Source organism: Vipera ursinii (genome assembly GCF_947247035.1).
Source record: "Vipera ursinii genome assembly, chromosome: 7".
Classification (NCBI taxonomy): Eukaryota; Metazoa; Chordata; class Lepidosauria; order Squamata; family Viperidae; genus Vipera; species Vipera ursinii.
The window spans coordinates 52,917,773-53,030,192 of record NC_139521.1 but is presented as its reverse complement, the minus strand read 5'-3'; the positions used below and the strand labels follow the sequence as shown (position 1 = coordinate 53,030,192).

Sequence of the window (112,420 nt, the reverse complement as noted above, 5' to 3'; positions counted from 1 at the left end):
AAAGCAAATCTAAACTCTGTATTCACTGTAGACTAAAATAATTTTCATATACAGTGACATGATGCTTCATTACCATCCCATCAGGAGCCTCTATATTATAGCAATAAAGAAGAAACTGCAGATACATTTCTAAAATTTAGTACAGACATTTTTACTTCCAGATACTTGAAGAGTGTGGTGTTATTAATATGCCTATAGCTTTATCTTTTTACAATCCTATCAGTATGTGGCAACTGAGGGAACACAAAGAGGCAATGAGTGGTGGGAGAATGATAGAACCAAGAGTGTATGAATGAGTTAGTTTTAATGTTTTTGTATTGAAGAAAGTACACAAATATTGACCAGATGATTAAGAATAATTTAATCTCCACTGTGATAAAATTTAAGCAATAAACATGGATTTAATACTGAAAAAAGTTGTTGAAAGTATATCTTTATTCAAATATATTGTTGTATGTGTAATTAGAGTTGCACGTACTGTCTGTATATATGAATAATATATATTGTCCTAGACTTTTTCTCAGAAAATGAGAGGAGTGTATACTTGTTTAGTATATGCATTCAGTGTCATTTTATGAAATATTTGATGTATTTAACAATTTGCCAGAAACATTTTCAAATAACATCCATGGTTATCAGCCATATTGCTCTCTTCCCTAGCCCCGTTCCAATGATCTTCAATTCCTTTATGTTCCTTCAATGTAAACATACTGGATGATAATTTTTAAGAATGATAAAATACCTGTAGGGATCTCTGTTTTAAATAATGCAACGCTTTGTACAAAGCTTTTTGCCATCTTATTTTTATTATGTATCAAGGGCTTATTTTGTTAAGTGCCTTATCAAATGTTGCTATATAGGATTTTTAACTTTCAGAATAGCCGGGGAAGTAGTTTAGACTGAAACATAGTGGCCTGCCCAAAACTAGCTCCAGAGCTTCATGAGTGAAGAGGAAATTGAATCAAATCCCTCATATCCAGGTTTATAAAATGCATTTCATTGCCTCGTATATTTTGGTAATTAAAATAAATAGGTATCTTTGAGCTTGCAAGCTAAAGATTCTTTGACATATTTTCATACATTTTGGCATTTGATAATCCTTACGTGGTAAATATGCAGACATATTAAATAGAGTTATCTTTTTTTAGCTCTAAAATAGGAAAGGTACTAAGAATTTTGCATCTAGGAATACTGTTTTGTATGGAGGCAAAAAATGAACCCAAGAACATGTTTCTAAAGCAGTTCATAGAGATCAATAGATTCAGTGGAATTATAATCCTTATCAATGTACTAATTAGATATAAAATCAATCTTCACTAATATTGACTTTCAGTTTAAAATTAGCACTGAATATTAAAAGAACAAAATTCTGAAGACCTTAAACTGAAGAAAACATGAGATATTATTTGTTAATTCAAATTGTTACTTTTTCTTGTATTTATCATGATGATATCTTCAGTTTACTGCCAATCAGATTTATAAAGTTAGTATTTTTCTTGAATACCAAAGATTATGCTGGATATTTTTACTTAGTTAATTAAAACCTAGTTATCTGACCACTTTTGAAGGTACTTATAATGACTAAATACAGTATAGAAGATGTTTAGATAAATAGGAATGCCATTCACACTATTTTATTATTAGCTCAGTAAAGATGTCAATATTTGTGAATTCAGAATGTATTCAGAAGTTAGTATTTGGAGATGAAATGTGTTTAAAAATGACAACACATACAACAATGCATATTTAAATGAAAATATTTGTATTTTTTAAATAGATCAATAAAGAAACATTATAATCAAAGTATGAAATAATGCATGCAAAGTTACATGAATCACATAAACAATGAAGAACATTTGTATCTTGAAGTATGTTTCACTTTAATTACTTAGAAAAGGGTCAGACTACAAATGTGTATAAGCACATAGATACATACACACACACACACACACACACATGCCAGGGAGAGATGGTATGTAGCATTTTAAGACATTTAAAACAAAAAACCCTTTCATAGCTCTACTGGCTCAGAAAAAATACAAACCAGAAGTGAAAAAGGGCAGACAATATAATCTGATGATACAAAAATAATGATATGCACGTCACAATATCGCAAAATTAACCTTGATATTTTACAATTGTATCCTGATATCCAGTTGAAATACATAAGTGGTTTGTGTCATGATGTACGTTTTGTTACTACACATGATAGCATAGGATGCTACATTATTCCTAAAATGAATGATATAGAATATGTATACCTCTCACATACAGCATTATCACAACACTGATAATCTGAATTTGGTATTTGGCCTGGATTGGGATTAAAGTAAAGAAGTTAGGCTTTGATTCCTGTGTGATGGCCCAATGAAAATTGCTTCCCACTGTTCAAATTGCTACCATGTTTCCCTGAAAGTAAGGCCTACCCCGGAAATAAGCCCTAGCTTGATTTTTGGGGGTGGGCCTAATATAAGGCCTACCCCCAAAATAAGCCCTAAAAATCAAGCTACAGTGGGCATGTGGAACTGGCCCACGTGCCCCGCACCCACTTACCTTGCAGCCAAGCCTCTCCTCACTATCCCACTTCTTTTGCGGCGTCTTCTGCATTTCTCAGTCACAGGCCTCTCCAAAAGGCCACTGCAGCCAAGAACTGAGCTATGGATTCAATCTGTAGCTCAGTTCTGCAAGACATCTGCAGCCGAGAACCGAGCCATGGATTAAATCCATAGCTCAGTACTTGGCTGCATAGGCCTTCTGGAAAGGCCTAACTGCAAAAGGCAGGCTGGAATGCAGCTGCAGAATGAAGCTGCTCCTTCCGCCACAGAAGAAGTGGATCTGCTGAGCGGGGCTGTCAGTACCAGAGGTGAGTAGGACATCCCCTGAAAATAAGACCTGGTGCCTCTTTTGGAGGCAAAAAAAAAAACCTGGTCTTATTTTCGGGGAAACATGGGTATCTTATCTTTGGAGAAAATCTTTCATTGACACCAATCACAGTTTTGTTCATTGGAAATAGCAGATTGTTTAATAGAATAGTAAGATTTATTTGAAAGATGGAAAAAAAGGATTAAAATAGCACGCATATGTTGCTGTTAAATCCCAAGGAGGCTAATTTTTTCAAAATGCAATTTCAAGATGCATGTCATGTGAAGTTGGGCCCACAGTTGGGGGCATTTAAAGTGTCAAGAAATTTGTCCAGCTCTTGACTATGTATATTCATGTAATACGTGAATAGTATTTAAATCTTGAAGATTTCCCCCCGCTATTCCCCATCCCAAAGCTATAGCAGCAGTAGGATGATTGTCCCATTCCATTTTCACTTTATAAGCAGCCTTGTATAAAATGTTTGCATTGATTAGTGCTCTGTCAAGAATATTGTGCAATGTTTTATCAAATATGTCTATATTTTGTATTCTGGGAATTATTGTTCCAACTTAACTTGGAGCACCACATTGGAAAAGCCTAATGTATTGAAGTGGAACAATGATTTTTTTTCCTGGTGTTTTTATTGTCAATTTCTGACTGAAAAAAGTCTTCAAAACCTGGGCTTGCTAAGAAACATGTTGATAATAAAATAACCAAATGTAACAAATAGTGGATATAAAAAGTCTACACACACCTCTGATAAAATGCCAGATTTTTGAGATGTAAAAAAATCAGATCAAAATAAATTGTTTCAGATTTTTTTCACCTTTAATATAACATAAACTCTACAATTCAACTGAAAAACTAAAATCTTCTAGAAAAAATAACAAAAATGTACAATACAGTAATGTGGTTGCATAAGTGTGTCACTCATAAATAGGGATATGACTGTATTCAGAATTAACCAATCACATTCAAACTGATATTAAATAGTAAGTACAAATCTGCCATCAATTAAAATAGGATTTTTCTGACATTTACTCAGTTGCCTTTTAGAGCAAAGGTTTTAGAGCAAAGGTCATGGTCTGGAAACTGCTTACAAAGCATCAAAAGATTATCATGATTGGTAGGTATCAAATCAGGAAAAGGGTACAAAGAACTTCCCAAGAGATTGGATACACCAGGGAAGACAATGAAGACAGTCATCAAGTGGAGGAAATTCGGCACAACAGTAACATTACCAAGAACTGCATGTCCCTCCAAAATTGATGAAAAAAACCAAGAGGAAAATTTGTAACTTGTAAGCCAAGAGACCTACAGCAACATCAAAGGAGGTACAGGAATTTATGGTGAGTACTGGTTGTATACCACATGTCAGAATAATCTGTATTCTTCCTATGTCTGGGCTGCGGGGCAGGGTGGCAAAACTGAAGCCTTTTCTTACAAAGAGAAACATCAAAACCTGGCTATATTTTGTAAAAGCCTATATCAATTCTGACAAAAGCACGTGGAAAATATGTTACGGTCTGATGAGACCATGATCAAACTTTTTGGCCATAATTCCAAAAAGTATATTTATTTTATTTATTTTTTATTTTAATTCCATTTATATCCCGCCCTTCTCCAAAGACTCAGGGCGGCTTACAAGCTTAGCAGTAGCCTTCATTCTATGTATATGCCTGCTTATTAGGGCTTTCGCGCCCCCCCAAGTGGCATTATTACAAAGTCAGCTTAATTGCCCCCAACAATCTGGGTCCTCATTTTACCTACCTCAGAAGGATGGAAGGCTGAGTCAACCTTGAGCCTGGTGGGATGCGAACCTGCACTGATTGCAGGCAGCTGGTGTTACTTAAGGAGGCATTAGTCCACTGCTCCACCAAGGCTCTTTAGCACAAAAACAACACTGCACATCACCAAGAGTACACCATACTGACAGTGAAGCATGGTGGCAGCATTATGCTTTGAGGCTGCCTCAGCTGAAACTGGGGCTTTAGTCAAGGTGGAGGGAATTACGAACAGTTCCTAATTTCAGTCAATTTTGGCACAATACCTTCAGGCCTCTGCTATAATGCTGAAGGTAAAGAAGAATTTTATCTTTCAAGACAACAATGACCCAAAGCATAACATCAAATAACAAAAGAGTGGTTTCACCAGAAAAAGATCAAAGTTTTAGAATGGCCCATTCAGAGTCCACATTTGAATCCAATTGAAAATCCATGGGATGACCTGAAGAGAGCTGTGCACAGGAGAAGCCCTCATAATCTCACAGATTTGGAGCATTTTCACAAGGAAAAATGGACAAAGATTCCCAAGATAAGATAATACCATGCTGATAAGCTCCTACCCCAAAAGTCTGAATGGTGTCATAAAATGGAAAGGTGCTTCAGCAAAGTAGTTTAAAGCCATGCACATTTATGCAACCACATTATTGTAAGCTTTTTATTTTTATTTTTCCCTCCCTAAAAGATTTCAGTTCGTTTTTCAATTGAATTGTACAGCTTATATGATATATTAAAGATGAAAAAATTCTGAAGTGATTTGATCTGGGTTTTTTTTTTATATCTGAAAAACTGACATTTTAAGAGGGATAGATAGACTTATATCCACTGTAAGTATTCATAAGAACATTTTAATATCTAGTTTGTCAGCAATGACGATAGAATCATCTGTTTATTTGTGAATCTTTGATAATATAAACCAGCATCTTCCAGTATATTTCTTTGTATGAAGAAAGGAATAGGATGCTGTTTTGCAGTATACTTTACAAATCTAGGATTTAGCACATGATTGGTTGGGGAATTCTGAGAATTAACATTTACACCTCTTAAACCTGCTGACATTGAGAAACATTGATCTAACACGGGTTCGCACCCTGTGGGTGCAAGACGATATTACAAGGGGTGCGAAAACATGGGATTAGAAGTTTCAAAAGTATAGTGTACGTGTTCATGTCATTCAAAACCAGGTATTACTTTTGTAAGAGGTGCGAGAATATATCAGAAGCGTTCTAGGGATGCGGGGTATAGAAAAGGTTGGGAACCGCTGATCTAGCTTATCTAGTATGCTTATCAGTGTTTTCATGGTAATATATTTGGCAATACAAAATACTGTACATCTGCTAATAGACTAGAGCAGGGGTGTCAAACTGCTGGCCCGCGGGCCGGATGCATCACAACGAAACCGCGCCCACCCCATTGCCGGCAATGGGGGAAAAGCTCCAATACATTGCACGATGTCACGAGTTTGACATGTCTGGACTAGAGGGTGGAATCCAATCTTAAACTTATCAGTTTTTCTCTTCGAAACTGTTTGCTTGGAGGATTGGAGCCAACATGATTGCATGATAGGCAACAAAGGAAATATTTATTTTCTGTCAAAAGCTCTTTCTGCCAAAGTATGGAGTTGGCTGCATTTCACCAGGCCATTAACACTGATACTTTGGTTATGGTTTTTGTTCCAACAGGTTCAAAGATTGCTATTTTTATTTTTCTTGAAATTGATTTTCTTCTCAGTATACCTAGGCTAAAAAGAAATATGAATATTATTAAAGAAAGCATTGGTATTTAAACAGAGAATAATACCAAATTTTATATCTGGAAGCTGTTCAAATTTCCCAAGGCATAGTAGGAGCCAGAGGGACAGTATGCGAAATCTCAAATCAAAATGCAGGTCATGAAAGCTATGGAAGCGTTCCAAGAAGCAACACCAGGAATTGCCAGTAAAGTGACATTTTGAAAAATTATACAAGGAAGGAGTGATTAAAGAATATACATTCCATATATTATCCAAATGATTTGGATAAATCATCCAAATTTTAAATTGTGTGTGTGTGTGTGTGTGTGTGTACACGGGCATGTGCAGCCATAGGATGACTTCCCAAAGACTCTTGCCCTCCCTACCCTAAAGTTGTATACACCATATTTCAGCCCATAAAATGATTTCACATTTCCACAAGCTATAAGAACTATGATAGAACAATTAAAAAAGATTCAATAAATCAGGGGTCCTATTTGTATCTGGGCTGTGCGAGTGGCTGAGTACCCTACATCCCCTGCTTACATATATTTCCTTTGTGATATGTCCTTGATTACTGCACCTAACCTTCAATCTTGTATTCTGATGAGCAGCAAATGTTATGGTAATTCTTTAATTTACGCCACAGTTTACTTCTAAGTATTGATATTGATACTGATATTGTGTCAAAAGCTGACCTGAAATCAATAAGTGCTCCATAAAGGGATTGTCCTGAGTTGTGGATATTTTTTCCTACCAGGTGTTGCAGCACCAAGGCATGTTCTAATGTTGGTCATCCTGTTCTGAACCCAGCAAGTTCATCCCTCAGAATGTCCTTGATTTCAAGCCAATCAGTTTCTCTTGTAGATGTTTGGTATACATTTTGCTGATCTGAGTTAGCAAACTGATTAGCTTGCTCATCTCTTTTGTCCTTCTTACATATTGGTATAATTATAGCCAAGCCCCAGTCCTTTGGTATAATGGCTGAATGATTTATTGTTGTGAGAAGTGAAGCTACCACTGGAATCCACCATTCCAAATTATTTTTTATTACTCCTACATAATAAAATTTGAGCCTGAGACCTTATTTGGTTTAAACTGTTTAGTTATATTTTTGATCTCTGAACATGTGACTACAGGCCAGTGGGGGAGATCGCATCCAACTTGCAAGTCTGCCAATGAATTCTCTGCTTGCCCATACAGGGTAAAAAATGGGGCTACCATCCTCCAAAAAATGGCAGAATTATTTTGCACTGGCAGCTGCAATCCAAAATTGCCAGGATATCTACATAGCATTCTTTTTTAATGGATTAATTATACTAGGGTTTTTTCAATATCACTAGATTAGTAATTGAACAAAAGCCAGGATTCCCTTTGTATAATTTAAAGAAATATTTAGAGAGATTCAAACTTCACACTATTCATGACTGAACCAAATATGATGTGTTCTTCAATCATGCCTAATTATAACAGATTGGGAATCAGTTAACAAAGATTGAAACAGTTTGATTAAGTTATTTAAATTAGCCAGTAAAATGTTATCTAACAATATGCCACTTTATGACTTAGTAAAGAGTTTTGGCTAGTTCCCTTCTAACAAGGTTGATTATTATTGTTGCTTGCTGAGATGTCTATTTAGCACAGGGCAAAGGTCACCGGCCACTGTTATCAATAACCTATCAAAGTTTTTCAGGTGCTGGGTGATAGGGAAGTGGTAACTTTCAGACCTACAAACAACTACAAAGCTAGGTAGATAGGGAATTAAACTTTGGAAGATCCCAACATAGTCTAACAAAGAAGGATTTTTACTGGCCCAGTGGGTAAATTCAGCTGGGTAATCATCTCTGAAAACCTCATTTAGTATTACCATGTTTAAACAAGGCAAAATCCTCTATAGTCAGTGAATATATTCTTAGGCTAGCAGCATAAAATAGGAGATGTTATTACAGAAGATAGAGGCTGGTGATGAAATTTAGCAAAAAGTGTTTTATTGTTTGCTTTAGTTCTTGCATTAAAATTGCCAGCCAGTATTAAGTATGATACAGGGAGTGCAGTCATTATATCTCTCTATTTCATCTATGATCATAATCTCAGAAATGGAACATGTACATTAATCAAGAGGAACTGGCTTCTATCAAACTGCAGGAGAATTGCCAGTGCACACTGCTAAGCTAGGTATTTGAGCCTGTAATGAGGCAGATGTTAGAATGCCTAAGCCCTCACAAAGCCTCCCATGTCCTGCATGAGGCAAAGCTTACAATGTGTCTCAAACAGTGGTGGGATTCAGCCAGTTCGTACCACTTCGGCAGAACCACTTGCTAATTTTTTGTTGCACAGGCCCACAATGGACTTCTGGAAGTGGCATCCACACAGAGAACCGATTGTTCACATATTTGAATCCCACCACTGGTCTTAAACCCTTCTAGCAGTTCACCCACATCCCATGTTCCCTGGAAAAAAAACCCCTACATCATAGCTAGCTATATTTGACAGAAAAAATGGGCTTCTACTCCTAGAATTCCATCCAGGAAATAAAAGACATGGAAGTAATATTGGTTGAATGGCCTTCAGTTTGGCTGAGCAAAGATATTGCTTAGCCAAAGGCATTTCTTGAGAAACACTGGAACAGGGAAAATATCCCACAGCTCTGCGCTGCCAACTGCTGTACCGGAACAGCCTATATCAGATATCTCTTTAATGGGGCTGAGATTGGATACCGCGAGTGGTGATTTGTGGGGTTACATTTGCAACTCTCAGCAGCATGTTTGGATTTTCAATGATGCAAGTTAATTGTCTTATTTGATTGCCTGCCTTTGACTGATGTTAGAGACAAATTCATATTAATCCTGCTTTTGCAGCCTTCTGCATACAGCATAGAGAGCAAATCAATTAGTGGGGTACCTGTCTTATGCACTATGGTTAAAGTCTGTATTACATCCTTTGACTTCTTTAGTAAGTCCTCCTGAACACAGCCTGGCAAAGTTCCAAAGGTGTGTTATATACTGGGTTCTGTGCTTGATTGAAGAGATGAGGCAAGTGAGTTCAGCAAGAATCATTCTTTATTTGCTTACAGGAACTGAACTGAGAAACAGGACTGCAAATGCAGCTATTTATACCCTGGCCCCTAGGTTGTGGCCAATAGGTTTAAAGCAACCTATTGCTGCCCTAGAAGCAGCCAATGGCGGCGCTGGAGACAGGCTGTCTGAGGAGCTGGGAGCCGTTAGCCAGCTTCCCTGCTTAAGCAACCTTCCAGCAGTTAAGCCCATGTGATATTCTTTAGTAAGACAAAGTCCAATATATTACACCCCTCCCCCCTAGAATGTACAAACATTATAGTAACAAAGGGAATGATTACAGCAATTACAGTGTTTACAGACATACAAAAGTAGTATCTAAAAGTACACATTGTTCCGTATTTTGCTAATACAGAGGCTCTCCTGGCTAGCAGCAATTCAATGACACATGCTACATTATAGCTCAGTTATTTTGGAACAAAATCCTGTAAATACACAGGAGGCTTGCAAACCCTCGTGGAATGCCTGGGAGAGCCAGGCATTCCCCGGTCTACCAGCTTGCCCACCAGGCTGGGTAGACCAGGGTCCATGAGTTCAAACGAGTCTGCCTGACTTGGAATTCTCTGGCTGGCCATTCCAGGTCGGCCCATCCCAGAGTCTAATTCTTCCGCAGTTAGCACAGTGGCTGTAGTGTTCTGGTTGACTATCTCCATCAGGGGCCCCATGTTGCACTCCTGGGCTTTGCCCCTCTATGACCACCTCCCCATTGCTCTGACTGCTTGGGACCTCAGAGCATGTGGATTGTTCAGTCTGGCTGCCAGTTTGAGGTCCGTGGATGGGACCTGGGACGAAGTCCTTGTTTTGTGGCTGTTCTGGAAAATGCTTCCTAAGCTGATCGATATGGTGATGAATGACTCACCCGCCCTCTAGGCCCACTTCATATGAGAGAGGGACTGATGTTTTGGTGATTTTCCCTGGGACCCACAAGTTCCCATGCCCATAGTTCCAGGCCCACACCCTGTCACCCACTTGCAACCCCCTCAGTGGTCTTTGGCAAGAGGTTTCTGCTGCCATCCGGTCTGGGTGCAACCTGTCCAGTTTCGTGATTAGTCGCCTCCCCCAGCGCAGCTCTGCTGGGCTTTTTCCCATTACCATGCATGGTGTGGAATGTTGGCAGAGCAAAAGGTCGGCCAGTCTGTGGTGCCAGTCCCCAGTCACTATGCACTTCAATGATTCTTGCGTGGTGCACACCATTCGTTCGGCTTGCCCATTACTAGATGGATGAAATGGAGCCTATGTTGCATGCTTAATGAGGTTTGGCCTCAGGAAAGCCTGAAATTTTGCCACAGTGAATTGGGCCCCATTATCAGACACTATGACGTCCGGTAGCCCGTGTGTTGCAAAGAGTTTCCTAAGCACCTGGATGGTCCTAGCAGTAGTCATATTTGTGATTGGTATAACTTCCAGCCATTTAGAGTGGCTGTCGATCACTATAAGAAATAGCTGTCCCTGAAAGGGCCCAGCAAAGTCTATATGAATCCTCGACCAGGGATGTGTGTGTCTCCTCCCATCTATGGACAGAAGCGTGTGGCATTTCAGGCCTAGACTGCTGACACGTGTAACACCCGTGTACGTGAGCTTCAATGGCTTTATCTAATCCAGGCCACTATAAATAGCTTCGTGGCAAAGCTTTCATGCAAACAATACCCGGATGACCTTCATGAAGCGATTGCAATACCTTGTCCCTTAATGAGGTGGGAACAATGACCCTGTTCCCCCATAGCATACAACCCTTATCAGCTGAGAGCTCGTGTCTCCATGTGAAGTAGCTCTGGAACTCAGGTCCAGGGCTTTTTTCTAGCCACCCCATGTGGACCCAAGATAGCACTCTGCTTAGAGTCTTGTCTGCCGCCGTTTCTGCAGCTATGTCCCCCACATGGAGGGGAAACTCCAGCAAGTCCTGAATGGACAAAACATGGGCCGCAGGGGCCAGATCTGGCTCGATTTGAGACAGTGGAAGCCTGCTCAGGCCATCTGCATGGCCCATATCCTTGCTGGGTTGGTGAATTAGCTTAAAACTGTAAGCCAATAAAAAATGGACCATCTTAACATTCTAGAGGATAAGATGTGGGGTGTCTGTCTGTAGTGAATAACCCCAATAGTGGTTTATGGTCTGAAGACTGTGAAGTCCCTGCCATACAAGTAGTTGTGGAATTTTTTTACTCCAGCTACTATGGCCAATGCCTCCTTATCAATTTGTGCATAATTACGCTCTGCGGAGGACAGTGTCCTGGAATAGAAAGCAATCAGGACTTGAGTCCCATCGCTCTCCAAGTGACTTAGGACAGCCCCCACCCTGTATGGGGATGCGTCACATGCAAGGCACACACGATTCCTTAAAATGAGTGATTGTCGAACTGACGGACAGTAGACCCTTCAATGCTTGAAAGCTGCTTTTGTGAACATTAGTCCACTTCCACGCAGTATTTTTATCCAAGAGCCAGTGTAACAGCTCTGCCACTGCGGCGTTGTTAGGAAGGAACGCATGGTAAAAATTTAGGAGGCCTAGGAATGCCTGAAGCTTTCCCTTCGTTTTGGGGCTGGGTGCCGTCTGGATGGCTTTCACCTTAGACTCAGCAGGGTGGATGCCATTGGCATTGATATGGAAACCGAAGAACTCAGTTGAAGGGGCTCCAATACTACACTTATTCTTCTTAAGCTTACGGCCTGCTTCCCGAAGCCTTTGAAGGATGGCTCCGAGCCTCCTTGCCAGCACCTCAGTGGACTCACCGGTGATGAGCACATCATTGAAATAGGGGCAAACCCCCAGAATGCCCTTGAGCGTTCGCTCCATGATGCCTTGAAAAATGCCAGGGGCTACGCTAACCCCAAATTGCAGGCGTTTTACTTTAAACGCCCCCCTGTGGGTTACAATTCTCTGTGCCGTGGCTGTGGCCTCATCCACAGGAAGCTGTTGGTAGGCCTGAGCCAGATCTAATTTTGCAAAAATTATATCACCTTGCAAGGACGCCAGGATGTGGCTTACTACTGGTACAGGGTACACATGCTATTTGAGTGCATGATTAATTGTGCATTTGTAATCAGCACAGATTGTGACCTCCATGTTGGCTTTTAGTGGTGTGACAATTGCAGTCTCCCATTCACTTCCATCTACGGGCTGAAGTACCCCCTGTTCTACGAGTTTATCTAACTCAGCGTCTATCTTGTGTTTAAGAGCAAATGGCACTCTACGAGATTTAATCCTGACCAGCACTACAGTAGGATCTAGTTTAAATGTTATTGGCGGGCCCATGTATGTCCCCAGACCTGAGTCAAACACATGTGTGAATTCCTCGCATACTGTCGCTAGACTAACGACTTGCGTCCGGTTGATTCCGGTTACTTGGATGCCTAGTGCATCAAACCAGTCGAGCCTGGTCAGGCTTGTTCGCTGACCCCCTACTATGACAACGTCCAGGAGCCCAGAAAACCCCTTAAATTTGACGACCAGTGTGGCCTCACCCTTGACTGTGACTCTGGCATTCTGGAAGTCGGTCAGTATAATGTCAGATGGCCTAAGCTTGGCCCATCTCTTGCTGCGATTGCAGACGAAATTAAATGTCCCAAGTGATATAATGGAGACGGCTGAGCCCGTGTCCAGCTCCATCTTGCAAGGGACCCCTTGCAGCTCCACCTGAAGTCTAAACTTCGGCTTAATAAGGTGGCGAGCTCCTGTGCGGCAAATGCTTCTGCGGCTGGAGCAAAACCCTACGCTATACTGCCTCGGGGTCCCGGTACCTCTCCTAATTGGAATGTCCGACTGGCGATTCAATTGCCGGTCCCTCTGGCGACCTCTGCAGATGGACGCGATGTGGCCGGTCTTCCTGCAGGCCTGCCACATGGCTGTCCGGAACCTACAGTCCATGCATTGGTGGTGGCCACCACACCCTGGGCAGCTAAGGAAGGGATCTGCCCTGTAAGTTGCCCCTTGTTGCTTGTCGTTGTGACGCTGTTGGTCATTGTGCCTTCGTACCTTGTTAACTTCTGTGTTGTCTTTGGGGTCTTCCGCGTGTTTGGCATCCTCGTGGTGGACGTCTTCCTCGTGCTGTGCTGTTTTGGCAGGCCGCATGGCTCGTATGGCCCTGCCGGCGGCTTCATCCACCATGTTCTCTTTCAGTGCGTCTGGGAATGACAGGGTCTCTTTGGCGAAGAGTTTTTGCTGTAACTCTCGATTCTGAAGGCTGCAGACGAGCCAGTCCTGTAGCTTCTCCTCTATGTCAGAGAACTGGCACAGGCGTGCGGCCTGCCTCAATGCCGTGATGAATTCAGACGTTGTTTCACGTTGCTGCTGAACCCTCTGTTCGCATGCGTGGCGCTAAGTGATTACCAACAGCTTGGGCTGGAAATGGTTGCCAAGCCGTTTCTTCAAATCCATGAATGTTACAGACTCCAATGGCATCGGCGCGAAGAAGTTCTCTGCGATGTCAAACATGGCTGGGCCGCAAACACAAAGGAGTGTAGCAGCCTTAAGGCCATCCTCGGTGACTTGATTGGTGCGGAGATAGTTCGCAACCCTGGATAGATATGAAGACCATCTTTCCGGATGAGCTATATCAAATTCTTCCAGCTTTCCAACCTTCACCATTTCTGTAGGTCTTCGCAGCTGGGGCTCGACATCTTCTTATCCTGCTCCTCCGTATGCCCAGGGACTGGTCCTCTGGTGCATGGTCGCTAGCGTGGCTGTGCTAGACCAACTGTAGGGGGGGGAAATTGCTTTTCCCACCAGGCATGTTCTGGCCTCTCCCCTAGTGACTCTCAGCTCTGTTGGAGGAGCAGGATCCCACCCTTGTCGCCAGTGTTATATACTGGGTTCTGTGCTTGATTGAAGAGACCAGGCGAGTGAGTTCAGCAAGAATCATTCTTTATTTGCTTACAGGAACTGAACTGAGAAACAGTGCTGCAAATGCAGCTATTTATACCGTGGCCCCTAGGTGGTGGCCAATAGGTTTAAAGCAACCTATTGCCCTAGAAGCAGCCAATGGTGGCGCTGGAGACGGGTTGTCTGAGGAACTGGGAGCTGTTAGCCAGCTTCCCTGTTTAAGCAACCTTCCAGCAATTAACCCCACGTGATATTCTTTAGTAAGACAAAGCCCAATACATTACAGGTGTCAATTACTGTATTTCTGTTTTCAGTAGTTGAGTCATAATCCATTCCCTCGGCTTCAAATTGCTTATCTAAAGAAACTCCCAAGGATAGGGCTGCTTTGCTAACTTTGCAGCTGGAGGGATTAGCATCCACTCCTTATTTCTCAGTTAAAGTGCTGGTAGCACCTTGATGTAATGACTCGATAAGTAGGGAGATCTGTGTCTTACAAAATACACAACTTTGGAAATATCAAGAAAATAGTCAGCATGAGCTTCATTTTGAAAAGCATACTTGCAATTATAACCTGATTGAAAGTCAGCAGAATTACAGCCCATCTTGCTAGGCAACCACTCCACCGAATGTAAGTCAATTTTATAGTAATGACATTGAAGTAGCTAACTTAGAGAATAATAAATTGATTTCTTTGAACACTACTCTCTACTGTTGAGTCTATTGAAAGTGATTTTTAAGTAAATCTAATTTCATATATTTCAATGACTTCATAATCTTTTTTAATGTCATTGTGTCAATATATTTCTATGTTCTAGAAAATCTCTTTCAGCATGTTCCATAAAATTAATAATTTGCTGTTTAATTACAAAAGTCACTAATATAAAAACATAAAACTGTTGACTAATAGATTCTGATTTCAGATATAAGTGGTGTTGCTTCTGTTGTTTCAAACAGGCTATATAATATGCCAAAAACCTAATAGCTTTCTCTTTTGATTCCCAATATTTCTGGTTAATACAGTTCAAAGAATATTTTAATGGTTCTGAATAATTTAAATGACATTGTTGGTTAATCCCTGATATAATTTATCTGTGGAATCCTTGCATATAACAAAAGTAAATGCTGAAATATCTGCTGCAGCTGTATAAAATTGGAGTCTCTAAATTGCTTTTTTCTGAAGCAAAGGAACTTATGGATCCCTTAGTAAAAGCTTTAACTGCATTATATAAAATTAAAAGTGTTGGTAAAACCTCCACTGATTTCTAAAAAAGAACAGATTTCAATCTTATTGCTGAAAAAGAGATGCTAATAGTAATATTAAAATATCATTTTGAATTAGCTGGTTTATCTATTAATATTCTAAATTAGAATAACAGCTGCATGATTTGACATTGAAATAGCATGTGTAGAAGAATCAATAACTATTCACAAAAACAGAATTAAAAAAAACCAATCTATTCAAAATTTTGATAGAGATGTGAAAAATAACTATATTCTCTATATTGTGGTTTTTTAAAAACCAAATAACTATTAATTTGAATTCTAAAATATGTTTTGTAAAGCCTTCTAGTTTTGAGAAACTATGAGTTTTTTTGTGGGGGGAATTCTGCTAAGACTCTTGAAGTTGACTGAAATTGCCAGGAGATAACTGAATAAGCTATAAATATTTCTGGAGAATTCCTAATAGGACCTTAATAAATGATAAGGGTTAAGAGTAGTTATATTACCTATGAAAAAATAAAACATCCTTCACTGTCACAATCTTCATGATTCATATCAATTTTAAGATTGCTATTAAGCAAATTTCCTAAATATTGAACATCCACTAATATAAATTTGTCTATTTTAAGTCCTAGCCCTTGAAAAGAAATATTTAGTAAGAGGCATGCTTTTAATAGCATAATAGTGTCAGATTGTAAGTTTTCTAAGTTTATTTGTCCTCCATGAAGAAGTGATTAGAGTCCAATTCTGGCATTTGTGTGGGAGAAAATTGCTATAAAGCTTCCTCTTTACATTTTTAATTATATTTATAGACAGCTTATCAAGCTGAGAAAAGGGCATTTTTATTTATAGCCTGAATGGAGAGATTGAGGGAATATTTACCAGATTTGCAGATGATTGGGCAAGATAGCTAACAAGCTAGAACTTAGAAATAACATTCAAAAATGTTAGAATAATTATCAAAAGTTAAAAAAAGAAAAAAAATTAAGTTTAGATAAGTGCAAAGTATTTCACTTGGAAAACAAGAACACACTATGGGGATATTTGGGTTGGTATTTTTGAAAATAAATTTGGAATAAGTAGTTTATTTAGTGACTTCAAGTCAGTACTAACTCTGGGAAACTGCCTGGACAAGTGCCTTCAATTTATTTGACAAGATTTTTTTTGTGAAGTGGTTGCCATTCCCTGTTTCCTAGGGTTGAAAAAGAGTGACTGGCTCAAGGTCTCCCAGCTGTCTTCATTCCCTCAGACAGGAATAGAATTTGGACTTAATACCCGGTTGATCCAGGAGGAGCCAAGATGGTGGACAGGCAGCAAAGGCTGTAAAGAGCTCCTCCAGAAGTAAAAGCTTTATTTTATTTTATTTTACTTTATTTTATTTTTATTTTTATTTTTTTAACCTCTATTAACATTGTATTTTTAACTTACCCCTTTTTAATCTATTTTAACCTTTTTAAACTTTTTAAAACTTTTTTAAACCTCTTTAATCTATTTTAACTTTTTAAAACTTTTTAAACCTATTTTTAACCTAGTTTTAAGGCAATGAACTGAACCTGGGATTTTCAAGGAAAATCTTTTCAAAGAATCTTGGAAGGAGCCAGTAGGCCAAAGCAGCAAAGACAATATTACAGAACAGCTCCTTATCTATTTTTATTTCATTGTTTCCTGAGGGTAATAATGGCCTCTCCCAAGGGAAAGAAAAGAAAGACGGCAGTGTTCACCAAATAGTAAGGAAGTTAGAAACAACCCACAAAAACAACAGAAAATTGATGGATTCTGTCAGCCTATACCATCTACAGTAAGTCGTGCATCCTCCCCCTTTCTCCTGCCGGACAGATGTGAGACTTTGGCATTGTTTGGAGATTCTTCCCTGGAGTGGGATCTGCAGGTGCAGGCCGAAGAGAGCCAGTTAAGAAGTCAGTTAAGAGGCTCGCTAATCCCTCCGTGTAATTGGATGTCAAATGACTCAGCAGTTTTAAGTGAGTCAGTTCCAAGCCAGGATAAGGATAAGGGATTAGAGTTGGAGTTTGACAATCAAAATGGATCAGCTTTAGGGCTTGAAAACCAGCTAAGTGATAGCATAAAGGATTTCATCAGCCGGCACAGCGTGTTCACTTCTCAGACAGTTTGGGCCATTTTTGACCAGTTTGCAGAGGTGTGTTTAAAGTTGGACTCTGTGATCAATCTTATTGCTGTGGTACAGACAGAAAAGCTGCAGGTAATTTCAGCTGGTTGCCAGACAGAACGACCTGGTCAGACACCATCAATGGTGCGAACGAGGGAAGGAGTAAGCAGACCACATATTGGCTGTAATGGCGGAGGAAAAGATGGTGAGCTGGATGGGCCTGAAATCCCACGGCACAGGTGTGTGGGGGAAAAAAGGCGATTGTTGAAGGAGCAGATTGTATTGAACATATATAATTCTGAGATAAATGCGGGTAGATGGACTTCAAAAAGACAGATAGTGACCTCTTTGTCACAGCTTACTCGGAGTGACAAGGGGGCAATAGATCTGGTAGCATATGAATATCTTCCACAATGCGATAATTATTCCAGAATCCTTCTTAAATTCAAACAACAGCTCTTTCCAAGTCTGCTCACATGAATGAGAGGATTCCTGGCTTTTTACCAAATTTTACCAACCCAAGTTTTTTCTAGTAGTGAAGTCAGCCCATTGGTCCAGAGAGCCCCTAGGGAGAGTGGTGCAGTGCATGGGTCAGCTGACTTGAAAAGTAAACGAAATGGGGAAAGTAAGTTAACTGAAACAGGGAGGAGATCTAGCATTACAAAGGAAATGTTGGCTGAGGCTTTGGTTCCAGCAACTGTGAAACTTCCTTCAATTGGCTTAACGCAAGATGAGATATTTGATTCTGCCTGCTTAGAAACTTTTTCTTTACTTTCATTAATGGAGCAGCAAGAAGTACTTAAAAAACTAAAAGAGACAAGGAATCTGTTGAAGCAGACCATTTCCTCTGCCACCCCTTTGGTGCCGATAGTTCTGATGCAGTTCTGGAGAGTCAGCAGTTTACAAGCTCAGGAAACCGGACATCTGCGTCTATACAGCAGAAAGCGCCAGACAGCTGACCTGACACTGCAAAGTGCTATGGGACGAACACCGGAGATGGAAGGTATCCAGGAAGGAATCTCCCAGTCCTCCTCAGTGGCACAAATGATACTAGGAAACAACGTAATCACGGAGCCTCAAGTAAAATCATTTATTGTGGAGGCACAGATTAATAGAACTTATGGATCTGCAAGTCTAAAAGTAACAGGCAGAGAAATGGTGCCTAAACAGACTTTTATGGAGAGCAGGCAATTAAATGGGTGTGTGAGTGTAAATGGGGAAGGACGGGTGGAAGAGATTATTCAAGAAGCCTGACTAGGAAATAGCAAGCACTCACTTTCTTCAAGAGTACACTTCCTCTCTTGGAATGTGGCAGGATGGAGAGGGAGTTGGTGCACAGATGATTGTATTAAATTTTTAAACAGGTATCATGTAATTGCCTTGCAGGAGACCTGGGTTAGTGGTGATGAGGCTCCAATTGAGCTTCCTGGGTTTAATATTTGGCAGTTGTCAGCAAAGAGGGTAGCCATAAAGGGAAGAGCTTCAGGAGGGTTGTGTATTTTTGGTTAAAGCCGAATTAGTTTGGAAGGGAAACGAGATATGCTTGTGTGCCGGCCCTTTATTTTTTCAAGCAATTCATTTGGCATATGGAGGGAAGTCAATGGTATTTATAAATGTGTATGTCAATCCAGCAATGGGTGATCTGTGGGAGGCACTAGAAGTAAAGATATTAGATATACGTAAAAAAATTATAAAAACACCTTTAATTTTGGCAGGAGATTTTAATGCCCGTGTGGGTCCTTCGTTGGAGCCTTTTGTTGAAAATGGTACAATTCCAGATGGTTATTTACATAACCAACAATCATGGGTCTCCCAAGATAGGAAAAAGAACAAAGATGGGGAAATTTCTAACAATGGTATATAATTATAACCTTCAAATTGTAGGCCAGTATTCAGAGGTTAGAAGGTACCCCATAACCTTTTTTGGTCCCAAGGCATGTAGTTCTATTGATTACTTCTGTGTTTCTCACAGTTTAGTATCAGGGGCCACTTCGGTCTTGACGTTACCAAGGCCAGAAAGCGACCATCTTCCGATTGAGATGTCCCTGGCACTCCCTTCTGACTTAAGAAAAAGGAACCAAATAATTCAACAAATAGGCTTCAACTTGGAAATAGCTCAGGAGAGGAGGCTAACATGGAAGAGGGTTGATGGGAAAGCAGTGACAGAATTTATGAATTCACCACGTATAGAAGCTCTAGTGCATATATGTTCAAATAGTATGGGTGAGCAAGAGCTTATAGTATATCTTGCGGAAATATGTCAGAAATTGAAGTATTTTTTATGACTACTAAGTCAACGGGCCAGTCTGATTCTAGTTACTCATCATGGTTTGATAATGAATGCAAGGAAGGGGAAAAAACAGCTTAGGAAATCACTTAAGAGATACTTAATGTGCCCAAAGATGGAATTACAGAAGAAGTATATTACCATGAGGCAGAAATATAAGCAGCTACTGAAGAGGAAAAAGGCCTCTTATATTGTTGACTTATGGGCTGGCTTAGAACAGGCAGCAAAGCTGGCCTCACCCACACTTTTCTGGTTGGGGGGGTCTCAAAAATTATTAAAGACAGAAAACCAATAAGTGACCCAAATATTACTGCAGAAAGTTGGGAGAGGCATCTGGCCATTCCAGCAGTAGCAGAGAGCTCTGATGAAGTGATATCCTCTCTGAGCTTGATACAGGGATTTGAAGCCTTACCCCAGTGGGCAGAAGTGTCAATCACAGAGGTGAGGCAGTTAATTTCTTCCCTGAAGACAAATAAAGCTCCAGGACAGGATGTGCTCTTGGCATCGCTATTTAAAGAAAACATAGCCTGGTGGGCGCCTGTCCTGGCGGGTCTCTTTACTTTTATTAATAGAACAAGGCAAATTCCTGCCAGTTGGCGTACATCAATAATTGTTCCATTACATAAAAAGGCTCTAGAGATAATCCAGATAATTTCCAGTTAATTAGTCTAATTGACATTTCAGCACAAAATTATGCTAAGTATTTGTTGCATAAATTAGAAGACTGGATAAAGAGAAATAACATTCTAGTTGAAGAACAGTCTGGTTTCAGGAGCGGAAGATCTACAATGGACAATTGTTTTGTGTTGGAGCATCTAATAACAAAGTTTAAGTTTTGGAAAAAACCACTGTACTTGGCATTTATAGACCTGAAGGCAGCCTTTGATACAATTGATAGATCAATTTTATGGGATAAATTAGAGGTCATGGGAATAGAAAAGAAACTGCTATACTTAATTAGATTGTTATACATGGAAACCCAGGTAAGAGTTCGAGTGAACAAAACAGGATCGGTAACAAATGCAATTCCAATTAAGAAGGGCATAAGATAAGGTTGTATTTTAGCCCCAACACTTTTTAATTTATATTTAAAAGATTTTCCAAAATGTCTGGAAGACTTATCACTTCATGGGCCCAGTATAGGAACAAGACAGGTAAATTGCCTGTTATATGCCGATGATATAATTTTGCTGTCGGCCTCACAGGTGGGGCTACAAAGGTCACTAGGGAGGTTGGCAGCATATTGTATAAAAATTGTTTGATAATTAATGTAGAAAAATCAAAGGTAATGATATTTAGCAGGCAACAAAAGATGAGGAGATGAGTTTTAAATGGTAGAAGAATAGAACAAGTTCAGTCATTTACCTATTTAGGGCTAGTATTCCAGACAAATGGTAAATGGGATAAGCATGTAAAAGCTGGAGCTCAGAAGGCCGTGGCTCGGATGGCCCAATTAAACAAACTTATTTTAGAGAAAACTCCATCTTCATTAACCTCAGTGCTAAAGGTCTTTCAGGCGAAAATTGAACCAGTACTTACCTATGGGGCAGAAATATGGGGATTAGTTAAGCTGCCTGGGCAGGAAATTCCTCAAAATAAGTTCCTGAGGAGAATTTTGGCAGTATTCCCTGGAACCCCAGCTTGCATAGTAAGGGCAGAAACGGGAATCCATGCGATTGGCACTAGGGCCATGCTGAAGGCCGTTTATTATTGGCTCAGAATATTTGAGATAGAGGAAGGGAGGTTACCTAAGCTAGCGCTAATGGATCAGATAATCTCAAGTAATAAAAATAATTGGTTATCAAGAGTTTTGAAGCAAGTATCTAGCTTTGGTATTCTGTTAAACTGGCAGCAGTACGATCTTAGGCAGATTCGAACTTGGATTGCACAGAGATTTAAGGACATAAGTGCACAATTGGACATTGCACAGGTGACAGCAGTAAAAGTTTGTCCCTGGTTATCGGCTAATAAACAAATTTTTAAAATAGAAAAATATTTAACTTTGCCTTTATCTCCCATCTTAAGGAGATTTTTTACCAAATTGAGATTGAACCAACTTCAAACATACATGCTTTGGGGTAGGTATAGGGGGATTCCTGTAAGTGAAAGAGTCTGTTTATGCGGGATGGGGGAAGTTGAAACACTGTCCCATGTAATTTTTGATTGTCCCCTGTATTCAGATTTGAGGAAACACCAGTTGGGCAGGATCTTTTATACCAGCACCCCTGTGTCTAAAGAGCGCTTCTTGCATCATTGTTTGTTAGGTTCTAATTTACAGTTGGTGAAATGGATTGCCAAATTCGCTGTAAAGTTGATGGAAATAAGAACAAGGTTGGTGCAGCAGAGCGTGGTAGATTGTAGGAAAGATCACTTGATTTAACAATGTAATTTTAAAAGTAGTTTTAAGACTGTTTGGGGCAGATGCAGGGGTGATATTGTAACATAATTTTAATTATATTTAACCTGTTTCTTAAATCAGTGTATTTTATCCTGATTTCATTTAGATTGTATTTTGTTTTAGTTTTATTTTAAATTGTATTTTATCCAGTTCCATTTGAATTGTTTTTGTCAAGTTTTGGTGATATTTTGTTTTTGGAATCTGGTAACTTGATATGGCCCAAGGGCTAATCATTAAATAAAGATTGATTGATTGATTGAATAGAGTTTAGGACTACCATGACCTGGATGACTGAGAATCTCCATACACAATTTTACACAGCATCAATAAAAATCTTTCCAAATCACAGGATGTAATTGTTCCAGAAAACCGATTGAGTTCTCGTTCCTTTTCTAGTCAATATATTTTAAGAAGAATGTAGAGAAACTGAATCAGGGTCAAAAGGATAATCAGGAGACTAGAAACTAAATCCTACAAAGAGATATTGAAGCAGCTGGGTTGTTTTAGCTTTGAGAATACATGCCTGGAAAGGTGGAGAAATATGATAGCACTCTTCAAATACTTGAAAAGGTATCACATAGAAGAAGATCAAGACGGGCTGTGTCTCAGTACAGAATACTGGGTGTATAATAATGGCTTCAAGAAGACAGATTCGGTGTTTTGAAAAGTGTTCTGCTAGTAAGAGCAATTTAACACTACTGCCCAGAAAAAGGAAGGAGCTCCCCTTTACTCAATGTGTCAAGCCCCTTCAACTCTATTGTTGCAGAATCAAGAGACTCAGACCTCGGAATCAAAAGAAGGTTGTTTTATTTTGCGCGCAAAAGGTTCAGAACAAAAAGCAATGTCAATGTCTGAACACGTTTTCAGGGAAAAGCAAGTACATATACAGGTATAGTCTCCAAAGTAGCAAAACACAGAAATGTAACTTATGAGCTCTGATTGGTTACATGAATTCTAAGCCCCCTTCTAGCTCATCTCTAGCTCCCCTTTGCGTTGCTAAATTATAGCTAAATATCTTGCAACCCTGTCTCAAGCAAAGGTCACAGGTGTCTTGATAAGCGTCTAAGTTTCCGGCACCATTTGTGGTTTAGCTACAAGTGAGACATGTATGTGGTTAGCTGTAACTGAACTTAGTGCTGGCCTACGAGGTGTGACCTATTGTGGTTTGGCATTCTCCATTTCCTTGTTCCTCTTCTAACTAATACACGCATTTTCTTTATGCCTCACTTTTATGTCCTACCTCACTTTTATGACATGCAGCATTTTTACGTATTCTTTGTATCTTTCTTTATGGCCTGCCTCACTATGATTTTGTGCTTCTGCAGTGTAGATTACAGTATGTATGTGCATGTGTGCATGTGTATATATGTACATGTTTTGTGTGTGTGTGTGTCTTTTTTAATCTATATGCAAAATAATTCAGCTACAGTATATTTCTTTTAATCAAGCTATTATGTATTGAAATCATCTTATAAATTCAAAGTCTCCCAAATGGAGTTATGGCCAGGGTAGGTCATTACAATAATTTTAAAATGAGTATATAACGTCTGAAAGGAAGAAGATAACACAGCTACCATTCTGTTACCTTCCTTTGTCTTTTGTCTTTTGTGTGGTCTTGTAAAATGCTGAAATAATCAGCAATAGAAGTGCTAACCGTGGCTTATGTTCAAGAGATGACAAAGGCCACCATTATTAAACCTGAAAAAGAGACACAGTATGCCCTCCCTGAGGTGTTTATAAAAACACAGTGATAATGGAACTGCATCTCCATCTCCATAATGGAACTGCATCTCCATTTTCTCATTTATAGAGAAAAAAGTACATTGGGATGGACATAAAAGAAATGAAGGACGAAAAGATGTCTTGAAGAACTGAAAAGAAACATTTCCACACCCACTGTGTAGACTTAGAAGCCATCCCACTTAAAACATAACAGTAAAGGGAAGTGATGGTGGGATGCAGTTACAGGAACAAGCATGTCAGTTAATTGATGCAAACTAGTTAAGACTGGTAGTTTAGTAATGCTGTCATTCCATTTTCAACAAACATATATTTTCAATGCTAACATAATTTTGAAAGGAGGACTTCTTAACAAAATAGTTTTATAAATATATATGGCATATTTAGTTCGTCATATAGTAACATTTCAAGACTGTCATACATAAATTAAAAAATCATTCACATCCTTAAACTTTAATAATCTTTGTAATAAAAAATTAACAACCTCATGTCAAAATGGAACATTAATATAATAATATAACATTTTAAAAGCAAGTGTTCCCAGTACAGTTTACCTTCTGATATAATTAACTTAATCTGCACTTAGAAAATATTATCTGGGGAGCCCAGTAATTTTTGTTAAATTAATCTCATTTTAATACCTTTAATATATCATTTAACATTTTAAGGACCCTTTGCCATTAATTAGCTACTATGATATTCCAGCTCCTTATTCCAGAATTTGTGCAAATATATGCATCTTTTAAAATAAGAAGTAAAACATAGGTTTAGGATTATCTAAAACAAGTTCAATAATGAACCTAATAGACTGTGATGTTTGCGTGTGTCTCTGTGTATACTATACAAATCATGTTACAATTGCAGGCATTGTAAATATAGGGGCTTACTCCAATTAATTGAATAACACTGTTGCACTATTGATAAATAGTTAATAAATAAAAAATATTAATAAGACATATCATCTGCATATAGTAACAAATTGTTCTAAATTTCAGCTACTGTTAAACTCAAAATATCCTTGAATTTGAGCCTGTGTGTAACTGGGGACCCTTTTCTTTCTCCTTCAAGATTAAAGTGGAATCTTATTATCCCAAAATAAAATTATACTGCTGCCATTACATAGACACACATAGATACACAGATACACAGACACAGACAGAGGAGAGAGAGAGAGAGAGAGCCAAAGAGAGAGAGAGAGAGAGAGAGAGAGAGAGAGAGAGAGAGAGAGAGAGAGAGAGAGAGAGAGAGAGAGAGAGAGAGAGAGACTCAAACATGATACATAACAGTACAGTCAATTAAGTTTATTAAATAACTTAAAATGAGCTACAAAGAATTTAATTTATCGATTGGCTGTTAATCTTTGTCTTCCCAGGTCTTAATATATTATTCATAAATGTGTCACTCTGACTTGTGGAAGTTTTGCTATAACTAGGACTCGGAGTTTCCCTAGGATCCTTCCTTCCTACAAATAAGTCTATCTATTACTATAATGAGCCACCACAATTAGACTATATAATTAAATAGAATCATCTGTATTACAAAAGTGATATGTTTCAATTTCCTTCCTTAATAGATAATTTTCAGGAGCTCCCTTTAAAATAGACTACTTTCTAGTTCCCTAGCTAAGTTTGCTCCTAGTGAAATACCTCCATCTTCTTCAGTGTCTCTGGGCTTAAGAAAAACTCTATTATAAAGTACAATCAGTTTTATTTAAAGGTAGTCCTCAACTTATAAAAGTTCATTTAGTGACTGTTCAAACTTACAATGGCACTGAAAAAAGTGACTTATGAACGTTTTTTACACGACCATTGTGACATCCCTTGGGTCATGTAATCAGAATTGAGACACTTGGTAACTGACTTGTATTTATGATAGTTGCAGCATCCTGGGGTTATGACCTTCTGACAAGCAAAGTCAATGAGGAAGCCAGCTTAACATCCATGTTACTAACCTAAAAACTGCAGCGATTCACTTCACTTAACAAGAAATGTCATAAAATGGAGCAAAAATTAACAAATGTATCACCTAGCTACAGAAATTTTGGGCTCAATTGTGGTTGTATGTCTGTATTGCCTTTACTAAGCAAACTTTTCCTCCCTTCCGATATTATCTCCGCATTAGCAACACCACAATAACCTGTTCTTCTGCTTCTCCTCACAAATATTGAGGGGCATGTAAAATAAATTTTAAAGACGCTGTAGGGTACATCATCACCAAACGTCATCTAAGAAAAACTTCACAGCTTCTGCAGTGAAGTACTTGTACTATCAGGACATTCTTATGTTTAGAGTATCTGTGTATGTAATTTGATAGTGTATGCTTTCTGGAGCAATTAAAAATAAATTTGCTGAAAATGAAAAAATCCTCAACATCTGAAAAACTTTTCATATCACTTTTTCAACCTATACTATAGTGTATATAACTGATTCTCTTGTTCTCTGAAAGGTGTTCAAGAACAAATAACTATTTCTATTGCTATTTTTCTATTCAATTTTTTAAAAATGTGTGATATATCAATCATAAAACCAATATTCAACTTTAGTCATTTAAAAAGTCATGAATGCTATCACTAAAGCTGCTATGCAAGGATGCTTTTTGAATGAAAGACTATGAAGAAATGCTGTAAATAAAAGCTTCATTCCATTTTGAAGAATACTGTTCTACAACTTTGAGTTGCAAGAAGTTGTTAATGATCTAGGTCAGACATGTCAAACTCGTGACGTCATGTGATGTCACACAACATATCTGGAGAGTTTTGCCATTGCCAGCAATGGGGTGGGTGCGGCTTCCAAATGACGCGTCCGGTCCACAGACCGGCAGTTTGACACCCCTGATCTAGGTTATACATCCTTTGCATTAGCTTCTGAATTGGATCATTATTCTAATCATAGGCAGCTGTTCCTTGATATGATGATGCCAAAATAATGAAAAAAGTTTAATGATATACAACACAAGCCCTGGCCTTTCATAATTACATCATCACATGACACTGGTAGAATATTTCTACATTGGTCTCCTATATCCTGTCTGTGTATGCCTGTAATCCCAATTACATTGGCTGGATTATTCACATTTCTTAGATGTGCATGAAATTAGGTCTATTTATCACAGGTCCCCAACCTTTTGGGCACCAGAGACCAGTTCCATGGAGAGAGGTTTTTCTGCAGACCAGAAGGCACGTGGTTTTGTGTGCTGTCTGCATCCCGCTTGTTTGTGCGGACTGGTGTTGGCATGCCACAGCCCAGTATTGGTCCATGGACCGGGGGTTGGGGACCCCTGCTATTTATGATTCATTTTCTAGTACTACAACCATTGTATTCTATTTATTCCTAAATAATCAGGAAATACTGGGACACCAAATGTTGGTCTATGTTATTAGGAAAAAGTCATTGTCTTTAATTTTGTTATTGTTCAGTCACTAAGTCATGTCTGAGACTCTAGAAAGAGTACAGAGAAGAGCAAGAAAGATGATTAGGGGACTGGAGGCTAAAACATATCAGGAACGGTTGCTGGAATTGGGTATGTCTAGTTTAATGAAGAGAAGGACTGGGGGTGACATGATACCAGTGTTCCAATATCTTTGGGGCTGCCACAAAGAAGAGGGAGTCAAGCTATTCTCCAAAGCACCTGAAGGCAGGACAAAGAAGCAACAGATGGAAACTAATCAAAGAGAGAAGCAACCTAGAACTAAGGAGAAATTTCCTGACAGTTAGAACAATTAATCAGTGGAACAACCTGCCTCCAGAAGCAGTGAATGCTCCAACACTGGAAGTTTTTAAGAAGAGTCTGGACAGCCATTTGTCTGAAATGGTATATGGTTTCCTGACTGAGCAGGGGGTTGGACTAGATGACCTCTAAGGTGTTGTTGTTGTTGTTATCTTTTAATCATTAAACATGAACCTCAGTCAACTGAGCATTCAAATTGACTGGCGCTGATGGTTGACACAGGTTGCTACCAGCATCCTAGGTATCAACCAGGTGTTCTGAGTAGCATTGCTGGAGTTATTGCAGGATGCTGCAGTTTCTTGAGGTATTTTGCCAAGGTTCTGGACATAGTTCCCAGTGCCCCGATGACAATGGGTATCACTGTTACACATTTCATCCATAATCGCGCAGTTTCGATGAACAGGTCATGATAGTTTGTAATTTTTTCCACTTCTTTTTCTTCAACTTTGGCATCTCCTGGTACAGCAATATCAATCAGCTGTACGGTTTGGTTCTCTACAACTGCAATAAGTGGTGTGTTGTGTTCCAAATGGCGATCTGTCTATATTCAAAAGTCCCACAAGATCTTCACCCTCTCATTCTCAACAACTTTTTCCACCCTATGTTCCCATGACTTTTTGGACACATTATTATTATTATTATTATTATTATTATTATTATTATTATTATTATTATTATTATTATTATTATTATTATTTGAAAAGTTTTATAAAAGTTACAATATTATCACATCCCCAACCCACCCCTTAACCCCCCTCTCCCTACCCCACTTCCCAAAGCTGATTACAGGGTTACAAATATATAATAATCATAATCTAACATTGATCAACTATATAAATAACCAAATACATCAGGGGTGTCAAACTCAATTTCACTGAGGGCCGCATCAGCATTGCGGTTGCCCTCAGGGGGCCGGGTGGGTATGGCCAGGGTGGGCGTGGCCTACTTGGTGGGTGTGGCCTACTGGGTGGGCGTGGCTAGAGTGCGTATGGCCTACTGGGTGGGCATGGCCAGCTCTACATCATTCACATCAAGGGTGCCTATGGGGGCCTGGGCAGCAGTGGGACAGATCTGAGTGTCTCTGGCAGAAGGAGGGTCTCTGGGCCAGGGCCAAGGCAGTGGGGGCTGTTCCCTCACTGTTTCCAGGATGGCTTCACAGGCCGCATGAAACCACTTTGCAGGCCGGATCTGGCCCCTGGGCCTTGTGTTTGACATGTCTGAAATACATAATGCACTTTAACCTGCCTATAATATAATTACAAACACTCTAAAAATATCCAACTTATACTAATACAATAATAATATCATATAATATAAATATTATTATAGCTAATAATAATAATAATAAAAAAGAATTTAAATTATAACAATCTAAAATTTACTCATAAGCTAAATGGAACTTTTTAGTCCCATATTTTTTCTGAATATAATCTATCCATCTTCTCCAAACCGAAATGTATCTTTCTTGTGAATGATCCTTCAAGTAAGCAGAAATCTTAGCCATTTCTGCTAAATTTGACACTTTAAGCATCCATTCCTCTATAGTAGGCAGGCAGTCCTTCTTCCAATATTGCCCTACCAATAACCTTGCAGCTGTTATCAAATTCAACATCAAGTTAATTTCTTTAGTATCACAATCGGTAATAACACCCAATAAAAATAATTGTGGGGTAAACTTTATCTTTCTCTTGAAAATCTTTTGGATATTCTACCAAATTTTAATCCAAAAAGCTTTTATATTTCTACAAGTCCACCAAATATGAAAATAAGTAGCATCCAAACTACCACATCTCCAACATTTGGGCTATAAATTGGAATACATACAAGACAGCTTTTTAGGATCCAAATAATCGCACAGCCAGCCAGATGTTCAGACTGGATTTGGCATTTTTGTCTACCTATTGAGTCCTTACCAAGGACCTGGGATAGGCAGATGTGGATGTTTGATGGTATTATAGATATCGTCGCAGGATGGAAGCAGTTCCTAGTAAGGCCACCTTTTGCAATTGACTAATGGCGAATTTGTCAATGCCAATGGTGTTCAAGTGGTGCTCCAGTTGTTTTGGGACTGCACCCAAGGTGCCTATTACTATTGGTACTACCCTTGCTTGCCTTTGCCACAGTCTATTTCTATTTGTAGGTCTTTGTATTTTGTTATCTTCTCCAGTTCTTTCTCGTCTATTCTGCTGTCTCCAGGCACTGGCACATCCACTATCCAGACTTTTTTGTGTGTCTTATCGACAATTGTTAAGTCCGGGGTGTTATGTTGCAGGTGCTTGTCTGTTTGCATTCTGAAGTCCCCGAGCAGTTTATCATTTTCTATTACTTTCTCTATTTTATGATCCCACCAGATCTTGCTTACAGGCAAATGATATTTCTTGCAGATCTTCCAATGCACCATTGTTGCTGCTTTGTCATGCTGCTGTTAGTAGTCAGTCTGTGATCTTCTTGCAGCAGCTTACCAGGTGGTCCACTGTTTCTTCAGCTTCTTTGCATAGGCGGCACTTACTGTGTGTTGTTGTCTTCTCAATTTTGACTTTGTATGCATTTGTTCTTAAGGCTTGGTCATGTGCATCCAGAACTAGTCTCTCGGTCTCTTTCTTCAACTTTCCTGCTCTTAGCCATTGCCAGATCTTATTATCTGCTTTCTCAAATATTTTTTTAATGTACTGGCCATGTAGTGCCTTGTCTTCCCATGCCTCTATTCTGTTCTTCATTTGGTCTTTCTTGTAGGCCAGTTTGGTCTCTCCAGTAGTCAGTAAGCTTTCCTGAAATACTAATTTCAGTGCATCTTCATCATTGTCCTTCAGATATTCTTCCAAAGCCATTTTTTCTTCTTCAACCATCTGATGTACTTGCAGCATTCCATATCCACCTATTTGCCTTGGTAGATAGAGTCTGTCAATGTCACTGCGTGGATGAAGGGAATGATTCATTGTCATTATTTTTCTGGTCTTCCTATCCATTGCTTTTAGTTCTGCTTGAGTCCAGTCCACTATTCCAGCTGTGTATCTAATGACTGGAATTGCCCAGGTGTTGATTGCCTTCACGGTATTTCCTCCATTGAGTTTGGACTTTAAGATCTTCTTCACTCTCTTGATGTATTCACCTCTAATCTTTTTCTTGACTTCAGTGTCTTGATGTTGTCAGCTTGAAGGATACCCAAATATTTGTATTAATCTTCCTCATCCAGACTCTTAATGTTATTTCCATGGGGCATCTTGATTCCTTCAGTTTTCACTATTTTTCCTTGTTTGAGAGTAAGTGTGGCACATTTGTCCAAGCCAAACTCCATTGCAATATCTTAGCTATATATACAGACAGCGTTCAGCTGTGATTCTATTTCAGATGATGTTTTTCCATATAGCTTCAGATCATCCATGTAAAGGAGGTGGGATACTCTGGCAGATGTTTTTGATGTTTGATAGCCATGTCCTGAGTTATTCAGTATTGTTGACAGAGGAAACAGAGCAATAAAAAACAGTATTGGTGATAACGAATCTCCTTGAAATATTCCTCTCTTGATATTAACCTATCCCAGTCTTTCACCATTGACCTGCAACTGTGTCTTCCATGGTGCCATCGATCTTTGCACAAATTTTGTGATGTTTCTACTGACTCCTGTTATTTCTAGGCACTTGATTATCCAGTCATGTGGCAGAGAGTCAAATGCCTTTTTGTAGTCAGTCCATGCCAATTCAGGTTGGTCTTCCTTTTCTTGCAGTTTTCCAAGATCATTTTGTCTATTAGTTGTTCTTTTGTTCCTCTGCTATTGGGGCGGTTTCCTTTCTGCTCGGGTGGAAAGAGATTGTTTTCAACTAGATGCTGTTGTACTGCATCAGGTACCACACCAGTTAGCAATTTGAAAGTTGTTGGTAAGCAGGTAATTGGTCTGTAGTTGTCTGGTATTGCCCCTTTTGCTGGATTTTTCATTATTAAGTAGGTTTTCCCAGTAGTTAGCCACTTTTCAATTTCTCCTCCTTGTAGTATATTGTTGAACTGCTTGGCAATGGTATATAACAGTTAGATGTTTCAACCAAAACCCATGCAGTTCATCTTCACCTGGTGCTGACCAATTTTTGATTTTCCTTGCTCTTTTTTTCTACCATTTTTATTGTTATTACTAGTTCTTTCATTTCAACTTGTTTTATTTATTTATTTATTTAAAACTTCTGTTTTGTTTTATTTACTACTACTTCTACTACTGCTACTACTACTACTACTACACCTCATGAACCATAGCATGCCAGGCCTCCCTGTCCTCCATTGTCTCTTGGAGTTTGCCCAAATTCACGTTCACTGCATCGATGACACTATCTTACCATCTCATCCTCTGCTGTCCCCCTTCTCATTTTGCCTTCAAACCTTCCCAACATCAGGGTCTTTTACCATTAGTTCTCGCTTCTTATTTACTATTTGACCTTCAGCTTCAGTATCCTTCCAAATAATAGTCAGGGTTTATTGTCTTTAATACTGGTTTGTAAAGAAAATCCATGGAGCAAGTCTAAGCTTTTTGTGACATCTAGTGGTAAAAATAATTCTCTGTGGATTTTTCCTGTCTTGGCCAAGCTTTTTAAAAATGAACATAATGCCACATACATTAGTACCTTTTTAATTTGGAGGAAAAAGAATAAGAAAGGCATCTTGATTAACTTCCCTCAAGATTTTCTCATTCTCTCTCTCTCTCTCTCTCTCTCTCTCTCTCTCTCTCTCTCTCTCTCTCTCTCTCTCTCTCTGCATCTCAAACTGTTCAATGGCCTAAGACAAAAACTGAAGCTGATTTAACTGAATTAAAAATTATATTAATTGCATCAATGAATAAGGCATCGTGTGTGTGTGTGTGTTTGCAAAATTATAAATGGGTAGGAAGTTCTAGAAGTTCTACTTGGAGTAGATGATCCTGCACCAGGCTAAAAAGGGCTTCATAAGTTAAAATAGTTTACATTATACCTGAAAATCAACTGGCAATTCAGGCAGGATCCACAAAATAGGTATTATGTGCTTCCAATGAGAGAAGCTGGAAAATATGCATGCTGTTGAATTTTGAACTAACTGTAGTTTTTGAATGGATTATAAAGGCTGTCCCATCTATGTTCACAAGTGACAGATCAGCTAAAGCTACCTTTAGGTCTCTGTAGCCATAGATTTCAGCTACTTTTCCACAGAGACCTTTTAATTATTCGTAAAACAACTGTGATACATATCTAAGTTTCACTGCTGTTTCAATACAATGAGAAACATTTGTTTGTGTGAGTGTAGCCAGATATCTGGCATTGACAGGATAAAAACACATAATGCAACACATATACTGCAATATTATAAATAAATATAAGTATATAAAGTAATTTATGAAAGCAAGTATCTGACTTAATAAGATATAAAAATGTTGCAGCATGGAGCAGTCATCACAGAAAATAATCTTGCATTGCGTGTCCCCCTCCTTCCTTCCTCCAAACATTAGAACGAGGGTCTTCCAAGGAATCTGACTGGACAGAGATTTTATATAGACTAAAGAAGGGATTTATTTGCAAAGGGAAGATTAACATGAACAATGGTTGCAGGAATTGGGTATGTCTAATTTAATGTAAAGAAGGATGAGGGGTGACACGATAGCAGTGTTCCAGTATCTAACGGGCTGCCAAAACATGGGGTCGAGCTATTCTCCAAAGCATCTGAAGACCGGACAAGAAGCGATGGATGGAAACTAATCAAGGAGAGAACCAACCTAGAACTAAGGAGAAATTTCCTGATAGAACAATTAATCAGTGGAATGGCTTGCCACCAGAAGTTGCAGATGCTCCAAACCTGGAAGTTTTTAAAAAGGGATTGAACAACTATTTGTCTGAAATGCTATAGGTGACCTACTTGAGCAGGGTGTGTTATTCTATCAATCTATGAAATGCATTACTGCAAGATGTAGTGATGGTCATCACATTGGATGGCTTTATAAGTTATTGGTTCAATACTCAAATATTACCTCAGAGATCAGGGATCTTGTTTCCAGTTATAAGTTGCAGAAGAATAATGGTAGGAGAACATAAGATTTCCATCTCTTGTGTGTGAGCAGCCCAGAAGCATCTGGTTAGCTCCAGTAACAAACATATAGAATTAAGATTTATCTTGGCTTGACCAACGCTATTCCTAAGTTGTCTTGCTTATAGCAAAGGCAACATGTTCCTGAAGTGAGAAAAGTCTAAGGGGATAGAAGAAAACATACAAATTTCTAAATTTTAGTCACAGGAGCATATCCATCTGGAATTGTTTTCAAGCTGGTTCTCTTCGCAAAATTCTGATAATATATAGATGTGCTTATTTTTTTTTATAAAACAATGCTTAAAATGGAAAAAGGGAAAAGGACAAAATCAAAACTTCTTATCTATGCTTTGTTAGGCCACTGCATAGAGTCAAAGGAAGTCATGAAAGAAGCAATTGAAAGCAAATAAGAAAAGGAAGTGACAAGGAATAGCAATGCTTTGGCCTCCTTATACACCACAGCGTCTCAGATTGCAACCATTGTATGGGTTGGAGAGGGCGTTCCTTTTATCTTGGGAGCTATCAGGATCAGCTCTTATAAAGCTCCTTTGTCATGGACCACAAAGATAGAATTTGTTCTGAGAATTCCTCTTGAATTTCTGTTGATACATTGTTCAAGAGGCAGGTCAGCAGGAAGAGGGTTTTGCCATAGCTCACTGATCACTAGAAAAACAACAGGAGCACCCATTTAATTCTAGCAGATTGCTTCCCAACTTTCAGCTCTCCCTCAAAATTCAGAAAGGGTCCAAAGGATCCTTAGTTTCTCTGCTTCTCCTTTTTCATCAGGAGGATGTAGCAAGATAAATACTAAGATTGTGCCAAAATCTGCAAAATCTGGCTTCTCAAAACACTCTTTCTCCCTTGCAGGGGTCTTTTGTTTTTCAAATCTTAGTGCTTGAAAATTACTTCTGAATATAATTTGATGCTATTTTTGAGATTTATTAACTGCTGCAGTTGGAAGAGGGTGCAAGAAACCAAGGAAAGTGTAGACTGCTGGGCAGACAGTTGCTTTTAAGCTTTATCATATAATAAAATACAGGGTTATCATGAATATGCACTTCATAATTAAATGAGTTCAAAAGCACCAAAAACCATTTAAATTCCACTAAAATTCTTTTTTAAAAAAAATGAAAGCAAATTGTTTAAAATAAATCAAACGAGACCAGGTAGAAAAAAATGGTGAAGAACTGTTATGCAGAACACTAGCAATTCAAAGTGTTGTCACACTAAAAGCCTATCGTGGCTTCAGATCTGGATATCTTTGGGAACACCTCTTAGTGGCATCTGCTTATCTGGTCAGATTTAAAAGAGAGAGCTCCTTTGATTACCTGTTGTTGTTGTTAGCTGCGAAGTCGTGTCCGACTCATCGCGACCCTATGGACAACATTCCTCCAGGACTTCCTGTCCTCTACTATCTTCTGGAGTCCATTTAAGCTCACGCCTACTGCTTCAGTGACTACATCCAGCCACCTCATTCTCTGTCGTCCCCTTCTTCTATTGCCCTCAATCTTTCCCAGCATTAGGCTCTTCTCCAGTGAGTCCTTCCTTCTCATTAGGTGGCCAAAGTATTTGAGTTTAAGCTTCAGGATCTGGCCTTCTAAAGAGCAGTCAGGGTTGATCTCCTCTAGGACTGACCGGGTGATCGCCTTGCAGTCTTCTCCAGCACCATAGTTCAAAGGCCTTGATTCTTTGACACTCAGCCTTTCTTATGGTCCAACTTTCATTGCCATACATTGCAACTGGGAAGACCATAGCCTTGACTATACGCACTTTTGTTGACAGGGTGATGTCTCTGCTTTTTAGTGTGCTGTCTACATTTGCCATGGCTTTCCTCCCCAGGAGCAAGTGTCTTTTAATTTCTTGGCTACAGTCCCCATCTGCGGTGTTCTTGGAGCCCAGGAAAATAAAATCTGTCACTACCTCCATTTCTTCCCCATCTATTTGCCAGGAATTGAGAGGGCCATATGCCATGATCTTGGTTTTCTTAATGTTAAGTTTCAACCCAAGTTTTGCACTCTCCTTCTTCACCCGCAACAAAAAGGCTCTTTAGTTCTTCTTCACTTTCTGCCATTAGAGTGGTATCATCTGCATATCTTAGGTTGTTGATATTTTTCCAGCAATCTTAATTCCAACTTTTGATTCATCTAGCCCTGCCTTTCTCATGATGTGCTCTGCATATAAGTTAAATAGGCAGGGCGACAGTATACAGCCTTGCCGGACTCCTTTCCCAATTTTGAACCAATCAGTGGTTTCGTGTCCAGTTCTCACTGTTACTTCTTGGCCCACATATAAGTTTCTCAAGAGACAAATAAGATGGTCTGGTACGTCCATCTCTTTAAGAACTTGCCACAGTTTGTTATGATCCACACAATCAAAGGCTTTAGCATAGTCAATGAAGCAGAAGTAGATGTTTTTCTGGAACTCTCTAGCTTTCTCCATGATCCAGTGTATGTTCTCAATTTGATCTCTAGTTCCTCTGCCTCTTCGAAATCCTGCCTGTACTTCTGGTAGTTCTCGATCCACATACTGCTGGAGTCTAGCTTGTAGGATTTTAAGCATAACTTGACTAGCATGAGAAATGAGTGCAATGGTGCGATAGTTTGAACATTCTTTGGCACAGCCTTTCTTTGGAATTGGAATGTAAACTGATCTTTTCCAATCCTGTGGCCACTGTTGAGTTTTCCAAATTTGCTGGCAAATTGAGTGTAGCACTTTTACTGCATCGTCTTTTAAGATTTTGAATAGCTCAGCTGGAATACTGTCACCTCCACTAGCTTTGTTGTTGCTCAGTTTTTCTAAGGCCCACTTCACTTCACATTCTAGGATGTCTGGCTCAAGGTCAGTGACCACCTCATTGTGATTATCAGGCATGTTAAGCTCATTCTTGTATAGTTCGTCTGTGTAATTTTGCCATCTCTTCTTAATCTCTTCTGCCTCTGTTAGGTCCCTGCCATTTTGGTCCTTTATCATGCCCATTTTTGCATTAAACGTTCCCTTCATCTTTCCAATTTTCTTGAAAAGATCTCTGGTCCTCCCTATTCTATTGTTTTCTTCTATTTCTTTGCACTGTTCATTTAAGAAGGCATTCTTATCTCTTCTAGCTATTCTCTGGAATTCTGCATTCAATTGGGCGTATCTTTCTTTTTCTCCCTTGCCTTTTGCTTCCCTCCTTTCCTCAGCTATTTGCAAAGTTTCCTCAGACAGCCATTTTGCTTTCTTGCATTTCTTTTTCTTTGGGATGGTTTTGGTTGCTACCTGTTGTACAATGTTGCGAACCTCTGTCCATAGTTCTTCAGGCACTCTGTCTATCAGATCTAATTCCTTAAATCTATTTGTCACCTCTACTGTATATTCAACAGGGATATGATTTAATTCATACCTGAGTGGCCTAGTGCTTTTCCCTACTTTCTTCAGTTTAAGCCTAAACTTTGCAACGAGAAGCTCATGGTCTGAGCCACTGTCAGCTCCTGGTCTTGTTTTTACTGACTGTATAGAGCTTCTCCATCTTTGGCTGAAAGCACATAGTCAATCTGATTTCTGTGTTGACCGTCTGGTGATGTCCATGTGTAGAGCCGTCTCTTGGGTTGTTGGAAAAGAGTGTTTGCTATGACCATCGTATTCTCTTGACAAAATTCTATCAGCCTGTGCCCTGCTTCATTTTGTACTCCAAGGCCAAACTTGCCTGTTATTCCGGTTATCTTTTGGCTTCCTACTTTAGCATTCCAATCCCCCATGATGATAAGGACATCATTTTTTGGGATTCTTGCCCGCAGTACTATACCTGATGGTCATCTGAATTAAATTCACCCATTCCTGTCCATTTTAGTTCGCTGATACCTAAGATGTCGATGTTCAGTCTTGTCATCTCTTGTTTGACCACGTCCAGCTTGCCTTGATTCATGGAACTTACATTCCAGGTTCCTATGGAGAAAAAATCTTTACAGCATCGGACTTTCCTTTCACCACCAGACACATCCACAGCTGAGCGTCCTTTCGGCTTTGGCCCAGTCGCTTCATTCTTTCTGGCGCTACTAGTACTAGCCTTCTGCTCTTCCCCAGTAGCATATTGGACGCCTTCCGACCTGAGGGGCTCATCTTCCAGCGTCATATCGTTTTGCCTTTTGGTACTGTCCATAGGGTTTTCATGGCAAAGATACTGGAGTGGATTGCCATTTCCTTCTCCAGTGGATCACGTTTTGTCAGAACTCTGCTATGACCTGTCCGTCTTGGGTGGCCCTGCACGGCATAGCTCATAGCTTCATTGAATTACGCAAGCCCCTTCGCCACAACAAGGCAGTAATCCATGAAGGGGGGCAATACAGTAAATGCATGTTAATATGAAAGTTGAAATCTAATATATACAGTAGTACAACACAAACCACATTGTGGAGGAAGTCATTACTGAGCCTTTTGGTATACTTATTTTAAGAGATGTATTAACAGCGTTCCATGCGCCTTTGGCGTCTAGTCATGCCGGCCACGTGACCACAGAGACGTCCTCGGACAAATGCTGGCTCTTCGGCTTTGAAACGGAGATGAGCACCGGCCCCTAGAGTTGGAAATGACTAGCACGCATGTGCGGGGAACCTTTACCTTTACCTTTATTGTAACAGCAACACAGGGTGGCTCAAAAAATGTATCTGCTGATTTCTAGGAAAATCCTATAATAAAAAGATTATTCTTCATTAATTTGAAAGGCTTAAAATCATGCTTTAAAATGGAAATATTGAATGTTCTAAATGAACTTTCGATGGGCTTTTGTGATGTAGTGCTTCCTTTGAATTATGGTTTTAGTCAGATTTTTTTCTTGTGGTTTCAGACCAGGACAAGAAATATGTTCAAAAGTGATCTGTAACCATCTATAAGAAGTTGGAGATCCAACAAAACATCAAAGTGCTAGGATAATTCTATTGTCTGTCTATCATCTATCTATCATCTCTCTTTATCTTCTATCTATCATCTGTGCAGGGTCCTTGATGCTGTCTGAGCTTGCTTTGTTTTCTTGCAAACATTTCATTACCCTAACTAGGTAACATCATCAGTGCTAATAAGGAGTGCTGTTTGCTGTCTGTTTATATTCTGGTGTCTTGCCTGTCTGGGTGGGTGGGAGCAATCAGGAACTCTTTGGTTGGGCTATCATCTCTCTCTCTCTCTCTCTCTCTCTCTCTCATCTATCTTTTTCTTTCTTTCATCATCTATATCAGGGGTCCCCAACCTATGGGCCATGTTCCACTACCGGACCGTGGCCTCTTGGCCAGCGGGCTGTGGGAATGGCTGGCTGGTGCGCACAGACTCCCCCCCACTTGCACTAGCGCCTGTGGCACCACGGGCTTAAATGGGGGCAACTAGAGCCAGGCAGCTGTGCATAGCCTGTTTGCGCATGTGCGAATAGGGCCTCTAGCCCTCACGGGAGAGTGCATGACCATTCATGCATGCACAATGCCAACACATGCCACGCCAGTGCATACGGCCCTGTTTGTATGTGCACGCACCAATTTGGAAGCTGTTCTCCTTCGTTCCAGGCCGTGAGCCTGGAAAGTTGGAGACCTCTGATCTATATCTCTATCTCCATCTATCATCCATCTATCTTTCTCTACATATCTATATCTATATCTATATCTATCTATCTATCTATCTATCTATCATCTATCTATCTATCTATCTATCTATCTATCTATCTATCTATCTATCTCTATCTATCATCTATATCTATCTATCTATCTATCTATCTATCTATCTATCTATCTATCTATCTATCATCTATCTATCTATCTATCTATCTATCTATCTATCTATCTATCTATCTATCTATCTATCCCTATCACCTTCTATCATCTTTTATACTACCAAACACATCTAAGTGACTCTGGGTGGTTTATAAATAAAGACATATAGTGATGTAAAAATGTAATTCTTACTGTCATAATTCCTAATGTCTTAGCCTGAAAAAGCTTAAATGCAGCTGGAGCAAAGAAATTTAAGAACATAGTTCTTTGCCTGGTGGCCGAGGAATATTCACAATGAACTTTCCTTGAGTCAGTGATATGCAACATACCTCCCAAATATTTGAAGCAGGTAACCCGTTTCACAAGTTAGGTGACCATTAATTCTCCATGAGCACGGCCTGGGTCTCTTGGCATATATCGTAATTGGGGGGGGAGGTAGACTTTAAGAGCTTTTCTTTCATTCCTAGCTCAGTTATCCATATTATCTATAGAGTTGTTTAAAGGAAATGATTCCAAGAATTTGAATGAATTTGTTCCTCCTGCATTCAAATAAAGATTACTGGAAGTTGATTTCCTGGAGACAAAGGTAGAACTATAACTTCTTTGTTACAAGAAACAGGCTTTGTGTATCTCTGATTTATTTAACATTAAAGTAAAATGTTTTTATGGTGATGCCATCAGAATGGGTGGAAAAGACAGACCATCAGATGTAAAAAACAAGAGATTTCTTAGAGAAACAGTAGATCAGAACTATTTTTAAAGTTCCTTCTATTAAAATAGAGAAAAAAATTTGAGAATAAATATTTCTACAGTATTTTAATTTAATCAATGCCCTTTTTTAGTTTTCATTGTTCTATCCTCTTTATAGAATAAATAGAAATAAAATTCAAGGTTGAAAACCTGTTTGGTTACAATCCTATTCTCATTTACATAGTAAGACTTCTAATCATGAGAATCCAAGTCAAGCTTGACTCTTGATGACTGCAGGAAGAAGTCCCTGCAGTTTTCTTAGCAAACTTTTCAGAACTTGTTGCTGTTGCCTTTTTCCTGGGGCTGAGAGAAAGTGACTGGCCCAAAGCCTCTCATTCCATACCTAAGATGGGACTAGAACGGTTTCCCAGTTTTTAGCCTGGTCCCTTAACCACTACATCAAATTGGTGTACAAAGTAAGACTCACTTCTGATGTAACAATTTGCTTCGGCTTTAGAATGTCACTGCGTGTTTTTTTAGTTTTGCCAGCTTCGCTCATTTCTAATTGTACATCTCTTTCTGCTCTGCACCTGTGTTACTATCATGTAACCATAGTAACTCCAGCTATGTCCAGCTATGTTTTGGTTTTTAACAGTTTTGTGCGCATGCCTAGAAAAAGTTTCTCAGTTACTACTTTACTTTTCTCTTCTGCCTGATGAGAGAATGTAGTCAGTTTAGGTCTTTTGTTTTCTCATTAAAAGTTTTACAATAGAATATGTCTTGGATTTCTTTTCTTTGATATTCACCATGCAAATGAACCACGGTCCATCCTCCTCTGGTCGGACTGTTAATTGTTCCGCGACATAGAAGTTGAAAGTAGGAAGCAGAGCTGTTCTAGCCAACCTGATGACCTACCAGCTCCACCAGACTTCTCTTTTCACTAAAAGTGTTCCATTCCCTGGCCATTATGAATACTTATTTAACTAAGAATTGCTTGATTTTGTTTGTTGTCCTCCCATACCTCATTTTCATAGGCCACATCAATCTTCTTTTATTAACAAATTGTAAATGCCTTAGGAAACCTTTCAGCTAAAGAGAAGGGCAAAAGTGTTGACTCATGTCATTTGGCTCCTCCTGGTAATGAAATCCCCTTCAAGTTCTTAGTTATATTTTGGATTGGGGTAGTGCTGGCCCGGAGGCCGGACGCATCACACGGAAGCTGTGCCATCATTGCCGGCAATGGCAAAAGTCCTGATATGTTGTGCGACATCACGTGATGTCGTGAGTTTGACATGTCTGTTTTAGATGCTAAAGCTGTTAATAAATATTTACTCATGGTATGTAGAAGCACCATAAAACTGACTGGGAAAATTTAAAACAATGACACTCACTGGCTTATTGCCTTGAAAAAACCTATATAAGAAATCAATCAACTTACTCTTCAAATTGTATCCTTGATATCCCAAAGTCACCCAGCAAGTTTTTAGACTGGTGGACTTCGCAGAGTCTTCCTGTGTTTTTCATTTTTTGTATTGTATTTATTTTTATTTCTGTTTCCTGCCGAGAGTTCCATCAGTAATTGGGTAAGCATTTGCCAAATGAATGCCTGAATAAACAATCAAATATATTTCAAATAACTATTCAAAACAACTTCATCAAGTTCACTCAGTTCCTTGGATTGAGTTCAATGTCTTTGGTACAGAATATAAAATTTTCCACATAATTTTTGAGCAGAGAAATGGTTTAAATTTTCCCATGGGTAAAAGAAATATAGTAACTTCTTCAGAATAGAATTCACTAATGAAAAACTCTGTAAGAGGAGTTCTCTCAATGTCCTCTTTGAGAGTACACTGAAACGGCCAAAACCAGAGACTACAGACTACTAGGTAGATATGAAAGACTGTGAAAGGCAGATATTCTTATTTCCTCTGGCAAGCTCCACATCCTATCAGTCTTCTGGAGGCTGTGAAAATCTGGCTCTTTACCCAGACATTGGATTAGGGTAGAAATAAGCTCAGAAAATGGAAGTGTAAATGTAGAATTTATGTAGTAGTGCAGAGTACTGTGGTCGGAATATGTAGGGATTTGGTTAATTTTATTCTATTTTTAGTTAATATAATTAGGGCCTTATAGGAATATCATGTATAAGGTAGGAAAACATTTGTTTCTAAATAAAATAAAAAAATGTTTTCACTGGTTACAGTTTGCATGAACTCAAATTCTGAGCATAATTCCGTCCCTTGATGTTACTAGAGATACATGTGAAGGATTGACTTGTTGGCAATTATCAAGTTAGATCCTGAGCTAACACTGTAGCTTCATTTTCTAATCTCATTAATACTGAACCATCTGGTTCTTTTGGCAAGAAACAGAGTACATAAATGACAAGCTTCTAACAGTAAAATGATTTCTTACATTTAAATTTTTTTAAAAAAATATATTAAGCTGGCTTCAAGCCTTTTTACAAATCACAGTGCTTACAAAAAGTCCAAGATTTCTTGATTGTTAGCAATATTAAAATTCTGTACAATCCATGTTTCTCACTTTTTTTAAACTGCAAGATCAGTTCTGACTTGGGGTCTGTGAAGGCCAGATAAAAAAAAACAGGCTTAAGTTTAAACAACAGAAAGATGAAATGGTTATGGATTCAAATACTCACTAACCCCGGAAATAGTTAATGTCTACCACTACCCAGAGTGACAACCTCCCTTATGGAGGCGGCTTACAATTCAGGAGTACTCCTGGACTCTGCTGGGACCCAAGATTGGAACAGTTGACAATCACTGCCAAAGACACCTTTGCATAATGAAATTTTGGCACCAGTTATGGCTGGTTCTTGATTGGGAAGCTTTGTGCTTAATGATTTGTGCCTTCATCACATTGTAGTCCAATTACATTTTCTAGTTTACAAAGTGCTGCTGTTGAAGACCGCTGTGAGATCAGAAGTGAGGCTTTCCTGAGGAAAATATCACCTACAAGCACTTAAGGGGGGGCAGCCTTTCCAGTGATGGGCTTATTTCTATGGAATGTGTCCATGGATATCCAGTCTTTCTTCACCTTATTGGGCTTGTCTCCTTAGGAATTCATTTAATTATATGGAATTTAGCCTATCCCATGGAAGTGCTATAATGGTTGACTGTAGGTCTCCCTTCCGATAAGATGTTTATTAGCGGCAGGAGCTTGGGTTTCTCGGCTCCATCTGAGTGGAGGAAAGAAGAGGCACAGCAGCAGGATTGCTCTCAATAAGGCTGGCGCACACAAGCAAGCAGCGCACCCGGGTCTTATTGTTTGAGAGCAATCTTGCTGCTGCGCCTCCGCTTTCCTCCATTCAGATGGAGCAGAGAAACCCAAGCTCCTGCCACCGCTTGAGTGAGAAGAGTGGTGAGTTGTTGTTTTAGCCGGCCGGCCAGGCAAGGACTAGGTCAGGCGGGGTGAGTGGGTGGCTGGCTGGAGAGGGGGATCATGGCTGCTCAGGTGGTTGCCACTACTGCCAGCTTGGATGCGGGTGCAAGGGACCTGGCCCCACAATGCCTCCCCACTCATTTGAAGGCTTCATTCCTGGCCTCAAACTAAGTCCGGCGCATGCAAGTGAACGGCTCAGCCGGGCCACTGACAATATTGGTTCCTTCGCCCAGCTGAGTCTGATTCCACGCTTTGCCCCATAGGCATGCAAATGAAGCACACTTCTCCCCCCCCTCATCCCCGAGAACGGAAGCTTCCAGGGCCATGATCTCTTTTGCAAAGAATGGGTGTTTGAACTCACGTGATATTACGGCACCAGGAGCTTCCATTGTCCGCACGAAAAGCATTTGCTAGCTTTTCTCCTCTTCCTCAAAGCAAAGAAACCGCGGCAGAGAGCAGACAGATTTTGCAAGATAAGGGACTCCGGCGCAGCAGGGAGGGAGGGAGAAGCATGAGGTTTCTTAGCGGGTTGGGGAGGCCTTGGGGGCTTGTTCCATCACTAGGCCTCCCCCATGGCCTTTCCCACCCTGAGATACCTGATGTTTACTTAACAAGTCGCGTGCATTTTAACAAGGAAGAGAGTGATCTCACTAAAGGAACGAGATTCACTCTCCGAGTTTTCAATTTACGAGTGGAATGGGCAGGCTCCATTACACTCGTAACTCGAGGACTACTTGTATTAAAGATATTTTGTCAGAAAAGAGAAATTCCAAATGCCTTGGTAAAAAAAAAATTTATTTTCCATACAAAAGTGCCAAAATAATGACCAACAATGAATTCTAGTTCAACCACCAGTTCATTCTAGTAATCAAAAGAAAAAGCATTTTTTTTAGTTCACATTTTAAAAATGACATTCCTTTTTCACACATTTCCACAATAACCCGAGTCCCTAGGAAGAGAGAAATTTGCATTCCGATTAGTCGCTGAAGTCCATATATCTAAGTTCATATAGGCACGGAATGGGTTAAATCTCGGGTAACATTCCTGCTTACACAGAACTGTTTGGCTTTCCACCTGAGCTGAGTGCTGAGTGGCAGCACTGACAGGGCAGCAGTTGTCATAGACATCATTCTGAGGGGCCCAGATGGAACCAAAGAGGCCAGACATGGGTGACAAACTCCTGGTGCTCGAGAGGTAGGACTGAAAGACAAGAGAAGGTATCAGTGTGCAAAAGCTGTCTAAAGACCAGGAACAAGCAGTTAAATACCACTTGAGAAACTGAAGCAAATAAGCTAAGGTGAAAATAAAATTAAAATGGAAATATACACTTTATCCAAGCATGTTCTCCAGCTAAAAGTGGACTTGAACCCTGCGTTTCCCAAACCCTACTCCTATGCCTTAATCACTGTAAGGTAAAGGTAAAGGTTCCCCTGCACATGCCTGCTAGTCGTTTCTGACTCTAGGAGCTGGTGTTCATCTCTGTTTCAAAGCCAAAGAGCCAACACTTGTCCGAGGACATCTCCATGGTCATGTGGCCAGCATGACTAGATGCCAAAGGCGCACGGAATGCTGTTACCTTCCCACCGTAGTGGTCCCTATTTTTCTACTTGCATTTTTACGTGCTTTCGAACTGCTAGGTTGGCAGAAGCTGGGACGAGTAACAGGCACTCACTCTGTTATGCGGCACCCGGGATTCGACCCGCCAAACTGCTGACCTTCTGATCGACAAGCTCAGCGTCCTAACCCACTGAGCCACCGTGTCACTGTACCAGAATTATAAATCTATTTTTATATCCAGAAAAAAATTCCAGCATTTTTCCATTATTCATTACATGCATAGTAAAAATATGTATTGAAATGAACAATGAAATCTATTGCTCAGAAAATTTGTTATTAAATGTGCCAAAATTACAATCAAAACTGAAATTGAAGCCACCTAAATTTTGAAATGTGGATTTTAAATACTTCACTCTTTAAAAAAACAAACCCAAGAATATAGCAATAGCACTTAAGAGGTATTCATAGTGCTTTACAGCCCTCTCTAAGCAATTTACAGAGTCAGCATATTTCCCCATACAATCTGGGTCATTTTACCGACATCGGAAGCATGGAAGACCTTTGAGCCGGTCATGATCAAACTCCTGACTGTGAGCAGAGTCAGCCTGCAATACTGCATACTAACCACTGTGCCACCACAATCCTAAAAAATTACATTTGAACTGTTATTAGAATGCATGAAACAGCCCACTAGTAATACTTACAGTTGGGTTGACATAACTGGTGGGTTCCCATGTTGGAGGAAGATTAGGTGGGGTGTTCCATGAAGACTGACAGGTGTGATCAATGAAGCTTGAATTTTGAATTTCTTCTGTGCATGGAAAGCCATTATGGTAATTCATATTTTCTTTATTTTAGGAGATAGAAGGGTTTTCAGTATTAGTCAACTTTATATCAAAGTGCAATTATATATATATATATATATATATATATATATATATATATATATATATATATATATATATATATATATATATATATATATATATATATATATATATTGTATGAATAAACATATATAATGCTTTTTATTTACATTAGTTAGCCAAATAATTACTCTATGAATCCTAGATCCTGCTTTTATGTCCAGCTGACAACAGTACATAATCAACTCTGGCTAATCTTCATAAACCAAAAGGGGTCAGCCCAGATTAGTATTTACATGGGACACTTTCCAAGGCTATTTGGAAAAATTTAAAATTCCCAAAATAATGTGGCGGAAAATTACTTCCCATTGCTACCATAATGACATACCTGCATAGCCCATCATAAATTGATCTGGACTTAAAAGTGGATTTCATTTTTATATCCTATTTTTTGTTTATTTATATAGGAGGGGAGAAGACAATCTATACTAAATAATAATGTAGGTAGGGTAAATGAAGAACAACATCCATTTCAAAGAAATGGAAGGTGCTGTGAGACTGAAACAGGAAAGCTGCCACGTCTAAAGACAAAGTGGGCAAGTAACCAGGGTGGGTAAAAGCCAGGAATCCAGTCTGAAAGATCCATTTGGGGAGATAGATAGGAAGGAACTAAGTTGTTAAGGAGACAAAGGAAAAATGTCACCTCACCCAAACAAAAGAAATTGGGCCTGAGCACATGGGAATCTCTTCCCCAAATCCCATCAACAGCTACCAGATTTGTAAATTAACAAGGAAAGAATAGTTGCTGGTCTTGTCAGTCAACAAAGCAAAGCTAGCAAGGATTTAGGGAATAAAAGGGCTCCTGACTCTGAGTTGTTTTTGGATCTAGATTTGGCAGTTTTTCTCCATCTGGCTGGTGTCTGTCAGTCTAACTGAGAAGGACATGAGAAAGTGCAAATGAGTGTGTAAAAAAAAGAGTATAATCTGGACAGGAGTCCAAAAGACACTACAAAAGCTAGAATAATAACCAAAGGTGTTTAATGGGATTCTGAATGCCTATTTAAGTGCATCTATTTCCATATAAAATACTGATGGTTTGGTAGAAGACGTACCATATTCATTCACTTCTACCGGACAGTACATGCTAAGCTGGCCATCACAGGTTGGATTCCAATCAACAAAGCTACTGCAAGATAAAAAAGTGTAAGAAAATTTTCAGAAAGACTGAATTAAAACCAATACCTTGGCTCAAAAATCACAACAAAAACATATTTCTGATAAAACAGCCCCTCCTAAACTGGATCCCTCCACAGCTTCCAGATATGAGAGGACAACTCACAGCTCCCATGCCCAACACAATCTCAGACTGTGAAGTCCATAGCAAAAATATATAATAAATAAATAAAAAATAAATAAAAAACCTGCCCATTATGTAATGAAGGGTTTTCCTGGATCATGCATGATACGTTGTTCTCAAGACTGTAATTCATACTATTTGTCAGGCAGATAGGCTGAGATGACCACAGATCTGCTGGATAGAGACCTAGAAAGGCAAATAAAATTTATAACATATTATATATTAACACAATATATATTTTTAAAAAACTTTCAAGCACCAACATTAAAATGCTATGCAATGTTTCATCTCTCCCAAGACAAACTAAGTTTTACAGGATACAACATTCTATCTAGCCACTTAATAGGCTGCGGCTTATACAGTTTTAATATAAAAGTTCAAGTACAATATAATTGAGGGTCATAAGGCTTATACATCATATGAATTTGTTGTAAAAGGTATGACTATATATTCAGCCAGTATCAAACTCTGCAAATTCAGGAGATATGTGCTGAACAAAAGGTACTGATGACTGTTTCTCAAAAGTTCTGGATGGTCATGTGAACGTAATCTGTGTTGTGACTCAGGGCCAGCCTGTGGGTCCGACAGCCGGGTCCGATGTATCAGAGGACTCAGACGAGGGGGAGGAGGGAAACGAACCGGCTGATGATGGTTTGGAGGCTTTGCAGAGTCCTCAGCCGGGGACCTCTTCTGCTGCTGCAGCCGGGCATCGATCCGCAGACAAAGATGGATCAGCCCATTCAGATCTGAGGGAATGTCCACGCGGGCCAGCTCATCCAACATCTCCTCTGACAAGCCATCCTGAAAGGCATCCACGAGCGCAGCCTCATTCCAGGCGGAATCCTGGCTAAGCAGCCGGAAATCGCTGATATAGGCCTGTAGAGGGCGCTGACCCTGCCTCAAAGCTTTCAGGCGTCGGGTGGCAGTCTGCGCCTTAATCGGGTCCTCGTACATGAGGCGCATATGGTCACAAAACCCCCCAAAGTTATCCAACAAAGGGCTAGGCTGTGCCAACAGAGGCGTGCCCCAACGAGCTGCATCTCCCGACAGAAGGCTCAACACGAATCCCACCTTATCTCGGTCAGTGGGGAAATCAGCAGCTCTCACGCTGATAAAAAGCTGGCATTGTCCCAGGAAGGCAGGAAACAGTTCTGGATTACCAGCAAATTTATCCGGCATAGCTATCTGACATTTCCTCCTGGGTGGGGGTGCAGCATGTACCTGAGCTTGCAGTTGTGCCACCTGAGCTGCCAGCAAAGTGAGTTGCTGGGTGAGCTGGGCATTCTCGGCAAGAAGCTGCTCCATCGTAGTAATAAGGGGTGGGTGGCTGAAAGCAAACTGTTCTGAACCAGCCCTTCTGGCCTTGTAATAAGGCAAACCCCTATTCAGAAAGAAGAGACTGGAGAGCGTCCAAGGCTAAAAGGCATCTGCCAAGATTTAATTACGCAGTTAACAAAAACACTAGAGCTTGTCTTCTCAAGCGGAAAAGTTGCTTTCAGCAACCAGCCCCTCCCCAAACACTCCTTTTATAGAGAGCTCAGGGCGTGGTCTCCCTGTGCCTCCTCCCGAGGAGTCCCATAGCCTTTCTTTGTTTGTTCCTGCTCGACTGCCTCCTGCGTCGGGCGTCCTTGAACAGGGCCAGCTGTGGGTCATCATCCTCCGCACTCTCGGGCTCACGCAGCTGAGAAGAGGTCCCCGGCTGAGGACTCTGCAAAGCCTCCAAACCATCATCAGCCGGTTCGTTTCCCTCCTCCCCCTCGTCTGAGTCCTCCGATACATCGGACCCGGCTGTCGGACCCACAGGCTGGCCCTGAGTCACAACAATCTGAGTGTTTAGCAATTGTCTCACACAATTGCAGTGTGTCGTGGTCATAGGACTACAATTTGTCATCCTCCTTGCCAGATTCCCACAGGGAAGATTACATGTCGCTCCTGCTTTTTCTCCAGCGCATCAATCCCCCCCAGCCTGTGAGGCACCTGGGATTCACAACTTCCTGCCAGCTTCCCCATTGACTTTGCTTGTGAGAAGCTGCAAATCATAGTCATGCGAGGTCTTTGCTTAATGAACCACAATCCTTAATGTCGGCAATGAGGACTGGCAGCATTGCTGTTGCTAAGCAACGCAGCCACATGACATCACACACTTTAGGATTGTATCACTTAACAGAAATTCCAGTTCCAATTGCTTTGCTTAAGTGAGGGCTTCCTACGGACCAAAGCTGAATCCTTAGAGATTTTGGGAAAGATAAGATATTTGCAGAAAGTGATATGTTAGCCCCCAAGTCTCCTTTGTAATCCTGTCCATTTGAGGCCAATAGATTTTAGAGGAGGATGTTGAATTATTATATTCACAGGACTATTCCAGTCTTTTCAAATGCACCTTCCAGAAGCAGGAATATTTTAAAATGGGAGTCTGTGGGAAATGGGATATTTGTTCTGAAAATGCTGGATGTGCAACTCCTTCTGCTTTAACCATTTTATACTCCCATTCATCATTCACATTTTATGACTTAGATGACAATTAATTAGACAATAAAATAAGCAAAAAGGCTTAGTTTACTTTTTCATTTATTTATATCTGGTATAATTTTATTACCTAATTTCTGAGATTATGCTGTCTGTCATTTTCTTAATATCTGCCCGTAAATGCTACCACTATATCGCAATCTATTTACATGAAAGTTGGTATTCTCGATTAACTCAGAAAGGAGGAAATGCACTTTTAAACTTATTTTATCTCTGACAAAACTTCTCATCAGACTTATTTTAGACCTCTTGTGAACAATAAGCTGATCAGCAGTTCTTATTTGCGGGGAAAGCATTATTTTAATTTTTTGTAGTACTTTTATTAAAGATTGCAATTTACAACACTAAAAACTAATGCAAACTAAACAACAATAAAAAGTAAAACTGGAAGCAGAAAAGACAAAAACAGGAAAAAAAACAGAAGGAAAAAACTAAGAGTATAGTAAGGTTAAAAAAGAGAGAAATAAGAACAATTAACAATAACAAAACCTTGAGGGTAGATTATCTTTTAATAGAGGTAAAAAGAAAGAAATGCAAAGCAATTTTTAATGTATATCTGTTAAGTTAGTGAAATTTAGGCAACAGTTCATCCTAAATAAGCTACCTAGTTTCATTTGAGTTACATAAATCTTAGTGAAACAATATTAAAAATAAGTTAATCATTAGTCATATAAATTTGGATATATCAGAAAGAAAGAAAATGAATAATGGAGGATTGTTTGGATGATCTGCCTTATATTACAAACAATAAAAAATATGCATGAAATTGACAGCATCAGATCTTTTTTTAATTAACCAACCTTCATTTTTGTCTTGATCTGTGGTTAAATCAGTGAAGCTGGGACACAAATTCTCTGGATACTGTGCGATACTGTTCATTTCTCCACTAAAAATAAAATAAAGATAAATATTCTTATATTTTTAATGATCACACATAACTTTTCCACCGCAAAGAGTATGACTACAGTTAGGTTCATAAATGGACATCCACATATATTTGAGGCATAGTATCTAATGTAACCAAACAGAGGAATGGTATACAGGTTTTTGATCAAAATATTTGTATGGCAGCATCTAGCTGTTCTTTTGTCTGAGCTCAAAATACAGTTAATATTAGTTAATATTACTAAGAAAATCTACAACTTAGCTACACTGACAAAAAAACCCATCCCACAGGTTATGGCAAACCACTTCTATATGTCTCCCCTAAAACAGGAACTGAGAAGGATTAAAAAATATATTTATATTGTTAAACCAAAAAAGGGGGCACATTAATATTTTGTATGAAATAAACAGTAAAAAACACACCACCATATGTATAAGTAAGTTTAGAATTAGAACATTTACTTTTCATTTCTTTGCTAGTTATATTTGAAGCAGTTGGTCTGTGAGTGATCTATAGAAAAGAGGAAGTATTGAAAGCCTTTACCTGGTGTTGCAGATGCTGTGAGAAAGATTTAAAGTGATGGGGGTATCAGGTGAAAAATCATTACATAAAATATTTTCTCCTGCAAAAAGCAAAATTAAGAATCAGGGACTGGAATAACATATGTACAATGCACTAACTTTGGGACTATATGATTTAACAGGCAGTCCCTAACAGGAATTTTAGCATCTTTCTAGATATTTTCTTTCTTTTCTGTAGCAATTTCAAAAAGTCAAAGAAAAGAAAAAGATTGAGGAACAGATATAGCACCCCCATCCAGAACTAGCATCTAAGACTACAATGCCAGTAAAAATTAATTCATAATGTATAAAATTTGATAGCAATAGCACTTCGATTTAGTCTGCTTCACAGCCCTTTACAACCCTAAGCAATTTACAGAGTCAGCATATTGCCCCCAACAATCTGGATCCTCATTCACTGACCTCAGCAGGATGAAAAGCTGAGTCCACCTTAAACTGGTGAGAATTGAACTGCTGGCAGAATTAGCCTGCAATACTGCATTCTAACCACTGTGTCACCACAGCTCTTTTGGTAAATAACTATACAAATAAACACGTCTCCTTGCCTTCACAAATAATACATTTCAAAGTACATTGGCTTTGATTTCATTGTCCCTTTAAACTATGCTATTAACAACTCATGAGACTATTGAAATGCATTCATAGTAATCCCAATGCATTTAATAAAGGTTAAAAAAATAGGAATTGTTAATGAAAAGACTCAATTGTTTATACAGGTAGTCCTCACTTAATGATAGTAATTGGGACCACCAAGTGACACAGTTGCAAAGTGCGGCATTGCATGACCATGCCAAGGGCAGTTGCAACTGCCATCATTAAGCAAATTCCACAGTCAAGTGCAATGCCATGCAATTGCCTTTTGCTACCCCCTGCTGGTTTCTCCAACTGACTTTGCCAGAAGCCAGCAGTAAAGCTTTCAACTGGATACTGGGACTGTTGTAACTGTGAGTTGCCAAGCATGCGAATCATGATCACATGATCAGGGGGGCACTGTGATAGCTGCAATTCCAAGGACTGGTCATACCTTTCCTCATTCAGTGCTGCTGGGAGTTAGAAAGGTTGCTGAATGAGTGGTTATAAGCAGGGACTATCTGTAGTTAAACTTCAAAATAACACAAAGATAAAAGAGCCAGTTTTGGTCTAGCAGGTAAGGCACTGGGCTAGCAACCAGGAACTGTGAGTTCTAGTCCTGCCTTAGGCATGAAAGTCAGCCCAATTCACCTTACAGGATTGTTACGGGACAAATGGGAGGAAGAGGCTTGAGTTATTTATAAAAATAATAAAAGTGGGACAAATTCTTTAGAAGCGATGTTCAAATATGTGACTGAAGATATGTTAATAGTTCATTGGAAATCTGGTTGAAACACAATCCCTTTAAAATAAACTGATTGTGTATTATCCCCTAAAATAGTTATGCTTATTTTAAATACTTCAATAGGAATGATTAAGATATTTTTGTTATTTTCAGTTAAGATTATTTTCCAGATAGCAATTATTAAGATGGGGGCGGGGGGACTTCAGAGTTTAATGTAAAGACAGTGACTTGCAATGACGTTTTCCCAAAGCAGAAAAGAGAAAGAACACGTGTGTCCAGAGCCCACATACATACTTGAAGGAAGGAAATGTCTGCTAGGAATCTTCTTATCTCCATCTGAACTGCTGGTGCTGCTCCAGCTGCCCCAGCTGCCGCGACTGGCCCGTACACTTCCAGAAGAACTTCCACAATCTGAACTTGAATCTGAGCAAAACCTTTCCAAGCACTTCTTCTTAGGCCACTGGTAGAAACCGTCTTCAGGAAGCAGTTAACAAAAGCAAACTTTTAACACTCGTCCCATTGCATTCTTGCCAATAACCAAACATGTGATTACCAGGATATCAGACTTTCTCTTCTATTCCGTCTTTTGTTAGATAGAAAAATTGAACAACTTTAACAAATGGCAGAATTAGAGAGAGCTCATTTCTAAACTATGACTATCCCTGAAGTTTAGAAATGTTCAGAGTTTTATGTATGATTATAAGTATGGGGTTTTTTGTCACTGGTTCCCATTCTCCCAATCAAGCGGTTAGATATAAAGTCTAGGATGTTCTCCTTATTATAGCATCAAATCAAATCAATTTATTTCTTGGATTTAATTTGAGAACCAAAATCACAAAAAAGGATTTCTAATTTAAAAAAAAAACCTGTTTCCTATTGTTTGTCTTCCATTTACATTTTACTACCTACCTGCTTCTCTGTGTGCAGATTTATCATCTCCTTTGCATGTTTCCCTGTTGCTTTGAGCACACCAATTTCTTATATTAATAGTAGTTCTAAGTTCATGTCTTTCACTGCACACATGCTTCAGCTCAGTCTGCTCAGGAACGCTGTAAAAATATCCCCCAAACAAGAAGAAACACCTTATTTTTCCCCCCACTTTGATCAGTAAATGAACAATGGCAACAATTAGTATTAAGATTAGATGCTTGGGTTTTAAATCACACTTGAATAGCAACTGAAATACCTAAGTTACATGTTAACAAGAGAATGAGTGAAGAGAATAATTATACAGTAATAGATGGAACCAGACTTTCCGTTTCTTACACATAATTACTATTTCTATTTGACAAAGCTTTCTGATCCAGGTTTTTTCATTTTCTCTTTCCTCAGAGTTCTTTTAGCATTTATTCTAAAATATTGCGGAAACCCCTCGACACAGCAGCAGAAATAGTAATGGAAAAAGAGGAAGGAACCAGGAGGGGGGGAAAAGTCCTTCCTTCTATAGACAGGAACATTCAGAATAAAAATATACTCAAAGAAGCTAGAGTAGAAGCACTCTCTGAATAAGTGAGAGAAACAGTGCTGATTTTCTAATTTAAAAAATGTGAATATGTAAAGGTAGTGATACATACCGTGAAGATATGTTTAGATGCTTCTTCTTATTTTTTCTATTTGTCCTATGTCTATTCCAGCTAGTATTGGGCAACTGTCCATCTTTTTTCTCTTGAGATCCATTTTTTGGGTGAACTTCTTCCTGCTGAAAGACACAACTAATTTTTGAAATATATATGTTCTAGAACCATATTTAATATAACTAACTGTTGAAAGACTACCATTTTATGATGCTGAATATATTAACGTAAATCTTTTTTTTTCTATTTCTTCTCTGATACTTTTATTCTTTTTTTGAGTCAGAAAGGGCTGGAACAGGAGCAAGAATAGGTAATACGATTTTGACTGACATAAACTAGATCAGCATAGCTATAAGCAGACCTATTATAAATGCTCCCTCTGGCTTTCTTTCTTTTTTCTTTTCATTCACTCACTCACTCATTCATTCACTGTTATTTGTTGTTCCACTGAGGTTTAAGGTTTCCTGAAAAGTTATTTCAGCTTTCTATTATATAGTTGCAGCCAGGGTTAATCAAAGAGAAAATTAAAGGTACGTTTCATCAATGCATACTTTTGTTCTGGTGTTAAGATCACAAATCTAAAGTGAATCAAACAGTTTATCTCGTGTAGGTTATACAGCATCTAATGTGATCTAAGAGACCATGGACAGCCTTGAAACAATTGTTTTTAATTAAATCATTTAAATTTTCTAATTTGTAAAAATGGAGCTCATTAACCCACTTCAACCAATCTTCTTATTTTGAAAGTGTTTATTCTTTTTAACAATTGTTTATATTGCTTGTACTTTATTGCTAGTAATTCCAATTACTGTAACATATTGTTGTGATTCAGGGTCAGCCTGTGGGTTCGGCAGTTGGGTCGGACGACTCAGAGGAGGAGGGGGGTGTTGAAGACCTTGCTGAGGGGGTTGAAGATCTTGCTGATGATAGCCCTCAGCCAGGCCCCTCCCACTTGGTCACCACGGAGACCCAGCTGTGTGAGCCTGACAGTGTGAATGAAGATAACCCACAGCTGGCCCTGTTCAAGGACGCCCGACGCAGGAGGCAGTCAATTAGGAGTAAACAGAGGAAGGCAATGGGGCTTCTCGGAAGGAGGCAGAGAGAAGCCACGCCCTGAACTCTATATAAGGGGAATGTCTGGGAGGGCTGGTTTGCTGAAGGCAACCGCTCGGATGGTTCATGTTTCTTAAAGCTCCTGTTTCTTGGTTTGTGTCTTGTTTGTTTTTGTAGCTATAAATTTGGCAGGCGTAATTCCAGCCTCTTGCCGGTTGTAAAGGGGTTGTCCCTGCCTTTTCTGCAGGGCCGGTAGCAGGCTGGTACAGAACACATACACGGTGCTCAGGGCATACTGGTAAACAATTGTTTAAAAGTGTGAAACAAGAAAAGAAATATGACTACTATATAAAGTTCATCTCATTGAAACCACTGGGCTTTTATTAGCTTCAACAAAACTTTGCTCAAACTCGATCATATTTAACCCTGCCTCCGATATATTGTATTGTTTTTAAAAACAAAAACAAAAAAACAAAACTTGCAACAAGGAGATATAAAATACGAACCCCAGCAGAAATCAATTCCCGTTTTCCAGAATACAATAATTCATCTTTAAGTCCTTTATTCTCTATCTTCTCTGTGGAAAGCTGCTCGTTAGCCTGTTTTTGCAACGTCTCACAGTTTCCTGTTTCATTCCTGAGAGGCACTTGCTGACTATTTCCTTAAGCAATAAAGAGACATGTACTTTGTAATAACCACTAATAAGTCATGAAAAATTATGGACCTGTATTACTTGAAATTTATAGTAAAAGTTAGTGTCATGTTAGATTGGATTTAAAAATTCTCAATTTCTTAACTAAAATCAGTGCTTTTTTTTGTAAAAGAAAAAGGTGCCGGAACTCACACGTCATACAACCCGCCTTGCCTACCCTACAAGGTTCCATCCAAAAAAGGTGCCGGAACTCCGTTCTGAACGTTCTATGAGGAAAAAAGCCCTGACTAAAATAATTTCATAAAATACTTTAAACAGATTTTAAATTTATCTGACTAGATAAATAAAATGTACCTGACTAGATAAATAAAACTTGAGTTTTGCTAACATTGGCAAAACCCTTTTCTTCCTGGAAAGCAAAATAAAGGTGAAAAAAAAAACATGCTTGAATTTCAATCACCTTAAAACTTACTCTGAAGGAATTTCCTCATTTACAATTCATCTTAATCTTAGTAAATATGCCTAAAATTGTACCCTTTGTGTCATATCTTTATATCTTCTATAACTGTTAAATGCTGAAAATCCAATTAAAAGCCACTTTTTAAAAAAGCATTAAAATGCTTGGATTGCAGTATGTTATAATTGCTAACATATTTGACGTAGTACAGCTTCTATGGTCATAATTCTAGCATTATTTTCTAAATTCTACAAAAACCTATTGTCTGGCATGCATATTTCTCTGTTGAATTTATTCAAAATGACACCTTTTTTGATTAAAAATAAAATTACCACCATTTTTTCTTGAAATCTCTTGAAATTCTGATTGTTGTTGAGGTGAAGATCTTGGAAGGCGACTTTCAGACAATTTCTTTGATGACTTTGAAGGACATAACTCAGGTTCTTTGAGTTCAGCTAAATTTTCTGAAGACTTAAGATTCGTTTCCTTAGGAAACATATTTGTTTGAAGGCCCTCCTTCAAATTGCAATCTGAAGAAATATTTTTCATAAGTGATGCACTTTTTAATGCACTTTCGTCTTTATCTACAAAGTTCCCTGGATGTGTTAAGTTCTTTTGCATGTTTATGTTTACGTTATTTGCATATTTCAAGCTCAGCCAGTTTTCACTAACAGTGCAAATGTCTTCCTTTGGTGCTGAGATAGGATTTTCAATTGACTGGTTCGGCTTATCATCTGTGGTCAGAGTGTTGCTGCTAGTTGTTGTGCTTGATTTTTGTTTGCCGTAGTATACAGAACATTTATGTTTCTTCTGAGAATGACTGTACGTTGCTGGACTTCTCTTGGCAGCATTCTGGCTACGGCTGGTTGCACTGCCCGCCAAAAGGGAGCCTTTTCCTTTTCCTTTGTCAGAAGAACTGTAAGTCTCAGTAAACGCTCTGCAGCTACTCCTGATTTTAAAATAAAGTTATAAAACTTACTATAAAAAGATTGCATGGTTTCTAGACAATTGCCAAAAACAAAGCAGTAAAAAAGCTGCAAAACATGGAACCAAGCATGAAACTTTGAAATCAAGCTGATACTTCTAAAAGGATTATTCTGTTTTCTGTCTTTCACTTTTATATTTCTTGGCTCCCTTAATATATGTCATAATCAGAATATTATTTTTATTTATTTAGTAAACTTATATGATGTCCATCTCTCCTAGTTTTTTGTCCCTCTTCCACTGGAGATACAATATGCAAATATACATATGCTCGGATATGCAAATATGCACATCTATAGTATGCATGCCCACAACTTTTTTAAACAGTAACTCGTCTTCTCAGCATAAAACAACAGTCATCCCAACTAAGATGTTAGAAATACCAACTACTGCTAATGTATAATTTTTAAATGAAATTTTTAGGAATTTTATATAGAAAGGGAAAAAACATTACTTGTAAGTTTCAGAACTGATGATGTCCACAGAATTGTTGTTTTGCAGTGCAGAATTGTGGTTTGACCGCTGTCTGGACTTCATGAATTCTGTTAGAATGTACTGCGCTTGCTGGAAAGCTATCAAGATCACACCAAATAAGGACAAACTGTAAATGCAAACACATGCACAGAAACAGTAATGAGAAATGTGCAAAATTTAAAGCTCAGTCTCAATTTGATAAAATACATTTGAAGGCACCGAGAAGTTATAGTCAAAGGATGACTATTGTTATACAAGTCACCATATCCTAAACTTTGTTTTGTAGGGGGTTCAATATGTAAAACTGCATGGCATGCATTCTATCAAACACTATTTTAAAGTTAGGCATGATTCTGATGATTCCAGAATTTACTGAGCCTAGTATGATGCAAAACCCACTGAAGATGATATCTGGTTCGTATGATTCTTCTCCACCAGAATAAGTTCACTGTCAGACTAGCAACACCTTTATATATTTTAGTTTCTGTTTAACAGCTAAGGTTATCCTCTTCCGGGGTTTGTATGTTCTTCGGTGCCTGACTGGATACCAACCAATTGCATTAAGATCAACTAGCCATATGAGTAATTGTAAGAGTTTTGTATTCATCAATATTAATAGCAAAAAACCTCCTCTTTTATAATGAAAATTTAAAAATCTACTAGAGGAAAAGTTTAGTGACAGTTGACTAAAACATGCACATCTGTTAAAGTTATTTAAAAATTATTCCTTTATTCTTACAGTTTATTTCTGTAAGCATCCTGAGATTCTTAAATGATTTACCTTACAAAGAGTACGGTGAGCCTCCAGAATGACTCTTCCCAACTGGGTCCTGGTACCACATCTGCACATATGGGTAAAAGATGGTGAGGAAGGGTGACGTTGAGCGTAAAGTGGAACTCGATGCCAGCAGCAGTAACCAGAGTCAGCTGACGAATAACCCAAGATGATGTAAAATCTGGAGTAAAACTGCACCAGAAAAAGAAACCAAGACAATGAAGCTAGAGGCTTTTTAAATAGTCGTTTTATAGTTGCTTTTGCTGGGAATAAGATCAATACGGGTAGTCCTCAAATCTCAACCGTTCATTCACTGACCATTCAAAGTTATGGTAGCACTGAACAAAATGTGCTTACATCTAGTTCTCTAAGACAGAGATCCCCAACCTTTTGGGCACCAGGGACTGGTTATGTGGAGAGAGATTTTTCTCCGGACCGGAGGGGACATGGGCTTGTGTGCTACCTGCATCCTGTGGATGGGGCTTTCCTTGTTTGTGTGGACTGGTTGCTAGCATACCGTGGCCCAATACTGGTCCACGGACTGGGGGTTGGAGATACCTGCTCTAAGATACAGTGCTCATGTGTTCAAAATGCAGATGCTTGGTAGACCACCTGCACTTCACCTGCCTATCTTTCCCATCCCTGCAGCCTTACTCTTCTATGGGGTGCTCCATCACCCAGCTGACATTCACTATTCTTCTTGCTCCCACTGCTGAAAAGGTATGCAAGGCTTTCTTGCCAAGATCATACATGGCAGTTTCCTTGTGAGGACTGGGAAGAAGGTCTCATGTGGTCAGCAGCTGCCTCACGGAGGACCAGGCTGGGTACACTGTGTCAGCGGTAGGGGCAAGAAGATGGTGAAGGTCAGTTTTTCTTTTGCTGGAAGCATACTTTCATGAAGGTACTCCTCTTTCTTTCTCTCCCTCCCTCCCTTCCTCTCTCTCTCTCTCTCTCACACACATTTAAACTATGAATAAACTGTTCTGTTGAGACTTGCTGAAGCTACATATCCACATGATGGCCTCATTAACTACTCTAGGCAGTAGTAGTAGTACCAAAGCATCATCCAAATAGACATGTACCAAAGAAAGTAAAAAAGTGGTAAATGCCTGGATAACAGGATTTCACCAAAAATATGTTCCATTTTTAGCAGAAAGTTGAACAGTGAAAAGTTCAACACAAAATGAGAAAATGCTTTGAATGCATAATCTTGTTCTAATATATTTGTCGCAGTCTCTTTAAACTTCTCTCTTATGTAATATCAGCAACTGTGAAATGCAAAGCAGTTCAGGAAGGAATAGTGTAACAAGAAATGCCTTTGCCAAAAGATTGCATTAAGAAGGCTAAAACACTCACTGCTTTGAATTATGGTAATTATGACCAAAATTAACCATAAATAATGATTTAAGCAGCCAGCAAAGCAAACTATGTATTAAAAGATTAATCTCAACATCTGAAATAACATTGCAGAATGTTACAGAATATGTTACTGAAGTAAAATTTTGTTAAAATCTTTACTAGGAAGAATTTGGGAATTATACTATTTTCTATGAAGATCTTTTAGGGAATGAATGTTCTACTCATTTAAAGACAATTGTAAGAAACAATAAGTTTATCAATAAAAGAACAAATGCTTACACAATGCTAATGTCACGTGAAGAATTTGGTGCCAAAAACACCTCCCTGCAGTCAAGTACTTCGAACCCATATCCTTGGCATCTGTACCCATTAATTTTCATAGACATTACAGTAATAGGAAGATGACCAATGTTCTCAACTTTAAAGTTTTTTGTGATGGACAGAATATGCTTGCCATCCTTCAGTTCTGAAAATCATAAAATTGATATATTGTTATTTTTCTAGCAGTCAATCTATAATGCTAACAAATCTTCCCATAATGCTGCTATGATACATTCATTTATATGCAAGGCAGGAGGGTTAGGTGGGAATAACAATGATATGCAATGCCCCTTCAACATTTTGCCTGTATTAACGCAAAAAACTTTCTATACTACATTATATATTATCCATCCATTTATGGCATATTTACAATCATAGTCACAACAGGAATCAGAGACGTGTGAATAAACATACATGCATGTTATGAACCAAAGTCTCTACACACCTTCCTTCTCACCATACATATCTGTACACTTGAAACTAATCCCATTCAACCCCTTACCAACAGACAAGTTTCGCACTCACGTCGTCTGCAGTCCATAAGGGTTGACTCTGGCACCTTAAATCGAAGAGATCCTCCAGCCCCAGGTAACCTTCCCCCTACTTTCAATAATTCTCTTGCTCCAGTGCCTTCAACATAAACCATATCCAGAATTGTCAAATTATTCCTGCAATAAATCAATGCAAACTTAGTAACTAATTTAAGAAAAAAATACTAGCACCATCACAAATCACCCAACACCATATAATATGCACAATAGATCTCAAAACAAAAATTAGAAACATACAGTGATAATTCCTTTTCCTAATGTATTATTAATGAATTAACTTATCCTAAAGACCTCATGGGTAGGAACATCTTCAATTGACACCGACTTTAATGAAGGAAAAAAGGATTTTCAGTAATGGAAAGCTAAGAACATTATATTTGTGTGCACAAAACTGACTACTGGAGGCATATAACGTATAAAATATTCGAGGACATATAGATACATTATACATACGAACTATAGAGTTAACATCAGGGGTCCCCAACCCCCAGTCCATGCCCCGGACCTCAAGCCCTGGATCCCGTCCTCTGCCTGTTGGGAACCGGGCCATACTAGCGGCAGGCAAGTGCATGTAAAACCATCCCCTCTCCCCCTCCCCACCACTGCTGCCGGTCCATGGAGACAGAAAGGTTGGGGACCAGTGGTTTACATCACATTATATACTTCAGGTGTGAAGTGTTTTAAAACATCTGCAATGAACTTTTTAGCTTCAGCCTTTTTGAAGAAAGTAAAAAGTAGACCTACCTGACTAATATAAGGGAAGTTACTCTCCTGTAGTCAAGAGGTGTAAAGACAACTCCAACTCTCTTCATTTCTAGGGGTTGCAATTTCAAATGAAGCAACTCAGAACTAGATCTGATATAGTCATGGCCTTCCTGTGGTTCACCCCGCCAAACAAAATAAAAATATGTTATTTATATTTGTATATTTTTAAAATAAAGATTATTATTTTTACTCTACACTAGGCATGTCAAACTGCCAGCCTGCGGGCCGAATGCATCACAATGAAACCGCACCCTCCCCATTGCAGGCAATGGGGAAAAAGTCACAATACATCACGTGATGTCATGAGTTTGACATGCCTGCTCTACACTATTACTTTCTGCATAAACAACAGCTTAGGCAACACAGAGAACAACAATCTTAAATTGAAATATCAGAACTACAGAACATGTGTACCAAAATTAATAAACTGGTTACAGATTAAAGTTGGTGAAATCAATGAACAAATTAAACATGATGGTTACATTTCCAATAAAATTAACTAATTTTGAACCATTTTATCATAGAATCCATCCCATACAGTCCAATAAACATTATGCAGTCTTTCTATATTCTTCTTCTTCTTCTTTTTTTAGAGATACTGGGTATCACTCTCAAATCATTCGAAAATTTCTTGCTGCCAAAGACAAAATGACTTTCACTTCTACACATAATAGGACCACCATACTTCGGATGTAAAAATCTATACAACCATTAGATGGCGTCAAGTAACTAGTTTACTGTATCTTATTGCTATCATCCAGTACCTAAGATATATTACCTTATATATGCTAATATATAAATCTGACTAGACTAGCAAGTGAATCTTTCTTCAAGGTTCTCTCTCTTTTTGTACTGGAAGCAATTTTCTATAACACTTAAAAATACGGCGGTGTTTCTACCAAACTTCTTTTTTCTAACTCCCGCCCACCTGTGGTAATCATTTTATTCAGTGGTATGGCTAGTTTTTCTTCCAATTTTTAATCCCAATTGATTAGAATCTGTTTTCTAACTAAACTTTGCTCTTTTAAATGTATGCTCTCTAATAATAGGGTTTATCTTTCTGTGACTTACCCTGTATTATTTGATTGTTCCATAAAATGAAAAATATGCAACAGAGACAATGAAAGGTGTTTTTTTAAATGAATAAATATTGCACATCATGTGAAAGCTAATTCTACATTTCATAGCGAATATTAACTCTGAATAGTTGAGTGCCTTTTGTGTATATAAACAACACATTCCGGGAAAAGTAAGTTGCTGCAGAATGTATTTAATGTAGATTTATTTTTAAGTTCCCTAATGTTGAATGTATTACATCACTTTAACACAAGACATAACTTACCCTGTAAGTATACTCTTCTGTCAATCTGAATTCAGTGGTTGTATAATTAATAGATTGTATATTTGCACCAAACCTGTATCAAAATGCATTAAAATAGTTATACCCCGAAGACAGAACACATCACAGAAATAACTAAAACACTCAGTTACTTTAAGTTTCTATTTAATTCAAATATTTTCTTTTCAAAGAAAAGCATTAAATACTTTTAATGCTTTTATGTAATTAAATACATAAATCATGTATTAACCACAAATTCTTAATTGTTTTGAAATATCACTCTTGTCATTGTACTGTAAGAAAGGATATTTTACAGTTCAAAAGTACATTATAAATTTTGTTGCCAGAACACATAATGTAGCCACCATTAAGAATTTTGAGAGAATTAGACCAATTTTCCTACACAATAGCTAGAGGAAATTGTTACTTTTGTCCAAGTGAAAAAAGCAGTGTCGTGTCATCCTGCTGCATTCACAAAAGGGACAAAGCTTCATTGCAATGACACTTCTGTTGTTTTACTTCTCCACACCCCTTTTCTAGCCTATTGCTGCAAATCATGAGAACCAGTTTGGTCTAATGCAGGGGTAGGCAACCTCGGCTCTTTTATGACTCGTGGACTTCAACTCCCAGAATTCCTGAGCCAGAGGAATTCTGGAAGTTGAAGTCCACGAGTCATAAAAGAGCCGAGGTTGCCTACCCCTGGTCTAGTGGTTAAGGCACTAGGCTAGAAAGTGGGAGAGAGTTCCAGTCTTATTTTGGGGGAAACGTGGTGGCTATGCATACTCTCTCTCCTTTCTCTATCGCTTTCACACATAACATTTTTTGATAAACTTAATAAACACACAATTTATTTATAATCTATTCTTCTATTCCAGAATGATCTCAAGTGGTATAAATATAATAGATTTATACATTCCTCCTACTATACACATTCAGTACCATAGACATAGATGGAATTCTTTGTATGTGTTGCATTTGAGATAATAAAATAAAAGTCATATTCTTTAATAGCTATTACCATTTGCTGAGTAGACTCAATGGAGCTTGAGGATCAGGATAGAAGGACAGAGGCAGGAGTTGCAATGTAACTGGGAAATATGAAGGGTTTCTTAGCGTAAAATATTTTACCTAAATAATTAAAGAATTCAAGTTATTAATATACAATTTTGAGGCATATTTTGGCATGTTATAAATTTTATTTTTATCAGGTATTTACAACTATACATAATTATATTTTATATGATTATAAATGTCAAAAAAAATCTTTCCACTAATTTCAATGGATGTGCAATGTGTTAAGCGAAATTATTGGCTTCAGCCTAGCTCTACAATTTTCCAACACATCAGTTGACGTTAAAATTCTTTTAAGTTGATGCAATTTACTGATTAGAATTTTTTTCACAAACATAATATAATCTCACCATGCTGTTCTTTGGTGCAGCTGCATTGAAGTTCAGTGTAAGACCCACCTCTGACACCAAATGGGGAAAAGATAATGCAGATGATTCTTCTTCAGGATTTTTTGGGTAAGCAGCTTGAATAATTTCCCTAAGATTTCTTCTGTTAACATATGTAAAAGAATGGTCAATAACTAATGTTAGATAGATATAGATAAATATTCTTAATAAGACTAAAAATGCGAATTCTGAGTGTGTGCATGTTAGAAAGAAAAGAATCGAGCACCAGGATAGAAAAATAAACAAACTGTTTAATATGCAGAACACCTAGCTTTCATTGGCCAAACACCAAGGGCAGCCAGTTGCTCAAGGAGGCATGGCTATCTAATGAAAACTCCATTAACTGTCATATACAACTTTTACCTGATTACCAGACGCTCAGGGGATGGGAGGAACGATGTTATGACTTACAACAGGCACAACGAGTCTGCTCTTTGCAGGATCTGAACAACGCTGCTACAGGCAGAACAACAGCGATCCCCGGGAAGGATGAATCTTCAATGTGCCCTGTGTCAGACTTTGGGACGTGCCCTGTATTAGATCCTGATTTGGAGGGTGTAGCCACAACAATAATCCCCAGGAAGAATGAATCCACAACATGCCTGGCTTTAGGTCTTGAGACGGAGGCTTAGGGTCGACCAAAGAAGGGGGGGAGGAGGTACAAAACAACTGCGGCTGGCTAATCGGCTCCCTGATGTGTACACGCTCACCAGGGGAGCGACCACAAATAAAACAACTTCTGATCCTCTCCTATTCTTACTCTGATGGCAGTTTGGCTGATGAAAGCTAAGTGTTTTGCATATTAAACAGTTTGTTTATTTTTCTATCCTGGTGCAGAGAGAGGGGGGGAGGGGGAGAGAGGGAGAGGGAGAGGGAAAGAGAGAGAGAGAGACACTAAAGGCAAGACTAATCAAGGAGAGAAACAGCCTAGAACTAAGGAGAAACTTCCTGACAGTTAGAACAATTAACCAGTGGAACAACCTGCCTCCAGAAGCTGACTGCTCCAACACTGGAAGTTTTTAAGAAGAGACTGGGCAGCCATTTGTCTGAAATGGTGTAGGGTTTCCTGCCTGAGCAGGGGGTTGGACTAGATGACCTCCAAGATCCCTTCCAAGTTTACGATTACGATTAGATATAGATAGATAGATAGATAGATAGATAGATAGATAGATAGATATAGACACAGTCAGATAATATATGTGAAATTATTTACAATAGTCCAACTGTGTGACATGACTAGGGCCTGAATGACTGAGCTCAGGGATTCCTGATCCAGGAAAGGCTGCAACTGGCGCACAACCTGAAGTTGTACAGAGGTTTTCCTAGCTGTGATTGCCACCTTTTAAAAAAAAACAACAAAACAACCTATCATTGGAGATACACATTTTTAAACAAAATAGGTTTGAAACTTTTTAATATTTCACTATATCAAATGTTGTTGAAAACATTGGCTAATATAATTTATTAATTAAACATATTAACCAAAATATTAACTAAATCAAATAAGCTTGGCTGGCTGGGGAATTCTGGGAGTTGAAGTTCACACATCTTAAAGTTGCCAAGCTTGAGAAACACTGAACTAGATTATTAGCCTTTTTCCCCATCCAGTATACACTTCATTCTTCCTTTTAACTGATTATTCAATTCTTCTTTGGCATCAGAAACTGGTGTTTAATCCTACTCATGAGAGCCAGATGCAAGGAGGGCTAATCTCTACCATTACCTGCAAGGTTCCATTTTTAAATGTTTTTATCTCCCTTTGCCATATAGTAAATAGTATAAGATATGTTGTCTGAGTTCCCCTCATGAGAGGGGAGCTGAAGAGAACCAACATGGCACTAAATATCCAATACAAAGCAATGTGCTTCTTTTACTCCACTGCTTAAAGTATTTTTAAGGAAAAAAAGTGAAGACTAATTTTGATAGTGGCTGAACAAATAAGATGACAATGGGATGAGAGATAAAAGAATATTGCCAATTGGACACCTGTTTCCAGACTGTCTTCCAAGCCCTTCCTCCGAAGTCTAGGGTCTGATTAAGTCAGGAAAAAAAGTAAGTTGCACACTATACCTGACATTTTACCCATAATTCATCTTAATTTGACTTATGGTTATTTTTGCCACTTACAGAAATTTAATTATAAACCACAACTCTAGCTGCAGACAAAATCGCTAAAAGAATATATATATATATATATAATATATATATAATGCAAACCTGCAAATTTCACTCTGTTTAATTTTTTGCCATTTTTCATGGAGTTCATATGCAAGATCAGAATCCACATTCCACGTCGAGCTGTCAAGAGAAAGACTTCTTTCCCAAAGAAGATTTGCTAAAATGAAAATAATACTCAGTTATAGTGTTATACAATGTTTATTTTAATTAATACCTCTCTGACCATCATCTCATTTTAGGAAAGTACCAAAGAATCTATACTTTTTTTAAAAAAAATTAAAGAACAAATTTTATCTAATACATGTGATTTATACAAAGAAACTCCCCTTGTTATTATTTCTCTTTCTTATGCTGGAGCATCTGACTTATCTTTCTCTGATGCACTGCCTTGCCCTATTTTCCTGTTCTTGTAAAAAAAACAAACCCAAAATCTAAACTTCTGTACTACTAAATATTAAGCAGCAACGACAGAATATTGCTAAGATCTACAAAGAATAAATAGCGTTGCAAAGAAATGAATGCTAGTTGTTATATATTTATTTGATATAACAGATTAAACATTATTTTTCTACATTTACCTTTGTCTGACATTCTTAAGGAACAGTACATATCATGATGTGCTATGACTTCAAAATGAGTCTCTCCTTGCTGAAAGATAATTTAAAAACAGGTTAAGCAACATTATCGTGGAAAAGTAAGTTTCTAAATGTAAGCAGGCTTCCACTATGATTCATTCTTATGTTTTATGTGTTTTGGGAATTTTTAAAATACACATAGAACACAAATTAAATTAAAACGTGTGTGTTTGGGGTTTTTAAAAAAAAAATTAGAAAGAACCATAGAAATTGTAAACTCCTATGACCAAAAGCTTTTAATTTCTGTCACGGTAATACAAAGTGGTCCAGAAAATCTTGAGTCTTACTTAATCCAGATTCAAAAAAAACCTGCTTTAATTCTATTTATTTAATTTTTTAAATACAATTTATATGTCTGCCCAACTCAAATATTATGACTTACAGATGGCAATAAATTAAAAAAATGAAACAATTTCAGTTAAAATAAAAAACATTAATGGGTGACCAGAAAAATCTTATTCAGATATTTCCCCAGATGAAAGTGCCATCCAGGAGCTATTTATTAGTTTGTTAACAGTTTTCCTGTCTTTATATGTTATGGAAAATAATTCCACAGACAACAAATTGCAAGTAGAAGAGGCAGTACCACTTTTGTAATATTATCATTATTCAATGCATTCTGTATATATAAATTTAGAAAAATATAGTACCTGAGACAAAGCAGAATAAATCTGTAGTGGAATCTCAAATATCACTCCAACATTTGTAGTCACAAAAATACTGGAAAATAAACTTGTTACAGATTCCTGTATGTGATATTTCAAGGAAAACACATTCCAACAGCCAGGAGGTAGAATCAGGGCTCCTGTGAAGTTCAGAACCTAATGACAAAAACTTCAGATTAGGTTTATGGTAAATAAAGATGTACAAATGTTACTTGATTTTATGCCTTTTGATTCTAATCCTACTGTATATGAAAATGAAACAGCAAACAAGGGGTGTGTTTGTCCTGCTACTGACATCTTCTCCCTGCTGCAAGACCATTTCCTTCAATATCTAGAAATTCCACAGCCAAGACTATGAAGATTACCAATCGTGTTTCAAATATATTGCCCCAAAGTGAAAACTGATTATCAGTTCAACATTCAACATCCTCACAATTTCACCGGCGCTTCACAAATTCAATCACCAGTAGGATAATTTCTCAGATGTGTATTGATGCTTAGTGGCATTTTAGAAGCTGTTCAGAATAAGTTAAACAGCTTACTTCACAGCTACCAAATGCTAAAATAAACCGGGAAGGCCCCAAACTGCATTACTCTAGCTTACATAGCAGACCTTTTGAGAGGTCTTGTACTCATTAACATCCAATACCCAAATCACAGTAGTTTCACATTGGTTTGATATGATGTGTTTGCATTGTGCATTATTGTTGGATGGAATGCGCCAAACTGAATTTGAAATTTATTTTTTATAATACAGTGATAAATACTTAATTCATATAAATGTTCATAATTTATACCAGTCATAGATGAGGTATCATTATTTTATGTAGAATGAATGAATAAAAATATAGATATATACACAAACAAATTACAGAAAGGAGGTATGACTGAGCTGAATGAAAGCACTATTATATATAGATAGAAATTTGAGGGAAAGTGCACTATGAGATCAGAAGTAAAAAAAAATTACCTTTAGAATATCCTTAGTTTGCCTTGATACATATACATCATTTAGCATAATGCTAAAATCGAAATTATTTGTAAACCAAACAGACCAAAATGCTGAAATATTGTAATGTGGTTCTATGTGAAATACCACTGCAAATGGATTAATGCCAAAATATCTACAGAGATAAAATGAACAATTAAATGTGAAGACTGACAATAATTTTAATTAATATTGTATAAATATCTCTGTATAAAACAATACAATGCATAAAGATTTTTCAAAATACAATAAGGAAAAAGAATATTAATCTGGAAATTGCCTGTTTCTTTCTTTCCTTTCCTTCTTTCTTAACCCTACAATCTCAATATATAGTAAAATCTATCTGCTCCAAATCAGTCATTAAAAAAACAATACATCCCTCTGGAGTCTCTGGAAATTGTTTTTAAATCATGTCAAATGAGTTATGATATCTGGATTAATTCTAAATTATAGAATATGTATTCCTATTTTTGAGGATTTTGCACTGTAGTACATTATTACATATTTGCATTAAAAACTCACCCTTCTATCACTGGATGCAAAAGACACGGCTTAAGTAAAGTTGTTCTATCCAGTAGATTAACTCTTTCTTGGTTGCTTTCATGACCACATAGTTTACCTATGTCAAAGAAAGGGGGAAAAAATGGATCCAGGAAACTATAGACCAACCAGCTTGATATCAATACCTAGGAAGATCCTGGAAAAGATAAGCAACAGATTTGCAAACACCTAGAAGAAAGCAAAGTTATAACCAGAAGCCAACTAAAGTAAAAAACAGATCATGTCAAACGAATGTAATTGCATTCTTTGACAAAGTAACTAAATTAGTGGACCAGGAAAATGCTGAAGACATAGTATACTGGGATTTAAGTAAGGCATTTGAACAAAATAGATCACAATCTACTTCTTGGTAAATTAGAAAAATGTGAAATAGACAGCATCAGCACCAGATGGATTTGTAACTGGCTGACAAACCACATTCAATGTGTAGTCCTTAATGGAACTGCATCTACATGGAGGGAAATAAGCAGTGGGGTACCCCTGGGTTCGTCTTACTAAGCCCAGTACTCTTCAACATCTTCATAAACCATTTAGATGAGGGAATAGAAAGGAAATTCATCAAATTAGCAGATAACACTAAGCTGGTAGGTATAGCCAAACTGCAGAAGACAAGCTCAGGATCCAGAAGGTTCTTGACAGATTTCACTGGCCTCTATCTAACAAAATGAAATTCAATGGTGAGAAAAGTAAGATTTTATACTTTGGTAAGAAAACTGAAACGTACAGGTATAAAACTGTGGAACCTGGCTCAATGGCAGTAACTGTAAGAGGGATCTAGGATTCCTAATGGACAAGCACTTTTATGAGCCAGCAGTGTGCTGCAGCTGCCAAAAAGCCAATGCAATCCTAGGCAGCATTTACAGAGGGATAGAATCAAGATCACATGAAATTTTAGTACCACTTTATAATGCCTTAGTAAGACCACACTTGGAATATTCCCGCTTTGGTCACCATAATATAAAAAAAAATGTTGAAGCTCCAGAAAGAGTACAGAGAAAAGCAACAAAGATGATGGGTTTGGAGTCTAGAACATATAAAGAACAGTTGCAGGATTGGGTAAGTCTAGTCTAGTGAAAAGAAGAATTGGGATGACACAAATAAGAGGTGGTCAACCTTTTCTCCAAAGCCTCCGAAAGCAGAACAAGAAGCTGTGGAAACTAATCAAGGAGAGAAGCAACCCAGAACTAAGGAGAAATTTCCAGACAGTCTGAACAATTAACCAGTGGAATGACTTGCCACTAGACGTATGTATGTGGGTGCTCCCTCACTAAAAGTTTTTAAGAAGAGATTGGACAGCCATTTGAAATGGTAGGGTCTCCTGTTTGGGTAGTGGGTTGGACTGGAGGACTTCCAGGGTCCCTACCAACTCTATAATTCTGTTCTGTTATTCTTTCTATGACTGTGTGTTCCTATCCAATCAAGGCCAAAGAAAGTCTGAAATGGCATAGGATCTCCTGCCATGGGCAGGGGGTTGGACTAAAAGACTTCCAAGATCCTTTCTAACCAATTCTATGTTCTATGTTCTAAAGGAGCATATAATTTTGACGTGTGTTATGGTCCATGTGGTTGTGAAGAATCAGACATGACTTACTGACTGAATGATGACAACAACAATTTTGGCATAGATTTCACATATATCTTAGAATCTTAACAATTTCTTGAGAAAATTACTACTGTATCATTTCATTAATATGTATCTGAATAGATACTGCTGCTTGTAAAATGTTTAGAGTTAGAACGTAAAGTCCAAGAAATGAAGAAAAAAGAAAAAAAAGTGCTAGAAAGTGAGGGAAGCAATTTCTCAGATAAAATTATTTAGAAAGAAAATTAGTGAAAATAGATTCAAAACTAAAAATATACACCTTTTAATTATAATACTGATTATGCTTTTGACCATATCCATATAGTACACATAATTGGGAATTTAAGTATGGAAAAAACCTAAAATATTCTATAACACAAAATATTTTCAAATAAAGCAACTGTCTGAAAAGCATATTATTTTTTCTGAAATGTAGCCACACTATGTACTGGTATCCTACCCACTTTAATTTCTCACTTGTATCTCACTTTTACCGAGATGAATAAATTGAGGTAGATTGTAATTATACATGTATACTCACATGCATTTCATACAAACACACACTCACATACACACACATTTATACTATAATATAATGTGACTTATGTTTAATAGTCCTACTAAAAGGACCACGGATTTCAATAAAATATATACTTGAAATGTTCTTTAAAAGTCAAATTATATGCTATGTTAATACATTTTGCTCTTTTATTGTTGTTTTATTAGCAAGGTAGACAAAATAATTAAAATGAAAATAGTTTTTAGCTCTGAACAAAAACAGACCCACAAACATCACTTATTATTACACAACATATGAAAATACTGTACCTTTACAAATAATAGAAGCCACTTTTGTGAAATTCATGGTCAGCGATGGTAGCAATATTGGCTCAAAAATCAAAGTAAATATGTTTTCCTGGGTCAAATGTTTTATATCCTGCAAAAAAAGGGCAAATTATATCACTTATTACTATCGTAGTTGCTATAAATAGGCAAAGTTTCAAGTCCCTGCAGTTTGTCCCATCAAGCCATGCTTATTCTGGACTCATACTAATGAACAAAGCCATTAATATAGTTTCAAGTCTGTTAATGTAGTTCTATACTATGAATTAGCACAGAATTACAACATTCTTCTGGATTTTTAAACTATTACTTCCCCACTCCCGACTTGTGCAAATTCTTTCATTCACAATTTACACAAAAGGTATGTCCTAATCTTCTTTTCAATTCTCATTGGAAGTGACTGATTATTTTTTTCTCCTTTGTTCACAAGAGATGGGAAGAGGTTGTTGGAATGTCTAATTGTGCATAAAGACAGCAAACATAAAAATATTTCTCCAAATTGAAATCTTATATATATATATTACCCGTTCTTCTTAGCCTGCTGGAAATCAACCCACAACTTTCCACTTCTCACTTCACTGGCTAAAAGCTTTTTGAATCAAGCAGCCTTTCCACAAGAGTAATGGGTTATTCAGAGAAAGAGACACTTAAGGGACAATGCTGTTGTTGTTATTTCTAAAAACTTTCAATCTACTGGCTTCCAGGATAGCTTCTCCCTTGCACACCTGATTCAACACTTAAATTCTAACTCTAAACCAGATTGTGAAATAAAGAATGTTCTGTTCAATATGATAAACATGTTGGTAACAATCCTATTTGCGTTTTGTTCCTTGACTTGAGGATTTCCTATTCCAATTTCTTTTTCAATAAAATCAGTTTGCTGTAGTATAACTGCTTAGGCATAAGGGGATCAACAAGAATTTGTGAGCAATTTATTAAACATAAAAGTATAGAGCAAAAACAATATGAAACAATATATATATATATATATAAAATTACCTGCACGTACAAAAGGTTGTTTCCCGAATGTAATACATACAAGATTACTGAAGAACCATCTATACAAAAAGAAGAAAACCAGAAGCAAATGTAAACTCTCTACTGTAACACTATACTATGGTCTAAAAAAAATTAAAGTCAAAATGGTAATATATTTTGGCCTTACCTGAGGTCTGTGTTTTATCCATTGCTACATAAATTACAAAAAGGTTCTCCAGTAAGTATTGTCTAAGATCCACAAATTCATGCTGCACATTTTTCATTCGGACCATTAAACTTATTTCTAGCAGCAGGTCATTGGATGCAAAGCAACAATTCTAATATAAAATGAAAGGAAAATCCAAAAATGATCACAGGTGAATAATTAAAAGGCTACAAATAGAAGTCTTAAAAGTGGGACTTACCCACATCAAGAAAACAAAACTGTTGATGCGACAAGCAAAGGGATGCTCTGCTGGCATTCTTCTTGTATGCTACGCACTAGCTCAGGAATTTTTTTTGGGGGGGGGGGCATGGATACCCCAAAGAAGAGCAGTATCATACATATTATATTGTTTTCATGTAAATAGTTTAAGTTTAATTAAGTCTATTTAATGACTATATGTAAATTGAGTTTATAATTTACATATAATTAGGCAACCATGAAAGGGGGTAATAATATTACAATTGATGATGCAGTGTTACTAGATCCACTACTGGATCTAGACGTCAGTCTATAAATCTTAAATGGAACTAAAAAGTTTGATTCATACTGATATTAAATAATCAGTATGAATAAAGAGAATGAAGCAGTTACCTGAGGCTCTAAATGCCTGCACTACGAAGAGGGCAGCAGTAGTATCCCACTGCTAGTCTACTGAGAATGGAGTTAGGAACCCCTTAGCTTCGCCTGCAAATTCTAAACTACTCCTCTGCCCTCATCGGCCACCTCATGACCAATGCTGAATGTTTCATATGCTCAAAACTCTACAGGCTGCACTAAATTCCGTCTTCTTGTTTGATTTTAACTTTAGGTCAGCACGGCATGAAAGAAAAAGTTCTGTCTGACATTCAACATTGTATTGGTAGAGGAAAAATTTTGGAAACTAACTGCCCTTCATTCCATTCCAAAGCCCTCCAGTATTCAGGAGTACAGGTAATTCTCGCAACAGTTTGTTTGGTGACAAGTTACAATGGCAATGAAAAAAGTATGCAAGTTGTGCACATTCTTAGAGTCACTTTAATAACAGAAAATGTTGTGTCTACCTCATGTTAAGATCCCCAATATATTAAGAGAATCAAGAAGACAGGAAGGGAAACAAGGCACAGAAACCTATGTTAGATAATATCCAGCTTAAAGTTGAAGAGAAAAATATCTAGAATAAAAGTGACTCTGCTTAACAAAGCTAATTTTTCACAGAAAAGAATGTTTAAGAGCAATTATTAAATAATTCTAATAATGTTCACGAATAAATAATAAAAAGGACACAGGAGCTTTCATGTTAAGACACGTATTACTTGAAAAAGACTTGATAAAGATAAAGAGGGGAGAATTAGTGTTGAAAAGATAACTTCAGTGTATATGCCAATGCAAACCTGAACAATGAATCAGGACTGGTTCAAGTCACATCTAACAGCAGCTCAATTTATTGCTCATAGATAAAATGCTTATAGTCGTAAAAGCAAATTTAAGAGCAAACATACATGCCATACCTTAAAATAATGATACAATTTGTTATGTAAACTGCATTCAAGGCGAACTTTTACATGACTGACATTCCTAGTTTCTGCCTGAAAAAAATACATAACCAGTAGTTTTATAAAATAGTTCAAGAAATTGAAATCTAGAGGAAAATAAGGAGAAACTGATAATATTTAAATAGAACAAAAGGTTATGTCAAAGTACAGAGAAGTACTTTCTTCTGTATCAAAATCTTGGGCTTCCTAACCAGAAACAAGAAATCTGGGTCTCTAATTACTGGACCCAAGGTTGCTGATCATAGCAGCCTTCCATTATATACTGTATACAATGTACTTCAGACATTTTAATAATATACAAATGGCATGTATGCTTTTTAATATTGTAATTTATGTTATTTGTGTTAAAATAAGTAACCACTTGAAAAAGTATTTATAATTTTGTCACATCAGATTGTCAAAGGTACTTCCTGAAGAGTCTGCATCCAAAATATAAATGATAAAAACATAATATAATATTTACTAAATTTAAATAGCATTGTTGCTAATTTTATTTCATTCCTACAAAGTTTTACATTTCCACAAGGGGGAGATATAAGATCTTATTTAAATTCTTTCTATAAGCACTATATTTTGTGGAAATATTAATACCTAAGATCGAAAAGTGTGTGTAGTATCAGCTTTGTTAAAATACAGTACAGGAGAATCAGCAAAACCTATACTTATAACTCACTCTGAAAGAATATTTAATAAATCAGTATAATGACTAACAGCATAACAACTGAAACAATCAATGCATCTTTTAATAAACTACTAGGGACTGTTTATGTTGTCATGGTATAGAGTAAGCAGCCTTGCTATATTTAAGGCTAGTAAACTTCTCTTACCACGTTTAATTTAGCAAACCTGTTCCCCTTGCTTCTGCTACATCATGCAGAGCCAGTGATCGAGTTTGCATGAATATTTTTTATTTAAAATAAGATCTAGACTTATATCGTCCCTTTTTTATGATTAATCGTATATGAAAGTGGATCTTGCCTTTTAAAAACATATTTATTCATAGAGGTGAATAAAGCACTTTTTCCCCTCATTAAGCTAGAACTTCTTTTTTTTTTAAAAAAAGTTCACATAGCAGTCCACAGTTCTAGCTCTTTTTGAATGTTTTCCTGTTTGCAAAGTGGGAAGCCCTTAGCATGCAAATCATACCCTTTACCTATATACTTTCACATATAAATCTAATATTTATGTTCCACACACTTCAATGCACTTTTATTCTGCCCATAAAATTTTTAAAGACAATGGCACAAACAGAAAAAGTTTATGATAGAAATTTTTTTTGGAAAGCACACTGATTTGTGTGCTGAAATTTGCATTCCTGCTTTTTCTGCTCTAAAGTGGTCAGTCAATATGTTAATTCAATTCATTCAGTTCTGGATAACAATCTATTATAAAATGGCCAATCACTACTGGGCACTCTTATTATTATGCTTCAACAGACAAATGCTACAAGATGAGATTCACACTTAGGTTTTCAGATATTAACCACAAAGCAATATCTAAAACAGGGGTGTCCAACCTTGGCAAGTTTAAGACTTGTGGACTTAAATTCCTAGAATTACCCAGACACCATGGCAGTTGAAGTCCACACATCTTAAAGTTGTCAAGATTGAGAAACATTGCTCTAAAAATGTTGTTTAAATTCTTAAACAAATTAAATATTATTTGCATTTAAACTTAATTAAAATTAAATATTATGTGATTTCCGGAGTCCTGAATTTAATTATTTCTCTGCATCTGGCACATTACCTATTGCTATGTTTAGAAGCAGGCAGCCAAGGGAATAAGATTGTGCATTTCTCTTTTACATAATACTATGTAAAAGAGCTTAAGATTGCTTCAGAACAATTATGAATTGATCTAACTTGTTATGAATAAATAACAGCAGCAATCAATGTAATGAAATCCTTAATAATATTTGTTTGTAAACAAGATGAATTTTTTTAAAAAAAAATCTCATTAAGAGATCCTCTCCTTAACAGTATGTTATTTAACAGGTATGTATGTACCAAACTGGTTTGTATGTCAGGAATTTTGCCTGCTTAAATTAACTGATGACAGTGAGTGATAATTAAGTCAAAGCATGGATGTATGAGAAAGCAAAACATTGGCTTTCTTTATTTTTAGAGCAAAACCCTCAGCATAATGAAACACTTGTCTGCAAAACCAGAGCCTTTAATTATTGGTTACTTCATCAATAGGGTTACTTTTCCCACCATTTACAAACTCATTATTAGAATCTTCAAATATTATTACCCATTCTCATTTTCCAGGTCACACTCAAAAGTCCAATTAATACTGTACTTAATAAACAGGACATTGAGAGTAATAGATATTTTTTAAAAGAATACAGTACCAGTGTTTGTGAGATCTGAATACTATTGATATGGGGAAGCAGCAAATAAGTGTTTGCTAACTCCTCTCTAGAATCTTCTGAAACAGCTTCTGAAGTTCCGGTTCCAAATACCTAGTGTAAAACAAGATGTTATATTAAATATTTCCAACAATAAATGTAATAAAGAACTGCAATCTTTTACAAACACATTTATATAATGCTATTTTAACAATAAATAAGATATTGCAGCATTGAGATACTGTTCGTGGTAAACATTTAGGGTGTAAACAAAATTTCCTTTCAGGAAACTTCAAATGCAACTGACCAAATTTTTTTGAATGTCACACCTACTCCCCTAAACAACAAATTATGTTTCTTACAAAACAGTTCTCAAAACTTTGTAATGTAAATAATATTGAGGGTGAAGATTCATTCTCCGAGCTTGTGGGTTGGTTTGTGAACATTTTGTTACCAACTAGGTAACATCTTCAGCGGATTTTAAGGGATTTCAGTGTCAGTGTTCTGTTTATAAGGGCGTCAGGTGTGGGTGTGTCAAGGGAGGGTCTTGTGATACGTCAGGTGTGAGTCATCAGTGACAGTCTTGTGATGGGTCTTGTAAAACTCACACCTGAAGCCCTTATAAACACTGACAGACATCCCCTAAAATCCACTGAAGATGTTACCTACCCTGGTAACAAAACGTTCGGAACCAAGCCACAAGCTCGGAGAACAAACTTTCACCTGAGTACAGATATTTCCACTATTGTAAATAATATTTTTTGTATAACATATTAAATTAATATTTGTATTTGTTTGCACCTTGCTTTAAATTATGCAAATGATGTAAAGGGCTGCAAATGATGCACAAATGTCAATGATGTAAGGATGTAAATTTCCCCAATTCAGATTTAATAGAACTTCAATTTTTTTCTCCATGTTTATAATCATTAATCAATATTTTATTGTATGTTATTGGCATTAAAAGTACATGCATGTATGTATGTGTTTGTATATTAAGGACATGCATCACATTATATCTATTACTGGAATAGCCAACATAATGCTCTCTTCATTATATTTGAACCAGCTATCCCATCTAGCTTTAACTTTTTGTAAAACAAGCAAACTGATCAAATTTTAATTTAAAAAGTGAAAGCTAATATACCATTTGCCCTCTTCATGTATCCCTAAAAAGTGTTATAAACTAGAGAAGCAACAACATTTCTGAACTCTCACAGTAGCTACACAGGCCTTGTAATGTAATATTTTTCAGGTAAGGGCTGTTATGATGTATTGTACTCAAGTTTCTGTTTCCTTAAGCTACTTTTTGCTGTCTCCTTTTCAGACCCAACTTTTCCAGCTTCTGTCTTCAGAAATTTGTTGTCTCCAGAATGACTTGTTCCAAAGATAGTACAGCTTTCCAAAGGCTGTGGTGACAGTGCAAATTTACAAAGACAGGGCTGTCTTCAGAAAGAAGGAAAAAAGTAGGAAAGTAGGAGAACTTTGCCAGAGAAGCTGGGTTCAAAAAGGAGGCAGTTTTTACCCATGTTCCACACTAGCGTAAAAACTAGGGCTATAAACAAAGGCATTATATTCTCAGATGACATGATGCTTCGGTCCCCACTACAGTGAAAAGAGGATCTTTGTTTTTCATAAGACAAGGATGAAGATATTATGCTATGTTTCCTGGTAGGAAAGAGAGGGATGAATGTGTATCACAGTCTGCTTTGCTCCAGCATAGAACTGCTTAAAAATCCAGAGGCATCTACATAAACTATAGAAACATGCCTTTCTCATGCCAGTTTCTGACACCCCAGTAAGACCAATTCTGCAATTAAATATAAAAATGAAGCATCATGACAGTTTAAAATTATGTGAGATGAATATCAAAATATTAATATTCCCAATAAGACAACTTGCCTTTAAAAAATTATTAAAATTTCCTAGTATTTATTTATTAAAATTCATAAATATTATTCTGCTTAAGGGAGAATCACCAACATTAATGCAGAATCCCTTCATGATAGTGAAGACTTGAGGAGCAGATACCTGTAAATATCAATCTCTTACACAGTATGTAATGTTCTGCAAATTGTATTTATTTGGACTGTACATCTTTGTCAGCTTTCACTTGTTTGTCCACTACACCATCATTTGAAATAAAGTATCTTCTGTACTTCAAGCTGGTAAATTAGTATTACCTGATATGAAAATATTCCATGAGTTGAGGTATTTATAAATAATGAACTTTCAAAACTGCCTTCTTCTACTGGAAGAAAAAGTACTCTGAAATAAATTTTTCCCATTGCTGGAATCACCTACAAGTAAGATAAAAAGTATCTGATGTTCAATATATTAAATTGCCACAGATTTATTACACTTATAAATTACCAAGGGATAGCCACTAACCTCTTTGCTGTACTAAGATAAAACTAGCCAAGATACACTCATTTGCACATCACTTCATCAAATCTACAACCAACTCCCAGAAGTACTACACTGTCCGTCTATAACGCATAGAAAATTATTGTCTTCAAAGTGTCACAGTAATGGTGTTCTATTATCTGGTCTTCAATGTATTAATCATCCTTTGATAAACCAGCATAGCTAGGTTACCCATAACATTAAGCAATAAATCATTTTTATGAATCATGGTGGCCAACTTCACATATACCGCTAAGCCAAAAACTCAGATTATAGCTAAGCATTATGGCATAAATCCAGCTACTAGCTATTCACACATAGAGTTATTAATCACTAACATAATGCCACTCCTTAATGGATACATTCACACATTACTCCAGGCTAAAAAGTGGCTATATTACACCTTAATGTAAAATCCATTTTAAAGGGATTTAAATGGATTTCATGTGGTATCAAATAGCAAAGACTAGTATCATATTACATATCCTCTTCTCATTCCTCATGGCTTTTTCCTACATTACAATTGTAAGCAACAGCTTGTAAGGTCTGGATGAAATGGAAAATTACAATCTCAGTACAGCTGTAACTAGTGATTATTTATTTATTTATTTATTTATTTATTTATTTATTTATTTATTTATTTATTTATTTATTTGGACTTATATCCCGCCCTATCTCCCGAAGGACTCAGGGCGATTATAATTAACAGAGAAGAATACTCAGTCCCGATTTACAAATACAGAATGAAGCAAAATATTTTAACACAAGACATATTAAAGGATACTTTTGAACAATGGTCCCAGAAGTTAGTTTTAAGTGTTTGCCTCTACAAACAGACTGTGTTTAAAAGATGCTATGGAACAGGAGCAAATATTACCTGACTTGATTGAGAGTGATATAAAAGTGGATTTAAACATGACATGGAAAAAAAAGGTTATAGAAGACATACAAAAGAAACTGATTGATGTTTTAATAATAAAAAGGATATATAAAACTGATTTATTTGATCAAGGTTAAAAGAGTCCTTAAAGGACTTTTGCTGACCAGGACTGAAACAATATAGCTATAAGGATTTGCTTATAGATAAGAGATGGAATATGGAAAGAAGAGTGTTGTATTTTAAAAGTAGGTGATAAGCTACTAAAACTGTTTATACTTTTGATGACAGGAAAAGTCAAATATACACATATATGCACTCATACACACACACACAAAGAGGACATTTTAACATTAAGGATGAGATGCGAAAATCTCTATGGAAATAGGTTCACATTTCCATATATTTGGTTTATGTTGACTGATGCCCTTCAACAGCAACTGAACTTGAAAACTACCCTTGAAATGAGGTCAACTTCAGAGTAAGTTGTGACAAGGGTAAGGAGGAAATATTATAGAAAAACATTTTAATACATTTTAAGGATACCAAAATTTTGGCACTGATTATCATTGCATCCATTATACTTTGCGAACAAGTCCCAGATTTGTTTTTCTTCAAAAAGACATGATGAATTGCAAAATAAATTTTTATTTTGCAAAAGGAAAACACAAGAATTTTCAAACCATATTTTAAGTATTTCATTAAGGATAGTTGTCAGGTTCTGTTAAGGCTTAGCCTATTAAGGATAAAAGAAGCAGCACTACAAATATATAGAACTTGATCCCATATCAGCATATGCAAGTTGTTTTATGTTTCAGGGGTTGAACCGCATTTCAAACTTGCTGTTTGCATCCTGTATGAATTCACGTCATATACTTATAACAGGAAAAATATTACATTTTACAAAAAGGAGGGGGGAAAACTTTGTAGTATGTTTGCCTAAATGAAACAGAACCCAATAACATGATGTCAACCCGCCTTTATTCTTTAAAACATGTGATATAATAATGCAAAATTATAAATATACTTGGTTATCTTGATATCTTTCAATGGGTTGTAAATCAGAAACAATTCAGTTCTTTCACAGGAAAGTGTGTCTATTTATTAATACAAGCTAAGCCAAAGCCACAGCTTTCTGTCTTAAAACTGAGTCAGTATTTTAACCACCAGAGCCTCAAATGGCCTCCAACAGAAAGGTTTCTAAGGAAGTGTAGCACCATATAAAGGGGTTAGTATTTCAGCTTTTAGTAATGCAGTTGTTGCGCACATGAGTATTGTAGCTACAACTTGTGTCATTGTGTTAGAAACTTTTTGTAGTTTGAGTGCAATTTGGGGATTCAAATTTTCAGGAGACATATGATTTCAGGTGTTTCAGTATGGTAAAATAGAACCAAGGCATAAAGACTTCATTGTATAGGTAGTCCTTGATTTACAACTGTTTGATAAAGTTACAATAGCCTCGGGAAAAGTGACTTATGACCTATACTCGCACTTACAACTGTTGCACTACCCCACAGTTATGTGATTGCAATTTGAGTGCTTGGCAACTGCCTTGTATTTATGACAGGTTGCAGCCTCCTACAGTTGCATGATCACGTTTTCCAATCTTTCTTTGCCAATTTACAACCACAACTGGCAAAAAAAAATCCATTGAGGAAGCTGGATTCACTTAATGACCATATGATTTGCTTAACAGCTGTGAAGATTCACTTAACGCCTGTGATAAAAATTGTCATAAAATCAGATATGACTCAGCTTATGGCTGCAATTTACTAACATATATTCTGGTCCCAAACTATGATTTTAAGTCAAGGACTACCTGTAGCTACAGAGAGGGTAACAAGAACATGTATAATAATACGGATACTGAATGGGGAGGGAGTTCATTGCAGGTGTACCTGCAATCTATATCTATGGTGAGCACAGAGAAAACCTCAATCTTAGATCTTAATGTGGAGAGGGACAGAGCTGATATTTAATATTCTCTTACAATCTGCTTATGTATTGTATTCCTCCCCAAACCTTTTATCACATTCCTGTGGCCTCATACAAAGGCCTATACATTGATATACCTACGTGTCCTTGATGGCACTGAAGGAGTCTCTCAATAATATTCCTATCCAAGACTGTTAATGTAAACATTTACTGTAAATATTGAATCAGTTGCATATGTACTTTCAAACTGATTCACATATCACTTTAGAATGCTGGAACTGTCTTCTATACAGACAGTCCTCAACTTACAAGCATTTATTTAGTGACCATTCTAAGTTATAATGGCACTGAAAAAAAATGATTGTTTTTCAAACTTATGACCGTTGCAGCATCCCCATCAAAACTTGGGACACTTGGCAACTGGCATGTATTTATGACACTTGCAGTGCCCCAGGGTCATGTAGTCACCTTTTGTGACCTTCTGACAAGCAAAGTCAATGGGGAGGCTGGATTTATTTAATAATCATATTACTAACTTAACAGCAATGATTCACTTAACAACCGTGGCAAGAAAGGTCATAAAATGGGATAAAATTCACTGTTTCACTTAGCAACAGAAATTTTGGGGTCAAATGTGGTCAAGCACTGCCTGCAATCATAAATCACTCAGGTTCCCCTAAACAAGCAGTTCTGCATATGCTATTAAATCACTAGTATTCTAAAATTCCAGAAAAGTAATTAAATCATTGGGATATAACAATCATTGTTAGAAGTCACTGGATCAAGGTTTCTCTTGTAAATGGGTTATACTGAATGCTTTATTATTAACATTTGTATACAGCCATGCATTAGTAAAATATAAAAGAATAATACTTAAGTATTGTGTACATTTGATAAAATATAACATTCTATTTGCAACTGTGTATTTTACAAGCAATGTTTGCTCTTTTGCAAGTATTTGCTTCAGACAAAATGTGTGTCTTCTAAATGATAGAAGAGAGGGGTTTTTTTTAATAACAAGCTATATTTTTTTCTACCAAGTAATAAAAAATTTGTATCCCCTTCAATGCATTCCCTCTTCCAATTTAATATTGTAAGCCACCAAGAGGTAAGATGACAGTCAGTAAGTTTAATAAATAAAATAAAATGTAATAAATAAAATATGACAGCAGCAAGTCAATGTCAGTCTCTTTTCAGATACAAATGAATGTAGCTTCATTTGTTAATTATAAATTGATCTAGCTACAAACATAACCATTGCCATTTTGGCAAAAATTGGCATGCTACTGCAACGTAATTTTCAAAAATACATTAAAATACTCACTCTGCTATGAGCAGGGGACACATGAAAATGCCTAGTTGCTGTAAACACTGAATTCACTAGAATGTCTCTATCCTTATTAGGGTTGTAAGCATAGAGCATTTTAGCTTTGGGTATCCCCAGTAACCTAGGGAAACAAGAAAAGGTGAAATAGAGGACAGTGCTAAAATAATGTATTATTATTATTGCTCCAATTCAATTTCAACACTCAAACTACTACAGAATTATATTCCACAAAAATAACATTATTTTCAACAGTTTGTAATAACGGAAGACAAAGTATCAAGCCATGGTTTACAATGACACAAATTCTCCTTTCCTAGTAGTACTGTGGCTCTCTCAAAATTTGCTGATTTCAATGTATTATTCAAATATTGTTTTTATGTGCTTTTCAAAGCAGAATCAAACCAGAAGAGTATTGCTTGAATATGCAGAATTGGGTTTTAGGACAAGGACAAACTATAGCTGAAAGTATCGGAAACTCAACATAGTAACGCGTGAGCCTTGCCTTGATCACATAACAAACCCTGGTTTGATATAACACTAAAACTATGATACAAATAGGTAAACAGTTTAGATTATAAAGCAAGTTAATATAGCCGTTTTACATATTCCTCTTAAGAGCTGTAATTATTTTAAAAGTTAGCTAATGTGCTTCTTTCATAATTAAAAAAATATTTCGTATATGTTGCCCATTATTTACTTTTCATAATCACCCTGAAAATATTGATGCATCTTATAAAATAATTGTAATGAGAAAGGAAAATAGGCAAAAGGCTGTTTTCTTAAAAATATTATTTTTGTATTATAGGTATTACTTTGCCTTTATTCTGAAAAAGTGAAAAATACTCACTGCATTCCAAAATGGAGAATAGAAGGATGAAAATGAAGAATCTTGCCATCAGGCATTTTTGCAGAAAATCTGAAAAAGAATATAGCAATAACTGTAGAATCTTATTAGATAAGAGAATATATGTAAACACTCCAATTAAATCAGACATGTCAAACACAAGGCCCGGGGGCCGGATACGGCCCGCGAAGTGGTTTCATGCGGCCCGTGAAGCCATCCTGGAAACAGTGAGGGAACCGCCCCCCACTGCCTTGGCCCTGGCCCAGAGACCCCCCTTCTGTTAGAGACCCTCAGATCTGTCCCACTCCTGCCCAGGCCCCCATAGGCACCCTTGATGCGAACGATGCAGAGCTGGCCACTCCCACCCAGTAGGCCATACGCACTCTAGCCACGCCCACCCAGTAGGCCATGCCCACCCTGGCTATACCCACCCGGCCCCCTGAGGGCAACCATAATGCTGATGCGGCCCTCAATGAAATTGAGTTTGACACCCCTGAATTAAATGTATAGTGTGACATCTAGTGCTTGGGTTTTTTTTAGTTAATTCCATTTCTGTATTGCTAAACTATAGAAAATTCTGAATACTGGATACTAGATTTCAGAATATTCTATCCAAATGTAATAAATCCTTTTTAAAGAATTCAGTTACATATAAACTATTCTGTAATGGCTAATTTAAAAGTGTTTGAGAATATGAAGGGCATATAAGTAGCTGCCATACCATCAATTAGAAGTCAACTCTGTCATTATTCTTATGCAGCTGAGGCTTGCTGGTTTAATTTGCATGCAACTATTGGGGGTGAAGGGGGAAGGTAAACAGGTTTATTCCAATGAGTATTCAGTCAACATTTTCTGCAGCTGTAGTTTAACATGACCACAGAGTGAAAAATTCCTAGAAAACAGACCTGACAGTTTGGACAAAACACACCAGCATTTATACACTAGCATTATTGTGCTTTGCAATAATTCAGGCAGGAAGTAAAAATAACATGGATAACTATCACCAAATCTAAGTGCCTCAAGAAAGACTGTATCTGGTACACCAGAAATGTTATCTCCTGCAAATACAGTGACAACCAAGGATTACTTCTTCATTTAGGACTTATCAATGCTTATCAAGACCAGTTTCCAATGAAATAATAGTTATCTTGATCATGTATCCAAATTTTAATCTTTTTCTACCTCATCTAGTTCATCATCAAGTGTACCATGTTTCCCTCAAATTAAGACCCGGTCTTTTTTTTTTTGCCTCCAAAAGAGGCACTAGGAATGTCTTATGTTAGGACCACTGCAGCCAGGCCTCCCAAACCCCAACACCTGTTGCGCTGTTGCTTGACTTCTTCTGCAGCTCCTTGCTCCCACCTGTGGCTAGACACCATGTGGCATATTGCGCCATTGCCGCTCCACCTGGCAGGATGCCGCATGGTGCTTCAGGGCATTGCCGCTGCTTGCACGCTTTGGGCCACTTCTGTTTGTCACGTGCTTTGGGCCACTTCTTTTGCTCCTGCACTTTGGGTCATTTCTGCTGCTCGTGGGAGGACACCGCCTGGCTCTTTGGGCCATTTCCGCAGCAGAAACAGCCCAAAGCACCATGTGGCCTCCTGCCGCGAGCAACAAAAGTGGCCTGAAGCACTGCACAAGCAGTGGAAGTGGCCTGAAGCATGCAAGCAACAAAACGGCCCAAAGAGCCATGCGGTGTCTTGCCGGGAGGAGCAGCTACGGTGCAATGTGCCACATGGTGTCTGGCCACAAGTGGTGGCAAGCAGCCACAGAAGAAGTCAAGCAGCAGCATGACAGGTGTCGGGGCATGGGAGGCTTGGCTGTGGTGGTCCTGCCGGTAAGGTAAGTGGGTGTGGGGCAGCTTCACCTTCCTACACCCACCCTAGCTTGATTTTTAGGGGTGTAACTCACCCCAAAACTAGGGCTTAGTTTTGGAGTAGGGCTTATATTAGTCCCACACCCAAAACTCAAGCTAGAGCTTACTATTGGCCTGGGTCTAACTTTCAGGGGAACATGGTAGGAAATATTCACAAGCATCACTTTCTTCCATATGGAACACAGAGATACATATCTGATTGTTACTGCATATTTATACTATGCAAATCTCTACCTGATGTACCCTGGTGATTTCATTAAGATGTTAAATAGCATTGCAACAGGATTGAATGTTGTAGAAGAGTTAGATACTAAAAGAGCAAACCCTACTACATTATCTTCTGGGCACAATCTTATAGGGAAAGATCATCACTCTCCTCAGAACCAAAAGAATGCAATCTTTTTCTGGACATTCTTTTTTTTTATTGTGAATATTTCAATACTTTTTGTTGGTCACAACAAGCAAATGTAGTATGCAACAATCTGCCCCTAACAAGGACAAAGCAGGATATGCTGCATGATCTTCCTGTTGCTAAAGTCTCAAAGCCTCTGCTTCAATGTGGGGGGAAAAATCACTAAACTATACTGACTCTCAGCCTTCCAATTTGGTACAAAGCAAAAAGACACTTCAGTATCATCATGATAGCAGAGGTTCAAGAGAGGAAGCAGGGCTCTGCACACCCTGCCTCATCAGTTTCTAGTATAGCTCCCCCATACAGCAGTGTCAGCACCGTATTCTGATATTTACTTCTCTACATCTCTCAAAAATTGACTCTTTTGAAAGTTTATATGTATGACTTGTTAATTAAAAGCAGGAGCATGCATATATGTGACCTTATTTTTACCTTCATATGAGGAAACTTGCCCAATTTTCAGAGGCTTCTATTTCAAATAAAGAAGCATTTTTAATTGTATATAGCCTATCCAAAAATTTACACTGAAGTCAGGTATTAGTTTAAATCACAATGCCAAAGGCAGCACATGCTACCAACTTTTAGTTTTCTCCCATGCATTCATTTGCATAATACCTATTCCCCACAGCCTTCTACATACAGTACCTTTGAATCAGTTTTTGTGGATGAATCAGCTTCTAAGAACAGAAGCCTACAGCTATATTAATTTCAATGGATGCAATCAGAAGCACTACAACTTTATTACAATTTTTAATCATATAAACACCTAGTATTGGTGCAGGCAATATGCTTCAAAGTCAGATGCAACATAAAAATTCAGCTTAATGTAAGTGCTCGTATATTTGTAATCTGTTTTGTTATTGTTGTCATATAACCTTGCCCATGTTAGCGGAATTGATCTAAAAAAACCTTAATTCTTCTGATCTTGTATTTCATAATACTTAGATTGACAGATCCAATTGTTACATATATATCTGCTTTTGTAGTGTACTGTATGGGTAGATAAGAATATGAACAGTGAACAAGCACAATTTGTTTTATAATACTGAAATGCCTAAACAGAATGTTTTCCTTGCAAAACAGGCAACCATTTCATTTCCTAACTTCACCATTGCTTGTAGTCACACCAAGGCCTGCTATGCTGCCTCACTGTGGCAGGGTGAGGGATGTTGCTGAGTGGAGTGAGTGGAAAGCAGTGGGAGTGTACATATTCCCAACATGATTATCCAAGGCAGAGGTCCCCAACCTTTTGGCACTAGGGACCAGTTACGTGGAGAGAGGTTTCTCTGTGAAACGAAGGGGGCATGGTTTTGTGTGCTGCCTGCATATCACAGATGGGGCTTTGCTTGTGCGGCCTGGTTGCTGGCATGCCACGGCCCAGAACAGGTCCATGGACCAGGGGTTAGAGACCCCTGATCCAAGGCATGAATGTCATCCAGCTGCCCAGCTACAGAAAACTAAGATGACTTTGAACTAATACAGCAAAACATAAATTAACCCTGGGAAGGGAAGTGATAGTCAGAAATCTGAAGAAACAATGTCTTGATTCTGGATCAAGGAAGGGAAAATGCTGCAGGCTTTCAAGGTTCTGTTACTACAGTATAACAAAGCACAGTTCCAATATTTCTTATTCATTTCCTGATCTGGCCTACTTGAAAGGCTGACACCAGCTAAAAGAAGCAGCTATCTATATTACACAGCGGTGATATATGATGGTTTGGGAGGCGGATACCCAATTTACTGACAATGGCAAAGGCATAATTTTATATTAACCAGGAAAATGTAATGGTGAAACTAAATGGATAGACAAAATAAGGCTATTGACATACAGTATAATTCTGGACAATGAGCCTTTTAGGTCAGATGGCACTAGGTATGCTACTAAGAAAGAGCTGAGGACTTTTCAGAATTCTTTATGGTGTGACTTTCCAGATAGCAAGTTAAAGAGAATAAAATCTGAAGTTGTAAAAATAGAAGTACTGTAGGCACATGGAATGTGAGCAGCATAAAGACAGGAAAGGTCAACAGTGAAAGATGACATGAATTTACTGCACTCTGATGTCTTTGGCATCAGAGAATTGAAATGGACTGGAATTGGACACTAAGTTAGAAGATCATATTGCTTACTACTCAAAAGATAATAAGCAAAGAAGTAATTGCACTGTTTTCAAAGTTATAAAAGATAAAACAGAGTCATTATTTGGGTACACTGTAATCAATGACAGAATAAACTCAGGGTTTGTAGACAACCAGTTGATGTGACAGGTTGGGCATATTTATGCTCTAACCACTATTGCTGAAGAAGAGGCTGACAAGGTTTATGGTCAAGTTCAATCTGAAATTTACAGAACATGCAAGTAAGTTGTGCTGCTTGTGCTTGGGGAGCTGAATGCCAATGATGAAAGTAGCAAGGCAAGAATGTTATTGGACTGTACAGCAAACAAGTGAAAACAACTTATCAGTTTTTGCCAATTCAATGATGTCTCTTTGTTGCTAATTGTCTTCAAACAACAAAAATGACACCTACACACATAGATATCAACATGTATAAAAGACAAAGAAAACAGACTATATAGATATTACTGCTAAAAGGAGATAGAATAATTTGGTTATAACAGAGATGTGGCCAGAGAAATAGACCATAAGCTGCCCATACATAAGTTCTAAGCTAAGGTAAAGTAGAACAAAGCCACCCAGTTGCCACAATGTGATCTTGGACTTGTATGGATTTTATACTTTAGATTTTTTTAATGTTGCAAATTGCCCAGAGTCACATGCTCATTATAAATTATAAATAAATTAATTTTCAAGAAACACATCAGGAATGTGTGGTGTGGTGTAGTGCTTAAGGCATCAAGCTAGAAACAAGGAGATCATAAGTTCTATTTGCAGGACCGTCTGCTGCCAGAAACAACCTCCCATCGCCCGGTGTGCTCACACAGGGAGGGCTTCCTCAAGGTGCCATCAGCTAGACAATGTCAGCTGGCGACCCCCAGGGGGAGGGCCTTCTCTGTTGTAGCGCCGGCCCTGTAGAATCAACTTCCCCTTGAGTTCTGGATGGCCCCGGATCTCTGGTCCTTTCGTCGCGGCCTTAAAACATTTCTCTTCCATCAGGCTGACCTGGACTGATGATAGGGATTTTTAAATAGAATATTTTTAATATTTTATCATTTTATCATTGGGGCTTGTTAGTTTAATCTTTTTTAACATTTGTATTATTGTGTTTTATTGTTGTTAGCTGCCCTGAGTCCTTCGGGAGATAGGGCGGCATATAAGTCCCAAAAATAAATAAATAAATAAATAAAGTTCTAATCCCACCTTAGAACAGGGCCATTTGAGTGGCCACTTGCCACAAGTCAAAACATGACTCGATGGCACAAAAAATGAAATGAAATAGCCAAACAGGCTCCAACAGAGGCAATTGCAGATCCAGTGATATCCACAACTGTAACTTTGCTTACGGTAACTCTATCTTAATGTGATATCCAAACCAAACTGGATTATTTCCCCTAAGAGGAAATGAAATTATAAAATTGATATTCAGCCACAGCTGAAGCTGTCCTCAAGTTATCAGCTGTCCAGGTCATAAGAACAGCCAGTTGACACCCAAGGGGGAAGCCAACACTACCATGAGATTATTAGTACGCCAGAATTATGGAGAAAGTAAACTTATTATATAAGCAAGACAAATCTAAACATAAAATCCATTAAAATATACTAACAATATACTTTCCACACATAAATAAGTTAACTGCAAATAGAATTTTAACAGACTTTTAAAAATAAAATTTCAAGAACTCCTTTTATTAGCATGTGCATGTTGTAGGGGTTAGCATGAAAGCAGCTCCATTCTCTGACTTGATATTTTATATACTGAACATCTCATCTGTATGTGGAGCACTTAGGTCAAAAGTCCATGCAATCTGCACTATTATCCCAAAGGAGATTGTATATGCAAATCCAGCTTAACCTTTGTTTGGTAACAAAGGTTTTAATACACAGTAGTCGTCCCATTAAATGACCAGGGATAATCTAGATCCAAATAGCTATGGAATCTATTTCAGATAAATATTTTCCAAATAAAAGAGTTATTTAAAGAAATAAAAAGAGTTTGGCCCTATTCTATGCACACTGAGAATACCTCTGTTGTAAAGAAGAGAAATGCAATCAAAGAAGAGAAGAAGGAAATGTAATTTGAAAAAGGAGTTAACACACTAGGTAAAATGTCATTACACCTAGGTCCTAGCCATATTATATATACATTATACATTAATACAATCCAATTCCTAATCTTAAAATAAACAATGCAAACTAGATTTTGCAATTATATAAAGTATCTGTCAATGTAGGTAAGCTGAATTGTTCAAGTCTAATCACAGAGCTGAATGAATATATTGAATATTTTCAAAATAAAATTCTGTTGCAACTATGGTCTGCTATGTAAAATAAGTTTAAGTAAACTGCAGGTTGAGAACCAGTATGGTGCTCTCTCAAAATATCTATTTATTCTAAAACAGAAGCAAGAGTTTCACAAAGAAAAAATGTGTTTTGTGGTATAATTGCCACTTGGAGAAATCCATGTAATATGCACTCTCTAACTTTATGAAAAGCATGTACAAACTTACAGTTCCACTCGAATTGAATGCAGCTAATAGGCTATCATCACTCAACTATCCAAACTTCAGAATTTTATCTTTTATTCAGAAAAAACAAAAATATAAAATCATTAACCTGTATTTTTCACTATGCTTCTAGGCAAAAGGAGCACAAAACTCTTTTGTATATCACAATAAGCTTGGGTTAACAAACCATGGTTGATATGGCCTTACTTGTAAGCAGCATAAGCATGTATACAGAAGTGAGTAACTATTAGCTTTTTGTGATATTTGTTATGTCATATATTTGGCTGATGGGCATATATGTATATACCTACATAAGAAAAAGTTTAACAATTCTGTAATCCATGTAATATAAAACCAGTACTTCTATGCAAATATAGTTTTATAAGTTTAAAGACAGCTATATCTTAAACAAATCAAAACTCAAATTAATTTTGAAAAGAAATGGATTACAGAGAGTAATCTTCCTGGTCTTAAGACTACAGGAAAAATGGTGAGGGAAAACTCTAAATGGAAACACTGCAACAGAAATCAAACTGGCACTGAAGAACAGTAGTCAATGGCAACAAAACATGTATGTCATGGGTCAAAGAGTTGGTCAAACAGAGGTCTTTCTAATCCATTCTATTGCTACTTGCCTTGAATAGAATTTAGAAAATAGCAAGCAGTACAGTATTGTGGAAAAAGCATTTGAACACACAATGTTATTTAAGATGGCACATACTTTAAAAGTGACACTTGGTGTTAATCTTTTCTTGTTTTAGTAAACTAAGTAAGATCTACAATCCAAATGAAGTTCTAATCAAACTGAAAATTTGGTACTGCAATTTTGCAGTCCACAAATGACACTGAAGATTTTATTTAACTTATTTATTATTTTTGTTTAATTTATTTAAATGTTGTTCTGCCTATCGATTCTGATAGGTTTATTTTTATGAACAATCTTTATTACTTCTAATATTAGAAAATGGAATGTAACTTTTTATCACAAAACTATATGATATATAAACTTAGTTTTTGTTTTACCAAAACTTCAAATCATACATCTTCCACAAATGCAGAGATCTAATCTTGATTTGCAATTTGAACCAAAATGTCATATACTATGATTAATATTAAATATTGCTTAAGAAAATTCATATTCCAAACCATGGCTTGTTGTTTTAATCCAAAATATAGTTATAATTACTTCCTTAAATAAGGAAATAAGACAATGTAAAAATTCCTTTCTAATTTTAGGCAACCACCTGAAAAAATCAATACTCCTAAAAATAAAAAATACAAACCAAGTAAAATAAAAAATAGTGGTTATATTCTAATAAAATTAAGGCACATGACAAAATGCAATTCAACTGATATTCAGAAATTACAAGAGATTTCAAACGTTTATAACTGAACCAATATAGATACAAAAAACAATAGAAACAATAAAAGATCTTAACTAGCATATCTAAAATGAAGAAACTCAGTACAGAATACAGAACGTTAGAGGTGGAAGGGACCTTGGAGGTCTTCTAGTCCAACCCTATACCATTCTGGAAAAAATGAGTGTCAAATTTCTTCTTAAAATCCTCCAGTGCTGGAGAACCCTAGACTTCTCAAGACAAGATGTTCAACAGATTAATTAACTGTCAGGAAGTGTCTCCTTAATTCCCGGTTGGATCTCTCTTTGATAAGTTTCCATCTGTTACTTTTTGTCTTGCTCTCATGTGGAAAAGAAGTTGTCCACCTCTTCCTTGTAGCAGTCTCTCAAATATTGGAAGACTGCTATCATGTCACCCGTAGTCTTTCTCTTCATTAAATTAGATATACTCAGTTCCTGTAATCATTTCTCTTGTTTCAGCCTCCAGATTTATTGTTCTTCTCTGCACTCTTTCCAGAGATATTTTTTTTGTACTGTGGGGACTAGAACTGGACACAGTATTTTAAGTGTTGTCTTATCAGGGCAGTATATAGCGGTACTAATACTTCATATGATCTTGATATACTATTCCTCTGTTGATGCAGCCTAGGACTACATTGGCTATAATGGCTAGACCAGGAGTAGGCAACCTTGGCTCTTTTATGACTCGTGGACTTCAACTCCCAGAATTCCTGAGCTAGACTGTACATTTTTCTAACTAACAATTCCTTGAATAAGAAGTTCCTTTCTAATTCAATATTTTTCCCCTAGAATTGTAACTTTTGACTCCGACTCCACCAAAAAACTAAAGCTTCAATTGTCTCAAGAAGCAAAATAAGACTTAACTCTGCTTATGACAAAATTCAGGTTAGCTTGGAGTCAATGCTCACAGAAATTTAGATATGAACTATCTGTCCCTTAGTTGGTTGACTGTGAAATCTCTCAAGGTGTAGAAGGCTTTCCTGCCACGAGGGCTTCCATAAAGACTCAGGAAAATTAATGGGAGATTGGAAGATTTTTAAAATTTTTATAATCTGATACAAGTTTATCAAATCCACATTTCCAAAATGTATACAGCAACCAGAAAACAGTTGCTCTTTGTTCATATTTAAAAATTTGACATTCCAACAAATGCATATACAGTAGGAGAAAATACAGATAAGGAATTTGTTATACTAGCAGAAATATACATGATCCTATATATGGTTTGGTTCTTTCTAAAAATATTAAAATGAAAACTAAGCAGTGCAGTCTTGTGATATAAAAAATAGATATTGGAAACAGAGACGGTAAAATTGACAAATATGTCCATTCCTAAAGATGAGCAAATTATTTCAGGGTTTATTTAACAGAAGGATGGGAAAATATATGGGGAAGGGACTTTTACAGCAAATGATTTATTTAGCAAATACATTATGTAGCATTTTTTGATTCTGCCCTCTCCAAATTGTTTTTGCATTACAAATCCTATTATCAATGAAGACAGTTGGGAAAAAAGTAAATAGGGATAAGGGATAGGGAAAGACAAAGTTTGAGATCAAATATGAAGGAAGGCAGCATTACAGGTAAAATAAAAAGGACATTTGGAAATTGTCTTGTCAGCAGATATATTAATCAAACTTTCCATTTGTTTTTACAAATATCTACCTATATTGGAATAAAGTCAACAGCAACTGGGAAGTATTTTGAAGGAAGATCTTAAACTGAGAAACATCTTCATAAATGCAGAGACTGCATGGGGCAACAGATCCAGAGACAGAGAAAACTAAAAATAATATTGAACATCAGAATACCAAATATGGTGCAGCCTTCCATCAGCTTACCAAATGACAGCACAACATTCCCAAAAGAGCTCTGGAAGTCTGATTTTGCTCTTAAAATATCATCTTAAAATATCAAGTGTTCTGGCACAGCAAGATACATTTTTTCCCTCTTTTGTCCCAAGTTATTTGGCAAGTAAATTTGTAAAAGCCTGCTTAAATTTGTGATAGATTTCTACTACATACACACAACTGCTGCAGTCTGTTCCAACTCCTTTTTCACAAATCATCTGCTGAGTCTCTGAGAAGAGTTGTATACCAATAGTTTCTGTTGTTATAAAATCATGATGGATACAGGCAGTCCTAGACGTATGATCACAACTGAGTCCAAACTTTCTGTTAAATGAGACATCTGTTAAGTGAATTTTGCCCCGATTTACAACCACTCTTGCTATAGTTGTTAAGTAAATCACTGAAGTTGTTAAGTTAGTAACACAGCTGTTCAGTGAATCTGGCTTCCCCATTGACTTTGTCAGAAAGTCACAAAAGAGGATCATGTGACCTTGGGATACTGCAACCATCCTAAATATAAACCAGTTGCTAAGCATCTGAATTTTGATCATATGGCTATAGGGTTGCTACAATGGTCAAAAGTGTGAAAAATGATCATTAGTCATTTTTTTCCAGTGCTGTTGTAACTTTGAAAGGTCACTAAACGAACAGTTGTTCAAGGACTACCTGTAGAGGAAGGCAAAAGAATATACACTCTTCCCTTAAAAATTACAGGGCAGAGAAGCTGGACAGAACAATCTTTTTTAACCTAGTACCTATTAGATATTCTGCACTTCAATAGCCAATATCTCAAGCTACCAAAGCCAAAGATTAGAGATGACTGGGAAAATAGGACAACAGATGAAATTAACTGAATTTTTGTAATTATGCACTGTAGCAAATATTGGAAAACAAGCATGCATCCTCCTTTAAATTAACAGTTTTTAAAGTGTGAAAATAGTACTACCTGAACAATTTTAACAGTAGTTTTTAAGAATCCTTCAGTTAAGGATAATCTTACTCTAATTTTGTCTCCATTTTTAAATTACTGAAACAATGTAAACAGATTAACTCATTAAAAAGGGCTCTCTGGACAGCAATAAAAGGTAAAGGTAAAGGTTCCCCCGCACGTACGTGCTAGTCGTTTCCGACTCTAGGGGCCGGTGCTCATCTCCATTTCAAAGCCGAAGAGACAGCGCTTGTCCGAGGATATCTCCGTGGTCATGTCAGTTGCGTCCCTATCTGGACCGAGACGCCCTACGCACAGTTACTCATGCGCTTGTGACCTCCCGTTTGGACTACTGTAACGCTCTCTACATGGGGCTGCCCTTGAAGACCACTTGGAGGCTTCAACTGGTGCAGAATGCGGCCGCGCGAGTTGTAATGGGGGTCTCCCGATACTCCCATGTAACACCTCTACTCCGCGAGCTGCATTGGCTTCCGGTTGCCCTCCGGGTGAAATTCAAGGTGCTGGTTATTACCTATAAAGCCCTACATGGCCTGGGTCCGGGCTATTTGAGGGAACACCTGCTCCCGTCATCAAACGCCCTTCGCCCAGTGCGCTCCCACAGGGAGGGTCTGCTCAGGGTGCCGCCGGTGAGAGATTGCCGGCGGGTGACACCCAGGGATAGGGCCTTCTCAGTGGGGGCGCCTGCCCTCTGGAACCAGCTGCCGGTGGAGCTGAGGACTGCCCCCGACCTCCGATCATTCCGCCGGGGCCTGAAGACCTGGCTCTTTGAGCTCTCAGGCCCAGGCTGAGGAGAAATTTTTAATTGGGGTTTTAAGTATACAGGGTCAATTTAATATTTTTTAATTTGGTTTTTTAACTTTTGTATGGTGGATTTTTTAATTCCCTGTAAACCGCCCTGAGTCCTCAGGGAATAGGGCGGTATATAAATGTAACTAAATAAATAAATGACTAGATGCCAAAGGCGCACGGAACGCTGTTACCTTCCCACCGTAGTGGTCCCTATTTTTCTACTTGCATTTTTACGTGCTTTCAAACTGCTAGGTTGGCAGAAGCTGGGACGAGTAACAGGCGCTCACTCTGTTACGCAGCACTCGGGATTCGACCCACCAAACTGCTGACCTTCTGATCGACAAGCTGATGTTTAAAAGTTTGCATCACAAATTAGGGCAGATAGATGGAAGGACCTAGTCAACTATGCCTTATCTCCATAAACGTAGCAGAGCCAGGCCTGGTTAATACTTGGATGGAAGCTGCCAGAAAAACCTGGGACTCTAGACAATGTTTTAATGCATAAATTTCCATTTTATTTCTCCATGGGCTTAATGTCCATAATTAACCAAATGAGGCCTCATGCTTTAATCACTAGACCAAACTGGTTCTAATTTTCAAATGCTTTTTTGGAGCATTTCGGTGTGTACGGATTTTGACAGTCTTTTTTAGTTCTTTATCTTGCTGCCTTTTCTATTCAGTATTTTGTTAATCTATGGTAAAAATATTGCTACCGGATATCCATGTAATGTTCATCGTTGCAAATGAAGGGTTAAAACAATAAAAAAAAATCAATATGGGAATAAACTATTTCCCAAAGTGTAATTTTTAACCTAGTAGAACACAAACATTATTTAATAGAGGAAAGAACAGCATGACATTTTCTTTGTATAATCTTAATTCAATAACAATTTTAATATTTTTCCTGGCCCATCCACTATTATGTGGACTGCGTATCTGACATGCACAGCAGCCAAACGGTTAAGATGCTGGGCTTGTTGACCTGAAAGATGACAGTGCAAGATCTAAGTACCATGTAATGGAGTGAGCTTCCATTACTTGCCCCAGTTCCTGCTAACCTAGCCATTCAAAAGCATGTAAATGCAAGTAGATAAATAAGTACCAACTGGTGGGAAGGTAACAAGTGTTCCATGCACCTTCAGCATACAGTCATGCTGGACACATGACCACAGAAGTGTCTTTGGACAACGCTGGCTTTTTGGCTTGTGAATTGGAGATAAGCACTGCTCCCTCCAGTTGGACAGAACTGGGAGGGGAAATCTTTTCTTTTTTAACCCTACATGCACCCAAAGGCTCAGAACAACTCTCACTAGGGAATACAGTTTATCACTGCTATCAAAATCACACCAGTGTCACCCAATTCTGAATGAATCAGATTTTAAGCTTGTCGATCAGAAGGTCGGCAGTTTGGCGGGTCGAATCCCGAGTGCCGCGTAACAGAGTGAGCGCCTGTTACTCGTCCCAGCTTCTGCCAACCTAGCAGTTCGAAAGCACGTAAAAATGCAAGTAGAAAAATAGGGACCACTACGGTGGGAAGGTAAGAGCATTCCGTGTGCCTTTGGCGTCTAGTCATGCCGGCCACATGACCACAGAGACGTCCTCGGACAAGCGCTGGCTCTTCGGCTTTGAAATGGAGATGAGCACCGGCCCCTAGAGTCGGAAACGACTAGCACGCATGTGCGGGGGAACCTTTACCTTTACCTATCAAGTTTCAATAGATTTTTAATTTTAGAGAAGCACCCTACATTTGAATTTTCAAATTGATAAATAATTTAGAAACCAAAGTTCACAAGGCTCTAAAAGATGAGAATTGGAAAAATACAATTGGACAAAAGATTAAAGAAAACTTAAGAGGTCAAATCACCTCAAAAGAAGAATGGCAGGCTGACAACCTAAGTGATACAAAGAACACATCAATATTATGCACAGGGAGAATAGATGTGGAGTCCTATTTTTTCAAAGCCAAATTTTATTTCTAGGAGAAAACAAAACCAAAATCATCCTAATAGAGCTACACATTTTCCAAACAATCCATTCAAATGAAAATTGTTATAAATGAACAAAAGACTGAACCAATTAGCAGAAATAATTTGTATTTTACCTTTAGCTCTTACTTCCATTGGTATCCCTAGAGATTGCTATTTTTTTAACTATACTTAATTAGTATATATGATTTCTATCCTAATCATTAGCTTCTAGGAAGCTCACATATTTAAAGAACATGAATCAAAAGTTGGAATTAAGATTGCCGGGAGAAATATCAACAACCTAAGATATGCAGATGATACCATTCTAATGGCAGAAAGTGAAGAGGAACTAAAGAGCCTCTTGTTGCGGGTGAAGAAGGAGAGTGCAAAAGTTGGGTTGAAACTTAACCTTAAGAAAACCAAGATCATGGCATCCTGCCCTCTCAATTCCAGGCAAATAGATGGGGAAGAAATGGAGGTAGTGACAGATTTTATTTTCCTGGCCTCCAAGATCACCCCAGAAGGGGAATGCAGCCAAGAAATTAAAAGATGCTTGCTCCTTGGGAGGAAAGCCATGGCAAATCTAGACAGCACACTAAAAAGCAGAGACATCACCCTACCAACAAAAGTGCGTATAGTCAAGGCGTATAGTCTTTCCAGTTGCAATGTATGGCTGTGAAAGCTGGACCGTAAGAAAGGCTGAGCACCAAAGAATTGAGGCCTTTGAACCTCAAATTGAGGCCTTTGAACCTCAAAGAAGACTCCTGCGAGTCCCTTGGACTGCAAGGGGATCAAACTGGTCAGTCCTAGAGGAGATCAACCCTGACTGCTCTTTAGAAGGCCAGATCCTGAAGCTAAAACTCAAATACTTTGGCCACCTAATGAGAAGGAAGGACTCACTGGAGAAGAGCCTAATGCTGGAAAAGATTGAGGGTAAGAGAAGAAGGGGACGACAGAGAATGAGGTGGCTGGATGGAGTCACTGAAGCAGTAGGCATGAGCCTAAATGGACTCCAGGAGATGGTAGAGGACAGGAATGCCTGGAGGAATGTTGTCCATGGGGTCATGATGGGTCGGACAAGACTTCGCAGCTAACTACAACAAAAAAAGCACCATTTTAAAAAAATGAAAAATCCAAGTAGAATCACATGGCAACAACCTTTCTAAAATGTTCTGAAAACTTAACAATAGAAAAACTATTTTCATTTCCTTCTAAATGTTCAAAGGCAGAAGAGGCTATCTTTACATCAGAGAGTAAGGAAATCCATAAGCCTGGACAGTCACAAGCTCCTGGCCTGTGCCCATCTCCAGTTTTGACTGCTTTCATGACACAAACTGACTGCTTCCATGACATAGAATGGGCCACCATGTATAATATATGATACACGATTCTCATGCATTGTTTCCTTTTATCCTACATAACATTTTTCACTGAAGCCAAAAAGTTCTATTTTGGTCTCATCTGTTGTCCAAAGAACATTCTTCTAATAGCATTCTGACTTATCCACAGCATTCTGGCTTATCTTTTGCAAACTGTAAACGGTCAGCAGTAATGTTTTTGGATAGCAGTGGCTTTCCCCTTGCAAATCTGACTTGCACACCATTGTTGTTCAGTGTTTTTCGTGAACACTGACATTGGCCAATGTGAGAAAGGTCCTTAGTTCCTTACCCAGGGGTTCTTGGAGCTTTCCCAGGATATTACTTGCTTTGCTCTTGGTCCAATTTTAGTTTCATAAACTTTTAATAGTTCAAGAACTATTAAGTCTACAATATATATACTTATTAACTTCCAATTGCACTGGAGACTCCAATAAGGAAAAATTTCCTGGCCATTATAACAATTAATCAGTGGAATGACTTATCTCCAGAAGTTGTGGGTGCTACAACACAGGTCGTTTTTAAGTAGAGAGATTTTTTTAAGAGACACTAGAAGACCTCCAAGGTCATTTCCAACTCTGTTATATCTAGCTGCCTTATTTTTTGAGGGGCATTTTCTGAATATTAATTTAAAGCAAAGACATACTCTGAACCTGCTCATATTTTATATGACATTTTAGACATACTCTGATAATTATTAATTTGACAAGTATAAAGCAACCTTTGAAGACTTTTTGAAAATGTTCTAAAAATTATTGTCACTGTAGATAAGGTCACGACAAAACATTTATCCAAAATGTATTCAGTGACATTGCACTTTAATATCTCCTCACAAGAATATTTGGTATTTCCTCAGTTCACATTTTTCCTCAGCTTGCTTCCCGAAGGTGTTTAATTGGATCCATGAATATAAATACTGTGCTTTATTTTGCAGCATGCCCACATTCCAAGATTAATATTCATGAAATATTGGTTGCCATCCCCTGGTCTAAATAAATCAAGGAGTGGAAGCTTGTTAATGCCAAAATGCTCTGCTCTTTTTCTTTTTTCCCCCCCAACCAACCTGCACACTCTATACCAGGTCCTTACAATGAGCAGAGCAATGGGGAAATGGAGTACAATCAAACACGGAGGAAAGATAAACTTGCACTTCAATGTAAGTTTATAAAATTGTTCTTCAATGATCAGATATCACCTGTTACAGGTTATCAACTTATATCCATTCATTTAGCAGCCAAAGTTACAAAAGCACTGGAAAAAAAGACTTAAGATCGGTATTTGAGCTTACGATTGTTACTGCATTCCCATGATCACATGATCAAAGTTTGACACTTGGCAACTGGAATGTATTTACGATGGTTGAAATATTTTGTAGTTGCGTGATCACCATTTTCAACCTTCCAAGATGACTTCTGATAGGCAAAGTCAATGGAGGAAGCTGGATTTGCTTACCAACTATATCATTCACTTAACAACTTTAGCAATTCATTTAACAAAATAGCAAACATGGTTGTAAAATGGATGTGACTTATTAACAACTGCCTTGCTTAGCAATAGAAATCTGGGTGCCAATTGTGGTTGTAGTCAACTCCTGCAATTTGGGATTATTTTTAACAAATCCTTTTTGTAAAAGGATATTTGTGAAAGGACTTCCTAAATCATTTATGCAGTTACACAAGAATTAAAGCATTTTAAGTTGAATTCCATGTACAGCATCTTCACATTATGCAATTCCAATAATTTATCCCCTTTTCTTCAGCCCTTTCTTGTAGCTCATCAAAAAATATTTGGAATATTGGAACATGCATTTTCCAGACTCATCCTAGAATTTGTAACATTTTGACATTTCAATGTGCTTTGAAATTCTTTGAGAAACAGCAATTAACCCACTTTCATTCTTTGAGCATTCTTCCAGAAATTCACAGGATGCAGCAAAAGCCCTTCCACATTAGATTTATTTTATTTATTTAACCTATACAGATTCAAAAAGAAAAAAAATGGAAATGTAAGTAAAAAGAACAAATAAATTCCTTTTACTTAATGCTTAGACCTCACAGACAAATGGTAGTGCTGAAATTCAGTGATAAAGTTGAAATTTCTGATCAAACTAAAAGCCACATGTTATTGGGAGACGGCATATGAGGCATGCAGACCTCCCACCCATAATAGAAATGCTTTTGAAAGTTTTTCTTAAACTGCCAGGAATGCAAAAGAACGAAAGCATCTATACCAACTTTCATAAAAACATTTCAAACATCACAGCTCCATTGCCTGTTTTTAATCAATACACGTTTAAAGGAGGCCAAACTTTTTTTTTTTTGCAGGTTCTTTCCCTCAGTGAAGTTTTTATTTTCCTTTTACTAAAATTTATCCCTCAAGAGAAAAGCTGCTAAATATGCAATATACCGTGTGGTGATATGAGCCTGAAAAAAGCACAAATCCCATCAACAGTGTTTGGTTGAAAGTGATTCGAGTGGCTGTTGATCAGGGCTGTGAGTGTCTGAGTGAGTGACCATAAGTGTTACTGATCAGCAGCCACTCAATCACTTTCAACCAAACACAGGCATTCATTCTTTCCAAAGAATACACAAGAGACCCAGTGAATCTAAAGTAACCGCAAGTTTACCGTTAACAATGTAACTGCTCTCCTCCTCCCTCCCTCCCACTCTCTCTCTCTCTCTCTCTCACACACACACACACATAAACGCACCTGCAAGGATCCACGCCTACCCACATCCTTCTCAACTAAGCAGCCATCAACCAGCCAGAGAGACTGAAGCTACCAAATCTGGATCCAAAGACAATGCAAAGAGCATGCAGGCTTCAGAACCCATTTTTATCCCAGGTGCTTGCTTTGGTGTTTTACAGGAACGGTAGCTACTCTTGCCTTGTTCATTTCAAAATCTGGTAGCTGCTGATGGGATTGGTGGAAAGGTTTCCCATGTGTTCATGTCCAACTTCTTTTATTTGGTTCAAGCGATATTTTTCCTGAACAACCTGGTTCCTGATCTATTTCCCCCAAGGAAACTTTTAGACCAGTGTTTCTCAACTTTGGCAGCTTGAAGACACGTAGACTTCAGAACTCCCAGAACCTTCAGCCAGCCATTGCTGGCTGGGGAATTCTGGGAGTTGAAGCTGACATATCTTCAAGCTGCCAAAGTTGAGAAAGACTGTTTTAGACAATTCCTGGCTTTTTTATCCATTCTACTTATACACCAGCTTTAGTATGGCAGCTTTAGCCCCATCTAACAAATGTCTTTATACATACTGCATGCTTCACATCTATTAAAAGCGCATAGTTTGCACAAGAATTGTTTGCAGAACAGCATCTTCCGTAAAACCAGAGCACATACTAAGAGCACTTGAAACATGTCCCTATTTCCTGAAATGTGTAATATTATTGCAACAATTACTTTATGCTCCAAAGTTGGTGAATTGCATTGCACAGAAGTCCACAACAATCAAAGATATGGATATAAGCAATGGCAACACTCCTTAAAGTTATGAATTTCTATATCTCTCTGTAAACAATCAATGATCTCACATCTGAACCAAAAAAAAGCATACTGAATTTCATTCTAAGTTGACTAAGTAGAGAAAACTGACCCTAAACATTCCTGTACTTCTAATCTGTGCTTCTAATCTGTACTTCTGTACTTCTTTAGCAACTATGATCAAACACAATGAGTGTTATACAGGGAAAGATCTCCAGTCACTGTGTCTATTTCTGGATTGTATTAAGCCATACATTTTTTAATTTTAAAATTATTTTCATTTCACAAATCTGTAAATTAGTAAATAAGCCTAACAGAAAGACAGCATTTCTAGGGAACACTATGATACTAACAAAAGATAGGAAAAGTGATGGAAAATGGATTTGTATTACAAAAATGTATTCTACATTTTTTTTTCAATTCACATTTTTCAAGTGTTTTCAAAAAATTAAAGACAAAATACGTTTTAGTGGAATGTACACACTTGAGTTACAAAGACCTTATATTTATTTTATTTAAGGGGTGGCGGAGACAGTATATATGTATGACTTGAAAACAATCAGCATTAATGTGGCTTTCTGACCCTCAATTAAATCCTACAGATTATTAGGAAGGAACACTTCCAGTCTTTTTCATACGTTCAACAATTCTCTCTTTCATACAGAACAAAATAATCTGATATAATAATTTGGGAATAAAAAACAAAATTTCCTCACCTTCATTTTATTTGAATAAGACAAAGCAAAGATATTCTGAAGTATACAACAAGAATTCTACATCACCAATTAGTTTTAAAATTAATCTCAAATTTTAAAAGAAACAGATATTGCTGTATTACATGCTATATTAAATGTTGGGAATGTTCCAAATTATGGATATTGTATTAATATTTTAGAAATTGCTATGTATTCATATTTTCTAATTTACTGATAAAGAAAATATAGAGTATTAAAAGTTCAAGGTGGTTTCTGGATTTAGCTTGATTAGGTTAACCGTGTGCAAGTATAGTAGTTATAAAATCAAGTGTAATCAGATGCAACAAAGAATGAACACTAGCTAAGTAAAGAAAAAAACTGATTACATTTGTCATTATATTGGTAACAATTCAAATATGTATATCCATGAATCAGAAAACATACAGATATCTGTACTCGATTGGAAAGTTAATGAAGCAACTTACAACCAAGCACATGGTTCCCCAATAAAATCTTCCTCTTTCTTGAGAATAAGAAAAAGCGGAGGAAGCATTGAAACCACCTTCAGTAGTGTTATGGCAGGGGTCATCAAACTTGGTCACTTTAAGATTTGTGAACTTCAACTCCCAGAATTCCCCAGCCAGTATGGTTGGCTAGGGCAATCTGGGAGATGAAGTCCACAAGTCTTAAAGTGGCCGTGTCTGAGGACCCCTGGGTTATGGTTTTGCAAAGAACATGGCAGAAGTATTTTTCCCCCCTAATATTAGTAAGGAGACCGAAATAACTACAAATAATAAAACCAGCATTGTTTTAAATGATTAAAAATTGTTAAGTTTCTGTATTATTTAAAATATTTACATGAATATTTTGGAAAGAAACTCTACCTCCAATTTTAAGAGGGGTAGTATTTTAACTGAGACTGAGCAAATAATGTTAATGTTATTTTTATAACAGGGGAAATTGCACTGTTTATATTAATTTTTCTAGAACTATGTCTAACCTAACCAAGCTTACATTTCTATATAAAATTTGTCTAGAGTAAAACAGATAGGCATTGATCTGCATTTAGAAACATTGCTCCCTTGAAAGTATTGTTTCTTTGAGAAAGTACATTTTCTCAGAGAAATAAATAAGAATAAAATAGGAACATGTCAACGGTTTTAAAGATAATTATGGGTGCTATTATTATGTCAAATTACAGCTATGGATGTGTTGCATTTCTCTAGTAAAAGAACAATATACATTAAAGTATCAGTTGTCCTGATTCTGCGAGGAATGCTACAGAATAAATTCAGTGGGAATCTGCCACAGCTGCTCAACAGAGCTGGAAAAGTTCTTCATTGAAACCTATGGTAGCCATTACCAGAAAAAACTGATAACTGAAGATTAGCTGGACCAATTGGTCAAGACTCTTATTGAAAGCTGAATTTACTTACCTCTGCTCTTGTGGATCTTCCTCCATGTCCTCCTCTGATTCAGCCTAATAAACAAAGAAAAGACCAGAAAGCTTTTCAGCAACAAACATGCATTTCCTACAAATACTTTATTTCAGCAATGCCAGTATTGCTCAGTGATGGCTCATGTTAATTAGGCTGCCACACTACAAACATATATTTGCATGCGAATTTTTGAAAAAAAATGCTATTAGCAAAATTTAAACTTTTTGAAGTACCGGTAAGTGCCTAAATCTTCAGACATATAACACAAGACCACTGTAACAAAATAAACAACAACAATCACGATATAGAGAGAGACAGCAGAAGAGAAGAGAAAGAACTGGAGAAGATAGCAAAAGACAAAGACCTGCAAACAGAAACAGAACAACTGTGGCAAAAGCAAGCAAAGGTAGTACCAATAGAAATTGGCATTTTGGATGCAATCCCAAACATCACTTGAACACCATTGGCTTTGACAAATCCACCATTAGTCAATTGCAAAAAGCAGCTTTACTCAGAACAGCTTCCATTCTGCTACGATATCTGTAACAACATTAAACATCCACACCTGCCTATCCCAGGTCTTTGGAAGAGATTAGATAGGTAGACAAAAATGCCAAATCCAGTCTCAACATTTGGCTGACTCTGCGATGAGCTATAAAATAGACAAAATCATAGAAAATGAAGAAACTAAATTGCTCTGGGACTTTAGAATTCGAACAGACAAGCACCTACTACAAAACACCCCAGACTTAACAACTATCAATGTGAAAGACAAAAAAGTCTGGATGGTGCATGAGGCAGTATTATTGTGAGACAAAGGAAGAGAAGAGAAAGAACTGCAGAAAATTGCAAAATACAAAGATCTGCAAACAGAAATAGAACAACTGTGGCAAAAGCAAGCAAAGATAGTACCAATAGAAATAGGCATTTTGGGTGCAATCCCAAACAACTACACCAGGGCCAGGCAACCTTGGCTCAGGATGTTCTGGATGTTGAAGTCCATGAGTCATAAAAGAGCAGAGGTTGCCTACCCCTGAACTAGACCTAGAACGTCATTTGAACACCACTGGCTTTAATATATTCACCATCAGTCAATTGCAAAAGGCAGATTTACTCAAAACAGCTTATATCTTGTGACAATATGTCTAACACCATCAAACATCCACATCTGCCTATCCCAGGTCCTTGGAAAGGACTTGATAGGTAAACAAAAATGCCAAATCCAGTGTGAACATCTGGCTGATTGTATGACGAACCATAATAAGCACTAGACAAACAGAGAGACAACAGTCAGCCTATCAGCAGCATTTAATAGCTGCATTAAGGCTCACGGCAAAGTTCAAGAAATCTATAATACATGACAAATGGCATTTCTTTTCCATAAATTAGGCCCTGGGAAAGCAATATCTCCAAATCCCATAGTGAGCAGCCCCATTATTCATTGCATATTATCCTTGTGTATTCCACTCAAATAAACTTAAACATGTCATTTCCCTTCTGAGAAATATCAACTTAATACACACACTTCTAAAAGTTTTCCTATTTGAGATTAATTTTCCTGTCATACTTGGCAGGAAAATAGCAACACTGTAATAGTACTGTATTTCTGACTACAGAATGTAGCTTCTTCTTCCATATTCGCATATGCCACATCCTTAATATAGATGAAGAAAATTAAAATTCCAATTTCTTCCTAATTGCAAAATGCATCTAGCTCTTTTATCATAGTACACATTTAATTGCATGGAAAACACATAAGTGTCTTGTGCAAGTTGAATTGTGTATGCATGTGCACCAGCCCATTTGCGCAAGCTGAGCTCTATGCATGTATGCCCATGCGCACGCACGACCGAGTTCCTCTCTCCCTCCACAGCTGGGCCACCAAACCACAAAGGTTGGGGCCCACTGCTTGAAATAAGCATATAGTTTAGATAAAATACCTATGAGAATGTACAAAATTGAGGTAAGATTTTTTTAGAACACTTATACACTGCCTTTGTTTTTTTTAATCTATGTACACTTGTCCCACAAAATTAAGAAAATACCACTCCTTTCAAGATGGAGTAACAAATGAACCCACAAAAGGCTTTAAAATATTTACTAGACAGTCAGTCTTATTTTACTTCTGTTCCTACATAGAAAGTTAGATAGCCCTAGACACATAGGAGATTAGGCACAGTATCACCATTTTATAATGGACCTGTTATTTATAAACCCTGATGGGCCCAAAATATGGTAACTTGTACAATTGCCCTTAGCAACTAAGACTGTCTATAAGTCATTAGTTGAACAAGCATTAATGCAGTTGATTCCCAGAAATCAATATACTATAGCAAGAAATGACTAACATAATACGGGAAAATGCAATTAAGAATTTATAAACAAAGCAGTATTTGAACTGCAGCATTTCATTTATAATACTCACTATCACTTTTGCTTTGTGGTTTCTATTTCTGAAGAATATTAGAAAAAGCCTATTGAATAATATTTATAAAAATTTAATAAAAATATGAAAAAACCAATTCTTTTCATGAACATTTCAAAGTTACTCAAGATTTGAATTTGACATTTCATGAGTTTCTAAAATAAGAACATCTGAGTATTATTACTTTATAACTGAGAATTTAAAATGAAACTCTTAATTCACTTTCTAGCTAAAATTGGCATCAGACTTACATTGAGACTAAACAAAATACTATAGGCCCAACAGAGAAACTGAACGATATGAACCGAAAATTGAATTTCCTTTTAAAAAGGCATTTAGGAAGTACCCAAAACAGTCCAGCTCTTTTAAAATCTACTTCAAACTATCTCACAAGAGATAAAGGAAGAAATTATTAGTCTTTATTCTAAATTCACTTCTGCTTTTTAAAACTGGCTGTGGGTATACTGAAACCAATCTATTTTTCATAGTGTCTAAAAAAGTTTATATATGAATAGGAACTCATATTAGTAAAAAAAAATAGTAAAATATTTTGAGAAAATATCTGAAGCATACCTTTACCGAAAATATATTTCCTGTTAAAGTAACATGTTCTTCACACATAAAAAAATGTTTCTATTATCTTTCCACTCAAGGCTTAAAGTCAGCCTTTTCATTTTAATATCCTTCAGAGTTGTTGAACAATGTATAACTGCAAAACCACTGTTTTAATGCCTAGGAATTATGATAGTAGCAAACCAACAGTATTATAAATGCAAGATAGCAGAAACAGGGAGATGTTCACAGAATGTTTCCAATTGCACAAAACTGAGATTCAGCTTTTCTCAAAATTCATTTACTTCATCAAGATAATCATTGCTGCATGTTAAACTAACGCAGCAGTGTCAGTTGCTTCACCTTACTACGCATGGCTGAAACAAAGGTCAACTTTGCATGCAACATGCACTATTGCTCATAAAGGAAGGCAGAAAGAGCATTGTGAAACAAAAGACCTTTTGGTTTAGTAATACATAATTAACTCATGGCATAATAGAATAATTTGGGACAATATTTATATGCTCTATGAAAATACAATATAAAACTGATTCAGATTATGTAAACCAGGGCTTTTCAACCAGTGGTACGGGAACCACCTGTGGTACATTGGCACCTAGCAGGTGGTACGCGACCATCCTGGAAAAGTGGTAGCGGGGGAGGGGAATGAGCTGAACTGGTGGTAGTACTACAGAAGCCTGAGCGAGAGATGGCTGAAGCTGCAGGGCTGTCAGGTTTTTGACACCTTGCTAGGCGACTGGTGGTACTCGGATGTTGCCATATCCTAAAAGTGGTACAATGGGTGAAAAAGTTGAAAAGCCCTGACGTAAACTATGCTAAACACATTATAGTAATAAGCTTTCAGCTGCTCTGTTGTCCTTTTCTGCACACTGATGTTGGAAAATAACAATTTGGCATAATATACAATATTAAACATTTATTTTAGGCAATATGCTTATACTCCAGAAAAACCAGCAATCTTAATTGTACTTAAAGTTGACACCCTCCTTTGCTTTTCTAAACAGAACTCAGTGGCTAATAATGCCACACATTAAAACATTAATATAAATAAAAGGTAGCAACATTCTTAAGTTAATCTAAGATTGGGTGATTACAACTAATTTAACATAAAAGCATGCAATTTTTCATATACTACCTTCAATTTAGATAAAACAAATGAACACCCACTTCATCAATTAAAAAGGTAAACCAGAAAACAAAGATACTAAGTTTTCAAGTATCTGACTTCCAGTCAAGATCACTGCAGGAGTTACATTTTCATAGGACTAAATGATATAAGCATTCAAACACCAATTCACATACCTCTACTTAAAAATAAAATCAATCCTGCATAGTAAAAATGGTCTCAATAATAACGCTCACACATACTTTACTTCCACCGTAGATATTTAACTCCAAAGAGAAGGGATTATTTTATCTAGAGAGTTGATGGAACTATCATACTCTACAAATGATTACTGTGGGATTAAGAAGCAGGAATTAAGTTCCTCAAATGCATTCTTTCCATGCCAGACCCTCTTCTGCTGGTATTTATTCTGGTAGACATGGAAGATATCATATGGAGAAGTTCTTTCAATCTTGAGGCCTTTAGCTATATTACCATATGAGGCCTCCATCCACCATATAAACTCTTGCAGCATCTGGGGCTGAGATAAGTTATACCTTTCACATCAGGGCAGCACCAGAGAAGCCCTTTTAGTGTTTAGAAATAAACTCTTTTCAGCTCATTGAGATTATAATTAAATTAGAATAGAGCTGGAAGAGAGCTCTGAGGTCTTCGTCCAACCCCCCACTCAAGCAGGAGAAGACATGATTACAGAAAATCACACTGGTCATGAATATTGCACTGTTTATGAATATGTGGAACTGTAGACAGAATATGTAAAAAATGCAAACCTAGATAGCTGCTAAAGAAAATGTATCTGTAACTATTAAAAAGTATATGAAAACCACTCACCTTCCATTTAAGAATTTTTCTAAAAGTTTAAATTTTAAAATAATTAAGATTAATAAGAGTATCTTCACAATTTAAGTGACTATATCACCTCACTTTATTAGGGATGGGGAGCCAGGGAGAATCTGTATAGTGTTGATACATATCCTGATACAATGTTCCTCTTAAAGAAGTGGATTTTATTTCAAACATGTTAGAAGTTCATGAGATCTGCTGACAGCAGCCTTCCCTTATAGAAGCAGTACTGCCATCATATGTCAACAGATTTGTCCTACAAAATTTATCAAGCACGATAAGATTTTGAAATCTTGCAGAAGCATCAGAGTATTTTTCCCCCTCATATATAAGCTTCATTATTTTACTCCGAAGTTACAGAAAAATAGAGCCTGCAGTGCTGCTGATATCCGGTTGAGATGAATGTGGATGAATTGCTTTCCAGTCACAGCCACCACCATCTCTAAATCTAAGGCCACCATGACTTGCAGAACAGTGTGGAGGAAAACACTGGCAATGTAGGGAAATTATTTGTTTTTTTCCAGAGACACCTAATCCCCTCCAAGGAGAAGAATGATCTTATTCTGTAGGTGCTACCACATACCCCCTTCTGCCATTTCTCTCTTCCCAGATCTTCCTTACCTTTGCAGGCATCAGGAGTTCCCCTTCTTCTGCTTGCCACAGTTCCACCACATTGGGAATAGGATCAATCGCTAGATGGGGGAGGGGGAGAGAGAGAGGTTAAAAACCTCAATCAGTGCCAAATCACGACTTCCAGCCAGGTCAAGCGATCATTGTGGTAACCTGGACCCTTAATATAGTTAGAGAAAGGCGAGTTCTTATGCTCTGGGACCGGACATTTTCGAGCGGCCCAAACATGTGGTCGGGCTTTGTTTTTGTTCGGCTGGAAGCTAAGAGGCGCTTCCATATTGAAGGCTGCTGCAGACACCACGCGCGAAGAAAAAGGGGAGGGTGAAGAGGCCGACTTGACTTGCGAAAGGCGGGTGGTTTGGCCTTTTTATTCTTTAAAACAGCAAGTCGCGGGAGGGGAAGAAAGATCTTAGCAGGACCACGTCCGAACAACCCACCCCTCTTTCTACCAGGCGGCGGGGAAGGCTGGGGAAGGGAGAGCCCGGGCGAGGGGTGGCGTCGTTTTCTCAGCCACGCGAACCCCAGCAGCGGCGGCGGCGGCGGCGGCAGCAGCGTGTTGCCCGAGCAGGGCGGGAAGAGAGGGGGCGGTGGTGGCAAGTCACGAAAGCAGCGTCCACACGTTCAGGGTGCAAACGCCTTCGACGGTTTGGCTCCCCCACCCCTTTATTTACTGATCTGCCACACGCTCGTGCAAACAAGCCCCGAGGAGTTCTGAACGAGCGGTCGTTTTGTTTTGTTTTGTTTTGTTTTTTAAAAAAAAAGCTTTAAGCAACGAGGTAGTAAGGGGAACTCGCTCACGGCTCTTCCCCCCCCCCCCTTTCTCGGCGACTGGGAAGGCAGCAGCCAGAGACGCTGCTGCACAAAGGGAGGCGGAGAGAGGGGCGAGGGGGAAAAAAAACCTCACTCAATTTTCGCCCTCGTCAGACCCCCGTCCTCTTCTGGTCGACCCCCACCCCCTTCACCTCCCGCTGCAGATCGGCGCTGCCCCTCGAGTATTTCGCCAGGCTCTCTCTCTCTCTCTTTTTTTGTTTTTACCTTGGCCCTGCGCTTCTCCCAGACGGAAGCCAGGCAAGAGGACCTGAAAGACGCCGAGCAGGAGGTTCACGGCCGTGGCGACGCGGCAGTAGCTGCTCTGCGACGGGTAGCGCAGCCCCGCCATGCTGCTGAGGCGGCTGCTTTCCTGTCTGCCCGAGCTGGCTGGCGGAGCTACAGCTGTGGCGGCGGCGGCGGCGGCGGCAGCAGCATTGGCCGCCTCCTCCCCTTCCCCCGCTCCAGGCGCGTGTGCGGCAGAGATAGAGCAGGCTGCGCGGCGCAGGGCGGTGGAGTAAGAAACGACTTTCCCCTCCTCACTGGGCTCCGCCCGGAGGCGGTAACTCGGCTGCTGTTACCGCCGCCCAAAACACATGGAAGGCAGGCCAAGCGGACACCGAAGGGAGAGGACGGGCCTCACCAGCGGCAAGGCCCCGACTCTGCGTTTTGGCTCTTTTATTCAGGCCCTCAGCCCTGTTTGCTGGAAGGTGGGGCTGGTCTGCCGGTCGTTCTAAGCTGCAGAATGAACCGTTGGCCCTCAGTTCTGCATTA

The 112,420-nt window shown here is 37.8% G+C and overlaps 1 protein-coding gene and 1 long non-coding RNA gene across 5 annotated transcripts; both read right to left on the bottom strand.

Annotated features, from left to right (window-relative positions):
- Nucleotides 1-16,838: 16,838 nt before the first annotated feature.
- LOC310643281 lies at nucleotides 16,839-17,463 on the bottom strand. Its single transcript, XR_014493044.1, has 2 exons — nucleotides 17,007-17,463; nucleotides 16,839-16,957 (listed from the first exon to the last, which is right to left on the bottom strand). It is a non-coding gene; the product is annotated as an uncharacterized lncRNA (long non-coding RNA).
- A 26,927-nt stretch (nucleotides 17,464-44,390) lies between these two features.
- TMEM131L (transmembrane 131 like) lies at nucleotides 44,391-112,127 on the bottom strand. 4 transcript variants are annotated; one of them, XM_083367959.1, is made up of 35 exons: nucleotides 111,875-112,127; nucleotides 110,831-110,901; nucleotides 105,240-105,283; nucleotides 84,396-84,464; nucleotides 83,546-83,669; nucleotides 79,187-79,303; nucleotides 77,007-77,117; nucleotides 74,609-74,686; nucleotides 73,083-73,233; nucleotides 72,917-72,975; nucleotides 71,903-72,011; nucleotides 69,454-69,550; nucleotides 68,914-69,067; nucleotides 67,929-68,099; nucleotides 67,222-67,291; nucleotides 66,683-66,800; nucleotides 64,430-64,568; nucleotides 64,027-64,136; nucleotides 63,012-63,084; nucleotides 61,649-61,779; nucleotides 60,879-61,021; nucleotides 60,312-60,498; nucleotides 58,680-58,865; nucleotides 57,879-58,025; nucleotides 56,773-57,389; nucleotides 55,838-55,992; nucleotides 54,279-54,403; nucleotides 53,614-53,753; nucleotides 52,999-53,178; nucleotides 51,352-51,430; nucleotides 50,723-50,808; nucleotides 47,465-47,582; nucleotides 47,152-47,225; nucleotides 45,878-46,020; nucleotides 44,391-44,816 (listed from the first exon to the last, which is right to left on the bottom strand). In XM_083367959.1, the coding sequence occupies exons 1-35, from the start codon at nucleotides 111,996-111,998 to the stop codon at nucleotides 44,538-44,540; spliced, it is 4,779 nt and encodes a 1,592-aa protein (XP_083224085.1). In that variant the 5' UTR covers nucleotides 111,999-112,127; the 3' UTR covers nucleotides 44,391-44,537. The 4 variants fall into 4 exon arrangements, with proteins under 4 accessions (XP_083224085.1, XP_083224087.1, XP_083224086.1 ...); XM_083367961.1 differs by having other exon boundaries at nucleotides 54,279-54,400; XM_083367960.1 differs by having other exon boundaries at nucleotides 64,430-64,565.
- Nucleotides 112,128-112,420: the final 293 nt, after the last annotated feature.

What these genes read in the sequence shown, in the direction of transcription:
- TMEM131L (XM_083367959.1), bottom strand. Translation starts at nt 111,998, where the DNA reads ATGGCGGGGCTGCGCTACCCGTCGCAGAGCAGCTACTGCCGCGTCGCC. An exon ending in ATGGAATATTTTCATATCAG is followed by an intron (nt 77,118 to 79,186) that starts GTAATACTAATT and finishes GTTTTACACTAG; the next exon opens with GTATTTGGAACCGGAACTTC. An exon ending in ACTTCCCTTATATTAGTCAG is followed by an intron (nt 61,022 to 61,648) that starts GTAGGTCTACTT and finishes GATTTATTGCAG; the next exon opens with GAATAATTTGACAATTCTGG.